The 144,179-nt window shown below is 46.2% G+C and overlaps 1 protein-coding gene across 1 annotated transcript; it reads left to right on the plus strand.

Annotated features, from left to right (window-relative positions):
* Positions 1-7,485: 7,485 nt before the first annotated feature.
* Positions 7,486-116,030, plus strand: LOC146830186 (prostate stem cell antigen-like). The gene is made up of 4 exons (XM_085604024.1): positions 7,486-7,672; positions 14,251-14,370; positions 109,728-109,919; positions 115,843-116,030. The coding sequence occupies exons 1-3, from the start codon at positions 7,621-7,623 to the stop codon at positions 109,916-109,918; spliced, it is 363 nt and encodes a 120-aa protein (XP_085460150.1). The 5' UTR covers positions 7,486-7,620; the 3' UTR covers position 109,919; positions 115,843-116,030.
* Positions 116,031-144,179: the final 28,149 nt, after the last annotated feature.

The following is a 144,179-nucleotide window of genomic DNA, read 5'->3' on the forward strand; positions in this document are numbered from 1 at the left end:
GGGCTTTGGGCACACATAAGAACTACTCAGGAGACCCATTTAATAAGTACCTGACATAACGCTGGTGGTGCCATGTTCTATGATCCTACTAAATATGAGGACTGAGTCCACACATATAATAAGAATTAGTTGGCCCGATTCATGGATAGCTCACGGTGCACAATCTGCACCCCTAAATCTGACAGGGTACCCGATGGTGTGTGCAACCTCAGAACATGATCACTTTAACCCTCCCAAGGAAATTGCGGAAACAGATCTACCCTTTCATTGTTACCTTAGGCATGCCCAAAGGGATATACAATAAATGCAAAAACTGCCATTTTAAATATTTATTGAAGCAATTTTAATCTTATGTAAAAGATATGAGCTGCAATTTTTTAGTGGATGTAAACACAGCACTGTTACTAGCATTGCAAGAATGATGAAGAAGATGAATAATTCAACCATTATAATTTTGCAGTTATTATATGAATATATTTCATATAAGAACCCTACATAATGTTAACTATATCATAGAGATCGTAGTAAGAAGTACATTCTGCCAGATCTCTTTAAACAGTCTGACTCCCCATTTACCCGTGTGTGATGTATCAGGAAACCAGTCTGGTGTACAACAGGCCACAGTCCCTTGCAGGATAGCGATGGAAGTCAGCAAGGCTGGCAATCAGTTATGGGTGAACATCAAGGATTATCCATGGAAGTGCTCCTCTGGAAGCTTTTGTGCATGGGCACTGATGAACCTCACTACAATGAGACATGTTTTAGTGTGCATGCACACCGTTGTACACGTGCACACCTGAGTGTTAGATTTCATACCTTTTTCTATTTTTTAGGAAACAGAGTACTTTACCACTGCTAATCATTTCTAAAGTGCATGTGCTTTACCCCTAAAACATGGTAGCATTGGTGTATACCTGATTGACATATTTAGTTTACCTGTAAGACCTTGGTAATGGAATAAGAAATACCCAGGGCCTGTAATCTATATGCTACTGGTGGCCCTGCTAAGCAGATTGTGCCATCCACACAAGTGCCTTTCAAACTGGTCTCAGACCTGACATTGCAGGGCATGTGTGTGCAGTTTACTGCCCTTTACCTAGGCATTTACACCACTTGCCAAGCCTTAAACTGCCCTTTTATTAGACATATGTCACCTAGTTAGCTCCAAGGGCAGGGTGCGGAATAAGTAAAATTTAGGACATGTACTTTTAACTTTTAAATGTCTTGGTAGAGACAAACAGCTAACTTTGTTTTTCACTTCTATGAGGCCTACTCCTCTCACAGGCTAGCATTGGGAATCCTTTAAAAACACTTTTAAGCTGTAATTCCTGATTGGAAAGGAGTAGCTAAATCATGTTTCATATCTTTGGTAAGGTAATAATAAATCCTCTTTAGTGGTAAAGTTGGATTTGCCATTACTATTTTAGAAAGTGGACATTTCTCTCCTCTTAACTTTACTTTGTGGGCCTGCAGCCTGTCTCCAGTACACGTCTGGGATGGGTGACAGCTACATTTTGTGCATTCCCTCTAGACAACCACAAACAAAGGACGGGTAGGTGAGACACAGGACTCATCTGCATTCATCTGCATACTGATGGCCCTTCTGGGCAGTAAGAGCTGCTTTGAAGTCACCCTTCAAATCAAAGGCACATTTGGATGTAAACACTGGGGCTCTGATCCTACCAAATCAGTACACGACAGGACCGTAGAAGAACTTTGCTGGAGTAAAGACTGCTGTACTGTAAGGATTGCCACTTTGCTTTGACTGACTGTTCTGAAGATCTGATTCTCTACTTATCTGAGCTGCCCTGCTTCCTGCTGATTTCTACCCTGATAAGGACAAGGACTGTACACTTCTCACTTGAACCTAGAGTGACACTAATGGCATTCTGGCTTGCCTCCTGTTTTTGTATTCTCAGGCACACAAAAGACTTCCTACAATCCTTTTAGTGCTGCTGGTCTCTACCATCTGTGAGTCCTACTCTTTCCTGCAGCTGTCTCTCTAAAATCCAATGCACCACCCTTCAATATCCACAGGTTGTTCAACGACAGCACTCATACAGCCTGTGCGGCCCAACATGAAGTTTAATGCTGTACAAAGACAGCTCATTTCTTTAATCTCAACGGAGTTCGAAGGCAAGGTAGTGACCCGATTAGGTGGAAAAGATTGACTCATAATGCCCTCAGCATCAACTCTTTTCTCCATCCAAGGTCCTTTTTCAGCGGGACCTGCATGAGTCTCGTAGCTGGCCTGCCCTCCATCATGGTCGGCCTGATATTTGGCCTTTGCAACATCAAGTAATCCTTTAGCACTATTGAATTCATAGCACTGATTTAGGATTTATTCTTTAGTTAGCATGCTGGAGAAGGTGAAGGTAGCTACCAGTTGTTCTCTCTTGGGCCACTGGGTGTGAAATAACTGGTACACTTAGGCCCTTGATTTGTTATATAGGGTCCCCACATTGGTCTTAGTTTTTTAGTTAAAAGCATTGTTTTAGGGACTGCTGGTTACCTAACACTGGCAGGTCTAAAAGAAGTGAAGAGGTCTGACCATTGCTTGGTCTATTTTTCCTGGCCACTGGAATCATTAATGCCCCCCAGTGCCTCTACCCTGTGTAAACCTCCCCCGAACATTTAAATGCCCGCCCTCTACACGGCCCTCTCACTTTCTCGCCCGGTGCTTTCTAGTGGCTTGGATTTGGCGGTCGACGACTTTGCCACCTGGATCAAGCAAGGGGTCAGCTCTGTCTCCCACCCTAATTGTAAAAAGCAGTCACGCCTTTCTCCCTCTTGCCCTTGGTATTCTGGTGCATTAAGAGAGCTCAAACTAGGTTGCAAGAAACAGGAACGCCTCTGGCGCTTGGAGTACTCTCCATCAGCGAAATCTGCTCTGCGGAAAGCTCAAAACATCTATTACTCAGCCAGTAAATTGGCTAAGAGCAGCTTTTATGCTGAACGTATCGCCAAAGCAAAAAACAATGGTAGAGAGATCTTCTCCATTGTAAGAAGCTTTCTGACACCTTGCGTCGAACAATCGGCCCCCCCACCTCATTTCAATGGTGTGAGGAGCTTATAGCGTGTTGAAGAGCCTTCAGGGATTTGAGACTTCTCACCATCTGCCTCATCCCCCCCCCCGCTGTTAGGGTCGCCTATATGTTCTGGCTTTTCTCCTGCTACTGGCTCAGATATACTGGCCATTCTTAATACTCTTAAGTCAGGCTCCCCTTCTGACCCATGTCCTGCCAGAGTACTGGCGGGTGTAGCTGAGGTTATTTATCCGGAAGTTACATCAATCATTAATCTGTCTCTGTGCACAACGCGGGTCCCTCTGCATTGGAAGCAGGCCAAACTATTGCCACTCCTAAAGAAGCCCTCACTGGATCCGCTACTAGCAGCTAGCTATCGTCCCATCTCTCTTCTTCCAGCCCTATCCAAGGTCTGCGAAAAAGTCGTCTTCCGACAGCTGGATACTTTTGTTGAAAACTCCGGTGCCCTCCATCCGGCTCAATCCGGATTTAGGAAATGTTACAGCACTGAGACGGCTTTAGTGGAAATGGCTGAATCCATCAGGGAGTGCCAGGACGCAGGCGGCAGGGTGGCTCTGGTTTTACTGGATCTCTCTGCTGCCTTCGATACGGTACCCCACCATCTTCTACTCACTCGCCTAGCTAACATTGGCATCGCAGGCTCTGCCTTGGACTGGCTGAAATCTTTTTTGGAAGATCGCTCCCAGCAGGTCTGGTCACCACCTTTCTCCTCAACTGCTAGGAAAGTGGACACGGGAGTCCCTCAAGGTTCCACCTTAAGCACATTACTCTTTAACATCTATTTGACACCTCTTATTTACTTGGCAGAGGAGCTGGGGGCAAAAATAATTGCCTATACCGATGACACCCAGGTCTTATTTACGTGGAACGATGGTGACCTGTCAACTTCTCGAGCGCAGAATTGCCTTTCCTCTGTGTTTCAGTGGCTGGCACGTGCCCAACTGAAGTGCAATGAGGATAAGTCAGAGGTGCTGCTATGTGGCTCTTTTTCACCTGCCTTCCATGAAAATATGTGGCCGAATGACTTTCCTCGTCCGAAGTCAGTGGGTGCGCCCGCTAAGAACCTAGGAATATGGTTCGGCGACGATCTCCGCTTTGCGGTGCAAGTTAAGAAACTCACTGGTGTATGCTTTGGCATACTCAAATCTCTTAGAAGATTTTTTCCTCTTCTTCCTAGCCAAGCAAAGGAAACGGTCGCTCTGGCACTTATTCTCTCCCGCTTGGCTTACACTAATGCCCTCTAATGTGGCATTCCCGGCTATTTACTGAGAAAATTGCAAACGATTCAAAACGCCACTGTTAGACTTCTATTTAACATCTCTAGAAGATCTAACATGAGAAAGCATTTGCGTGACCTGCACTGGCTTCCAGTGGCCCAAAGAGTGCAATTTAAAGCTCTTACGGTGGCTCACAGAGCGCTGCACGGTTTGGGTCCTGTCTACATAAGGAAGCGGTTTAGCTTTTATGTCCCCAATAGAGCCTTACGATCAGCCACCCAATGCTTGATGACCAACCCGGGTTTTCGTAGGTCCTGGCTGGGAGGTCAGTCTATTTCCGTTATAACTGCGCTGGCCTGGAACTCTCTCCCTTTAGAAATTCGGAGCATTCAGGAGCTCGGTCCCTTCAAGAAACAACTTAAAACCTTTCTTTTTAATTAGCTGATTCAAACTTCCCGTTCTCTCCGATAACTGCTCGCGTCAGGACACTCTCGAGTAATTGAGCGTGCTATAAAATCCTTTATAACATAACACAACAGGTGGATTTTTTCACTTGGACCGCTGGGTATCAGGCAGACAGAACAAACTAACCCTAGATGTAATATAACGTGTAATCCGGACCTTAGGGGAAAATTCGGACCTTAATAAATGATGTGTATCTAGCGTCTGGCCACAGAGGACCGATAATTGTAAGGCTGTTCCTTTTCTCTGCTCAAATCATTGCGATTTTTGTCCACTGAGCTGATATTGACAGACTGTTGGGCTCACTTAGCTCTGTGTATTACACTAAGCATGCCCTCTCCTTGGGCTGTAGGCTCTAGGGGAGGGCGATGGTTTTATGGATAAAATAATAATTTTTTCTGTCAACCTTTTTCTCTTCTAGTCTCTTTTACATGATACATTTAGGCATTTTTGATGTTGTGGTGCGGTAAAAGTTTTGCAATTGTGCTTTATGTTTAAATGTTGTGTCATGTTAGTCAGTTTATGTGTTTATGAAAAATTACTATTATTCAACAAATCAGAATTGAATATTTTCTATTTCACTGCTAAAATCAACTTGTACTGTTCTGAACTAATCATTGCACTTTGTAACAGGTTGTTATTATTTTATTGCATTAGTCTTTGTCAAATTGTTAAATGTTTTTTATCCAACCATTTTTATAGAGCGTATGTTAGAAATGGAAGTCTCTAGTTGAAGGTTTGTACCTTGTCCAAGTAGGGACCCTTTGCTCCAGTCAGGGTAAGGGGATTACACTTCCTAAATAACCCCTGCTTACCCCCATGGTAGCTTGGCACAAGCACTTAGGCTCATCTCAGAGGCAGTGTGTGAAGTATTTGCACATAACACACAGTAATACAGTGAAGTAGGGAGCGCCAGCTGCATTGGGGTTGCAGTGAAGTGGCATGTGGTGCCGTCCGGTCATGGTGCAGGCAGCGGCTCGGTGACGGTGTCTAGCGGCCTTGGTGAGATCTGGGCTACAGTGTCAAGTGGGGCAGTGGTTGTAGCTAGGGGTGGGCGGAATTTGCGAAATCCACTTTCGCAAAGTATCGCGAAAATGTTAAAAATTATCGCAAACACGCGGAAATATCGCGAAGATGCGGAAGTTTTTTTCCCGCATGTTCGCGAGATTTTCTGCATGGTTGCGGCTCGCCAACTTACCCCTGTGGTTGGTCGCGGGCGCGGCCATCTGTTGCCTCGCGGTGCATGATCGCGAGAAGAAAGAGGTGATCGCGCGACGCATGACATCACTGCGGGCGCGAACTGTTGCGAGACAGCGCAAATGGCTAAAAACAATACAACATCTCATGGAGAACGCGACCGGATCAAGAAAACTTGTCGGCGAACGCAGGGATTCAGGTAAGGCGATCGCGCGCGAGAATGTATTATTTTACAGCGCGAGCAAAAAACAAATTATCGCCAAGCTGCGGAATGCGGAAATTTTGACATTTTCGCGCTTTCCGCGAATCGCGAAAATATCAAATTATCGCAATTTCCGCGAACGGAACGAAATTTTAGCCCAGGCCTAGTTGTAGCAGTGCTTGCAGTTCAAGGGCAAGCAGCATCATCGTCACTGCTGAATCGCCATCATCGGTGGACTCAAGGCTGTGATGCGAGACAGGGCAATTTGATGTGTGGGGTCCACATGTCGTGGTGCAAGTAGCAGCATCGGTTGAGAATCTGGAGTCAATGGCGCCGGAGTCGGTGGGCCAAGTCTGCTGCGTGGGACAGGGTGGTGCGTTGAGTGACTTACGAGTGGTGAACCCAGGCCACCGTGCAGACAGCGGCATCAATGTCAGCATGAAGTGGCGGCATGGAGGATACCAGGGCAGTGACGTGAGGTGAGGCGGTGTGAAGTGCGGTGCCCTCAGGTTAAGGTGCAATCAGCACCTCAGTAAGCAGTCGGATGTGCTGCGTAGCCTTACTTATGATTTATGAGACAACTCAAAGCCACACAGTGTGGCTTTGTGTGGCTTCATAAATCAAAATGAGAGCCCTGCATTGTGTGTGTACCACTTAACGTGATGCAAAAGTGATGCAGGATCACATAAATAAGCCCCACACTGTATTAATGCTCATGATAATACGTACCTCTGACATCGCACAGGTGCATTACTACAAAGTTGCCTGCCAGGTCCAGGCTCCTGGGGGCCCCTACCCTGACTCACAGTCCTCTGCACTCACTCACCTCTGGTAACATACCCCACCCTGGGCCCGTCCTTCCTAGTGGGGGCAGTGACCGACACTCGTCATCCCACCAAAGGCTCGAGCCCGGGGACCTGTGCACAAAGTGATGCTCCTTAGGACTCGTGCCAGTAACCATAGCATTCGAGTGACTGGAAAGCAGACGCTGTAATTTAATACAGGCCTAGATCTCTCCTTCTTTGTTAAAGAAAAGCAACACTTGGAGCGGAACAGCGTTCTCTTCTCATGTCCTTATTGTTGATTGTGTTACCACACCAGCTTTGTGCGCCTGAATGGTTTTGTATTTAGTGGTGGTGACGAAGAAATGTATCTTTTGTAAATGATATCTTTGGAGCATTGTAGGAAAGGACACTGTCCGAGGGGGAGCATTCAATTGAAAATGTGAACAATAGTGTCAAAACAAGAAACGTGTGAGTTCTGTGAACATGTGTTGCCAAGAGCTTTATTTACACAACATTGTTATGCTATATAAAGGCAGCACAGATACATATATGAGACACAGACATCACATAAGAAACTGATGCACAGACCTCACACCTAGATCCCACACAGACATCACACTCAGACCTCACACAGAAACTTCAAGCACAGCTCACACACATAAATACCACCAGCCTCCCTTCTATCCATCCCTGCTCCATCACTTTGAAGGATGAAGGCTGTCTTGGGGTCTCTTCTGGCTGCTGCCCTCCTTTTTGGCACAGGTAAGACTTTCAATAAATGACACACTATGAATGTAAACCTGTGTGTGGCTGTACGTACCTGGTCACCTGAAGATCTACCTGCATGAGGCTGTGCATGTCTGGTTACATCTGAATGTACCTGTGTAGGGGGAGCTGTGTACACCTAGTCATTTCCAAATCTACCTGTGTGAGGCTCTTCATGCCTGTTTTACTTTCGGTTTATCTGTGTGGGGCTTTACATTATGGTCACCTTTGAATCTTCCTGTGTGGGGCTGTGTATGACTCTTCATCTTTACATCTACCTGTGTGGGGCTACACAAGCCTAGTCTTCTTTAGATGTACCTGTGTGAGGCTCTGCATGGCTGCTCATCTTAAATCCACCTGTGTGGGGTTGTCTATGATTGGTAACATCTGAATGTACCTGTGTACTGCAAGATGTGCACACCAAGGGGCATATCAACAACAACCGGCGATAATTATCGCTCAGCGCTGTTAGCGTGAGGATAATTATCGCCAGCTAGCGTGAATTTTTATCGCTGAGATAGCGTGCTATTAGCAACGCTTATCTCAATAGCGATAAAAATCTACACGCTAACAGGCTAACGTGAGATGATCGCTGGAAACCCAGCGATAATCACACGTTACCTTGTTGATAGGGACAGGCAAACTTAGCCATGATATCCTCCTTCCATAGGATATCATGGCTAAGTCTGTAGGGGGCATATCAACAAGGGCTTTATCTCTGCTTTTTTGGCTTTAAAAGCCAAAAAAGCAGAGATAAAACTAGCACCCTATCAACAACAGGGTGCTAACACGCAAATTTGCATGTTAGCACCCTTTTACTCTACGCTTCCCCTTGCATCTCTAATGAGATGCAAAGGGGGCGTTCCAGAGTAAAATAATAGGAGAAATGTCGCTAAGCGACATTTCTCCTATTATCAAGAATGTCGCTAACCCTGTTAGAGACAAAAAAAGCAGCGCTAACCGCGGTTAACGCTGCTTTTTTACGTCTGCTAATTTTCAGACTTAGCCATGATATCCTATGGAAGGAGGATATCATGGCTAAGTTTGCCTGTCCCTATCAACAAGGTAACGTGTGATTATCGCTGGGTTTCCAGCGATCATCTCACGTTAGCCTGTTAGCGTGTAGATTTTTATCGCTATTGAGATAAGCGTTGCTAATAGCACGCTATCTCAGCGATAAAAATTCACGCTAGCTGGCGATAATTATCCTCACGCTAACAGCGCTGAGCGATAATTATCGCCGGTTGTTGTTGATATGCCCCAAAATTAGCAGACGTAAAAAAGCAGCGTTAACCGCGGTTAGCGCTGCTTTTTTTGTCTCTAACAGGGTTAGCGACATTCTTGATAATAGGAGAAATGTCGCTTAGCGACATTTCTCCTATTATTTTACTCTGGAACGCCCCCTTTGCATCTCATTAGAGATGCAAGGGGAAGCGTAGAGTAAAAGGGTGCTAACATGCAAATTTGCGTGTTAGCACCCTGTTGTTGATAGGGTGCTAGTTTTATCTCTGCTTTTTTGGCTTTTAAAGCCAAAAAAGCAGAGATAAAGCCCTTGTTGATATGCCCCCTAGTCACTTTCTCTCAAATCCACCTCTGTAGAGCTGTCCATCACACGCCATGTTTTGATCTACAAAACGTAATGCCAGTACATGCCTGATCACCTTTGGATGTACCTGTGTGGAGCTGTGCATGACTTGTCATCTTTAGATCTACCTGTGTGGGCTATAAACACCTGGTCATCATGAGGTGAACCAGTGTGGGGCTGTGTATGACTAATCATTTTTAGATGTACCTGTGTGAGTCTGGGTATGACTGGGGAGATTGGCCTCCTTCCCATGCCAATATATTCTCATTACTGTGCCAGGACAGCTCATCTCTGTACCAACACACATGCCAACAGTGCTCCTGCCTTGCATCACTAGGGGTTTGATGACTAGAAAAGTGTTTCAATATTAATAAAATTATATAGCTATTATATTCTACATTTTACTTCCAAAGCTGTACATGGAAATTGATGTAAGTCTAACTTTTTGCTCGCTGTCTCAAGGTCATGGTGTCATGTGTTGATCCATTTTGATGTGCAAGTTTCTGTACAGGGGCCAGTGTGTGACATGCACTCACACTCGCCAGTGCACTTGAATGAATGAATGAATGAGGATTTTCTAAAGCGTACAGCTTCCTCGGCGTAGGTGTGCCATGGCTAGCAGAAAACTCACGAGAGGGGGGTAGGGCGGGCCAGCAGTTACTGCCTGAAGAGCCAGGTCTTTAATGCTCTCTGGAATTCTGTTTCTGATTCCAACATGCGGAGATGTAAAGAGAGGGAGTTCCATATTTTATAAGACTGCACCACGAAGGACCTGCCACCCAATTACGCTTTGCGGTATCGAGAGACTTTCAAGAGTCGCAGATTGTTGGATCTTAGAACTCGAGTTGGCTAGTATAGCTGCAACCTTTTTTGGAGGCATCTGGGTCCCAAACTTATGGTGGCCCTAAATACAAGGATCAATGATTTGAATTCAGTCCTCCTGCTTATAGGAAGCCAATGAAGTTGCTTCAAATGTGGAGAGATGTGGTGGCGCCTGGGTACCCTCCTAATTAGCCTTGAGTATTGTATAATTTGGAGCCTGCACAATAAATATGCAGGTAACCCCATCTATAGGCTGTTTGCATAGTCCACTTGAGATGAGACTAATGCATGGTCTTCCAATGTTCCTCTGGCAGAAAGAGTAAGAATTCCCTAATTGCCCTCATCCTTCAGAAAGAATTGGAGGAGATATGTTGTATATTGTCAGAGAAGGAGAGCTCTTTGCCCAGCCTAATACCCTGATTGCTGGCAGATTTTGAGTGGGGGGGTGGAGGTGGATTCAGTTCTGAGGCCACCTCAAACAGGGAGTAAGAGGAGACTCTTGGCTAAAAACCAGAGCTTCCATTTTCTCAGCGTTTAATTTCAGGCAGTTTTTTTGCATCCAGGGTGAGGTCTTTTAGGCAAGACTTGAAGTTGTGAAACACCTCCACTGAGTGTTCCCTAAAAGATAACACCAATTGCTGAGTGCTCAGCAGAAGCACAGGGCTTGGCCTCCGGGGACAGTGAGTGCCCTACATCACCAGGTCAAGCGTAAATGACACAGAGCAGATTAGCTGATGAAGGGGGAGGGGAGATGAACATTACCATGGGAGAGGCAGACACACTTCTGAGGAAGAAACACATTGTGTTAAATGCACACCTGTCTGAGCCCTAGCACGAGATCCACTTCTTTACTCCATGTGCCCCACACAGGTATCGTCACACGAAGCATGAAATATATTCCACATGATATTAAAATGTTATCAAAGCCAAGTGCATACTGGTAAATAGCTCAGTTGGTTAACGTGCCTCACCATGAAGATATCTGTGTGTGTGTCTGATAGCCACATGTCCTGGTGTGTCCTCGCAGCTTTTCATAATTCTGAAATAAATAGAAGGAGTTTTCTAGACTTGGTCAACACGATATTTATGGTGACAGGAAAACCCAGTATGCGCAAATTGTTATCCAAAAAATGAATTGTGTACTTTATGCTGGAGTGAGAGAGGGGTATGCACAACGAGATACAATATGCAGTAAGGTGTGAGACATACACGCAAAGGTGCATATTTATGAGCTTAGTGGCACGGGGCAGCGCAGCAAGTCATCTTTATCCGCTGACCTGCATTACAAGGAAAGGGCAGGAATGCAACGCATTCATCCAAGGGGGCGCATTCCAGTCCTTTCCCCCTGTGCCGGTGCTTTTTTGGCAGCCTAGAACCAATGCAGGCACCTTGGTGCAAGGGCACCTCCATTGCATGCAGGATTGTAGGATTGTTTTTGTGCCGGAAGGGAAACCTGTACAGACTGAAACTGGAGCGGCTTTTTCCTATTATACCGCATACATAGAAAGAGGGGAAAACAGGAGAAATAAAGATATTTCTCCGTGGTACGCCTTCCCTGGTGAGGTGTACGATTGCTGGACATTCCCAGGTTTACAAGTCCTTGTAAATCTGGGAATGTATCAAAATCCGTGGGAGTTGCATGAGAGCACCCATTGCAACGCCCATTGAATGGCTCAATTGCGCAGGGTAAGGTAGCACAGCGATTTGCGCTGCATTGCCTTACTGCAGATTTCAGAGCAAAGTGGCTTTGCGTGGCTTCATACATTTGACTTTAGAGGCTTGTGTCACGCATGTAGCACTTTGTGCGTGCAAATGTGATGCAAGTCTCTCATAAATATGTCCTGAAGATTGAGGCTGTGCGACAAAGTCCGGCCTATTGTCCTGTTTTCAGACTGATGTTTTTCAAATCTAATGTTTAAAACTCATTCTGTATGGATAGGTTTTATACTATATTATAGGTTGTTATCAACATTCCATTCTATTGTGGCTCGTAGCCAGTCCTATCTAATTAATATTCATTAGGTAGCTTACAAATTGAAACAGACTCTAAGGGCCACAATCACAGGGATGGCGTCTGCAAGGGTCAACAGACCACCATGCCTCTGACTACTTTGAAACAACACTTTTCTTTTGGTACAAGCAGCCTGATTTACTTTAGCCCTTTCCCCGCTCATGACGGAACCACTCGTCATGAGCCACGGGTGCCGTGTGCTCATGACGGAGTGGTTCCGTCATGCTGCGGCCGTTGGCGGCCACTCCTCCCACACGGCGCTAATTCCCCGCCTGTGCGGGCGATTAGCGCAGTGGGCGGAGTCGTGACGGAACCACTCCGTCATGAGCACAGCTCAACCGTGACTCATGACAGAGTGGCTCCGTCATGAGCACAGCGCCACCGCGCTGCCCCCAAACCCCCCCCCCCCCTCCCCCCCCAGCGCTGCGGCGGAATTCCTGCCGCAGCCAAGGCGTTAAAGAAGATTGCACTGCTTTAAAAATAATATCTTTCTAAAAGTTGCAGGGACAACTATGGCCTCCTGGACCTCAGCCTTCTCCTTCTAAAACCTGTACCACAATTCACAGGGGAAAGGGGTTCAAAGGGGCCCCTTGTTTTTTGTGATTAAGTCACTGCCCTAACTTGGGAGCTGGTAACTCTTCAGTGGTTTGCATCTGTGATTCGGGTCGCCAGGGCTGCAAGTTATTACTGCAGTTAATACCGAATGGAAATTTGGAAGTGACGCCTACAACATGCCCCTTCCAAACCCTGACTCAGTACCCAATCACAAACACACTATGCACTGCTTTTCTCCAATATTTGTGAACAACAATTTTTCTGACCAAAGGTTTCAAACATAGGACCCGATTCACAGAACTAACTTAAGACAAAATCCTAAACTTACTACCATTTTGGTATTCACAGAAGGCACTTACTCATTTCGGTATTCACAGAAGTTAGGAGTCCTAATTTTAGGACTCCTAAATGCCTTCTGTGAATATCGAAAGTCTTAAAATTAGGATTTTTTTTTCAGTTTAGGAGTCCTAAAGTTACGACTCCTAACTTTACTACTACTAAACTGAGAAAAATCCTAATTTTAAGGCTTTCGATATTCGCAGAAGGCATTTAGGAGTCCTAAAGTTAGGAGTCCTAACTTTACTACTACTAAATTGAGACAAATCCTAATTTTAAGACTTTCGGTATTCACAGAAGGCATTTACGAGTCCTAAAGTAGGAGTCCTAACTATACTACTACGAAACTGAGAAAAATCCTAATTTTAAGGCTTTCGGTATTCACAGAAGGCATTTACGAGTCCTAAAGTTAGGACTCCTAACTTCTGTGAATACCGAAATGAGTAAGTGCCTTCTGAGAATACCAAAATGAGTAAGTGCCTTCTGGATTTTGTCTTAAGTTAGTTCTGTGAATCGGGCCCTAAGTATGTGAAACCTTATGTAACAGCTGCCTCAGATTCTTGTATATAGATATCATGTAACATTAATACAGGTTCAGAGAGGATCCAAGTAGAAGCACCACAGAGAGCAGCATGCCAGTCTTATATGCAGAGCCACTGGAATCATGCGGTTGTGCAGCCCTGGTGATTTTCACATAATTATAGAATTGCCACATTTGCCACATAATTCATCATCTGCCTCATAATCTGCAGACTCTAACCAAGAAAAATCAATTGTTTCTAGGTCAAAGGGTTCAGATGTTAATAAAATGAGGTATGGTGTGTTGCAGCTCAGTGGAAGGCCCTTTGCACAGCTGAACTGGTCAGCTTTCTGCAGCTTTTTGCAGCGCATTGATATATTTGGGTGTGAAACATGTACTAATGAGGTGAAACTAATACCCAGATAGTGGTAACAGCTGTGAACGTGACAAAGTACTGAAGTAACACTATTACAAAATGGGCCACATTATGCTGCATAATTTGGCTTTTTTGCCGCATTATTTAGCCAACACTGCCACCTAATTTGGCCCTCTCATGCCGCATGATTCCAGCTTATATGTTACTATTGCATGCATTTCATACAGGCTGAGGGAGGCCACGGAGAAGAAACCCAGCAGCCTGCGAAAGGCTCAGAGGGACCACACAGACACTGTTTCGTGGCCTCAGAGTGAGAGGAAATGTTGAGTGAATGGGACCTGCCTCTTACCTGTTGTTTCTTCTTCCTCAGGTCATGCCTTAACTTGTTACACATGCGGTACAGTTACGAACAATGCAGACTGCATGACGTCAAAAAAATGCCTCACTGGAGTGGATTCTTACTGCATGAGCACCTACGCATCCGGCTCAGGTAAGGGAGGCTGACCACTGGGGTGCAAACGTGGAGGTAAAGCGCTCAACCTCACTCGGCATTTCCCACAATGCACTGCCAATCTGAGCCCCAGCCTGGGGTTTCTCTACAGATTCCAGTGATGATGGAAATACTGGGTGTGGTGTTAACGTGAAAAGTGATGTGTGTGTGTGTGTGTGTGTGTGTGTGCGTGTGCGTGTGCGTGTGCGTGTGCGTGTGTGTGTGTGTGTGTGTGGGTTTGTGTTACTATCCTTGTGGGGACTTAGGTGTGATAACACACTCACGCTGTGGGGACTTGAGTGCACTGTGGGGACCTGAACCCAGGTCCCCACAAGGCAATATCTTCTAAATGATAAAAAATGGCTTCAGGAACATCTGTGTCGCTTTTTACAACTTTTGAAAAAATTGCCTTGTGGGGACCTGTGTTTCATCAAGTGTGTTTATATTTGTGCTCAGCTCTGCCCCCGAAGACTGGAGATGGTACTGCAGTCTTAAACACACTTTGCATTTAAACACACTTTGCTCACCAGAATCTCATGCTAGCAGCAGAAAGGGCAGCTATTTCAAAGGGAAAGCTGCATAGCCATGTGATTATTCAAATATTTTAATGAAAATTTAAAAAAATTCTATTTATTAAAATTATTTTTTTATTTACATGAAGCAATTTAATTTAGAATTTTTGTGTCTGAAAATTGTTTGAGGTTTTATAAATATTGCTAAAGGCAATTAGGGTCAGTTTCTAACCCCAGGATACTTCACAATTGTCTTTTGATCTGTATCTGCAATTAAAGAATGATGGTGCACTGCGCTGAGATAGGATATAAACTGATCTGAGTGTTTTTTGTAAATAACCTTGAGGCATAAATGCCTATTGTTACATTTTAATGCTTGTATCAGGAATTCTGAGTTTTTATGTTGCGTTGTCTTTGTTCACATACTATGATGCACTATGGAATATGTTCTTTGAGATGATGGCTAGATGTGCGAGTGACTAGCGCTGTATTGTGCTAAGGGCTACGTTCTTGCATACAGTGAACGGAAGCAATGTTATGCACGCAGCGTGTGGAAGTAGCTATTTAAAAGGCAAGGGATGCTCTTCTAAAATTAATTCACTTCTTGAAAGATATATTCGATTATCACAATAATATTTATTTTGAGTGGTTTAAAGAGCAGAACAATATGCAGAGAATAGAGCGAGCACCAGAAATTTGTGACAAGGAACAGTGTGGGATGAACGAATTGCCATTGTGCCAAGTTGTTTGATACCTTTGCAGTAGGTCAGCACACCTGACCATCTTTTTTATGACTAGAGAGTTAAACAGAATGTTCGAATTTCTGCCTTTACATGTATTATGTTAGAATTGTGAAAATTATGGGTTTCTTTTGTAGGAAATGGGTTGATTACATGCACTTAAACAAATAAGATGTTGATTGGCTGAGTATACCACATTTATGTTCAGCCAGACTACAAAAATGCACTGCTTTGTCATGATGACATATTCATACACAAAAGCCAAGCCATAGAGAAAATTAGATTCCTACGATGGAACTTTACATTTCACCTTGTATGAAAACTGCCAATTATTTAACTAAGTTACTGTTTGCATAGCGACTAAAACTGGAGGACAATCAGGCTTCCTACAACCAGACACACACCTTTCAATCATAGTGCAAAGGGGTCTGTGTCATGTCTAGCATAGGTTTCCAGTACAAGATCTTTGCCTAGACAAACTTTAAAAATGTACCCACTTTAGATGTGTGCTGCACTGTAAAGGTTTTGGGGGAATAAAAGCATTCCATGTTTTTTACCCTGTCCTCCAGGATGCATTATTTTTTGGGCCAAAACCTGCCTAATAGTGATAGTAGATGGGGTTTTACATCAAAAAACATGGGTGGTTGCATGCAAATGTCCATGTACCTCCATGGCACTCTCCTTTGATGCAGTGATGCAAAATACTGCATTGCGTTACTTACAGGCACATTTCCATGACAAATCACTTTTTGAGCAAGATAGTAAATTAAAAATAAACATTTTGTACTAGATTGCCTCATTTTTGTAAAGCAAACCCAGTGCAAAATGTTGGTACATCTGCCCATGTCTTCAAAAAGCAGCATAGTCGATTTATTAAAAAACAAATCTTAACCAGACTTAATCAATAAAATTAGAAGAACTAGAAATGGCAAAATTCCCCTTCAAATGACATCTTTATAAAGTTGCAAATAAGTCACACAGTAACTACTTAACCATGTTAGAATAAGTATAAGTAGCACTGCTTTAGAATTCAAGTTTTCACAAGATTTTTATACATTTTTAAGTCACTTTTGTCGTTGGCTTCTTCCTCCTACACATTTATTGGTTATATTTCCAAATGCGTTTATGTTTAATATCATTAACCATAGCCTAAAATATCAAACTAAAACAAAATTATAAAAAAATGCTGTCTTGGCAGTGCACTACACCGGTCATTTAAAAGATGGTTAAAACTGATCCCTGATTTCCCTCAGTAGAAGTAGGCTGTTTCTTACAAATTGCTAAATTGTATTTCTTCTAATGCAGTAAAGTACATAGGCAATTTAGCACTGATGTTTGCATTGAGATAAAGCACTACAAACTCAAGTGATTTTGGTAAATAGTAGACTTTCAGAATATTTGTCCTTTTCTTTAGTCCGTTTCACCAATATTAATTAATAGAATGGTATAGGAGCTCAGTGGTTGAACATGCGCTCAAGAGATTATAATGTGATGTGCATTTCCAAGTTTACACGTGTGGCAGGGCTGACGCCACCTTTTCCCCTTGATACCATTGACTTATGTCATGCAGTCATGTTTCATAACAGTGCTGAAAGCTGGATGCACTTTGGGTAAATATCTATTTCAAAAGAGGTATTAGTAATTATATGATAAAGTTATATTTCTAAATGCATTATTCCTTGTAAACCTTGGCCGAGACTGACCAAATTTTGAAAGCCAAAAACTTGGGCATACCATAAACATAAAAGGAGAGCTACAATTTGGCAGCGCCCCTGGGCATAGAATGGGGTTCTGGGTAACACTCACCAATATAGAAAACGGATGACATAGAGGCACTGAGCATAAATTAAATGTAACTTTTACACACCATATCATTTTTAATTACATAATTTCTTATAAGGACTATTAACTATTCTTGCCCTGGTGCACGTCAAGACATGCTTTCTGTGTGTTTAGTTGACCATCTTTGAAAACCAGCACATATGCTGAATTCAAAGAAATTGCCAGGACAGATGCTGAAAAAACAGAACCGTCCTGGCAAATTGGGATTTCTGGGCACTGTACCTTACCTACACCCAATAGCGGCTCGCATAGGGCGTGCTGTGGGATGGTGAGGCGGGAAGGGGTAGGGTGGGGGTATGGCAAACACGGACATAGGAGGGAACGGAGGAAAGTAATTATTACGTTCCTCCGAACCGTCGTATGTCCGTGTTTGCTTCCCCCCGCCCTTCCACCGCGCAGCACGCCCTGAGACCTGCTACTGCCTACACAGATGTTTCATACAAACTGACAGTGATGTTCCTTCTTGCATAAACATTCTTATTTATAATAGATGCCAAACTCTTCGCTTTCAACAACATGCATGTCCAAATGTAAAATATAACTGTTTTATTATGGTTTATAGTGGCAGTGGACTGTAAGTAAAATGTTGCTGTTTGTCATTGATGCTGGTGTTTGCCAATTTTAGACATTGGTTTCTTAAATAAGAGACAGCACCCCAGGTTGAATCATTGCTAAATATTCCCAATGTAGAAATAGTAATTTGTCACAAAGTCCACAAAAGTATGGCCGCCACAGCTGGGCTCCTAGCACACAATCTTTTGTAGGAACTTGTTGATACTTTGAAAAGTAGAGCTACACAATTATGTTGAGACAGTCTGTACAAGAGAGTAGGCCTGAACAAAATGTTGTTATGCCCGGCATAATCTTTTCTGCATTTTGCTTTATGCTTTTTACATGAAATTAGACCGTTATGCCACTGTGATATTTTACATTTATTTGGGGAGAAAAATCCTATTGTGGGATACTGGAATAACATGAACGAATCGAAAGAGAGCAGCTGCTGCTCAAGTCATGTGCAATGTGCATGTCAAAGTGGACATGAGGATGCATTTCATACTAAAAGATAGCACTAAATACAGCTTTTCAGCTCATGTAATTGTGTGTAATTTCATATAATTTTCCATAAAGTCGTCATAATTATGCAAATGGAAATTATGTGAATTTCACACACCTCTACCACCATGGGCAAGCCATCCATTAGGTAAAATATAACTTTCTTACAATACAAGTCAGGCTGCACCCCTGTAGTTAACTCCAGCTACAGTCCTTCAGCCCTTAAGCCCAAGTGAGACTATATCCCTGTGTCCAGCTCAAACTGCAGTCCTATGCCTACCTGAGACTGCAGGTCCTTGTCCAGCTCAGGCTGCTTGTCTATGTCCAGTTGAGGCTGCAGACCTGTGCTCAGCTCTGACTTTTTTCCTGTGCCCAGCCTGTAGAACTATGCTCAGCTCAGAATTCATTCCCACGCCCAACCCTGACTAAAGGTCGGTGTCCAACTCTAACTGTGGCCACGTACCAAACTCTTCCTGCAGATCTGCACCCTTTGCAGGCTGCAGACCTGTTTCCAATCTGAAACCGCAGGTCTGTGCTGAGAAGAAACTGCAGGCCTGTGCCCAGCTCAGACTTCATGCCTGTGCCTAGCTCTAGCTAATAGGTCTGTGCACAGCTCTGACTGCAGCTCTGTACCAAGGGCAAACAGCAGCCCTGTGTGCATCTTTACCTGCAGACCTGTCCCCAGATCATCCTGCAGCCCTACGCAGAACTGAGACTTCAGGCCCTTGACCAGCTCAGATTGCATGCTCTTGACTAGGTCAGACTGAAGATCTGTGCCCAGGTCAGAAATGTAATTAAGCAGAGTACGATGAGTAAGGCTCAAAGATGGGATGGAGTACCAATGTACACATTTGGTAATAAAATCACTCTTTGGGCTCCACTTATCACGAACAAGCTAAGAAGTGCCGCTGCCATTGGTCCACTTAAATCCTGGTCCACTTCTATTATCGTTCCCATCTTTGAAAAGGGCGACAGATCAGATACATGTTTCTATCGCCCTATTTCCTTTACTGATTCCACATGCAAGCCGATGTCAATATGAATAATGACACATTCATGTATAAAAATGAAATCGCATCTTTATTGTCAAATTTACTGTTTGTGAACTCCATGTCAACCCTGACTCAGAAATACGAAGTTATTAGGCCCTGAGACACAGGTCTGAGGTCAGTAATTGACAGGTCACAGGTGGGGTGGTACATAGCAGATCAATCCCACAGATAGGTGCAGAGACACCACAATGGTCCAGGGAGATTGGCCCCAATAAAGCGTACATTGCCGGAGGGGTGCGTGCGCTCCCAAAACACCATAAAGGCAGATGCCACATGAAGTTAGGAACACATAGCCAAGTAGGACACAGCACACACAGTACACACAGTGGTCATGCTCTCCCCATGCTGGACATCTAGACACATTACTCACTGGCCGCATTGTGTCTACGCAAGTTCAAAGCTCACCTGGATTCCTCATCCAATACATTGATGTATGTCTCCAAAGATAGAGGTTCACATTCCTTACCATAAAAGTATCACCAGAACTGTTTTATTGCATTCATGGAACTGTATAAACATCCATGTTCTACCAATTGTAAATTGGGACAGTCCTCAGACCCTATGTCTGTGGCAGTTCTCCCGGTTGCATTGTTTAACCCTTTCGATGCGCATGACGGAGCGGTTCCGTCATGCGCATCGGTCGCGCTGTGCGGATGACGGAACCGCTCCGTCACGGCCCCGCCCGCGCAACGAACCTTCAGCGCGGGGCGGTAATCCGCGCCGCGCTGAAGGGGTTAATAGAACAGACTGTTCTGTTTTGCCAAAAGCTTCTTGTCTCTTGTTTTTTCACGGTATTTCATGTTGAAGCACCAAAGGTTTTGGGAAGGATCTTGTTAGCCCGTTTGGAGGCCTGGGTAGCCGAAAAAGGTAGCTTGTCCCCAATACAGTATGGGTTCAGAAGGGTCTCGGCACGACAGAGCAGTATGTGGAGTGAAGTACAGTGAAATGGGGTAGAGTGGACTGATGTGCAGTGCATTCGAGTAGAGTGGAATAGCATACAGTGGAGTGGCAGAGAGTACGGCACGTTACTTTAAACGTAGCGTGAAAGTGTGTGAATGGATGTAGATGTAATGTGGCAGTGTAAATGGTCATTTTTGGTAGTAGATGTAAATAGTTTAAGTAGTGTTAAAGTTATAGATCTGACAATACTTACTTATATACTGTGCCTTGGTATACTATGGTAACATTGCAGTATAACGCGGTAAATACCGATAACAAGGTAGCATATGACTGGCTAGCAACTGTGTTTACAAAACATAACAGGCAGCTATGTAGTTTTTAGCCCACTTTTGTTTCATTCTGGGTTAGGGCCTTAGATATAGGTAAGTAGTGTTTTTTATTGTTGTACCCTACCTATTACCAATGTATTAGAGTAGTAAAAGGTAGTGAAAATTAGTTTATATTTTTTGCTATATTTTTAAAACAGTTTATAGAGAACTACGCTAGAACCAACAAAGTACCATGGTAGTTCAGGAAAAAAATTACAACATTAAAAAAAATGCAATGTATTACACTATATTAGAGAAATATAATGTAGTAGAGTGTGTTTAAAATATACTATCAAATCTTTTATTTTTAAGTAGCGTGTTAAAGTGCACTGTAGTACACCATATTTGCAAAATATAGTATACTACAGTGTATTGTAAAGTTTGTTACATATTTAATTTAAAAAAATTAAGTACTGCAGGTATGCCTAGGTAGGACTGCGGTGCTGTGATATTTTTTTAAATATTGAGTAACTTACAAATAATTTTCCCTACCTATTACCACTTTGTTAAAGTGGTAATAGGTATGGAAAATATATGAAACCTAATACTCACCTATATCTAAGGCCTAAATAAGAAAAGCTGAAGTGTACGTAAAACCAACATGGTTGCCTTTAAATTTTGTAAAGGCAGACATTAGCATTCACCACAGTACTTTCGCAAACTTTTGTGTAACTACAACAGCCACCGTTATCACTAAGTTAAAACGCCTTATAAATTTGAGAAATAGTTACCCTACTTATCTGTACTACCCAAAAGGATCATTTAAACACCATAATCTTTACTCCAGCCACATCAGTGCAGCCGTTTTTGTGCTACATGCAACACCAAAGTCTATGGAAATTACATTGGTGGAAAAACCTGTTTTGGGACCTTGGTTTTTTCTCTGCACCCTCATAATGAACTACCACAAAACTTGCCATCAACAGTCAATTTAGCTATAGGCTAGGAAAGTATTGTAGAGATTCATCAAATGGGAGCAAAGTTATTAGAAAGCAAAACTCCAAGGAATTCCTATCTCTGGGATTCCTAACTAGAACTACAAAGTGGCTACTGGCACTCTGAAATTTATATCTAGATGTATATATCTATATCTATCAAATGTTGTTGTTTTTTAGGAGGTTAGGCCCTAGCCCTCTTTCCTTTTTAGGTCGAGGACTACCGGTCTGCCGGAGGCAGAACCGGAAGTCGGAGATTTAATGTTTTCTAGAGTGGCTATTTAGCCCGCCTCTCTTTTTGCTTCTCCTCCATTGGCTGGCTTCTTAAACGGAGGCCAACCATTGGAGGAGAGAGCCGTCCCTCCAAATAGGCTCCGTCTTTTTCAGATTCGGGGGCGTGTTCCTTGCTGTTCTTTCCACTTTTTAGCCACGCCCTTTTAGAACAGCAGGAACACGCCCCCGAATCCGAAAAAGTTTCGAAGCTTCCATCCGCCATTTTTTTCCTGTCGTCTGCCCATGAGGATCCATCCATTCGGCGCCGTGTTGTTGTGCCGCTGCGTTTCTCTTCCCGACCTGCCCCCATTCCTACAAATACTTATGCGGTGATTTATTTATGTAAACGACACAGTGCCCAGACAGCTGACGTGAGCCCCGACCTCCTTCGTCGACCGTCCCTGTTCGCAGTGACGGACATTTTGGAATGACGGTGTTCGGTATTAAATACAGAGGTGCTGAAAATTAAACCGCTACCATAGACGAATACGTTGGCAATATACAAATAGTGAAGCTGTCGTAAGAGCAGTTTTGTACGAATGTTGACTATGTATAATTTTTGGATACTTAAAGAGGTCCGTTCTTCCACAGTGTAAGCATTATGTCCAATCTAGGTATAGGCATGTCCACTTCTCTTTTCGGCGTCATCGGTACGATTGTTTAATTGCTTGCTACTGAATAAATAACTAATACACCTCTTTATGAAGATGACCGCTGCGGTGACAGCAATTTTGCTCTAGGTGCTTCAAACAATTGATTAGACAGGAAATTAATATGCCCTTTGTCTCTTTTCTATTTTGCTGCCATGCTTCGCCTCTCTGAGACGAGGAAGTGACGTTAATATCTTGTGGAAAAGAAACAGTCATCCACGTGCGCTTATCCCGCGAGTCAGCTGGCTGGTGTGGACCAATGGGTGCGCGCTTCGCTTCGTGTAGTTGAGGCCAGGCTGTGACGCGAGTAGGTGGCAGGGGTGTGGACCGTGGAGGAGTGCTGAAGAAAGGTAGTGTCAAGGCGGGCTGGGACGGCAGTTGTTGGAGCGCGGTCAAAGGTCTGGAAGCACCCAACGAGCAGGTGAAGTGCTTTACTTGCGGGGTTATTCTGGAGTGTTTTGTGGGCATAGTCATTATTTCTTTTGAACCACTTTTTACTTGCATAAATGCGCAGGCGCGGCTGAATAGTGGCAGTGTTCCGGCGCCTTCGTAGTGTCAGCTTACTCTCGGTAACAGTTAAGTGCGTTTTGGAGTATGCATTACTGCCGTCTGTAGTGTGTATCACTGTTTGTCATCTATATCTTTGGAACGTAGTGAATTTGAAGTCAAAGACGGCAAGAGTATCATGCCACGATTTATAGTTGTTAATTTAATTGACAGCCTCTAAATATGTGCATGGACGGCCGACTAGTGTGATTGTTTCGGCGTCTGCGCACCATTCTCCAATTATGAGACAATCACAGCCGCCTGCTATTTGGCTACGATAGTAGCGCACTATATAAATAGGTTGTGGTTCCGTCACCAACTCACCTCCGGTCGCCGTAACTATCTCTCACTCTAACACACTACTTAAAAACTTCACTCACTCTCTTTCTATCTCACTACCTCACTTTCCATAACTACATCACTATCTATTTCTATCTCACTCTCACTACCTCACTATATCACAACACACTCTCTCAAAACTTCACTACATCACTCTTTCACTACCTCACTCTATCTCACTACTTCACTACATCACTCTGTTTCTATCCTAATACCTCACAACATCCCTCACTACCTCACTCTCTTTCACTACCTCAATCTTTCTCTATCTCACAACATCACTCACTGTTTCTATCTCACTACGTCAGAAAATACCTCACTCACTAACTCACTCTTTCACTACCTCACTCTCTATCTACCTCACTCTCTCTCACTACCTCACTCTCTATTTCAATACCTCACTCTCTATCTCACTACCTCACTCTCTCTCTGCTAATGCAATAGGTATCACACATGCAAAAAAAAAAACTAATGCCAATAGAATAGACAATGCCATAAATTTAGGGATACAAAAATCATAAAAAAATAATGAGCAATACCAATAGCTCTACCTAGAATGTTGCCGAGACCATTGCATTGTAAATGCTTGTTTGGTATGTTCTGGGGTAATCCCAAGTCCCCCTTTTTAAGACAAAACCTACCTTTACCCCTACCTGCGCCCGAATCCTAAAATCACCCTTATCTTCCTTCACCTCTATCCATACCTTGACCCTAAAATCTCCCTTACCTCCCTTGACCTTATCCCTTAACACTAAAATCATTCTTACCTTGCTTTACCTCTTCCAACCCATTCACCCTAAGCTTAACCTTACCCTAACCTCCAATTATCTCTACCAGCCCTAATCCTAAAATCACTCACCTCTCTATACCGCTTCCAACCTCTTCACACTACACTTACACATTAACTCTAAAATCACCTTACCTCCACTGACACATTAACCCTAAAATCACCTTTACCCTCAATATCTATACCTACTCAGTAACCCTTAGCCTCCTTTTCCACTATGAACCTTGTAACCATAAAATCACTCATAACCCCTTTACCTCTACTTACACCTTGACCCTGTTTCGTTCTTTAAAATAACATAACGCTATTTAAAAAATATATACTTACCTGTGAAGTAAAGTACTGAGTGGTAAAGGATTCATGGTAAGAGTAAAAATCTATTAGCATCATTTGCCTGCGTATTACTTATTGTGTGGTAAATAGTGATAGGTAATTGTCATGCAGGGTAAAAAGAAAATCATGGTAAAGGTTAAATATCTGAGACGGGCCCAGTTGGAGGAGAGTTGACTGGTTGCTACGGGTACAGCCCTGTCAGCATAGGGCTGGACTTGTTTACTTAGGGGGATATTTACAAGCCCCTTGCGTCACCGGACTGTCACTTTTTTGTGACGCTCTAGTGGTGCAAATCACAATATCATATTTATGAGGCCACACAAACCCACAATGCGTGGCTTTGAATGGCCTCATAGCTATGGAGTAATGCAAGGCAGCACAAATCGTTGAGTTGTCTTACTCTGCACTCAGGAGGCGTTCCATCGGTTTTGCTGAATTTTTCCCAGATTTACTAGAGCGCGTAAACCTGGGGAAGTGCCAAAATCTTACGCCTCCTGAGGTGAGACGTAACAAGGAGAAATAACCTTATTGCTCCTGATTTTTTCCTCCATTTAGGATTATTTTTGTGCAGAATTGTGCCACTTCCTGCAGAAAAACAATTCTGCTGACAACACAAGCACCCTTACACCTTGGTGCAAGGGTGCATGCATTGGAGATAGACTGCCAAAACGGTGCCAGTGCAGGTGGGAAGGACGGGAATGCACTGTATTGCATACATACGGTACATTCCTACCCTTTCGCTTTGACGTAGAGCACTGCAGCAAGCTGACTTGCTTTGCTGCCCTACACCAAATCCCCATAAATAAGGGCCTTAATTTCTTGCACTTGCTACTGTGCACATTTAGGAGCAGATTTACCAACATTTAAAGCAATTTGTTTTCATCACAAAAGTGACGCAAACCAGCACAATGTTTTTATTAATATTTACTTTCAAGTTTTGTGTTCGAAATTGCCTAAAAGTAATGTCATGCACTGCATTGCATTACTTCGCGTAAAGGGGCATTACATGGACTCTCCCATGCAACCACCCATGCTTTTTGACAAAAACCCTATTCACCAAAAATGTGAGACAGTATTGTGCATCAAAAACTAACATTATTTGAAAGCAGGTGTTAAAAGGAGAAATATTTTCCTTTCAACTCTCTTTTCTGACTTTTCATGTGTGCTGCACTGTACAGCACACATACAAGGTAGTAAAAGTTTGAAAACTGGTCTGAGCATAGTATTTTGTACTGGAAGGGAATCCTTCCAGTACAAAGCTTATGCTAGACTCTCGATGCACCCTTGCATTTTGGTGCAAAGGTGGCGCACAACAGCAAAATTCTGTGCCGGCGCTAGGTGGAGTGGAGGACAGAGCCATTTCGCTGTAGATATGGTGCTCTCCTGCTCCTTTCGTGTCATACAACGGAGCGCAGTACAGCATTTTTGCCACCCATAGGATGTTGCGACAGAGCCATTGGATCATAATAACAAACATTGTGGCGGTAACTCCATACAGACAGCCATATCCCCCTGCTGCAGAACACTTGATCATGCAGTCCGGGCAGTCACGACGTGCAGGATATTTGTGTTACATATTTCTTACTGGTGGTCTGACAGTGAGATTATGTGTGGCCTTCATCTCTTTATCCAGACAGGTAAGAGTCTTTCCCAGTTACAATGACCGGCCTAGGGCTGTCAAGGCCAGCTGTGTTTTTATAAAGCTGCAGCCTGAACAACTTCTCAACAGCAATTTCAGCAGCACTCAGGCAGCGACTTTCATGCTCTGCAGAGGCCAGTTCAATTAACATCAGCACCACCAGGCAAGCCCGACACTTACAAGTACACACAATATCACTAGAGATGACAGAGGTGGTAAACTGAAGCAGTAAGGACACTGACATCCAGATATATCCCCCAGAGACCCATGTACCGAGGTGTTCTCATACTCACAGCTAACTGAATCATGCACAGATTTTATAAAAAAGACAACAAGTAAAGTTTTTTAGTGCACCCAGCTAGGGCCCTGTCACTGACTTGTAAAATGCTGAAATACACCCAGGTTTAGCAGAAGAAAAGCAGCCATTTGTTTTAAGTTTTGCCATTCTGCAAGGTCAAAAGCTGTAGGTGAGAAAGAATTTGTGTAAAATTCTCAGTGTTCATTGGCAACATGGCAAATTGTTTTCAGTATGATCATCTTAGAAAGGGGAAGTGGGTTAATGACCTTTTTTGGGGGGAGGTTCAGCAATTGTAATGTCCTTTTAGAGCGTTTCAATACTCAAAAGTGGCTCATTTCTGATATGTATCTCTTTACATGCACTTCATTTCTTGGTTTTACTCACTATAAAGTGTTATCATTCAATGTGTCATATGTTTGGCATTAGAATGCCATTCATAGGTACACTGAAACCATAAACACTTCCCACTCTCCCTTCAACCAGGCTTCCTGGTGTGCCCTAGGGCCATAGTCACTGCCCCAAACTCAACAGCGCCAAGCGCCTGCCTGATGTGCCTCACCCAGCACTTACACTACTCATCCCCTCTATCACATCCACATCCAGATCAAGACATCATAGACATACCACACCAACATAGCACACAATTCCAACCATATATATATCTTACTAAACACCATACACCCACAAACTACCAAACACACATCTCAACTCATGCTCATTAAAGCACATTGTGTTGCCCACCAGGCTCCAGACACTGCAGACCTTATCACAGGCCACATTTTCAGTACATTCTTCATCCTTGAAACCTGGCCCCATTCTCACACATCCTATGCATCCTCTTACTTAGAGATTAAAATATTCAACATGCACATTATAAAGAAGGAGGCCTTGAGGACATCAACAAACCCTGCCTGGCCCTGCAACCTTAGTAAATAACAAAAATGAAATAATTAATGCTCTTAACACACCACTTCCCAGTGTACACAACCCAATCCAGCACCTTTTATCTCACCTACAGATCTCTCCGATAGAGGAAAAAACCTGACCTTCTCACTACCTTATCCAGTCAACACACCGTGCCATCCTCTTCAGTGACTTCAAACTCCCAGACAAAGCACAAAGAAAGCATTTGACACCATTGTGAACCGCTTTGGGAAATTCATGGTTATTCAATTTTCACTGAGCAAAGCTATTCCAAAGGCCACATCCTCAATGTTGCCCTCTCAACATTGCCGACCATTCAGTACAAACCAACGGTTACCACTGAACTGGATCAACAATATCCCTATCTTCATCAGCTTGCTTCACATTCAACGGACACATCAACGTCATACCAAAAGAGAGCAGCAAAACAGGGAACCAAACACAGCTTATTGCTTTTAGAAAAAATAAATAAAGTTTAGTTTAGCTAGATTGTCAGTTTATAAAATAAACTAGATTTAGATGTCGAGCAGTTGCAAGACACAAATGAAATCAAAGCAAATGTTCTCTGCAGCCGTTCAGTGGGTGTCCATAAACCCATACGAGTGCAACAGGGTACTGTACACACTATTTTTAACTGGCAAAAATGTGCTGACATTTTTAATGATCTGTCATTTTTTAAATTAAATGTTCGATAATTATGCTATCTCCCTTCATCTGGGTACTCCCCACTTTATAATGGCGGGCTATTTTGCACATGGGAAGCCAGCATAACTTCCAAGTATAATGGACTCCCCTCATAAGGTGCCCTTAATATTCTGTAAGTGTTTACACATATTATGTAAATAAACCGGAATTATTTTAATCATTTGCTGTTGAGATGCCCTAATACCTTAAAGGAAATATAATGCAGAAAGAAATATGGTTAACTTATTTTAAATGTTCCAGGTATGTTCCTGAATGGGGCTGGCCTTTCTTGGAGTATGCGACTTTTAAAATGCTAGGATTCCTTGAAATTGCAATTGGTTTGAAAGCGACCCCATTATGACTGAGCAACCCAGTGCACAGCACAAGACAGCTACACTCAACAAAGGCAACTAGCACATTCCTTCACCTGTCCTGAGCTGTGAGGCTCACCATACCGTCAGCAGTAGCACAAAGTAAAAGTTAATCGATTTCATTAACATATCTATAGTTGCTGAGCAACTGCTCCCATCCCCCAGGCCCCACCAGAATCTCCAAGCATTGACAGGAAGATGCACTATGCCTTTGGCCTCTCTGGAGCGGTGTAAAGCGAGCTCCACAGAGAAGTCTGGCAGGTGTATATATCCTGTCGGAAATAAGGGCTGTAGGCAGATAATTTTCAGGTACACACATGTTTGCAAACATTACTATTTGTATTTTAGCCTAACAAGCAGTTAAAAATGCATTTTGCTACTGCAGTGTGACGAAAATTTCATTTTAAAACAGTGACCTCTTCAGTATGCTTCAACTAATATTACTGCTCTTAACAAAGTCGCAATGATTTTGTAACTGTAGGCAAATATTTGTTTAATTGATGGTGCAATCAGAAATACGTTAACATGCCAGCTAAGAATATATATTGCAGGCCACAGCGTTTCAAATTATTGTAATACACAAAAGCTACTTCGGTTTTAATTCAAATCTATGTCTAACCCCTAAACTGTCTAAAAAATGAAAATATTCGTAATCTTTATAAGTACGCACATTCTCCTTGAATGAAAATGCCAGCACCATTGAGAGGAAAAAGAAAGAAAACATGGACAACTTATAAAAACATAGGTCGCATTCAATCCCCAGTTTTACTTTTTAGGTTTTATTATAGCATTCTACCTATTGCCCCTAACGTACAGATATAGGGGCATATTTACCAAAAAGTCACGCAGCACAGCAAGTCACCATGCTGCGCTGCGTGGCAGGGCAGAAATGCACCGCATTAAACATAAAACATAATACTGCGTATTCCTTTTTTTTCTCAGCGCTGATGCCCAATAGGCTGCCTAGCACCAACGCAGTCACCCTTGCACCATGATGCAAGAGTGCCTGCGCTATATTATGAATTGGGACACCTTCCTGTGCAAAAACAGTTCCCTGAGGCATATTCCTCTGTCTGTGTGTGCTGGAGAATGCAGCACACATAGAAAGAGAAAGTAGTGAGGAGAAACAAATATATTTCTCCTTATTACGCCTCTCTTGGGAAGGTGTACCATTGTGATGCATTCTCAGGTCTACCAGTAATTTTTAATCTGGGAATGCTTCAGAATCCCCTCTTGATTAAGCTCCATGTCGACCTTCGTGGAACTGGTATACAGACTTTCCTAAAATGAGGTGAGGGCAGCTCTAGTACTGTGTATCAAAGATCATGCTATTTATACATTCTTCTAGTACTGCTGGCCCACTTTGTCCCTCAAAGTTCATCCTATTCTACACCTTCCCACTGCCCTACTTCTTGCATATTTCCCCATGCCTTCAATCATTTATTTTATTCTTTTACCATCTCGGTCTGCTTTCCACCTCCCTCGAACTCGTACTACTTCACAATTGCTATCTTCTTCTGCCCCACACTTGCTTTCTACCTAATGTCCATGCTTACACACTTCGTTCTTTACTTTACTTTTGCACTATTCCTTCTTTCCCACGCCCTTGCACTCTTCCTTCTCTTGCCTGCCCTTGCACTCTTCCTTCTCTCGCCTGCCCTTGCACTCTTCCTTCTCTTGCCTGCACTTGCACTCTTCCTTCTCTCGCCTGCCCTTGAAACTTTTCCTTCTCTTGCCTGACGTTGCACTTTTACTTCTCTTGCCTGCCCTTTCACTCTTCTTTCTCTCGCCTGCCCTTGCACTCTTCCTTCTCTTGCCTGCCCTTTCACTCTTCCTTCTCTCGCCTGCCCTTGCACTCTTCCTTCTCTCGCCTGCCCTTGCACTCTTCCTTCTCTCGCCTGCCCTTGCACTCTTCCTTCTCTCGCCTGCCTTTGCACTCTTCCTTCTCTCGCTTGCCCTTGCACTCTTCCTTCTCTTGCCTGCACTTGCACTCTTCCTTCTCTTGCCTGCCCTTGAAACTCTTCCTTCTCTTGCCTGCCCTTGCACTCTTACTTCTCTTGCCTGCCCTTGCACTCTTCCTTCTCTCGCCTGCCCTTGCACTCTTCCTTCTCTCGCCTGACCTTGCACTCTTCCTTCTCTCGCCTGACCTTGCACTCTTCCTTCTCTCGCCTGACCTTGCACTCTTCCTTCTCTTGCTTGCCCTTGCACTCTTCCTTCTCTTGCCTGCCATTGCACTCTTCCTTCTCTCGCCTGCCATTGCACTCTTCCTTCTCTCGCCTGCCCTTGCACTGTTCCTTCTCTTGCTTGCCCTTGTTCTCTTACTTTTCTTGCCCGCCCTTGCACAATATCCATCTGAAGTATGAGTGTAAGAGAACGGAAGCATGCATTCCAGGACGTCTTGCTGACAAGTGGATGCGTTTCCCCACAAAACACTGGAGGAATTGTTGAAGAACACAACTGGTGACACTGTTAACCAGCTTCCCCGTCATATGAGGTGACATCCTGAGATCTGCTTCTGGAGAAACTGAGGACCTACTTGTATGGAGAGTCACCCTGTTGGATGAGAGACACATTGAAGGTGTCCCTGCCAGAGGAGTCTGCCCAGAGGAGAATCCGGCTCTAGCCCTGTGGAGTTGCTGCCCAGAAAGAAATGGACTAAGTTAGCCTACCAGCTATGATTGCTCAGGGACGCCTTTGGAAGGAGCAGACCTGCAGGACTCTGGGCTTAACCCTGTGCCTCTGTCTATGAGTGTGCATGCCTGGTTGTCTCCCCTGAGCTTTTAGGTGATCCTCTGTCCCCTTCTTGATATTGGAGTGATCTGTGGGGATGCTTGCAGGAACTGCACTGGACCTAGAATGTATGGTTTGTTCTTCACCTGTTGCAGGTCCTATCTGAGCCCTAAGGATTGCCACACCAAGAAACACTAACCCACATCCTGCAGTTCTATTCTGGGACTGAACTGCACTTCGCACTTGCAAGTGCACCTGTTATATCAGACCCTCACTGTTGTGTTTTCCGTGGATACTCAAGCCCAAGTTCTAAAACCAATGTTAATCTTAAAATAGATTTCTGTTACTGGCTGCAAGAACATGTGAGTGGGGGCTGGACTATTCATTTGTGCAGTATGTTTGCTGGACCTGTGAGGTTAAAACCTGCAGTGGCTAACTGGCTCACCTGTGACCATCTGCACTCTACTAAATGACTCCAGGGGGAGGCAGTAATAAGCAGTGATGCCTGACGGGTGCTCCGAGTGACATCGTCTCATGATGCAAATCACTGCACAGGCTGAATGTAACACGGCTTATGTGTAAGTAGGGGTTCAAGACTTAACATTGCCAGAGACTCTCTTGTGAAATTAAAGTATGGTACATTTATAGAGGTGAATGTGAAAGCAACATATTAAATAAACTGTACATGGCAGAACTTTAATATAATCCACATAACAGCCAAATAAACAAGGGCGGAGCTACTATTAGTGCAGCACATGCTATGGTACCAAGACCCTGTGGTGTGAAATATTCACTGTTTGTCAACTATGGCAAAGGACACTAAAATTATGCAATTCCTCAGCTTTGGCTTTTTTCCCCGCATAATTAAGGATCTGCTGCATTTGCCACACAATCCATCATTAGCTGCATATTGTGCAGATTTTAACAAACCAATTTGTTTCTAACTGAGACGGATCCAGATTTACTATCTGCACATCTTGCAAAACCCTTCACAAAGGTTAATTGCTCATCTTTCAGTTTCTTATTAATGTATTTGGTTGTTAAACTGGTACTAATGTGGTGAAATCCTTGCTGAAACAGCATTACCATGTGTAAAAATTCCAAAATAATGAAGTAGTGCTATAAAAATGTGGCACTTTACCACATACGTTGCCTTTTCTGGCAGCATAATTTAACCAACCCTGCTGCATAATTTGGTGCTCCCTGCCAAATAATTCCAGCGGCTCTGATTATGGCTGTTTTCCAACCCAACCATTGATAAATGGAAGATGTTTTTCTTGCCTGCATCAGGGCTCATGACAACTTTGCTACGCCATAGCAAATGAATAAATTAATACCCCATCACAATTCTACAAGAATGAGCCTGCTGAAAGTGCACTTGACTACCATTTGTTTTTATATTTATAGAGTAGGCCATGAGCTGAAAACAAAGCAAATAAATAAGTGATGTCCTTTTTAGACATATGAAACGTCTTTCAAGCAAACACTATAACATTACATTTTTCACAGTGGTGGGATTGTAGTGTTGTGCTATGTTTCTACTAGGATTGGCAAATGCATGCGCTCTCATTAAACATCTGTGATATAACTCTCTGATGTGTTTTTTTTAATGCACCTGCATCTTGTGTGAATCTACTGCAATCTATGCTGAATTAAAAAGAAGGTAATGAACATGATTGTAAGTGCACCCAGCACTTCGATGCCTCGTTAGGGGTAGCAAGCGCCACATAAATGCAATTCCAATACAATGCAGTACATGCGCATCCTAGTTGTGTAACCTTGCCATCAAAATCAACCAGTCTATGAATTTCCGAGTGTCGGTACTGTAGGGCCTCTGGAAGCACCTCCATCTTTTCTAAACAACACTGCAGAACATTATTGCACACTTTACTTCAATGTGCGTGTGATATCTATGCGAGTCGCATTAAAAAACATTTTAACATTCACACCAGTCATGAAAAGGAGATGCATGATGTTCAGGATTCTTTCGAACTTGAAATCCTTGCTTTGAAATTCGGGCCTGTTAACAGCTACTCCTTTAAGAACAGGTGGTGTAAGTGTAAACACGACTCTGCAAAAACGAAGAAACAATTCCATGACAGGAAATGAATCGTCTCTTTTTTGCCTCGCCCTTTCCTCTGTGTCTGGAGAGGGGACGAATACACTTGCCTGCCTGCAAACAAACTCGAGGCAAGGCTTCAGGATGGGCCACAGACTTGCAAATGCGCAATTGCGCATAACAAAAGGCGCATTAGCAGCACAATAGACCTGCGCGCTGACGGCTGCTGGAGTTCATTCCTCTTTCAACCTGGGGGATGGGCCCCTCATCAAAGAGCTCACCTTTCTGCAGAGGAGCGGCCTGAAGGCTGAAGCGCCCAAGCAGGGGCTTTCTCTGATCCAAGGCTTCTGGGCAGAGTTATTTCCCAAATAAAACAATATATCTGTTTAGAAGTGCAAGTAGCAAACGGTTCCGAAGACGTTGTTGCTGTAGCAGAAGTTATTTTAGAATTAAAGAATGTGTCTTTAGCAGCTGCATCTATATAAGGAGGATGCAATGAGTGAGGATACATGTCTTCCAATGTTTCTGAGCCCGTCGGAAGCTGATTTTCAGCTATTATATCCAAAACTTTCTCATCCCAGTAACTCCTAAAACAATCAGTGAATAAAGTTCCACACCAATGATAACAGGTTAAGAGGCCTATTTTGTTCTTCGTGCTTCGGTTTGAATCAATAGAGGCACTTTCTTTTAAAATGCAGGCTTATAGTTTTCTTCATCGCAGATAGAATTTCTATTGTAATCAAACTTTTAAACATCACTAGTACATTTTAAAGTGAGCCATGTCCGAACACTGGGAAAGCTGTGTTTTCAAGGGAGTGTAAGTGCTCCATATAACATTGTAGAGACTGCGTCCTGTAGACAGACGTGTCTATGTCCTCTGAGTGTTCTGTAAGGTGGTATGGTGGCACTGTATAACAAGCATTGGCAAAGTCAATAGGTCTCACATTTGTAACGATTTTCTGTCTTTTTAGTTTAAGTAAATAGACAATAAAACACCCAAAAGTATTTTTTTTAAAAGCAGGCGGGCAGGATGAACAGAAGCAACACTGGGGAGTGCGGGGGATGGCAAAGCAACATAGGGGAGGGGAATGGTGTAACGAAAATATAAATCCAGTATTTGTAAAGCGCACAGCTACCCATAGACATCCCAGTGCTGGGGGCCGTCGGGAAGATTAAGCGAGCTATTGCCCAGAGTCACATGGTGCTGGGCTGACCTGCCGCTGGTGCACTGGATCGAACCGTGATCCCCTGCGTCCGGTGTCAGTCGCCCTGGCTGCTGCGCCACACCTCTTCCCTAACAAGTGGGGTAGCGGGGGGACGATTTATGTATGGGTTCTGTCCTATATTATCAGCATATATGCTGAGCGTTTACTTACCTTCCAGGTGCCTGCCGTAAAAAAAGATAGGTTTGCCCATTATTGCTACGTTTGTTGTCTTGGATGCATTCGAGGATTAGAATTGAGAAGGACAGTCTCTGTACTTCATCCTCTTTTGGTCTGCCTCAGAGTTAATTTGCATGTCATCTGAGAATAAGCTAATCTTATGTTCACACTCGAAAGGAAGGCCTACTATATATGTGTTCTGCTTTATCACAGATGCTAGAGGCTCTATTTATAAAACTAAAAAAGAATGGAGACAGGGGCATCCATGTTGGGTCCCCCAAATGGGTTTCTTCTAGGAATTTCATGTCTATATTGTGTTTCTTAATTAGTGCCAACATTTTTGGTGTGTGGTTAGTGGGTTGAGCCCCCTGATCATATGCAGTCATTTGCCACTGCCTACCTCTAAGTGTCACAAACATAGTGATCTTCCTTATGTTTTTGGTCCCGTACACTCCCTACCAAATTAAACATTGCTAAAGTCTTCATAGCAAGAAAAATTGCAAAAGCAAAAACTAAATAACCCAATGTTTTACACTTTGGATTGTTCCCCATTTCAAGTCATTGTTCTCTTTGATTGTTAATAGAATTAGGCTTGCTTCTGTCCTCTTCCATTTGGGAGGTTCAGTGCCTGCTTTGACTCACACAAGAAGCAGACATTGGTTCAATGTCCCTCAAATTAAGTCAGAGGCCTATGGGGACTATCAAGCAAAAGCAAGTCCGCTAGACTTTACGTAATGCCAATAACTATTGTTACTGCCTTCTCTTCACCAAGGTTGTGGACATAGAACCTGGAAGAGTGTAACCTGGCTAACCCCAAATTGTAGGTGTGTGTGTTCTGCCAGCTTTAAGAATATTTTGTCTTCATTTAGTAGGAGAGCTTTGTCACAAAGTCTTTTGGTCGGTCACATGTTGTATTGTATTTCCTTCCCACTGTATGCACTTTTCTGTTCCTACATCCACGGATACTAACATATATTCTGCAATGTATGAATTTAGCAGTTAAAAAGGAAAGAAATGGATTGTTCTGTATAAAGGATTCTGTTTCAAATTAGGCCTGAGCAAAATTTTAATTACGCCAGAGTAATTTCAGTAATTATGCATTATTCTTGTGATGCAAAATTACGCCATTATGTTAGCTTACGTAATTTTGGGCAACACGTCTACCCCAGGAGCACAGGAATAGCAAACTAAGACAGAGTGAGTGGCTACTGCTATTTGTGTCAAGTAGCATTTAGTAGCATTTAGTGCTGGATTATGCTTATTGCATATTTATTCATAATTATGAGTAATTTCGTGGTAATTACGGGTAATTATGCTGGGTTATGCCATCTAGGCCCACCCCTATTTAAAATCAGTATGTATGTCATATTTTACTAGCATGGCTGGCAGCAAAAACATATTTTTGCTTTTACATTATTAATGAATTTTGGATATTTTTAATTATCAATGACGATTAATAATCTTTTTCACTTCGGAAATCAAAGCCTATCAGAATGTCATGTAAATAACTGCTTTTATTTCCGTTTTGATTTAAATTGATTTTATAGAGAATATATGGTGTTGCTAGGCTTGGGTTGCAACCCAAAATAAATAAAGTTAAATTTGATCTGATCTGAAAGAACAGTTGAGGCAATGTAACAGTACTCAAGATGTCGAATCCACTCCTTGATGCAGATTTCTAAATGTTTTGCTTTGCCCCAGCGTGGTGACACAGGGCAACACAAAACCTAAATTCAAAGCCATGCAAGGGCACCCTGCCTTGTTTTACACTGTGTAGTGGAGGCATTACATGAGTGGGTCATGGGTATTCGCATGCATCCACGATTCATGCTGATGAATTCTCAGATTTGCCAACACAGGTAGACCTAGGAATGCATCAGAATTGTACGCCTTCCCACCAGAGGCGTAACAAGGAGAAATATAATTTTTTCTCCTCATTGTTTCCTCTTTCTAAGTGTTCTGCAGCACACTTAGGAAGAGGAAATGGTCTCTAAGGATTTCTTTTTGTGCAAGAAGGTGTCCTTTCCTACACAAAAACAACCCTGCCTATAAAGCAGGAACCCTTGCACTATGGTGCAAGGGTTCCTACTTTAGTGATAGGCACCACTGAGTGCACCAGTGCAAGAAGAGGACAGCCAAAGTAACTTTCTGTACACTTACACAAGGAGCATACAAGTTCAGTTCAGGAAAACAATTTGTAAGACTCTTGTATATGATTTGGCCTTCAAACAAGACCTTACACACTGAGAAGGTCTGTTGTAGTTGACTTGGGCACTTCTGAGAAGGTGCCTTTTTCCATGAAGAAGGCTGTTGCACCACGCGGCCAAACTACCTTTCTCTACTCTGGTACAAAAAACACAAGCCTGGTTTGATAATTTCTATTCTACACTCCAAATATAAAAGGTTGGTTCTCAAAAGGATGTTCCAACTTTGTGAAAGTTTCCCATGTTTCACCGGGGCACATTTTGAGAATGTGTCTTTTACCATAAAAAGGCGGATGTAGCACTGCCAACGTGACATTTTTCTACTCTTGCACAAAGGACAGGGCACCCCATTCTGGAAACCCACTTACAGATTTCATGGTTCCAAACACAGTAAATATTTTAAGTTTGGTAAACAAGGTTTATGAACATATATACATACTTGTTGAGTGTGAGCCTGGGTAGCTAGAAAGAGCCCCAAGAGCAGGTAGAAGAAATTCTTTGGGAGAAACAAGAGCTTTACGAGGAGAGGACCATCACATTCTTGAATTATAGAGACAGAAATTATAAAGGTGTGGTAGTTCTTAAATCTATTTCTCAATTGGAATAATCCTAAAGGGTCGGAATGAATCAGCAGGGGGAGTTTATTGCAATCAGAAATACAGTTTTATCGTCCTGATGGAGACCAGATTTCATAATATGGCAGCTAGAAAAGAGAATGAGAATTCAGATACTTTGAGTTTTAAGGAAGTGTGGACCTTTCTGGAGGTACACAGTTTAAATCAGTAAATGCTGTGCTTGAATTGGGATTGATCGATATGGGATAGTTCCAGTCTATCTCTGGTGGTGGCTTAAGTACCACTATTATCACATCACATCATCTCATGTGTATATATAAAGTACACATTCACATCTATGGATATCCTGGTGTTGACTACCATATGTTTATTGTTATTCAAGTAAATGGTACTTATTGTATGAACCTTGCAAGTATGAAAGGCTGAGTGGAAACACGAGAATCCAAACATGTGAGAGAGAGGTCAAACACATATCAGTCAGGAAGATTCATTAGTTTAATAAGCCACCAGACCAATATGATCTGTATGGGTTCTTCAACATCCCTATCATTACACACATCACTGTGGAGACTTGAGCATAACTATAATCGCACACTATGTCTGTGTAATCTCTCTGTGTACACCTACAATCACACACTTTCTCTGCAGGGATCTGTGCATCCCTATAATCACACATTATCTCTGTGGGGACCTGGGGTTGTCCATAATAACACACTATCTCTGTGGGGACCTTGACATGTCTATAATCACATTCTATCTCTGTGGGGGCTTGTACATCCCAATAAACACACACTATATCTGTGGGAACCTAGGCATGTGCATAATCACACACTATCTCTGTGGAGACTGGGGCATGTTTATAATCACACACTATCTCTGTGGGGACCTGGACTTCAATGTAATCACACAATATCTCTGTGAGGACCAGGGTATTTCTTTAATCACACACTATCTCTGTGGGAACCTGGGCATATCTATATTCACACACATTCACTTTGACGACCATGGTAATACTATAGTCACACACCATCTCTGTGGGGACCTGGACAGCTCTATAATCACACACCATCTCTGTGGGGACCTGGGCATGTCAATAATCACGCGCTATCTCTTTGGGGACAGTGGTAATGCTATAAGCACACACTATCTCTGGGGACCAGGACATCATTATAATCCATTACACACTGTCTTTGTGGGAAATTAAACATGAGTGCTATCACACACTATGTCTGTGGGGACCTGTGCTTCGCCAAAATCCCACAATATCTCTGCAAGACGATAATCACACACTATCTGCGACTCACTATAACCACAGATCATTTTTGCAGGGATCTGAGCATGACTTATATAAAACACCATTTCTCGAGGAACCTGAATATATCTATCATAACCCTCTTTATATAGGAAGTTGAGCATGACTATCATAACACTTTTTATATGGGGACCTGAAAATGATTGTAACCACACACTATCTCTGAGAGGATCTGGGTATATCTTTGATCACACTCTATCTCCATGGGACCGGGGCATGTCTTTAATCACACACTATCTCTGCGGGAACCTGGGCATGTCTATAATCACACACCTTCTCTTTGATGACCATGGTAATACTATAGTTAAACACCATCTCTGTGGGGACATGGACATATAATCACACACTATCTCTGTGGGAACCTGGGCACAGTAGCGGCCCGTCGTGGGAGTGCTAACGGGTGCTGATGTGGGGCGGGGAGGGGCAGGGTGGGAAGTAGTAAAGTATGGATTATGGACTTTTAGAGGTAAGTAAACATAATAATAAATAAAACTAATTTTGTTGCGTGCACTGCATCGCATTTGGCGATGCAGCACGTGCAACAAAATTCATTTTATTTATTTATATGTTTACTTACCTCTAAACGTCCGTAATCCATACTTTACTACCTCCCACCCTGCCCCTCCCCGCCCCACGTCAGCACCCGTTAGCACTCCCACGACGGGCCGCTACTGCCTGGGCATGTGTATAATCACACAGTATCTTGTGGGGACCAGGGCATGTCTATAATCACACACTGTCTCTGTGAGGACCTGGGAATATCTTTAATCACACACTATCTCCATGGGGACCTGGGCATGTCTTTAATCACACACCATCTCTGCAAGAACCTGGGCATGTCTATAATCACACACATTCTCTTTAATGACCATGAGAATAGTATAGTCACACACCATCTCTGTGGGGATCTGGGCATGTGTATAATCACACACTATCAATGTGGGGACCGGGGCATGTCTGTAATCACACACTCTCTCTGTGGGGACCTGGACCTACCTATAATCACACACTATCTCTTTAGGGACAGTTGTAATGCTATAATCACACACTACCTCTGCGGGGACCTGGACATCAAATATAATCCATGGCACACTATTCATTGTGGGGAAATAAACATGAGTGCTATCACACACTATCTCTGTGGGGACCTGTGCTTCACTATAATCCCACAATACCTCTGCAGGACTTGAGCATGACTATAATCACACATATCTGTGACTCCACCTCAGCATCACAATAATCATAGACCATTTTTGCAGGAATCTGAGCATGACTAATATAATACACAATTTCTCCAGAAACCTGAATCTTTCTATCATAACCCGCTTTATCTAGTGAGTTGAGCATGACTATCATAATACTTTTTATATGGGGACCTGAAAATGATTGTAACCACACACTATCTCCGTGAGGATCTGGGTATATCTTTGATCACACTCTATCTCCGTTGGGACCAGGGGAAGTCTTTAATCACACACTATCTCTGCGGGAACCTGGGCAAGTCTTTAATCACACACTAGCTCTGCGGGAACCTGGGCATGTCTATAATCACACACCTTCTCTTTGACGACCATGGTTATACTATAGTTAAACACCATCTCTTTGGGGACATGGCCATATCTATAATCACACACTATCTCTGTGGGGACCTGGGCATGTCAATAATCACACACTATCTCTGTGGGGACCTGGACATCCCTATAATCACACACTGTCTCTGTGAGGACCTGGGTATATCTTTAATCACACACTATCTCCGTGGGTACCTGGGCATGTCTTTATTCACACACCATCTCTGCAAGAACCTGGGCATGTCTACAATAACACACATTCTCTTTAATGACCATGATAATAGTATAGTCACACACCATCTCTGTGGGGACCTCGGCATGTGTATAATCACACACTATCTCTGTGGGGACCTGGACATCCCTATAATCACACACTACCTCTGTGGGGACCTGGACATCCCTATAATCACACACTATCTCTTTAGGGCCAGTGGTAATGCTATAATCACACACTATCTCTGTGGGGACCTGGACCTCAAATATAATCCATGGCGCACTATTAATTGTGGCGAAATAAACATGCGTGCTATCACACACTATCTATGTGGGGACCTGTGCTTCACTATAATCCCACAATACCTCTGCAGGACTTGAGCATGACTATAATCACACGCATATCTGTGACTCCACCTCATCATCACTATAATCACAGACCATTTTTGCTGGAATATGAGCATGACTAATAGAATACACAATTTCTCCAGGAACCTGAATCTTTCTATCATAACTTGCTTTATTTACTGAGTTGAACATGACTGTCATAACACTTTTTATATGGCGACTGGACTATGATTGTAACCACCCACTCTTTCTCTATGGGAATTTGAGACTGATTATAAGTAAATACTATATCTCTAGGAACCTGGGCATGACTATAATATTCAGAAACTATCTTTTGGATGATTTGAGCATGACTATAATGAGAGAGACCAGGGCATCAATATAATCATGCACTATCTCTGTGGGAGCTTGAAAATGACTATAGCAACACACTACCTCTGTTAGCTCTAGACCATTTTGCACACCATATCTTGGGGGACTATTATTGTACAGCTATTCCAAGGTAATGATGAAGTAGATGCAAAAAAAAAAGGTAATCTCAACTTGTTTTTCCCATCTGACCACACTGCATGCTTTTTGACCTTTACTGCAATTTAACTATTCATTGTTTTCTTATCCCTCAATGTTTGTGAGAACTCAGCAAAAGACTAGATATCTGTAAATCCCATTACGTGGACTTTATATACTATATTTTTCTACTGAGAAATGCATTATCATTAAAATCTATTTGCTGGATGCTCCTAGGACACAAAGAAGCATTCACATATGTTGACACTATCATGAAGCAAATAAAAAACAACATTTAGCCATTTGTTTGTGAATGTATTCATTCAGAAATGATAATTATTGAGTAAGTCCCCACAAGGATGGTAACACATGTTCAAGTCCCCACAAAGATGGTTCTGTGCGCGTGATTAAATAGCAATATATTTGCAGATTTGAAGCAGGATCCTATATAATGAATTTTTTCTTAACATTTTTCTGTCATTAGTATGTTTTTAAAACATTGGGAAAGGTTAGTCCCCACAAGGCAGGTGTTCACACATAGTCCCCACAAGGATGGTAACACGTGTATGTGTGTGCTTCTAGGCGCAAGTGAAGTGGAGGTCAGAATAAGTCACAGCCGGACAGTGACACAGATGGGCCCCATCCGCACCCCAGCCTGGGGCACGTGACCCATCTGAGATACTGGGGTTTAAAAGGGAAACATAAAACAATGCAATTCATTAGAATAAATTATTGCCAGCTTAAAAAAGTGTAAGCATATAAAAAACGTGGCCGGAGCTGCTCCTGCATGCCTACTGGTGGGACTAAACATTGTTCAGTGATGGCACACACAGACATAGAAATGGAAGACAGGTGGCTTTGATTTAAAAATAAGTGCACGGGGTCATTGTTGCATGTTGAAGCCCAGCATAAACCTTCAGCAAGGACCGTCACTCAGTGGGTGTCAAAGAAGAAGCCACTCACAGTCTACTTGAAGTCTGAGCATATGTAATGATCAGAAATATGAACATGTGTGTAAGAAACTGGAATCATCCCTGGGACGGGCGACTGCCCACCTCAAAGAATAATCACAGCCCTGCTCAGGGTGAACCCTCAAAGCCACTATCTTAATATGACCACAACCCCCTAGTAGCTATGCCTCAGAGCAGACAGGGGTAACGGAGGGCAAGGTGTAAGTATTTCTGCAGTACCCACACTGTGAGAGAGACAAAATGTAAAAAAATAAAAATCCCGAACGGAATTAGAATAACAGAGTAACATTTAATAAACAGAAGGACACCAAATGTGAAAAAGTCAATAGGGGCAACTGTTGATATGAATATTGAGTGGAAATCACGCAGAAAAAGTAAAGCGCCAATGACAGTCAACGGTCGTGGGAGACCGGGACTGAGGCGAGATTTGAGGCCGACCACAATGGTCACATATACCAAGATCCACGGGGCAGATTTATGTTTCCTGGCGCATCCCTGCAAATCAGCAGGGATGCGCCAGGAAAGATGCGTCACGCAAGTTTACCCTTGCGCCACCACAGATGCGCCGCATTTACAATGCAGCGCATCGTGGCGCAAGGATAAACAGATGCGTGACGCATCTGATGGCGTAAGGGCGGCGCATTGCTGGAGTCATGTCGCAAGCACGACGCAACTCCAGCAATGTTTAGGGGCTGCCCATACCTTACTTGCTGCGTCATGCCTTACGCCTGCTTCAAGCAGGCTCAAGGTTTTGAAGCAGCAGCTTCGGAAAAGTGACTGAGTGAAATCTTGTAGATTTCCCTGCGTCACTTTTCCGAGGCTTTTTCCGCTGGAATGCCCACCCTGTGAGGAAATATGAATTTTGTGATCAGTTATGTCCCCTATCGTAGACCCCAACGGCTCCATGTACATGCTATAAGTACATGTATGTTCCCTCCAGTTCCAGTTTTGAAGACGCAAATACATGTGCGTCCACCGTCAACATGTCCTCTTTCAGATTCGCCATGAATGGGTCAGATATTCCATTCCTAAGTATGAAAGGCCACCGACTTTATGTGGTTCACTTTCCACATTTTACAGATTCAGGCGAGTAGGCCCGAATTCTGTCATCAAGCCTTTTCCTGCCTTCTGCCTCTGAAAGCTCCAGTCTGAGCCTGCATCTGTATCCATGAACTTTGTCCTACTCCCTGCGCGGCTAACGGTGCCTGATCCAGCATATTGCCTGCCAAAAACTGTATTTCACCTTCAAGATTATCTACTCCGCTCCTCATCCGATGCATTCCTGTCTAGTAGTTTAGGTAAACATTCCTCCAGCTACCGTGCAAAGGGCCAGACCTCGCTGTCCTCATGCAAGTAATTCATAGCCCCGTTACCATGGAATATTCCTACCCCCTCGCATCTAGTGTAGACACTTAGACGCTTGTACACGCACTAACAGTCAGTATAGAATAGATTCTATCCTAGAGACCTTTCCTTTTGGATAACACAGTTCTTTAAACATAGGATATTAGATATGATTTGGGATTAGGTTGACATAACCCCCAGACTTTTGTCTCCACATGTAGAGCTAAATGTCAAGTCCCCTTCACCCTCTAGTTGCACGTCAATCACACGTCATGCGGCTGCGCGCGCATCTCTGCCAAATATTTCTGCTGACATTGCAGGATTCTTTTATGGATCCACCCAATTGTGACATCATGTATAATGACGTTTATTAAATTACGCCCATACATCCGCCTCTATTAGTTACGTATGCACCTTTTATCTGTACTATCAGCTGTTACGCCTCTTGCATCTGTTTCACTGTAATGTATTTTCTATAAAACTGCTTATCTGTCAATAATGTATGCCCCTTCCTTCCTGAACTTTCGTGGTGATGGAATAGAAAGCCTACAATTCGAATTGTATTCCTTTGTATAGGAATAAAACCTTTTAAAACCTCTAATACCACGGATTCTGCCTCTTATATTTACTGAGTTATTCTTAATAGACTTTACCGCATAAAAAATAGTACCGGTAATGAAATATTTACCACATAAATTGGCGCCCGAATAGGGACACTTTCTCATCTCACGCGCCGGCGGTGCGTTGCAGGCCCGGTCTCCTGCCACAGCTGAACGGACAAAAACGCGTACCTGCAGGATTTCCTGTATCTCCCTCCGGCCAAGCGGGGACGACTGAGGCTGCGATCAACACCCAGACGAGGCGGTGAGAAGTGCGAAGTATCCCGACCAGAGCCTAGCTGAGAGAGCAAGATCCGAGGTATACAGAGGCCCACCAGGTTCCGAAGTTCCGAGTCCAGTCGAGTCGAGTCCAGTCCGGTCCAGTTTCAGTTCCGTTCCGAGGCCTTCCGTTCCGAGCTACCCGGTGAGTACCATTACCGGGGAGGCATTTAACGTGCACATAGTCTGTGCCGGTCAAGACGGGTTTGGGTACACAAATCCGGTCTGCACTGTTTTAGCAGTGTATCTGTACTGTTTAGCAGTATATATAGTATGTCTTGCATATAAATAAGTACTATCTAGTGTCAGTATTATGTCAGTAACTAGTTTTCTATTAGTTATCATTGTTCGTAAAACTTTTAAGTGTTAAAATGTTTTAAATACGTTCTATATATTGTGGTGTGAATGACTGTTCATTATTGTGTTTTTTTTTGTATAAAGTGTGTTCTAGTAATAAGGTCTAAAAATGCCGCTCTTTTCGAAACTAAGACAGATTAAAACTAGAAAAGGGGTACTCGAAGAAGCTGTTCCCATCCCACCTAGGGACACTCCAGGGTACTTTATGTATCATAAGCATGGCCTAGATGCCGTATTATTTCTTGATTTATGGGTGGACTACACCAAAGAATTACCAGAGAGTCAGAGATGGCCCGCAGCGGGGACCTGGGATGCAGATTGCATCATGAGAGTAGAAGAAGAATTATGGAAAAAGAAAGCCAGACAGTCACAGAAAGATGCCATTGAATTATGGCGTAAAGAATCATATAGACGTACAGAAAAAGCACTCAGACAGGAAGAGAAAGGTAGAGAGAATTCAAATAAAACCCGAGAAAATCTATTACTTGAGGAAGGTACCCGAGTAAAATCAGAACAAGTAGATAGACAAAGAAACACTCTTATGAATGGTATGTATCCTCTTCTGGCCGAAGGGTTACCTAAGGCTACCCCGGAAATACCAAAAGACTTAACTCCTCCATTGCTCCCGATAAAAGCACATCCCAAAACAGCAAAGGACGTTTTCCTTTCCTCCTATTTAGATGACGCAGCTCCCGAGTATGCTAATGCCATACCACCCACACCGCTTGCCGATGGTGTTCAACACCAAGAGCATTCGTCTGTATCCCCGCAACTACAAACTCCTACACAAGTTCCAACAGGCCCGTCCGTTTCTACAGTTTTTCCCGCATCTACAATCTCTATCCTACGCCCAACGAATCCTTTCGTGCCTAGCACCTCAGATGGTGCTACAGGAGGTACAACAGACATGTTTGCCACACCGCCGCAAAATAAACAGACCCTTAGAGATTTAGCACTCCAACGTACACCCCAACTAGCGACATCCGACATGTTTAAAGAACAGCTTGTGGATTGTAGATACGACCCGGTACCAGGTAGACAGGATAAATTGCTCATATCATCACTACGTATAAGACGAGCTACATTATATTTAATGACGATACCAGGAATGGGTGAACACCTAGACGAAATATATCGCTTTGTCCAAACAGGGCGAGGTCCAGAAAGTATTAACGAAGCTATGGAATACCAGAAAGTGGATGTCCAAAGACAACTACTACGTTTTTTCATAAATTGTGTAATTAGGAATCAAGACAGGCCTGGGGCAGATCACGATACCATGCAAAGACTTGTCAAATGGGGTCAGAACATATCAGAAGAGAAACATGATAGACAGGCGTGTATAATCGCCATGTGTCGAAAGATCCGCAAGGAAGTAGAACGAATACATAAAGAAAGACGAGAAACAGACAGAGTAGAATCAGAAGAAGAGGAGGAGCAAGAATCAGAGCAATTACAAACAATAGCTTATGTAGGTAGAGGAAGACCCCATAATAATACCAGAGGTTTTAACGACCCGATACGTCCAATACGTCCAGAATATAATAGACATTTTCCAAACCCTATGTTAAATACAAAATCCCCTGAACACCTATTCCAAGCCGCTGATAAATTACTCCGAGATCGAAGGGGGTACCACATGCTCGATTCCATGGACGAACAAGAATTAGCCAGGTCAGCAGTACAATGGGCTGACAGTCCCGGCGAATACAATGATGATGTACTTGCACACACGTTTCTGAATCTGGACCCATACGAACAGCGTTTAGCTAGTATATACATGATTCAACACCTCCTTATATTATATAAAAGCCAACACTCCGATCCAGGACCCTTACCTGACATATTGACAGAACTACTCACGAACATATGGAGAGGGTCAGGTACTGATTTGATTAAGGAAATTCTAGAATCCCGAAACCAATATTTAAATTTCGTATGCCCAGAACACGTTCCAGTTCCCATCATGGGAAGAAGAATGTATCACATAGATAGACAGAACCCGTTACGCGAAGTACACCCAATCAGAGGTGACGGTAATAATTTTACACACGTGTTTGTGTACACGCCTATAACTAAACTGGAATTATTAGAAATGAAGAAAGTAGTACCCAGCCATGACAAGGACCCAGCAGGTTTCCACCGTGAGATAAAAGACATGTTACTCATGGGAGAGTATACCTACCCCGACATTATGAAAATATTAAAAGTCCTATTACCCGCCGGTGTTTATGAGAAACTCAAAGAAAAGGAATGGGAGGTGGGAGACCAAAAGATAGATTGGACAGCATTAGAAAACGAAGAAAGGGCCCGAGCTGCAGGAGCAGGGCTTGGGGAAAAGACTACAGCACTGGCAGGATTACTAATACAGGTACTGCCACGTTTATTAACTACGAAAAAGGAAGACTGGGGTGCAATCTCAGCCTGTAAACAAAAGCCAGATGAAGACACTAGTGATTTCTATTCCCGATTTGAAAAATGTTTTAGTAGAAATAGTGGCATAAAAGCCAGTAGTGAGTCATATCCACATCTGTTTGTGACAAAATTAGTTGAAAATTCTCTGCTGCAAGTCAAGAATAGAGTATTGAAATTCGAAAGTACTTGGCAAGGTAATACCCCATCACAGATGTTACAGATGTTACAATATCACCACAATAGAATTAGAGAAGAACAAGAACACGAACAAAGACGTATGAAAGATACAAAAATGAAAATGCTTGTTGCACAGTCAGTTCCAGCTGATGGTCATCAAAAGGGTGATTCCGCAGGTCCTACGAAAGGGACATGCAACTATTGTAAACAACAAGGTCATTATATACACGATTGTCCAGTCCTGAAACATAATATTGCTACAGGTAGAACCCAGGAGAGACCACGTCCACCTAGACAGGATCAGAATCAACAACATATCCCTCAGCATGCACAACCTAGGTTAGCTCCGCAACAACTAACTCCGCAACAGGCAGCTCCACAACAGATCATAGCACCACCACAAGCGCAGCCTATTGCTGCAACACAAGCGACAACACAACAGATGTATCAGTATGCACAAGCAGATTATCCCGATTATCAACGATACTCATGAGATAGCCTAGAGAGGGAAGTTGGCTTACCCCTTATTGAGGTTCCTGTAGACCAAGAGGGACCTTATGTACATAGCGAACTATTAGGGGAAGACAGAAAGTTTTTACTTGATACAGGGGCAAGCAGAACAACTATAAGACGCAGTGAAGTTCCAGGGGCACCCCTCTCAGGCTCACAGAATATTTCCCTTGGATTCTCAGGAAAACCTATAATAAATGACGTAACCCAACCTCTTCCACTTACGGTCGGTCCATTGACATGTACTACAGATTTATTGCTTACTAAATCATGTCCAGAAAACTTGTTAGGCATAAAAACATTGAAAGCTCTAGGAGCCATAATATGTTGTTCTCCGGAAGGAGTACGACTATTTTTACGTGACTTTAAAGGTCACTACGTGTCCAGAGACATGGATCACCGACTGCAGAATTTACCTACACATTTATGGGCACAAGGCCCCACTGATGTTGGTTGCATGAACATTACACCATATCGAGTTACACTGAAAACAGGAATAGTACTACCACGAATGCGACAATACAAGTTACCACCAGATGCTGTAGTGGCTTTACTGCAAATCATTGACGAGCTCATTGCACAAGGAGTGGTTGTCGAAACCGACTCCAATGTATGTAATTCCCCGATAATTCCGATTCTTAAAAGAACGGATCCAAAAGCACCACCAGTATATCGATTAGTTATTGATCTGCGCGAATTAAACAAATGTATTGTACCACAATACCCTGTGGTCCCAGATATCTCTTCATTACTCACAGCTATTGACTCAGAAGCAACGTTCTTCACTGTAATTGATCTCAAGAATGCTTTCTTTAGTGTCCCAATCGATCCGGAAAGTCAATATCTGTTCGGATTCAGTTTAAATGGACGAAGTTTTAAATTCACACGCGCACCTCAAGGATTTACAGAAAGCCCCAGCATCTATAGCCAAGCACTGAAACGAGAACTTGACAGTATCCACATGCCAGTTAACACTGCCTTGCTTCAATATGTCTGATCACCGCCCGAAGCGAACCTGAATGTGAAAAAGCGTCACTGACGGTTTTGAAATCTCTGGCCGACAAGGGGCACAAGGTGTCCCCTTCTAAGCTGCAATTCTGTGTCCAGCGAGTTGTTTATCTTGGGCACTCGCTGTCCAAGGAGGGAAGGCAGCTTACATCCGACCGCATCCAGTTAATTGCTAACATGTCAGCACCCAAGACACAAAAGGAGGTGCGGGCTTTTATAGGCCTCACTTCATACTGTAGGCAGTGGATCCCTCAATATGCATTTCTAGCAAAACCACTCATCCAGTTGACAACACAGGAGGCAGCCACATCGACTGTCCTCCCTTGGACTCCAGAACATACACATGCCTTTGAAAGCTTAAAGAAAGCTTTATGCCAAGCACCTGTCCTAGCAACACCATGTTACAGTAAACAGTTTACACTCTTTGTTACAGAACGCGAAGGTACTGCCTTGTCAGTACTCACTCAGGAACAAGCAGGATCACACAAACCATGTGCTTATTTCTCTAGTACATTAGATCCAGTAGCTCAGGCTCTTCCTGCGTGCCTGAAATCGGTGGCAGCAACAGATTTAGCAATCAGACAAAGCGATGCCATAGTGTTAGGACACCAATTGACAGTACAAGTACCACACGCAGTAGAGGTTCTTTAGAACCGTACACAAACACAACACTTGACTATAGCGAGACTCACCGGTTACGAATTAACATTGTTTCAGCCACATATAGAAATCAGACGTTGTAATACGTTAAATCCTGCCACACTGTTACCAGTAGGCGGAACAGATCCATTGGCACATGATTGTGTCGAAGTCATTACTATCACGACGAAACCCAGACAAGACTTGACAGACATCCCTTTGTCAGATCCAGACTTGACATTATATGTAGATGGGTCATGTATGAGAACAAGTACAGGAGAGTTGGTGGCCGCTTACGCAGTCACAACAGACACTGAAGTCATTGAAACAAACTGTATTAACACTTTGTCAGCTCAAGCAGCAGAGCTCATCGCTCTAACACAAGCCTGTATTCAAGCCACAAATAAAAAAGTCAACATATACACAGATTCACGTTATGCATTCGGAGTCGTCCATGACTTCGGCGTACTGTGGCGAGAGAGAGGTTATTTAACTTCTCACGGTGCCCACATCCAACACGGACCCCTCATTCAAGCCCTATTAGACGCGATTCATCTACCTACTGCAATATCGATTATGAAATGCAAAGCCCACACAAAGGTTACCGATATCATTTCTCAGGGTAATGACCTAGCTGACAGAACAGCTAAACAGACTGCTCAGAATCAGACTCACACAACTGACATGACAAAGACAATAGTTCCGACACCAACACATTGCATGACAGTTAAGGATCCCGCCCTTGATGTAATTGACATACAGACACATGCTACACCAGAAGAAATAAAGAAATGGACTGAATTAGGAGGGATCCAAACGGATCAAGGATGGATGACGAAGGGAAAATCTATATGGTTTCTTCCCGACTCCATGGTTCAAGTCATCATTAACACTATACATAGTCCAGCGCACCTAGGAGAAAAAGCTATGCTAGACAGCATTCAACACATTTGGTTCAACAAACACTTGCGAGCAGCAGCTAAACAAAAAGTTTGTACCTGTATGATATGTTGTCAGTTTAATCCAGGTAAAAGCATCCCCGTAGAGCAGGGTGGATTTCAACCTCCCGATCATGCTTTTGAAGTCCTCCAGATGGATTATATCCAGATGGAACGATGTCGAGGATTCAAATATGTTCTCGTAGTTGTCTGTGCTCTTTCCCGTTGGACAGAAGCCTACCCGGTTTCGGATTACACTGCCCCGACTACTGCCAAACAGTTAGTTCGAGAATTCTTCCCACGGTACGGTTTACCACGTGTTGTCTACTCAGATAACGGCCAGCCGTTCTCATCCGAACTAATGAAACACGTTTCTCTTTTGTTAGGCTACCAATGGAAATTCCACTGTGTCCGGCATCCCGAGGCAGCAGGTCTCGTGGAACGCCATAATCAAACTCTGAAAATTAGATTGTCCAAAATATGTAGAGAAAAAGGAGTTGATTGGATAGTAGCCTTACCAGTTGCGCTCTTTTACATGAGAATGGTAGCACATTCTCGAACAGGGCTATCCCCGTACGAGGTGATCTTCGGTAGACCACCAAATATGTGGGGGACGCCTATACCTCGCAAAATCACTGATGTTGACTGTAATATGCTGACAGATTACCTGGCTTCCTTGATGTCTGCACTACAATCTTGTCGTTCACAGGTAACCGCAGCTTTTCCCGATAATACTGAGGTGAAGCCCCATGACGTGGTTCCTGGTGACCTGGTTCTGGTCAGGAATTTCGACCGGAAGACCCAACTGGAGCCTAGGTGGAAGTCGCCCAAGTTGGTTCTACTGACTACAAGGACAGCCGTGAAGATCGAGGGACGGAAAGGGTGGTTGCACTCGAGTCATATCAAGAAATTTTATGGATTACCATCTAGTGTGAACGTTCAGCCCTGCATTCCCTCACAGACAGACTCAAAGCTCCCCTTGGCTGAATTAACAAATTCAGAACTTTACAAACTAAAATTAAGGTCTAGTAAGTCAGACAATTTGATTGTTTAAGTCCTCTCCAAGGTGAATCGGTTGAATTTGTCTCTGACATGTATCCTCTAGACCGGAGTAGAGAAAGAAATCATCAGATGCAGCTTAAGAAGCATGCGTATTGTAAATCATTTCGTAGTCACTGCACAGTAACATTATTAATTTTGTTTTTTCTAAGTCTTCTGATCATCATTGTCAGCATACTATTACACATGTATTACCCTATTCTTAAGCGTGCTTACAATGTAACTGCAGAACATTCTTTTAGCGAATTACCTCCGCATGAGTTGTCCTATAGATTTGCGCTGCGCAACAACACATTCATTAGCATGTTACATCATTCCCATCAAACCAGCAATGCCACAAATTGTTGGATATGTGGCCGACTCCCTCCCTATCAGAACTATAAGGGAGTTTTGCCCCTCTTTCCCTATCCGTTCACACACAATGGCTCCTGTGGAGCATGGTTTAGTTTGATTAATTCCCTAGATTCAAATTCCGCAGTTTATCAAGACAACTGGGTATGGGGAAACCTGAACTTAGTTTTGCTTAAAGTCTGCTACCCTAACAAGGAGGGACTTCCCAAAAGAACAGGAACTGATCTAGAAAATGAAGTATATGGATTAGGTAATTTTACACTTAACCTTATGATCCTGAACGTTGAATCTGAAGCTACACCAATCTTGCCCGCCATGTCAGTATTCCCAGTAAAAGGGGAATTATGTGTAAGAAAGAATGGTTCCATACACATGGGCCATAGTAAATGCACCACTGTAATAAAATTCAGTGATCAAGGCAAGTCTACATTTAGAGCTTCCCCTCATTCCTACTTCATATGTGGCCAGACCGCATATATATGTCTACCTCTAGATTGGGATGGTACCTGTTACATAGCATTCCTTCTGCCACCTGTTTTCCTAGCTCCTCCTGATTATCACCGAAATACCCATTTAGTACACAATAGACAGCAGAGAGATCTCCCAATTATCGATTACACTGAAACAGCATGGGAAAAATACACCGATTTCAATAAAGGTTTCTTTCCCTATATAGGTACAGTCACTAATAGTAAGTTGATACGTAGATTAACCAGAACCCTTGAAGCAGTAGTGAACGAAACTATTTCCGCCTTAGGCAATTTAACAGAAGAGCAGTCTGCTATGCGGATTGTTGTGCTTCAAAATCGTCTTGTCCTTGACGTCATCCTGGCCGATAGGGGCGGAGCTTGTAGGGTCATCGGATCAAGTTGCTGCATTTTCATACCAGAAAATTCGCCGTCAGTATATAAAGCCATAACCCGCCTTCATAAGATTATAAGCCAGATACACCAGAGTCCAGGCACCTGGACTTGGTCCGGTTGGTTCTGGGGTGTGTTGTCAGCCTGGGGATGGAGAATCCTATCCTTCCTAGGTATTGGCTTTCTCATACTATTCAGTTGCTGCTTATGTCTACAATGTGGGCCAGCGATTTGTGGTCTGTGTGCCACCTCGTGTATCCCACATCCAAGTTTTCGTTCGAGATCCCGGAAGAAGAAAGAAGAACAAATGATGCTATATGAACAGATCGATGGATTGATGAAGATCGATATCTCCTGAGGGTCCGTAGGGGACAAGGAGGGAATGAGGAAATATGAATTTTGTGATCAGTTATGTCCCCTATCGTAGACCCCAACGGCTCCATGTACATGCTATAAGTACATGTATGTTCCCTCCAGTTCCAGTTTTGAAGACGCAAATACATGTGCGTCCACCGTCAACATGTCCTCTTTCAGATTCGCCATGAATGGGTCAGATATTCCATTCCTAAGTATGAAAGGCCACCGACTTTATGTGGTTCACTTTCCACATTTTACAGATTCAGGCGAGTAGGCCCGAATTCTGTCATCAAGCCTTTTCCTGCCTTCTGCCTCTGAAAGCTCCAGTCTGAGCCTGCATCTGTATCCATGAACTTTGTCCTACTCCCTGCGCGGCTAACGGTGCCTGATCCAGCATATTGCCTGCCAAAAACTGTATTTCACCTTCAAGATTATCTACTCCGCTCCTCATCCGATGCATTCCTGTCTAGTAGTTTAGGTAAACATTCCTCCAGCTACCGTGCAAAGGGCCAGACCTCGCTGTCCTCATGCAAGTAATTCATAGCCCCGTTACCATGGAATATTCCTACCCCCTCGCATCTAGTGTAGACACTTAGACGCTTGTACACGCACTAACAGTCAGTATAGAATAGATTCTATCCTAGAGACCTTTCCTTTTGGATAACACAGTTCTTTAAACATAGGATATTAGATATGATTTGGGATTAGGTTGACATAACCCCCAGACTTTTGTCTCCACATGTAGAGCTAAATGTCAAGTCCCCTTCACCCTCTTGTTGCACGTCAATCACACGTCATGCGGCTGCGCGCGCATCTCTGCCAAATATTTCTGCTGACATTGCAGGATTCTTTTATGGATCCACCCAATTGTGACATCATGTATAATGACGTTTATTAAATTACGCCCATACATCCGCCTCTATTAGTTACGTATGCACCTTTTATCTGTACTATCAGCTGTTAAGCCTCTTGCATCTGTTTCACTGTAATGTATTTTCTATAAAACTGCTTATCTGTCAATAATGTATGCCCCTTCCTTCCTGAACTTTCGTGGTGATGGAATAGAAAGCCTACAATTCGAATTGTATTCCTTTGTATAGGAATAAAACCTTTTAAAACCTCTAATACCACGGATTCTGCCTCTTATATTTACTGAGTTATTCTTAATAGACTTTACCGCATAAAAAATAGTACCGGTAATGAAATATTTACCACACCTGCATACATTAAACCTGACGCAGGTTTAATGTGGCGCAGGGCTTTACACCGTGACGCATCTCCATAGATGCGTCACGATGTAAATAGGGCGCAACGTGGCGCAGGGTTTACGCTGCCGCTGCGTCACAATAGTGACGCAACGGCGGCATAAAAGTGGCGCAAGTCTAACATAAATCTGCCCCCTCGTTTACAAGAACTGACGCATCGCTGCATTGTATCAGCGATGCCTCAAAATGACTTGCGATTAGCCACATCATTTTTAAATGCCATGCATGGTCCATTTTTATGGTATGGAGCACCATAGCATAAGGATCAGGCTTCATCAAAAACAAGCATGAGCAATTCAATCGGTCTTACGTTGTGAAAGCTAGAGCTATTGGCGTTGTAAATAACATTGGGGCATATTATCAAGCACGGCGTTAAAATTATCGCCGCAGAAAATTCCCATAGAAGCCCATGTTCTGGTGTGAACATGGGCTTCTATTGGAATTCTCTGCGGCATATTATCAAGCCCATTATCGCCGCTTTAGCGGCAGTTTTCTGCCGCTAAAGCGGCGATAATTTTAACGCCCTGCGTGATAATATGCCCCAATGTTTTTTACTTTGCAGAAAAAGCGGTAATGTCAGAGTAGTTAGAGGGCGTGGGGTCAGTACAGGGAGATGAAGTGGCGGCCTGAAATCGCACTCCTGATGGAAGGATGTGTTCATGTGCCACAAATAGCAGCAATGTGCTCGGGACGAAGGGCCAATAACGGCCTTAGTGCACAAGTGCATGATGAGAAAGCCTCTCGCGCCTACCGCAGTTCACCCCCTAACCCTCGGGAGTGTCAAAAACCTGCATTTACTGGAATGTGCCTGTGAAGTCCAAAAGCACTCGTTATTTCAGAGTCTAAAAACATTGTTGTGCTTTAACGTTCTGAGCATGTTGCTTTAGGGCTCGTAGGTGCCTCGAATGCTATTTTACCACTTTTTAGAGATCTTGTTTGTGTCAGGTGTGTGCCAAATAACAACAAGCATTGGCAAATCATGAGTGAGATCTGCCTAGAAGGGGTGACCACGTGAGGAGAAGGAAAGAGGGAAGAACAGGAGAGGAAGGAGCAGCGGTCAGATGTGGCGTAACGGTCACAGCGGCCGACCTTCAAGCTGGGGAACCATGTTTGAATTTCAGCATCGGCTCAAGTATCCTGTGGTTGTGCACAAATCATTTAATTTCCACACACCTGAAAATTGAATGTGTCCATCTGTAATTCAACTGCTGATCATGTAAAGCGCTCTGAACTATTCAAATTGAATTTGTGCTGTATAACAATGAAAAAAAAATTGAAAATTTAAAAAGTGGCTGCCATGCCTAAAGATGAAGCAGTCACGTTGAATATAATCAAACATAATGAACGAATGAATGAATAAATGAATATTAGCCTTATAAAGCGCAAACTTTTCCCAGAAGCGTCAAGGCACTGCAGAAAGGGCCATCAGACAGAAATACACATACGGCTCATACTGTTGGGCTGGTAGAAAGCCAGGTCTTCAGGGCCTTGCAGAAGAGAGAGTGAGACACTTGTCCAGAAATTGAAGAAGGGAGGGAATTCCAGAGCCTAGCAGTGGCAACGGAGAAGGCTCTGCCCCCCCATCTGACTCTCTTACAAATGCGAACTACCAACAGATTTTTACTGGCACATCGTTGAAAGAGCCCTTTAATGCCTTCTGAACATTGATTGTAGAAAGCCTTGTGAGTAAGACAGAGAGCCTTAAACAGAATTCTCCGGTTTAGAGGGAGCCAATGCAGCTCACTGACGGAAGCCGAGACTGAATGGAATTGAGGAAGGTCCATCACCAGCCTGGCTGCGGCATTCTGCACCAGCTGCAGAGGATGAACAAGCCCTTTGTTAATACACAAATAGAGGGCATTGCAATAGTTCAGTCTCAATAACACCGGGGCAATGACTGCCTGCTTTCGGGAGGTGAGAGAAAGACATTTTCCTGGGAATACTGATGATCCCAAAGCAGGTGGACACAGTTCTGTTAACCTGGGGGCCAGGGAAAAAGAATTGTCCACTATAACACCAAGATTTTTTCCTTGGGATGCTGGGCAAGGGCAGGAGCCAAGTGTGTCAGGCCACCAAGCATTGGACCAAATATGCTATTGATTTCCAAAGATCAAAACCTCCATTTTGTCTGCATTCAGTCTGAGATAGTTCTCTACCATCCAGGAGGAAACTGCCTGCATGCAGTTTTTTTTAAATTGGTCGCAGAGGCCTCTATGCTGTTGGTGATAGACACCATCATTTGGGTGTCCTCAGCATAGGACTGCACCTCCAGCCCAAAGGATCTGACGACCATGGCCAGAGGAGCAACATAAATGTTAAAAATGGTCGGACTCAATGAGGAGCCCTGCGGGACTCCACAAAACAGATGGTTAGGGGCTAAGTAGAATTGATCCATTTTTACTATTTGTGCCTGATCATTAAGAAATAAAATATGCAACTTAAAGGCTACGCCCCCAACCCCCATTTCCTTAAGATGGTCCATCAATCTCAGGTGGGATATAGTGTCGAAGGCTGCCGTACGGTCAAAACGAATCAATAGCGTGGTATGGCCAGCATCAACCTGAACACGGATGTTGTTGAGTATGGAAGTTAACGCCGTCTCCGTGCTATGATCACTTCTAAAACCATGCTGTGAGCCATCAAGCAGCTGATGTTCTGCCAGATAGGAGCTAAGGTGAAAATTTTAATGTTTCTCCAGAATATTTGCTGGGACAGGCAATAGGGAGATGGGGTGGTAATTTTTTAGTTCTACAGAATCTAGAGAGGGCTTTTTAAAAAGAGGTTTGACCACCACAGTCTTCAAAGAGGTAGGGTACTGCCCAGCAGAATTAGCTACATTAAGTAATCAGGGAAGGTGGGGTGCAATAACCTCCCTCCCTAGTTTCATAATCTTCAGTGGACAGGACTCCAACGGGGAGCCGGATGTGCTTCCACCTAACAGGCGGTCCATGTCCTCTTGTAACAGGGGGGAAGGTGAGTAAATTGCCTTCCTCCGCAGGAGTTACTGGATTATTAAAAAAAAGGGGGAGTGGGCAAAGACAGATTTCGGGGTCCCAGCATTAAGAGTTTCCAAGGAGGAATATATTTCCGTGATCTTAGAGTGGAAAAAAACTAGTCATTCTGTCACAGAGGTCCTGGGAGGGAGACCTAATTACATTAAAAAGCTCCCTAGGAGATCTAAGGGATTCTGCAACCTTCAAATAAAATAATACTTTTTCCTGTATGAATGCGATTTTATATTCCCTCAGTCTTTGTTTGTGCAAACCTTTTCCCGCAGGGTTGAGGTCTAGACTCCAAATCCTTTCCTGATGGCGGCAGGATTGTCTTATTTTTCTCAGCCTATCATAAAACTAGGGGGCAGAGGGCTTTTTTCTAGCCACATAATGCTCCTTAAGCGGAGCTAGGCTGTCCATGGCTACTAAAAGCCAGTTGGAAAACTCTGCGGCTGCCAAATTAGCATCAGAATGAGGGAGTCATTGATGATTATTAAGTGTGTTGAGAAGAGCCTCCTTGCTGATACGACCGAGGTTTCTCTTCTTCTCCATTATCTTTTTATTATTTAGAGATGTATGAGATACCGGGATATGGAGGTTGATAGATTCTCTTACCAGGAATTGTCAGAAAAAATACCATCTAGTACATGTCCTGCTATATGGGTAGGGCTCATAACCAATTGGGGTAGACCACAACAATTTATAGTTTCTAGAAAAAATTGCATTTCCTTGCATAAGGTCCTATCCAGGTGAAAATTAAAATCACCCAGAAGGGTGAGATTGGATCTTGCCAGGTAAGGTTCTATGAGGTTGCTAAAATCCTGGCTAAACAACACTATCGATCCAGGTTGGCGGTAGGTCACAACATCAGTAAAACTTTCAGTCGGATAAACTTTCAACAAACAATATAGGGGCATATTTACAATAACTGGCGCATCCCTGCATATCAGCAGGGATGCGCCAGTTATTGTGCGCCACAGCTCCGCCACCATGGATGCGCCGCATTTACAATACGGCGCACCATGGGGAAAAAACGGCACAGATGCGTGACGCATCTGTGCCGTAAAAGTGGCGCATTGCTGAAGTTGCGTCGCAAGCACGACGCAGCTCCAGCAATGCTCTGGGGGGCCCTATCTTGCTAATGCTGCGTCAATCCCTATGCCTGCTTCAGGCAGGCGCAGGGTTTTGACGCAGCATGGGTCTAAAAGTGACTGAGTGAAATCTTGTACATTTCACTCAGCGACTTTTAGGAGGCGTTCCTGCACCGGAACACCCTCCCCTGCGCAGGAACGCCTACATGTGGCGCAGGGCTTTACAACGTGACACATCTCCCAGATGCGTCACGTTGTAAGTACCCCGCACCATGGTGCAGGATTTACGCCGCGGCTGCGTCACAAAAGTGACGCAACGGTGGCGTAAATGAGCCGCAATGGGCTTGTAAATCTGACCCAATATGCCTAGTACGGATCAAGAGGCATTGTGAGCGTCTCGGTGTGGCAAGAATAAACATCTTCATATAAAATGCCCACGCCCCCACCCTTTCTGCCTACCCTGACGAATCTGGAAAAGGCATATCCAGAAGGGATTGCCTCCACCAGATCGGGACCGGAGCAATCTCTGGCCCACGTCTCGGTAATAAACACCCAGTCAGGCTTGCGGAGAGAAACAAAATCCCTAAAATCTACTTTAACTAAACTATATAAACCACACCCGCTGCGCACGTTGGCCCACCAATCGTAACAAGTAGTGAAGAAGAGTGAAACAACAAGCGGGCATGTGCAAAAGCAGCAGCTGCACTTAAACATGAAGCGCTGCGGTCGTGGTGATTATAAGCAAACATATAAACCACACCTGCAGTGCATGTCACCTCCTTAATAATAGCAAGCAACGGAGCATGGAGGGAGAAACCAAATGGCGTGAAAATTGCTAGGCGGCCAACCACCGGAACACATATATCAGAACACAATGAGGTAGGAAATTAAAAAAAAGAATTCTCCAAACAACAGAAAAACAATGAAAGTGTAAGGAAACTGTACTTGGCTGGTGCTCCTCAGCTAAGAACAGAAGTGAAGGAAAGTGCCTCTTTTGGACATGATTAGCCCCCACTTTTTGCATGCAAATGATGTAATTTCTACTGGAGGTGCACAGGGTCCCTGCTAACCATGTCCTTTGTGCCAGATCTCCTTTCCGAAACTGCACATTTTGTTTTCAAAACTGGCACCCCTTTAGCTCATATGTAAGGTCCCAGTGAAAGGTACCCCTGGTACCAAGGGCCTTGTGGTTAAAGAGGGTCTCAAAGGGCTGCAGCACAAATTGCGCCACCCTAAGGGACCTCTCACCAAGCACATGCACACAGCTAATGCAGCCTGAATGTATTGGTGCAGACAAAACTGAAGAGTCAACATTGCACACATCTCTGTGTGCCCGCCCACATACACTGCATGGAATATAGGTAAGACACCCCTCTAGCAGGCCCTAAGGCAGGGTGCACTACATCTCCTGTGAGGGCATATCTGCTCATGCAATATCCTTGTTGATTCCTGAATATTGTAAGTGTCCAAGGAAGCCCACAGAAGCCATAGTACCAGATTAATTTTTTTAAAACAACGCAGACGGGTCCCTTTAAACCTATCAATCCTTAGTGGGGTCTCTGATAGGCCTAAGCCAACCTGCTATCACCAGACCTGACCTCATGTGAAGTGTGCCTGCGCAGTCTGAGGTCGAAAACAATGTCTTTCCTGGGTGGAGGTGGTCACACCTCCCTCTAATCAGGAAGAGCCATCCGGGGCGAGGAGTTTTAAAGGCCTTGCTGCTTTTGTAATGCAATTCCAGCCTCTCCTGTTAGAGGGAGCGGGTACAGTTTCTGTCCTCACCCCCTTTTTTGGCAGGAGGACAGGTGGGAAAACTCTGAAAGAATGGGAGGTGTGATCACTCCAGGACACCTCGATGTCACCTGCAGCCTCTACATTGAAAACCCCCACCAGCAAAATGCTCCAGTAAGCCTTTTACGATGCCAAAAGACACTCCTGCACCCGCCCACCCTGGGCCTTGGTGAGGAAGACCAAAGGTGTCTATGCGTCCCCGAGCATCACAATTTACCACTGCAGCTGTTGGTTCCCTTCGACCGGCTTCCTGTTCTGAGCCTGCAGCATTTTTTTGATTTCACCGCTCTCTATTGCCTTGCATTGGGCACCCGATGCGGTGTTGGCATCCTGGACATGGGCGCTGGTGGTGTAGTGTTGGTGCTGCTTTGGGCCCACTCCAGAGGTTGCTTCAACCCCTAAAGACTGGTCCCCCAAGTCTCTGCTACTTACCTGTAAGCAGCCTATGTCCAATTGCCCCCAATCCCCAGTGGTTTGTATTGGGCTGCCAACCTCAAACTTGCACCATGCTCTGGGCTGCCCGTGGTGCCGCTGGTGGTGCACTGGTGGTGCTGAACTGAACCTTGACCTCTACTGATCTTAACTTCCAAATACTGGTCTTTTAAGTTGACGTTATCCCTATGTATGCTGAATGCTTTCTTCCTTCAATAGGTTAACATTTGCAAAGTCTGAACATTGCGCTGTGTCCATTTTTAGAATTGAAAAGTATTTCTATTGAAAAATACCAGTAGATGTCCCTCCTTTGACAAACACTGCACCCTGCCCATGGGGATAACTTGGCATAACTTAGGGGTGAATTGCATGCAATAAAAGGGAAGGTCAGGGCTTGGCAAGTGGGTGCACTTGCCAAGTCGACATGGCAGTACAAACTGCGTGCACACACTGCAGTGGCAGGCCTGAGATACTTTTAAAGGGCTTCTCTGGTGGGTGGCACAATCAATCCTGCAAGCCCACCAGTAACATTTAATTTACAGGCCCTGGACACTCTCCGTGCACTTTACTAGGGATTTACCAGTAAACCAAACATGCCAATCATGGAAACACCAATCCATAATACCATTTCCAATAAGAGCACTTGCACTTTAACACTGAACAGCTGTGAGAAAGTGCACAGAGACACCGAACCATTCAAAAACAGAGTCAAAACCAGGAGGTCAGAGAGCAAAAAGACAGGAGAAACACACCAAAAGATGCCAGGTCTAACTCTGGGGCACTGAACTAGCGACTCTGGCTGTAACAACATGATTTAAATGCCTCTAGTCCACCTTCAGTAAATGAAGTTAGCAATCCCCAGGTGGAATCTCAGGAGAACACTGGCCATGTCAAGGAGCTCACTGAGGTGACTCTAGTAGGTGATTTGATCTTAGCCACCTTAGCTGTCTTGCCCACTAACATGCAAAAATGCAGATAGCATCCTGTTATTAATGGGGTTAGGGTGGAAGCCTTGACAGACACTGGTTCCAGCATCATGACCAGTCACCATGACTAAGCAGCTGCTATCCTCAAAACAGTATCTGCCTGGAAGGACGTATCCAGTCACCAATGCTGACAATGTGACAAAAATCCATCACATGGCAATGGTGTTCTTTAACTGGGGAGGGGCTGATGGAAAGAAAGAGGTAGCAGTCTCTTTGTCCATACCAGTTGATTGCTTGCTTGCAATGATTTGGAGTTCTCAGCCTGGGCTGAGGCAATACTAAGGATCCATGGAGAAATGCTTGGGATCCCATACTGGATGTCTGTAAACACCAGAGCACAGACCAGAGCCCGGGGTGAAAAGGAGGTGCTGTAGTCTGGAATAACAGCACAGCCCTCCAAGAAAAAAAGCTGAAAAACAGGGGAGGCAGCTTACAATAAGACACCAGAACCTTCTCCTTAGAAAGAAGAAGAACCAGCCCAAGAGGGAACTGAGCCTCAGGAACTGGACCCTTACCAGGATGAGCTTTTGGGCCCAGGGGGGCCCTTTAGGGAGAAGCTGTGTCAGGGGCAGACAACTTGTCCCACTCCTAAAAGCCAGCGACAGCAAGCTGCTGTGCAGGAAGGAGGTGATGTTAGGGGTTACCACGGAACCTATTGGGAGGTGGGAATCTTTTACACTGGGGCCCCTAGAACCCAAACCTGGTGCCACTAGGAGAATGGTAGTGCCTCAGGCACTCCTCCTAACACCAGTGAGGAATCCCTCCTAACTTTGGCCCATGATATCCTCCTAGCTGGACACCTTGGCCAGACCAAAACGTGGAGTAGGCTAATCAGCCACGTCTACTGGCCAGGGATGCATCAGAAATGAAGGAGTTTTGTAACTCCTATCCTAACTGCTAAGACAGGTGGGCACACAAAGGCCCCCTTAATCCCACATCCAGTGGTTCAGGTTCCATTTGAGAGGGTAGGGATTGACATTTTTGGCCCCCTTGATCTTCAAACAGCACCAGGAAACCAATTTATTCTGGTGGTAGTGGATCATGCCACCAGGTCTCCTGAGTCAATCCCCCATTGACCACTACTGCCTCTGCAGTGGCTAGGGCCCTCATTTGTATCTTTATCAGGGTGGGCTTCCCCGGGGAGGTAGTTAGAGACAGTTTTACAAACGTCATGTCTGGCTACCCGAAACACATGTGGAAGGAGTGTGGAGTGACCTACCATCCACAGTGTAATGGCCTTGTTGAAAGACTTATCAAGACCATGTAAGGCATGATTGGTGGACTACCAAGGAGATCGGCTGTCTTATTTCCATGCCTGCTTTTGCCTACAGGGAAGTGCCATAGAAAGGAGTGAGGTTCTCTCCATTTGAACTTTTGTTTGGTCATCCTGTCAGGGGACACACAGTGTTTTATGAAGGAGGAATGAAAGAAGCCTCTCCTTTAACCTAAGCAAGATATGGTGGACTATGTGCTGGCCTGTGTTCCAGGATGGCTGAATACATGGAGAAAGCAAGTACAACTCTTGAGTCCAATCAAGTGCTCCAGAAGCAATGGTATGACCAAAAGGCTGTTATGGTGGATTTCCAACCAGGGCAGAAGATGTGGGTTTTGGAGCCAGTGGCTCCAAGGGCTCTCCAATATAAGTGGAGAGGGCCCTACCCTATCCTAGAAAAAAAGAGAGGTCACCTATCTGGTGGACCTTGGCTCTGATAAGAACCTCAAATGGGTCATCCATGTCAACCGCCTTAAACCCTACTATGACAGGGCAGAAGTGACAATGCTCAGGGTTACAAATGAGGATCAGAAAGCAGAGAGTGAACCTCTTTGAAGAGGAACACGGAGCTGAGACAGTCCATGCCAATGTAGATGGCCTTTCCAGGTTCTTCCACTTAGATGATGAAGACTCTCTAGGGTAAGGTTATTCTCATCCTCTTTCATTTGGTGGGGGGTCATGTAGGAAAGTGCCTCTTTGGTTATGGCTAGCTCCCACTTTGTTCCTGAAAAAGTATGTAATTTTGACTGGAAGTGCACCTAGTCCCTGCCAACTAGGCCCCCTGTGCCAGATCTGCTTCCACAAACTGTACCTATTGTTTCCACAATTGTCACATCTCTAGTTCTCATATAAGTCCCAAGTAAAGGTTACACCTGGTACCAAGGGCCTTGTGGTTAAAGAGGGTCCCTAAGGGCTGCTGAATGAATTGTGCCACCCTAAGTGACCCTTCATTAAGCACATGCACAATGCCACTGCAGTCTGCTGGTTTTGGTGCAGACAAAACTGAAAAGTCGACATGGCACACATCCTTGTGTGCTATGCCCACATACACTGCATGGGATATTGGTAAAACACCCTGCTAGCAGGCCTTAGCCCAAAGTCAGGGTGCACTACATCTTCTTTGAGCACATATCTGCATAGGCAGATATGCCCCTGCAATATACTTGTCGATTCCTGAATATTGTACGTGCCCAGGGAAGCCATAGTAAGTATATGGGCTGGACACTCATCATAGTTATCACGAGTTCCCCAGCTCCATGATGGCTTCACTGAAGTATGGGATTTCTGGTACCAAACATCTCAGCATAAAAAACCTGCACTGACTCCAGTGTGACATTTATTAAATAAATTGCACACAGTGGATCCTTTAGAGAGCACCCCTGAAACCTACCAATCCATGGTGTGGTCACTGACTGCCCTAATCCAGCCTGCTACAACCTCATGGGGAGAGTACCTGTGCACTCTGAGGTCGAGAACTATGCCTTTCCTGTGTGGAGATGTTCACACCTCCTTGTGGCCAGGAAGAGTCATCTGTGGTGGGGCGCTTCAAAGACCTTGCCACCTTTATAATACAACTACAGGCTCTCCTGTTAGAGGGAGCTGATCCCCTTCCTGTCCTCACACACTTTTTGGTGAGAGGAAAGGCAGTGAAACTCAGAAAGAATGGGAGGTATGCCCCCCTCTGCCAATACCACCCCTCAGGTGCTGGAAGCGAGGTGAAGTACACTTTTCAGTGCCCACCATCTTGAAGATGGTGTGACTTTTCCAATCAAGGCTACGTCAATGTCCCACTCCCCCAGGAGGTGGGCAAAATGGAGGGTGCAGACACCCCAGTTGAGGGGTCCATTGGCCATTACATGTCACTCTCTTGTAACAACCCTAAATCTAGGATTTAGGTGGCATCCCCAGACCCTGAACTTCAGTTCCTGATGATCTAAGAAAAGCCAGACACTACATAATTGCACCAGCAGAGAAGAATGCACAGACCAAATGACTTTTCCCCAGCCCTGCCGGCCCCAGCCCTACTTACCTACCCTGCAGCCCTTGAAGATCCTGCACCAAAAGATGACTAGTCCTGGAGCCCAGTGACCTCCAGAACCCTGGGAGGACTTACTGCCTTCAACAAAGATCAAGACTTCTTAGAACAGCAGTTGTGTTCACCAAGCAACCATCTTCAAAGTAAAGACCTGAAGAACTGGAAAGCCGGCCTCCGGTTCCACTTCTCTACCTGATCCCTTCAGCTTGAGTCCAAGTGACCCTCTGGTTCCAGTGTGGTTCCCCAGCACTCCAGAGCCCAAACTCACTGTGGGCTGACCACTTCAGGACTCCTTAACATCACCTGCAACCTCAGTACAGAGACCCCCCAAACGCGACCTGCTCCGGTAAGCCGCTTCCATCGCCTAAAGACACCCCTCCGTCCTGGGCCTTGGTGAGGAAGACCAATGGTGTCTCTATGTCCTGAGCATCGCAACTTAACTCTGCAACTGTTGATTCACTTTCACTCGCTTCCTGGTCTGAGCCTGCAGCCTCTTTTCGATTTGACAGGTCTGCATTGCCATGCATTGGGCACCCGACGCTGTGTTGGCACCTTGCACCCGGCCCCCCCTGTGCCGCTGGTGGTGTAGTGTTAGTACTACTTTTGGCCCCATCCAATTCATGCTTCAACACCTGGAGATTAATCTTTTAAGTCACTGCTACTTACCTCTAAGCAGCTTCTGTCTAATTGCCACCAATACCCATTAATTTGTACTGGGCGCCCAACCTCGATCTTGCACCCTGCACTCCTGTGCTGCTAAACCTTGCCTTCTATTGACCTTAACCTTCCGAAGACTGTCTTGTGAGTCGATTTTATCCCTATGTATGCTGAATGTTTGCTTCCTCCCATAGTTTAACAATGCAAAGTCTGAAAATTGCACTGTGTCCATTTTTGAACCTGAAAAGTATTTCTATTGAAAAACTTATTTACCTATGATGAAGTTCTGTGGTTCTGCAAAATAAATATAACCAAGTACTATTTTTAAGAATTGGTCTGATATTTATTCATTGAGTGCGTGTCTCACGTATTGCAAGTGTGTGTACAACAAATGCTTAACACTGCCCTCTGACAAGCCTAACTGCTCGCCCACACTACCACAAAGGAGAGCATTCGTATTATCTGCTTTAGCTGCTGTAAAGCCTCTGGAGATCCACTGGACTCTACACCTCTTTTTGGTATAGTATTTAGAGAGCCAGCTTCCTACAGGAAGTGACTTATCGGGTGTGCGAACCAGTTAGGTGGCAGCAAAGAAGAGCGACAATGGAGGTGTGGAATGGTAAGCAGCAGATGCAATCAAATTCCTTTTTTCTAATACAGCAGGTCTTGCAGACAAGACATTAGCGCTGCATAGGCTCAACCTAAATAATGATGATGCCGCAAGCTTGATCTCATACTGGAAACTGATTCATTGGGAGTAAAACTGATGTAAAGCTGGATAGCGTCATGTAAAGCGACACTAACCACCCTAGTGTAAGTTTTCAGTAGGTGAAGCGTAAAAAAAAAAACCTATAAAAAATAACACTTTGGACCGAAAAATTTGGAAGACTTCATAGAAGGTAGCCATGACGGTGTGAGAAGAGAGCAGCAGCCAGGACAACAACCCTGACAACTCCAGCACCACCATGAACTCTATTGCATTGGTCCTGGATGTGAAGTATACAAGTGTGAAATATGGCTACGTGTCTCATTACAGAGGGCATAGTCTCCTAATGTATAAAATGATCCCCAAGTATGTGTCACATATTGACTGATACTTGAATGTGAACGGATACCAGTATATTTTGGCATGTAAAGTGGCAATTCATGTTTTACCTGCTTTATGTGTGTACTGGTCTTTTGTGGTTTGGAGTATGCCTGGCTGCATTTAGAAGCCCATTCCCACATGTAGATGTGGCAATCCTGGCCTGTCCCTTACATGGAGTACACAACGTCACATTGCCTTCAGTAGATGATGATATCATAGGTGCCACGTTCCCAGGTTGGTCAAGGGGTCCAACACCATGATTGTTACATGTATACACCTACTAATAGATGAGGGGATGGTATTTAATTACTAATTACAGTGTGTTAAGTGACTTCAGCTGGTAAGATTCCTATTACACAGCCACTGCATTATTTCCTACTTCTGGGTTTTTGAGGCATAGGAATTTCGACACATTGCTAGCTCGGCATGCCGCTTGCAGACAATGCGTCACTTTTGGAAAAACTCATATATATCGCAGCGTCAGTTTTCCAGTGTATTTTAGGTGGGAACACCTACCTTGCATATATTAATTTTAACTTTCCTTCATTTTGCCCTTTAGTGAATTTACATTTGTCTACGGTGTAAGGACACACACAGTCACAACATTTCAATTCATTATGTTTGTAAGAATGTTGTGTATCTTTGCTTCATTCATCAGCAAATATGGATCACTGACATAATATAGAATGCCACAATATCGACCTGCCAAAATATCGTTGACAAAATATGAATGCAAAAATATCGAATTCTTATCTACAAACAGGTAAGTACAAAAATATAGAATCAAAAACATCGTTGTAAAAAATATAGTTAGTCAAAATATCGAATTTTTTAAATGTCTTAAAAGTAATTTAAAAATAATAAAATAATAAATATAATTAACTAAAACATACTTAAAAATACTTAAATAACCTTAAATATAATAAATAATTAATGTAAGTTAAAAAAAATAAACATACATTTTTATTTTTTAATACATATATATATATTAACGTAATATTAATAAAAAATAATCAATATTTTTAGCGCAGGATAGCGGGAGGGTAAAATTTACTATTACCACTCTAGAGAGTGCAACAGTAGGGAAAGCGTTGGATAGTGGGAGGGTAAAAATTACCATTCCCACTCCAGTGAGTGCAACAGTAGGGAAAGCGTTGGATAGCATAGGGGTAAAAATTACTATTCCCACTCCAAAGAGTGCAACAGTAGGGAAAGCGTTGGATAGAGTAGGGGTAAAAATTACTATTCCCACTCCAAAGAGTGAAACAGTAAGGAAAGCGTTGGATAGCGTAGGGGTAACAATTACTATTCCCACTCCAGTGAGTGCAATAGTAGGGAAAATAATAATGTAATATTTTATTAAAAATAAATGAATTCATAATAATACAAATAAAAAAAAGTATTAAAATTAATTACCAATAACAAAATATTTAGGTGCCGATTCCGATCGGGTAAAAAAAATTCCCGTACGACTCGTATCCGTATATTTTTATGTACGAATCGTACAAGTCCCGTCCCACCGGTGAAGTACGATTCGTACGTGAAAAATACATACGAATCGTATCGGGAAAAGGTCTACGAGACGTACCTGGACAGTTTTACGTACAAATCGTAAAACAAGTCCGAGTGCACAAGTACAATCCGTACCACCCTTCCGAATACACAAGCGTATGTAATAACTCCCCGTACGTAGCGAACTCTGTACCACTCGTATCCTGGGTAAACTTTTGCCCAGGATACGAGTCGTACAGCCTCCCTCCTCCCCCGCGTATGTCCGCACGTACCCCCGTATGTCAACACCGTACCCCCCGTATGTCAGCACCGTACCCCCCCTGTCCGCACCGTACCCCAGCCCCATACTTGGACGCACCGTACCCCAGCACCGTACCCCAGTCCTGTACTTGTACGCACCGTACCCCAGCCCCGTACTTGTACGCACCGTACCCCAGCCCCGTACTTGGACGCACCATACCCCAGCACCGTACCCCAGCCCCGTACTTGGACGCACCGTACCCCAGCCGTACTTGGACGCACCGTACCCCAGCACCGTACCCCAGCCCTGTACTTGGACGCACCATACCCCAGCCCCGTACTTGGACGCACCGTACCCCAGCCCCGTCCCCCAGCATCGCGTATGTACGGACCTTACAACAACATTGCATATGCGAGCACGGTACAACAACATCACGTATGTACGCACCTTACATACGCGAAAACGACTCGTACTGAACCAGGACACTGTAAAACAGCACAAGGAGGGTCAATTCGACTCGCACAACACCACAAAACACGTCTACAGTACGGTACAACAACATCGCGTATGTACGCACCTTACATACGCGAAAACGACTCGTACTGAACCAGGACACTGTAAAACAGCACAAGGCGGGTCAATTCGACTGGCACAACACCACAAAACACGTCTGCAGTAGAAAAAACACCAAAATGACTGACCTGGCACATCCAATCAGGCAAACCGAGGCCCAAACTCACAACCACCTCTTATAACACACCCACCAAAATTTCAAACTCAGGCACACCCACAAATGGACCAATAAAAAGGGCCCACACACACAAACCATGAGCCTTTGCAACAGACTCACTGCAGCTACAGAGCACACCCCAACAACTGCACCCATACACCTTAACATATACACCTTCACACAAACTCCTTCACACATACCCCCTCTTCACATTCCCACAGACACCTTCACATTCACACCCACACACCCACAACCATCCAGACCCTCACCTCACACCATGCCCACAGACAAGAATCCAAAGTTCACAAGGGAGGAGCTGGACATCCTTGTCAACGAAGTCATCAGAGTCGAGCCACAGCTCTTTGGAACATTGGTCAGACAGACCAGCATAGCCGAAAAATCACGCCTGTGGCAGAGGATCGTCGATAGGGTGAATGATGTTGCACCCATCAGAAGGACAAGGAATGAATGCCAAGCCAGGTGGTACGATCTGCGGAGGGCAGTCAAGCGTAAAATGAATGAGGACTACGCCCAGAGCAACATCACTGGAGGTGGGCTGCCCCGCAGAACGGTACATTACCATCCCTGGGAGGAGAAGGTGATGGCCCTGCTTCCGCCGGTGGGAGTACACGGACTTCAAGGACTTCTAGAGCCTGTTGAGTACATAAACAACTCATGGAACATGGGGGGAATAGCATCCACACCCCAACTACACAAAATGCACGCAACTACCCCCAAGCCCTCCCCGGACACAACCACACTCAAAAACAACGCTCATGCCACTAACATGTGTATGCCCCATTCACAAAGCAAGGCCATGCCATGTCCCAGGCTACACGAAGCACTGACCCAAGACTGGATGTCCAGGATGCTGGGAGGGTGGGGCTCACAAAACGCATTGTTCAACTCTGAATCAGACACCATTGCCCTCAGCCCATATGGCCCAGGTACATACCCATGCACCATGCTCAATGCACAGGGACTGGCAAAGTACTGACAAGGTAGCTGACACTTGGCCCTGCTGTAGGCAGCACAAGGCCCTCCTGTGACCACTGCAAACTCAAACACCAACACAACAAGCTCAGACATCTAGGACAGGAACTCACATTCACTGTCATGGCAGCATGCTCCATGGGGGGACAGATACATCACCTGGGAGACCCACTGCCAAATCACACTACACCCACCAGCAGGCCCTGTCACACACACCCCTTACACAAGCACACACCCCCGGGGCAGGCAATGGATTTACCCACTCTCACAATGGACATGTGACACAACAAGATCAATCCATAGCCAAAGAAGCATCCAAGCCAAAAATCTTCATGTCAAACACTCAGGAGAACATATCAATCTGTCCCCCGCAACATACCCATCCACAAGTGAACATTGAGGAGAACGCTAGGCACATACAACTACCTGGAGGAACTGTGCCAACTTGAATATGTATGAAACATGGATGTCGCATGAAACAGCATTAACATTGTCTCTCTCTCACACACAGGGCAACCTGATGGATCTCCCCCCAATAATGGAGGGGAAAGAATCACAGTCCCAGGCTCAGGAGGAACCTGAGCCCACCGGCAGCGATGCCTCTCAACACTCCGCGGATGACCCCAACCCACCTGGACCCTCTGGTGTCCAAGCCCCTGCAGCACCTGCTTCAGGAACATCTGTGCCAACCCCCATTCCTGCCACATCCCAGGAGACACCCAGGAGCCCTGCCCGCACTGAACAACTGAGCCAGTCTGACCTGAAGGGACAAGGTTCGCCGGGCACCCAGGAGGAGGCAGACAACCCCGCAACTGCCATCCCTCAGGGGTCCCGTAGACCCGATGTGCCCACAACGGCGGGCCAGGCTTGTGTGGGCAGGGGTGGTGGGAGTGTAGGCAGGCGGAGGCGAGAACCTGACCAGTCAGCTGAAGGGACTGGTATGTCACACATACGCAACATCATGGACGCATACCGGCATGACACCAGGGCCATCAGCCAGGTAGTGGAGACCCTCACAGAGATTAAGAACCAGCAGGCCGAGCAACACGCCAGTCAACAAGAACACCAAGGACGGATGGAGGCAAGACTGGCTGAGCTCCTGGCGGTGCAAACGGACATAAGCCGTTCACTCCGTCGGATCGCCGACAACATGGGCAACCCTCCCTGTGCCACCAGGTGAAGACCACCACCAGCCACAGGGAGGGAGGAGGAGGAGGATTCGTCCGACGGAGCGTCCCAAGCATCGTCAAGGCCAGCATCTGAGGGTCCTGCGAGGAAGGTGGGTCGTCCACGGAAAAGACCGTGAGAGGCAGCGGCCCATCCACATCTCCCAGGTCACCTGGCTTGGCACCTGGCCTTCATGCGCAACAGCATCACCTCATTCACTGACATTCTCTGCCACATGGACTTGCTGGTCACAGTCTGACCAATGATGACAAACACTGTGTTCTGGACTCTGATGACTTCAAATGCCAAGGATCCCATCTCCCCCTGTGAACTTTGGATTCTAGGCAAACTGTATAGCACCTATTTTTCCCCACAAAGCACGCCCCCCACCGAGAATAAAACTAAATTTATTTAATTAGATGTTGCAGTTATTTTGCATAAGTCCACAACATACGTGCTGGGAAATGTCAAACTATGCCTGAGTGTTGAACTAATTCCAGCCATCCATACCCTGGGATCTGAGTCCGGTACAGGACACACATGGGTCACAATGTATCATCCAATACAGACATGGAGCCCAATACTCACCCGTGATGGCCTCAAGCTGCTGAGGGGGGGGCTTGCAATACTGTATGGACAGACCTATTTGGAAGAGTATCATGAAGGCGTAGAGGCCATGGCTCATGTGGTGGGAGTTCCAGGTATGTTTGGCCAGGTGGGAGAACTATCTCCTGCATGCTGGAGTTCGGTGGATGTGAAGAATGGTGGCCAGGGCAAGGTTGGATGCATGGAGTTGGGCCAACGAGGTCTTGGATGACAGACGTCCAAGGTTGATTTGGGGTCTGGGGTTGTGGACTGCCTCCTGAGTGTGGGTGAGGAGTCTGAAGGTCATCCTGCAGCAGACAGTGATCCATTGCAGCTATCTCAGGTGGACGGTAATGTGGCTGGGGCACGGGATGTTGAAGCTAAGGTGTGCAGATGCACCCTGGATGTGGACAAGTTCTCCGGGAGTTTGGCCGTTCTTGCTCTGTAGAGGGCGGGGCTGTAGTTGACACGGCTTGTGTCGTGGACCTGGGGGATGGTCTGTCTTGCCTTGGAGTGGATCTATCTGTGGATCATGTGCATCATGCGGAGGGTGTTGCAGCATGAGGTACAGATGCTGGTGAGTTGCATGGCAATTGTGAGCGACGAGTCCATGATGCACACCATCTTGTGTGCGTGGCCACTGGGTGCTGGTGCAGTTCCCTGGTGGTTGGGACACAAGGAGTTGACCCAGCTGTAAGGGGACAATCCTCAGATGATTACCTCAGTCCTGGCCAAGTCCAGCCTCAGGTGGCTGATGTTCAGCCATTCATCAACGGACCTCATGCCTTCTTGAAGGTTGGAACTGGCAATGGCTGGGTCTTTGGTGAGGGTGAGGAGCAGCTGGCTGTCAATGGCATACGAGATGATGATGAGGTTGTGTGCGCATGTGATGGTGGAGAGGGGGGTCATGGACATATTGAAGATTGACACGCTGAGAGATGAGCCCTGGGCCATGTGCCAGATGACGCCACTGTACTACATGCTTAAGGCTTGAGTCCCACTCCCATGGCCTTGCTGGTGAGCTACTTTGTGATTTCATCCTGGTCCATACTCTGGATACCAGTGATGGAGATGTGTGAGCTGACAGTGTGTGAGCACATTGTGTATAATGCTGTGGAGAGGTCAAGGGGGGTGGCCTCACCATTGTTGAGCAGGGCAAAGTTGACGGTGTTGGTGGCAATGATGATGGTTGTAGTGGGGTGATTACTGTGGAAGATGGTCTTGTGCAGGTTGCCTGGAGCTCTTTGCGTGGAGGAAGTTTGTCAGTTGCTCTTTCTGTCTTTCTGATGACATTTGCTGGCTAGGGAAGCACGGTGATGTTCCTTGAGAGCCTGCGTTCCTGCCGTCCGTTGTCTAAGAAGGGCCTGGGTCACTGCATGCCTCTATCTACCATGGTATGTGGCTAACTCCAATGATACATACATGACTTGCTGGACGGGGGCTACAAGGATGGGGAATGATGTGGTTGAGATGTTGTGTGGGAAGGGGCCTGATGGAGATCCCCAGGGGGTGTTGCACATGAGCCGGGTGTTGTATTTCCTGATGATGGAAGTCCAAAACCTAATAGTGCTGTCTGCCTCTGTGTGCCAAGGCTGGCGTGTATGTCCATGAGCTTGCAGTGGTAGAAAGTTGCAAGGGATTGGCTCAGCCTTGCAAGGGTGGGGTGTCTTTTGGATGGAGAGCTGATGTCAGTGCACTCACAATGCTGATGAGCTCCTTGATGTCGTGCATGTTTTTGGCCTCAGCCCCATCTGAAGGATCTCCAATTGTCCTTGCTGATGATATGGTGATGGCTGTGTGTGCCGTTTTCCAGGGTTGTAAGGCCACTGATGGTTATTAGTGTTGCAAGCTGTGCACAAGAGTCCTGCTAGACGTGTATGAGTCCAGTAGGTCTGCTTTGTGCCAGGTGGCTTAATTGTTGTTGTGCGTCACAGGAAAGTCCGTCAATGTGGCTAGATTGTTGGATCAGTTGCTGATCCAGTGTGTGAGGTTGCAGGGTGTGGCGGTGGTGTTGGTTCCAGTGTCCCACACGGCATGTCTGTGTTGACTTACATCAAGCATCTTTGGGGTATTGGGTGTGTAGCAGTGTGTTACTTGTGGGAGACATGGATGCTAATGTGGATGGACCAATGATGGATGCTGGTGTGGTTCGCATCCAGCCAGAAGTTCCTGGCCCACAGCCACATGTATCCTGTGGATGTGAGGGCGTGCGTGAAGATGGACGTGTTGATGGCTTTGTGGAATTGTGGATGTAGGCCTGGAGATCTGTAGATGAGTGTTACTCTGAGGGTTTGCAGGGGGTTTGTGCCAAACAGGATTTGTGACCATGAGTGCGAACTTGTGAATAGATATCAATTCATCCCCTGGGATTGTTAGTGCCGTCCCTGCGGGTGCTCTTGTATCCGTCTGAGATGGCAATGAAGAAGTTGTGTGCTGAGAATGCTTTTATCCAGGTCACTGTCATGAAGGTGATGTGTGGGCCTGTTGTGTTGAGGAGGTAACAGAGTCCAATGGCGTGCTGTTGGACGGAGCCGGTGTGGAGTAGGAGGGACATGACCTGGTTGGTGTGACAGGGCCTGGAAGGCGGGGCAGCGCTGTGTAGGCAGTTGGAGTTGCACACTCAGCATGCGAAGGTGTCATGTGTGCGCTTAGGGTATGCCTGAGAGCAGGCGGTTGATTTTCGGTTGGACATTGCTTGGAGTGTGGCTGCAACATGAGACTGTTGTGTGATGTGGGTCATTCAAGGACATGAGGGTCGTGCAATGTGCACGTTGCATGCGCTGACGGTCCTGCCTTTGGCAAGGCGTCGCCGCAACAGTGGCACAGACAAGCTGATGACAGCCTAATGAAGGGGTGGAGGGAGGAAGGGAGGTGCATCTTGGAGGCGTGTGGGTTGCAGAATCCGGGAACTTGGTGGGCCCTTGCCGCAGGTTCCGCAGCAGCAGGCGGCATGTACTGGAAACTAGGCCGAAAGTAGCACACAAAGACAAGGAGGTCAGAAAGGACAACTGCAACAGGCGTACATAAAGGAAGGAGTGTCAGGTTACTCATGGCTCACCCAGAGAAAATGGATGAACAATCACCAAAGATGACTGACAAAGGATCAGGAAACAGAAGGCCGAGCTGCGCACAGGAGACACACCCTCATCAGGCGTTGACGGCCCGTTGCGGGAGCAACCTGCCCAAATACATACACAACCATGGAATTCATGCACAATAGAGATTATTAGCCATGAAGAACTGCATGCATGTTGCCGAACTACACATACACTCATATGCACAATCTTTGACAACTATGCCAGAGATGACGCATACAAAGTGGCAAGAGACCTGCATTGACAGAGATGAGGCACTTTGGAGGGTGAGGAACACCTTTATTACTCAAACTCACACTAAGGGAAATGCATCAATATGAACAGACTCACAGGTCATTTGACTGAACATGTGGGACCTAGGCTGGACACCCCCTTCACAACACGGATGTTGTAAATCCAAATGAACTGGCAGACAAGTTAAGGGGATGAGCCAAACACCTCCTGCTGCACACGGAGAGGCTGCAATTCCACATTGAGCCTGTTATGGGGATGTCCGACACTATGTCCACCCGTAGCATCCCGCATGTTTCAGAGGGAAGTTTTACACACATTGATGCCTTCATAAGAATCCAAAATCCATTACAGATGACTGTCACGAAGGGTGACTATCAATTCATGGGAGTCATGCTACATGTTATGTGCCCCATGGTGAGTAGACATGTATGCATGGTAACACAACATGCACAGAAGCAGTCCCCACACATTCCAAACACGTACCACCCCCAAAATACCTTGCTGCAATCCTTACCCAAAATGACATTTCCCCATGTCCGTGCATGGAACACTGATTCAGCACACGTTGCAATACTCATGAGGAATAGCAGGAGGACAACGATGACATGAGCAGACAACATGCGCAAGAACCTGGGAATGACAGACACACAAGAAGTCAGCTAAAAGATTTTTCTCCGCATACATGGTCATTTACTAAACATGAACAATGTTGTCCCTATGCAAAGTTAAAATAAAGTGTCTGCAAAAATGTGTGGAATGACATCATCACTCGAGTGACACATCAGAACACACATCTAAGTCACTTTGCATACAGTCAGCTGGACACACACATTGCAACACATGCCACCCAAAGCTACAAGCGTGCACACTCAGACCCAGTGACTCACCATTATGAGAAGAAGTAGCGTATGAGCTGACTCCGGATATCCTCCTCCTACTCCTCCTCACTTGCCTCGTGACCAAGCCCTTCATCCTTCATGGGTGGATGTTCCTGCTCATCCTGCTCCAGGATGAGTGGCACTGCCTTCTCCACTGCCATGTTCTGCAGCATGCAGCACACGAGGAAGATTTTGTAGACCTTCTCCGGTGCATATGGGAGGGACCCGCCTGTCTTGTGAAGGCACCGGAATCGGCTCTTCAGGAGGCCAAACGTCCTCTCAATCACTCGCCTGGTCTGCCCGTGTGCATTGTTGTAACGGTGATCTGTAGCTGATCTTGGGTTGCGGAGAGGTGTCATCAGCCATGGCATGTTAGGATATCCAGAATCCCCTACATGGAAACATCATGTAAATAAGTGGGTCAGGAGATGCCGTAAGGGCCTAAGATACCGCAACACACAGGACAAACTGAGTATACCCACCAACAAGACATGCTCATTCGTTGTGCAGCCGCAGCATCATTTGTGGCACCCTGCTACGCCTCATGATGTAGTCAGCGTGTGCTGACCCTGGAAAACGTGCACAGATATGGGAAATCAGCATGTTAGTAAGACACACCACAAGGGCATTGATAGAATGGTAATGTTTACGGTTGCGATAGGCTACCTCCTGTGCCTGTGGTGGTACCAAAGCCACATGTGTCCCATCAATGGACCCAATGACATGGGGCATCCCTCCCAGGGCATAGAAATCACCCTTGACACCTGTCAACTCCTCAGGAGTAGGAAAATGTATGAATTCATCAAGGTGCTCCAACATGGCTTCCAAAACATCACACAGGACACGGCTGAACATTGTCTGTGACATGCCACCAACATCAGCTATGGTGAATTGAAATGTACCTGTGGCAAAAAAATGTAGGACTGACATCACCTTCATCTTGGGGGTCAGCGCATTAGGACACCTGTGTCGCGGTTGGAGGTGTGGTGCCAGCTTGTCGGTCAAGTCCTCAATCAACTGTTGAGTGAATCTGTAACGTCGGATGCAGGCACGTTCCCTCATGGCAGCCAAGTCTGGCATTGGTCGTGGGACAGGCGGTGCCCTGCAGAAAATTATATTGAATAACGAAGATTGAGATCCTACCAACATCAATGTCAATGAACAGAGCACATGCTAAACTGCTACTACACATCAGCTAAATGCAGAGTCTGGTCTGTGCAATACATCCAGGACACGTATGCCAGCTTGGTGATACTCCTACGAAAAGCCAGATACACCCGTTGATTGGCAAGTCTACATGACATGCCCTGAAACGAGCTGGGGGACAGTCTGAGTGAATCGCCAGAGACATCACAAGAGTGACATACATCCACATATCAGCATTTGAAGGATGTCATCTCATACAGACAGCTGACGGCAAGCTAGACGCACAGATCACATGGAATGTCAAATGTACAGATCACACACATTGCGATGAAGGGGTACACGTGAAAACAGAAAACACAGACATTGAGACAATGCAGATATATCCTCATGTCAAAATATGATGTCCGATGCATACAGACCCTGCTTACGTGGGAATCCACATGTGGCATGGTGTGCGTAGATGTGTGCCATGCCCATCTCCACACAGACACATGTTGGATGCAGCAACAGTAGATGTAGTTGACGGAACACTAACAACAAGCTCATGGGAATACATGACACACACATGACATAGTCACATAGGGGCACGCTGATCGTGAAATTTCAGTTGTTAGTGTCCCTGTCCCTGGCATCAGGGGACAGTTGCGGGTGGTGGTGACTGTGCCATACCAGTGATGCTGTGCTTGACACGTTTGTACTACCGGCACGCATGTGCAAAGTGTGAAGGGGAAGTGTGCCACATAGTGCCCCATCACACATGACATGTGTACACAGGTCATCACACATCAATTGTGCAACTACATGAGAAGACATGTGCAATATCACTGCCTGACACACCTAGGCCCTGCACATGAAAGTTTGCAATGACAATGACTTGATGAACAGCCTTGTGCGAGTCGGAGACCTCCATTCCTTTCGTGTGCGCCTCCTATCACCAGTGTAAGCGTGTGAAACGCCCCGTACACACACTCTGAGAGCGTGTGTACGGCCCGTATCACTATAGTAGTGGTGGCGTAGGAGTACGCGTGGTACGGACCGTACACACGCTCTGAGAGCGTGTGTACGGTCCGTACCACGCGTACCCCTACGGCACCACTACAATAGTGATACGCACTGTACTCACACATTCATAGCGTGTGTACGGTCCGTATGACTATTGTAGTGGTGCCATAGTAGTACGTGTGGTACGGACCGTACACATGCTCTGAGAGCGTGTGTACGGTGCGTATCACTATTGTAGTGGTGCCGTAGGAGTATGCGTGGTACGGAACGTACACACGCTCTGAGAGCGTGTGTACGGTCCGTACCACGCGTACCCCTACGGCATCACTACAATAGTGATAAGCACCGTACTCACACATCCATAGCATGTGTACGGTCCGCATCACTATTGTAGTGGTGCCGTAGTAGTACGCGTGGTACGGACCGTACACACGCTCTCAGAGCGTGTGTACAGTGCGTATCACTATTGTAGTGGTGCCGTAGGAGTAAGCGTGGTACGGACCGTACACACGCTCTGAGAGTGTGTGTACGGTCCGTACCACGCGTACCCCTACGGCACCACTACAATAGTGATATGCACCGTACTCACACATCCATAGCGTGTGTACGGTCCTTATCACTATTGTAGTGGGACCGTAGTAGTACGCGTGGTACGGACCGTACACACGCTCTGAGAGCGTGTGTACGGTGCGTATCACTATTGTAGTGGTGCCGTAGGAGTACGCGTGGTACGGACCGTACACACGCTCTCAGAGCGTGTGTACGGTCCGTACCATGCGTACCCCTACGGCACCACTACAATAGTGATACGGACCCTACCCACGCTATGGATGTGTGAGTACGGTGCGTATCACTATTGTAGTGGTGCCATACGTGTACGGGTACGTGTGAAACGCACCGTACATGTTTTTTGGATTCAAAAATTACATAGGGAACAAGTATTAGGCCCAAAATGCATGCTGGTTGTCATGGATACAGAGATTTCAGTTGCAATTTGGCCATCATGTGGGCTTGAAAAGTCAGTTGGCCCAAAAATTACAATGTTGCAAAGTGGTGTTTGCCTTGCTATGATGCTCAAAATTTGAACCATGCAAATTTGTGTCATTGGTGTATGTTTAAAGGGATTGGAGGAAACGTAGGATGCAAATGAGTCTGACCAATCACTCTGTACTCCTGTAAATGAAAGCCCCCAGCAAGACAAATATAAGTCAGCCAGAACCCATGACAGGGCACTTGCCTGCACAACTTTCCTGTCGACCACACTGCTGCTGTCTGTGCTTCCTCTGGCACCATGTCGCGGTCTGTGGAGAGGGCCCAGCCATTCATACTTGAGGAGAATGAGGCATTGCTGAATGTCCTCCTCCCACAGTACTCCAGCCTGTGTGGGAGACCAGGGGAGCAGGTGAGTGCTGACTCCACTACCTTTGACTGTGCACCTTTTTTGTGACTGCCACTTCTGGCATTATGTCCAGGTGTGACAGACATGAAATGTTGTTTAGAGTGGGTCCCCGGGGGGGGGGGGAAGGCTTATGTCTCTCAAGCAGAGCATAATGTATTTCCTGTGTGCACTCCTCACTTGCATTGTGCTTACTGTGACATTCACTGCATAGTGAATGACACATTCAGCCTGGCAAATCCTTGGTGGCATTTTTGGTCTATTGTCCTGTGGTGATTCAGTGGTCCCCCCGGTGTGACAGGTGACTGTACCCACAGATGTGTATGAGTTGAGTGGACCTGTGGTGAGAGTGTCCAAGTGATGTGTACACCCTCCTGGACATTGATGTGTGTGAATGTTCCTTGTCATATGGGTGAGTGTCTATGTGAAGTCTTGCACCACAGCTGTATGGAGGAGGCAACAGCTCTACCCATCTGATGTGAGAAGTAAGCCGTGCTGTGTGTCTGACTTGCTGAGCTAGCCCGACACCTGTGACACCCCACAGGCAAGTGGCACATGTGCAGAGTGAGGTTTGTATCCGCTGTTGCCAATGGCAGATGATTGATCTGTGCCTGTGTGTGTCTGTGTACTCTGCTGAGGTTGCGTCAGTGGCCTGGGGCATGTAACTGCTTTGAGGTGCTGTCCATCAGCCTGGTGTTGCATGTGATGCACAGTGTGTGGCCTGATCAGGGAGTGTGTCGCACCCCTCCTGCCACCTGTGTACTTTCAATGCCATGTAGTGCATTGAGACTTCCACAGAGGCCAATGTCCATATGATAAATATGCAATTCCTTGGCAGCATCCTAGGCCCTGTTCAACATATCAAAGATGTTCAAATGTGTGTCTCTGTGACATGGAGCAGGTGTAGTGATGTTGTCTCACTTTGTCATCCTCACAGGTAACTGCCTACGAGAAGAGGGGGATCTGGAAGGATATCGTCAGGGCCGTGAGATCGGCGGGGGATCGCAGTCAGGCGCCTAGCTCAAGTCAGAAAACGGTGGCAGGACATCCGGTGCTGGATACCGCGGATGTCCCGGGTCCGACTGGAGCTCTCACCTCCACGCCCACACGGCGGGCGCCGACGCCTGACCCCCCACATGACGCGCGTCCTGGCGGTGGTCTTCCCTGACCTGGATAGGCAGTTACAGGAGAGACAGCAGCAAGGAGGGGGTAGGTACATGTGTGTTTGTTGTGTTGTGTGTCACCAGCTTTTGGAAGTGCTCTGTAGCCTGGATACACTGCCAGGGTTTTTATGTGCAGTGCATATTCTGTTCCCCAAAGTCAACCGGTGCTCTTATTCATCCCTTCCCCTCCTTGACATGTGTCCCCTGGTCTGCGTGTAATCACAATTGCACATGGTCATATAGGCTGCTAGTTAATCCAAGTGCACATTGCTTTCTGCATCATGTGTGAGGGTGGTCTGTGACATGTGTTGGTACCTTGCCTGTGCCCTGTCCTGTTCACTCAGTTGGGGGTCCATATTTGTTGGCACTGATGATGAGTCTCAACATAGGAGTGTGAGGTTTCAAATGAACACACTTGCAGCATGCATGACCAATGTTGTGGCCTCAGACATGATGTGCATGAGTGGGAGATATGCATAGTGCCAGGACGGTTGCTCATATTACAGTCAGATCATTCCAGGAACAAGGAGCAGTGTGCCCACTACAGTCCCCTGAGACACCCTTGCCTCGTAATCATGTGTGTCATCCAACACTGTGCCCATTCTCTGTGTGTTCAGCATAGGTTGGCCTCTGTGGCATTGTTCCCTGGCCTCATTTGTATTTATCCAAAGTGTGCTACATGTGTCCACTGGACAGGGAGACCCCATTTGGCTTGTGCATACTCACACTGGGCAGTGCCTGTGTGTCTATTCACAACTATCTCTTGATGGGTGTTTGTCACAAATATGTGTTGCCAGCCTCACGAGGTGATGTGGAGTACATTTGGGAATTCTTGCTGCACATTTTTGTAAACCCTGATTAAGAGGCGTCACTTCTTAATCTGTCTCAATCACATTGTCTCAGGTATGGGGGGTTTGTGCGGGCGAGGCCTACATGGCCAAACCTTATGTCTCCTTGCCAGGTCTGACCTGTGTGTGATAATTGGCTGGACAGAGACTCATGTTGTGCAGGGTTTAATGTTTGTGCTTTGCAGCATGTGTCAATTGTTTAAATACATGATTCCTGCTCATACATTTTTGGCACCAGTGTGTGGTCCAGATGCTACTTGGTTTGGTCTTTGTGTGCTGACATCTGTGTGGACATTCTGGCTTGCCATGAGGGTGTCTCCTCAGTGCAGGTATGCCTTTTTACAACACAATTGCAGGCCCATTAGCTTATGCATTGTCCTGTGTTTGGACATGTGTGCCACTCCACATGACAGGCAGTGGGTCAGATGTGTTGCCAACTGTGTCATCAGGGAACGGATGGCCATGTGACAACTGACATAATTCAAGTTGTTAGTCAAAAAGTATTGTACCTTGGCACTCACAACACTTGTCAACATGTCTTCATGTTTTAAATGCTTTAGTTTGATGTTTTGTTGTTTAGAACAATAATGTGCGTGCATGACAGATGTCTCCCAAGGAAGTGCCCAAGAAACCACCTTTACACTTTCAGGGAACACGCTGGCACATTTTAAAAGAAGGCACTGTTCTAATAAGACTGTTTTTCAGATTATACATATACATGTTCCCACAGTGTTGTGGAATTTGGGTAAGTCCTTGGTTGTTGGTGATACCAACTTACGAGTGTCAAGTCATCAAGACCTCCGTGGGCCCATGTATATGTACTTTCTGCAACACCATTTCTTTCTAACAGTGGATTCTTTAAATAAGGCTGCCAGCTTCTACAATGACTGGGTAAATGTAGTTTTGTGTGCACCTCCTTGGGAGACATCTTTTATACAGGCACGTGTGTTCTGTTCACAAAATGGCACATTCCCACATTCAAAACAGCGGAGCATAGCAGCAGCAGCAGCAGCAGCAGCAGCAGCAGGAGGAGCAGGAGGAGCAGCGGTCAGCGGTTAGCAGCGGCTTGGAAAACGGAAACGGAGCCGTAGCCACAGCGGTGTGCGGGGTGCGGTATGGAGTGGAGTGGAAGGCACTGTTTGTGGACACCGCGACTTTCAGACTTTCAGTGACGCGTACATTGAGGCCGCCGCCACCGCTGAGAGCCGCGGAGAGCCACGGGTGGATGGCCGCAGTGATCCGGTGAGAGCCGCGGGGGGCACTGATTCTCCGAGAGGCCAGGAAAAGCGCTACAGAGAGCTACGGTAGCGCTAGCTGAGAGGGAGTCACTGCCACCACCCGCCACCCCCCGCCTTCCGCCGCCAGCCACTACACAGCCACAGCCACTACACATAGCCCCGTGAATAGAAATCTGGAGCACCAGGGATAAAGGGTTGAAACCGAAGAGGATGCACAAGTCACAAGTCATTTTGGCCACATCAGGGCCACACCAGGAGATACGCATTCTCTGAACCTGGGAGTTACGGCCAGTTCGAGCGCGAGTTGCGCAAGGAAACCAGAGGAGGCAGGTTGCGTGTAGGTGTGAGCGCTTGGTCCAACGCTGTGAGAACAACACCGCTGCTGACCACAGCCCGTCACCAACAGTGAGAATCCATAAACAAGAAAAAAAAAAAAACACAGGGAGAAAGCCGCTGGGCATAGCGGAGAAGCTGTGAGACTCGAGCCGCGGGTGCTCCGGCTCCCTCTGGCTTATACATGAGGTCTGGCAAAGTAAGAAAAGCCCCTGGCGAGAAGTTAACAACACTTAAGGGCACAGCTAAACGGAGAAGAATTGAAAAAACAACTGCAAACAAGGCAAATAACCCCTTAAAAAACCCCTTAATTTCACCAATTGCCACCCTCTTTGAAAAGTCAATAGCGAGCAAAAACTCCTTACAGGATTTACGACTCCAGTTCCTGAAAGATCTGGGCTCAGCACTGTTTTCTTCAACAGCAGACGCTGTGGGATTATTGACCCCAATGGTCCCAGCAAAAGAACTTGAAGCTAATGCCCGGCCGGTGAAAGGATCCGTGAATCAAGTTGCACAATCCAGTAAAGATTGCCCGGTTACTATAGCTCAAGACCACCAACTAAATGGCGAGCACAAAAAAAATTCACCTTATGGAGAAACAAGCTTCACTATATCAGCATTAATACATACAGCGAGCAAGGAGGACTTAGACACCTCCGTACAACAAAACTCTCAAGAAAATCAAATAAGTGGACCTCCTAGATTAAGCATGGAAAGTGGGGATATATTACAACAAAATCATACCCATTTATTCCACTCAAGCTTTGATGAGCCTCTTCAATTACGGTCTAACACTGGCCCATCACAAGTCAGAGATCTATTGGTTGAAACAGGCCCTGACCATTGGTTGAACCAGGGAGTACCTAATGCAGAGACCACAAAGCTCAAGGAGAACGAGGCTTTACACTCACTAGATCTGAGTAAAAACAGACTGTCATCCGGATTAACGGACCTTGCCGGAAAACATGCTCCATCAGAAAACGATACGCAGCATATTAAACCGTCAATAAATGAAGCAGACATGAATTCACACAAAGGCGAAGGGTCCCTGATTTTCGTTGCTCCCCTCCTGCAAGCACTACAAACAGCGACGGCTACGTTAATTATGCAATCTGACAAGTTGGACATCCAAATTGATCTAATGAACATAATCGCCTCCTATATAGCTGGGATAAATACAAAATTAGATAACCTTAACACCCTAATCAAAAGAGCCCAAGCTAACACCACCGATTTGCAACCATCTTGTCCTTTTGGCCCTATTCTTGACAAAATGAGTACCCTACCAATGGTCCTTGAACAGATCATTAACTTAAATAAACGGGCCATTAGCCGCGAAAGAGATACAGACGGCCCAAATATCACCATAACTGAGCTTCTACAAATAGGCAGCAACAAGTCCTGCGTAAAAATGACTGAAGAACAGCCAGCCAAGTCCATGATCAATATAGAGAGCAATGACATCAAGGAAAAATCAATGATTGAGTCTATTATTGCTGAGCCGATGAAACAAATATTAACAAAAAGACAAAAGAAAAAAGAACGGAAAGCGAGAAACAAAAAAAAAGAAGACTCTCTTTCACATACTAGCATGTATCCAATATTTACAAACCAACAAACACTAAAAACGACAGAGGGCTGCCAAAGGAGAAGTAGTCATGAGGCAACAGGAGAAGTCAGTAGGCACTTTATTACAAATACATCGACAAAAAAAGAACCCATGGCCTCACGCTCATCAGAAAGTCCTACAAACCACCCATTAACGTCAATAACCGAGCTAAATGCCGCTGTAAAATTGATCAGCCTGCCGCCAATGGTCACAGAACAAAAAATTCCCGTAGAAAGGGATAACATCAATACTACTGATCAAGAGATTACTGAACAGTCTAAGACTGTCTTAAACGGGTCAACTTTTCAAGACACGGTGCCAGTCCTGGTAACTAAAAACGCGGAAAGGGATAACATCAATACTACTGATCAAGAGGTTACTGAGCAGTCTAAGACTGTCTTAAACGGGTCAACTTTTCAAGACACGGGATATAAAGAGGCCCAAGAATGTGCTAGTAGTCAACCAGATAAGGCCTACCTGAGTGAAGCGGAAAAGCCGGCTTCAACAGCTAACAATTCAAAAATAGCTCACCAATGGGGAATACAAGACATTGCACAAAATTCCGGGCCAATACTTCAAAACCTAACATCAGTCACTCAGCGTAATGTGGTCCAGACAAAACTGAGCTTCTGCATTGTGAACAACGAAAATACGCAGTCAAAGCACGAGGTGGTAACGAAGCCAGCGACAGACAACATTAAGCTAGACGACGTCTGTTTCCAAATTATTTTCACCCCGGAGTACGTGACTCAAGGCAGTCATGATATCCTAAACAGGAGTAATATTTTAAAATTGATGAAGGTAATCAAGGATCTGACTGCCATTTAATCTTCCGACCTAGATCGAGTTAAATTTTTAAGTAGCACAAAAGAATTAACAAATGAAAAAACGATGACAACCTGGAAAACCGCCTCGATAGTGCAATTAATACTAGGGAAATCGGATATATTCCAATCGTGGGGTATCCAATTATCGCAGCCAATCACTCCGAGATACCCGCTTCCCCTAAAGACAAAGAGCTGCCAACAACTTACAAGGAGCATGGCGGACTTTGCACCGAAAAAAACAGTTTATTCTATTTTATACAACGCCAAAGGCAGAAGAGAGGCAGATACCATACGTGAAGTACCTGACACCGATAGAATGGGGGACTCGGTAGCGCCATCTGACGATTGGAAATGGCTTCCTGGTACGTTGAATAATCGGAAGAATTGACCGAACGGTTCAGAAATAAATAAAGTAGTAAATAACAATATACACATAATCTCATGGAATATAGCCGGAGCAAAAAGATTGCTGGAGGACGGTCTTGCTCCGGACGAATGGGACAACACCGACATATTTGCACTGCAAGAGACCTGGCTCCAGGAAGACATTGCACTGGCCGGATTTATTCACTACACGGTACCTGCGAAAAAAGGCAAAACCTTTGGCCGAGCAATTGGAGGTCTTTCAGTTTACGTGTCTACTGCCCTAAAAATCAATTCAGAACAACTTAAATCTCCAGATCCAAGCATTCAGCTTGTAAAATTATCCGGCCAAAATGCATGCGGCCACAAAACGACAATTTTGATCAATTACTACATTCAACCAAATCACCAAGCAAAAAAGATAAAAAATGATATGCTATGTAAGGAAATACTAAATTTACGAAGTACAGAGCCAACTTGGAACATTATATTAACAGGAGATTTCAATTCCAACCTGATATACACTCCAGAGGAAGATGAGATACTAACTGAAGAGAACACGCACTGGAATGTCCCTCAGCAGTTAAATGGAGCAATAAAGAGTCAAAAGGACAGCCTAGCCATACATCTGGTAACGGAGCTGGAGTACCTAGGCATGCGAGTTTTGAATGGCAGGACAGAGGAAGACAGACCTCCGAAAAAAACTTATTATGGGACATACACCCAATCAATACTGGACTTTACCATTGTTGCTCTTCAATTGATCCCCCTATTACTCACCTTCTACATAGAATATACACCAATGAGTGATCACGGGATGCAACATCTTAAACTCAACTTCTTTGCAGAAACACTTCAACCTGCCTATTCCCTACAGGGCCAACTAGGTACACTTAACCTAAAACGTATATACTGGAATAGCTTGAACGAAGTGAACTGGTTCGCAATAATAGAGGTCACATTGAAAGAGTTGGAAAGTGCAACAATGGACAAAATTCAAGCCTGGTCCCTTTTTATAGAGAAACTACAGACAAAAATGAAACCACTTAAAACAGGGGCTAAGAGAGAGAACCCAAGAAAGAAATTGCAGCTGGAGCTACAAGAACTAAGAAGGGTTTTGCGAAGAAGTCAAAAAAACCTGCAACTAAACACTAACGACCGGAGCTACTTGGAAACTTTTCTTGCTCAAAGAAAGTTATATAAAAAAAAGATTTGGGAGCATAAAAGGGAGACGAATGACGAATTCTGGATCAATTTGTTGGCCATCACTAAGCTCCGGGATTGAAATAAATTTTAGAAAATTATAAATCAGCTTATAAGACCGCGAAATGTATTAACATCAAACATCCAAGAAACTGAATGGGCAACTTTTTTGTCGTCAAAATTTACAGAAAACCCAACGAAGTCACTTGGGCAGCAATTTGTTTCGGGGGATCCCTATACGAACAATAGCAAAGATCAATGCCGTATCCACCCAACGACAATGGTCCCAAGGAATTCGGTACACCCCGCAACCACAGTTGGCGTCTACTCAGTTGAGGAGATAATCACCATTATTAGAAAGGGTAAAAGTAACGGGGCACCGGGACCAAACGGTATCCCGCAAATTGCCTTTAAACGAGCACCAGAATTTTGGGGTCCACCGCTAGAAAAACTATTTGCAGATGTTCAAAACTGTAATCGCATTCCTGAAAGTTGGAAAGGCTCTATCATCACGCCCATATATAAAGGAGGAGATAGAGCTAATCCTCTAAATTATCGTCTAATAACACTCCAGGACATAGAAGCTAAATATTTCGCTTCACTCCTTCTAAAAGATCTGGTAAATTGGGCAGAAGACAAAGTAATGATCCCAATTAACCAGACTGGATTCAGAGCTGGAATCGGAACTACGTCGAACATACTGTCAATAACCATGATAGCAGAAAAATGCCAGCACGCTAAACAGGATCTTAACCTCTGCTATATTGACCTGCAGGCGGCATTTGACAGTGTTGATCGCAAGCTACTATGGGCAAAGTTAAGAGGATGGGCCATACCGGAGGGGATACTTAGGGGCCTACTCTTGTTTTACTCTGAGACCTGGACACAAATCAAGCTAGGGGATGGGTCACATCTTTCAAGAAAAGTTTATACATTGATCGGATTAAAACAGGGTTGCGTCCTAGCACCACAACTATTTAACTTATTCATCTCTGACCTCTCAGGCAAATTAAACAACTGTAATGCTCATGCACCGAAACTTGGCAACCTCCAACTTACTCATATGGCTTATGCCGATGACATTGTGCTTCTGAGCCTAACCAAAGTGGGTCTGTCTAGACTATTAGCAGTAACATCAGAATTCTTGGAGGCAAACAACCTAGCTCTCAATCTGTCCAAGACAAAAATAATGTTAATAACCAACCGCCGATCTGCGCATCTTAATATCATGCTTGAAGGAAAACTCCTGGAAAGAGTATCAAATTACAAATATTTAGGATATTACATGGACGACAAACTGAACTTAAACGCTCAAAAACAATACATGACGCAAAGAGCAGGAGCTTTAATATTCGCTTTAAGTATACTTTCAAAAAAGCTGGAAGGTCCTTCGTTTACACCCCTATTGACAGTGATGGCCACCAAAGTTCTTCCTACCCTAGCGTATGCTAGTGTAGCAATGCACGGCAAGGACGCTGTTATTTTAAACAACCTCATCACAAAAATCTATAAGAAGGTCTTAAAACTACCAAGCTCAGCTTCACCTGCTCAGGTGCGCCTAGAATTTGGCGTAATGAATGAGTCACTGGGACGACTTTACAAAAGCGTCAGAGTATGGTACCGAATTAAAACGAACTCCACAAATAACACTATGAACCGATTTTTGTGGCAGGAATTAGAAAGCCAACAAAACTCAGCCGCTGTTAGAAATGGGATTTCTGGTTGGCTAAGGCTTGCGCCAAAGTCAGGCCGAAACCACCACTCTAGTCAGGGCAAGGAAGTTACACGCCAAAGATAACCCCTGCTCACCCCCTTGGTAGCTTGGCACGAGCAGACAGGCTTATCCCTGAGGCGATGTGTAAAGCGTTTGCGCACGCACCCAGCAACAACACCCAAGGCCCACCACAAAGGAAACTCCACACAAGGTATTATATAAAAATAACCTTTGTATTATACACAACACATTAGATAAAAACACACACTTTACAATGTGCCAACAGGCACGGGCAGAATTTACAAGGGATTATATATACAGGGGACAGGGCCACATGGACCACTGTCAGGAATTAGCACTCTTTAGAAATAGCACTTAGAACGTAGGAATAATATTTTAGAACGTAGCACATACAATCACTGTAGCACTAAAAATAGAGCATATAGCACACAACCAGTAACTACTGGTAACCAGAAAGTACCACCTACGCAACCCTAACCTCCTTTAGGAATATCACGCAGGGAACTAGGACCTTACTAGTACCACCTGTACTAAGGAGAAAACAACCACCTAAGTATCACTCTACCTGTAGGGGTCTAAGCACATAAACACATAATGCATAACATTCAGAGGTGTAAAGCAAAGCACATGACGCATAAACACATTCAGAGGTGCAGAAAAGGTACAATGGCGCCAAAACTCACATTAGCCACTACTGTGGCATTCCCTGGGCCAACTGGCCTAGTAGGGGCAAGGACGCCCTGCGTCCAGAAAAGTCAGGGCGCGCCGGCGCAGGCTGCGCAAGCCAGAACACCGAGGCCACAACCTAAACGTTGCAGTTGCCCACTAAGTGCTGGGCAACTGGAGAGATGCAGTGGCACCACTGTGCCTTGTTAAACAAATCTGGCGGGGGGTTGGAGCCTCTCCTGGGCTCTAACCACGCAAAATGCCCCCTAGAGCCTCGCAGGCTCCAAACAACTCTGTGGGGCAAGGTGGGAGTGGCCCGCTGCCATCTGGGGCCACTCAATCACAAGAGAAATGCCCCCGTCGTTGGAGCTTCCTGAGCGCTCTGAACATTCATGCCCCCTGAGCCTCGCAGGCTCTAAACAATAATGTGCCCCTTGAGCCTCGCAGGCTCTAAATAATAATATGCCCCTTCGTTGGAGTCCGCACAGGGGACTCGTCAACAATTAATGCCCCCGAAAGCGTGGGAGCCTCGTGGGCTCTGCACCAACTGTGCCCTGTTGTTTGGAGTGCACTAGCGCTGTCCGCCGGCACACAATGCCCCCAACAATTGGATTGGAGCCCCACTCACCGGGACTCCTGCAGGGGCATCTCACTCATGGAGGCAGCAGCATGCACGGGGCTCACTTCTTCGCTGGCAGGCTCCTGCTGATCCTCCTGCTCCGCGTCTCCTTACTTCGGGGCCATACGCGAGGATCCCACCGTCACCGGGGAGCCTCGCTAGGACCAGCGACACTTCTTGAGCTTCTGGCTCGGCCTTGGCACTGGAGCGCGGGGTAGGCTCCCGTCAGCTCCTTCCTTCAGTACCACGGCCTCCCTCAGTCACGGCGTTCTCCGGCACCGGCGAAGGCGGGGTAGGCTCCCGCCCTTCCACTTCCGGTTGTCCCGGAGGCCCGCCCTCGGCCGCCTGACTTCCTGTGAGCCCGGCCGCGGCGGTGATTTAAAAACTCGGCAATAAGAGGGGTAGGCTCCCTCTGCAGGTGCGATATACGGCGGGGTGGGCACCCGCCGTAAAAATAAACAAATAAGCGGGGTGGGCACCCGCAAGCACACCACAATGCGGGGTGGGCACCCGCCAATTAAATCACGGCAAATAAGCAGGGTGGGCACCTGCGACAGCACCAGTATGCGGGGTAGGCACCCGCTATCAGCAATAAAGCGCTCCTGGCGCTGAGGGCAGAGGTGGAAGCGCTTTCTGCGCTAAAGGAGAGTCCAGCGCTCCCAGGCGCTGGAGGCTTCAGCAAAAGTCCCAAATCAAGTGCTCCTAGCGCTGAAAGTAAAAATGAAAGCGCTTCCAGGCGCTTTGGGGGGAATAAAAGAAAAAGAGAAGGTCCAGCAAAGTTTTAGGAAGGGGGCAAGGCTGGGCCAGGGGCCAGCTCACTGGGCCCTCCAGGGCAGGGAGGCAGTCCCAAGTGGCGGTTCCTCCTAGCCTCCAGCAGCAGCAGCCCCCTCCTGTCAGGCTCCAAAAAGCAGAACAGTTTCTGTGGGGACACAGCCCCATTTTTATACAGGCAAACCCTTTGTTCTGGGTTCAGGGTGAGGGGGAAAACCAGTCGCAGCTGGTTGGGGAGCACCCTTGATGTGCTCAGCCCCTCACTCTATTCACTGGAAGGGCTAGGGTCGTCAGTCGCACCACAGGGGGCGGGGCCAGCATTGTGTTTGGAAAACCCTGTCCTATTCAGGACCCAGGTGGACTCCTCCCACCCATCTAGCTGCTGATCTCCCCATTCACCACTGGGTGACTCATCCTGACACTGGGGAATCCCTAGCCCGTCACATGACATGACCAGCCAATCACGCGACAGACACACTGCACACAGAAGTGCCCACTTCTAGAAGTGGCACTTCCACACTAGGTACATACACGCCGCACACATCATCGCGCAGCATTCACTCCCACGAGTCCGCACATACCAAACTCGGGCCTGCACACCCCACGCATCAGGAACTACTAGGGACACATACATTCCCCATGCATTCCTATGGGAGGGCAGGCCTATCTCACCACATGCACTCAGAGCACGCACGCACTTTACCCTGGGACACAGGGAAAGTGCGCAGAAACCAAACAATCACCACACCAAGTCACCAGTAAAAATCAAAAAAGTTCAGGGGTGAACCTGCCAGAAGGGCCAAGTCCAACACAACCCCCTTCCAGCCAAAACGCAGGGCAGCCCAATCACCACCGTGATGGACTTCCCTGCTTGGGGCGATAGAACACGGACGCGGGCCCGCAACTGCAGGGACACCCTCCGATTCTACGCCACGGCGAACCCATGGAATTCTTTCTAACACCACTGTCTGGACCAACTGGGCTACCCCACTGGTACTCCCAAGTTGTCCGCGGCCAAGACCAGGCCCTAGGCCACCCAGGTGCCACCGGTCTTTGCCTAATCACAGAGTGGGGGGTAGTAACCCCTGGCACATAGCGGCCATTCTCCACTCTTCCTCTCTGAAAGACAGGACTAGACTGCCACTGGTTCTCCAGCCTAGGGTCTACACCCTCAGGCGGACCAGGAGTCTCAGGGAAGGCTCTCCTCCCCCTACCTCTTCTCCTAGGGTTCCTCCTCCTCTGGCGAGGGTTACACCTAGAACGCCATTCCAACCCAGGGTTTAACCCCTCAGGTTGTACCGGGGGCAGAGGTGGGCTCTCCCACCCTCTGCACCCCCTTCCAGAACCCTGCTCCCTACCAACTGGGGCGGTACCTCTGGAAGAAGAACTGGTCGGGACGCTGATTACAGACGTCCCACCCTTCAGGTCAGGCTGATCCCGAACCTGGCCTTCCAACCTCCGGCCTAGAACCTTTGGTGGAATAATTGCCTGGCACTCCAGGACTTCTGGGGATCTCCACTCCATCCCCCTGAGGCTATCAAATGACACGTATGTCGAGCGACTGTCTGTCTGGCGCTGATCTCCCGTCCCCTGTCCACCTGACAGTGCGCGGAGATCCCCCAGAACAGAAGTCGTGTCACCCTGGTCACTACACGGGAACCTAGCCCAACTGGGAAGTCCCTGACCCACCGGCTCTTCCACTGGGGAACTCATCCCCCAATCACTCACGCTGGACTCCTGTACCCTCCCTACCGGAGCGGTACCGCCAGACTCCAGAACCACAGGAGCCCTGGTTACAGGTGCCCCAGGTCCTCCACTCACTAAGAGATCTTCCTCAAGTGGACTAACAGGACAGCCTAGGTCCCCAACTTGGTGTTCCCTCATGAAACCATCCAAGTCCTGAGGCAGAGTTTCGGGCGTCTGGGGACCCTCGGTCACCCCCTCACTCCTGCTCCACTGAGCCAGGCAGCGAGCCCCTACACCCTCCTCGCTATCCTGGGACCTAGCTGGGCTACACTGAGCCTCCTCCACCACGCTGGGCTGGAGGATCTCTGACCCACTATTGTTGGAATCACTCACTAATGACACTAGAGAACCTCTGGCCCTTTCCCAGCGGTCTGCTTCCTCTGCAAGTTCAAATGGACAAAAAGAGTTATACCTCAACAGGTGTTGGCGCAACCCTGGAGAACAACTACTGAGCATCTGCTCCTTGATAATCATATTTAGTACTCCATCCAAATCCTGCTCCGGGTTAAAAACCAACCAGTCCACCAGGGCATCATGACATTCCTCCACAGCCTCCTCCCAAGACTGGTGAGACAGCTTCTTACTGCCCCTGAACTTCAACCTACATTCCTCCTCTCGGGAACAAGGTACCACACTCGGGGAACTGGGACTGGGACTCTCTATACTGCACTTTATATTGCTGCCCCCCCTGGACTCCACCCTCACTGGGGAATCCAGAAAACTACCACTGCGCTCAGGGGACAGGGAAAGGGGTGAGGCGCTATCTTCTACGCTGGACCCAGCAAGGGACTCCCTACCTACGGGGTCCTCACTCTCTACTGGCGTCCAGGTACTGTCATCTTCTTCTGAGTCATCAGGGCTCCCCACAGACCCACCACCCTCCAGGTGTGAGGCCCGGGCCCTTTCTTCCTCACTGCGCTCACGTTTCCATTCATCTGCTTGCCATCCAATCATGTAGTTCCTCAATTCGTACACAATGTCTGACTCTCTCACCCCTATGTTTCTTTCTCTACAGAACCTTTCCAACTCCTGCATACTGTAATAAACTAGATCACTGAGATCAAAAGCAGGCTCCATTCTGGCAGACGTTCTAGAGAAAAGATCACACAGGGAACCTAGGGGTCTGAGTTTAACAGGAGTACACAATTCACAAAAAGATTCAGCAAGCTCTCTAACCCAGAGAACTCACACTCACTTGCCTAGTGCCACTCACCACTCATCCACACACAACCCTCCCCTCGGACTGGTAAGGCAGTTTCTACCACCCCTGATTCCTCAACCTGACCACCACGTGACACAGGTACCAACTCTGGGCGCAGGGCGGGGGACAAATGTACAGGACACTATTACGCTGCCACCACTGGATCCCACCCTCTGGTGAATCCAGAAACACAATGCACTAAGGGGGATGATCTACCCTCCCGAGCTAGGGACACCTAACTCACAGTGCACAAAAACACATTTCCAAAGAAATGACAATTAAAAACAAACTTAGAACAATAATCCCTATACCATGTGATTTATCTAAATGCAGAGTTTTGTAGTGCGGCCAGTTGCCGCTGCGGTACAGCGCAAACGCAAGTCCAAATCCCACCGCTGATCACCAATGTTAGAAATGGGATTTCTGGTTGGCTAAGGCTTGCGCCAAAGTCAGGCAGAAACCACCACTCTAGTCAGGGCAAGGAAGTTACACGCCAAAGATAACCCCTGCTCACCCCCTTGGTAGCTTGGCACGAGCAGACAGGCTTATCCCTGAGGCGATGTGTAAAGCGTTTGCGCACGCACCCAGCAACAACACCCAAGGCCCACCACAAAGGAAACTCCACACAAGGTATTATATAAAAATAACCTTTGTATTATACACAACACATTAGATAAAAACACACACTTTACAATGTGCCAACAGGCACGGGCAGAATTTACAAGGGATTATATATACAGGGGACAGGGCCACATGGACCACTGTCAGGAATTAGCACTCTTTAGAAATAGCACTTAGAACGTAGGAATAATATTTTAGAACGTAGCACATACAATCACTGTAGCACTAAAAATAGAGCATATAGCACACAACCAGTAACTACTGGTAACCAGAAAGTACCACCTACGCAACCCTAACCTCCTTTAGGAATATCACGCAGGGAACTAGGACCTTACTAGTACCACCTGTACTAAGGAGAAAACAACCACCTAAGTATCACTCTACCTGTAGGGGTCTAAGCACATAAACACATAATGCATAACATTCAGAGGTGTAAAGCAAAGCACATGACGCATAAACACATTCAGAGGTGCAGAAAAGGTACAATGGCGCCAAAACTCACATTAGCCACTACTGTGGCAGTCCCTGGGCCAACTGGCCTAGTAGGGGCAAGGACGCCCTGCGTCCAGAAAAGTCAGGGCGCGCCGGCGCAGGCTGCGCAAGCCAGAACACCGAGGCCACAACCTAAACGTTGCAGTTGCCCACTAAGTGCTGGGCAACTGGAGAGATGCAGTGGCACCACTGTGCCTTGTTAAACAAATCTGGCGGGGGGTTGGAGCCTCTCCTGGGCTCTAACCACGCAAAATGCCCCCTAGAGCCTCGCAGGCTCCAAACAACTCTGTGGGGCAAGGTGGGAGTGGCCCGCTGCCATCTGGGGCCACTCAATCACAAGAGAAATGCCCCCGTCGTTGGAGCGCCCTGAGCGCTCTGAACATTCATGCCCCCTGAGCCTCGCAGGCTCTAAACAATAATGTGCCCCTTGAGCCTCGCAGGCTCTAAATAATAATATGCCCCTTCGTTGGAGTCCGCACAGGGGACTCGTCAACAATTAATGCCCCCGAAAGCGTGGGGGCCTCGTGGGCTCTGCACCAACTGTGCCCTGTTGTTTGGAGTGCACTAGCGCTGTCCGCCGGCACACAATGCCCCCAACAATTGGATTGGAGCCCCACTCACCGGGACTCCTGCAGGGGCGTCTCACTCATGGAGGCAGCAGCATGCACGGGGCTCACTTCTTCGCTGGCAGGCTCCCGCTGATCCTCCTGCTCCGCGTCTCCTTACTTCGGGGCCATACGCGAGGATCCCACCGTCACCGGGGAGCCTCGCTAGGACCAGCGACACTTCTTGAGCTTCTGGCTCAGCCTTGGCACTGGAGCGCGGGGTAGGCTCCCGTCAGCTCCTTCCTTCAGTACCGCGGCCTCCCTCAGTCACGGCGTTCTCCGGCACCGGCGAAGGCGGGGTAGGCTCCCGCCCTTCCACTTCCGGTTGTCCCGGAGGCCCGCCCTCGGCCGCCTGACTTCCTGTGAGCCCGGCCGCGGCGGTGATTTAAAAACTCGGCAATAAGAGGGGTAGGCTCCCTCTGCAGGTGCGATATACGGCGGGGTGGGCACCCGCCGTAAAAATAAACAAATAAGCGGGGTGGGCACCCGCAAGCACACCACAATGCGGGGTGGGCACCCGCCAATTAAATCACGGCAAATAAGCAGGGTGGGCACCTGCGACAGCACCAGTATGCGGGGTAGGCACCCGCTATCAGCAATAAAGCGCTCCTGGCGCTGAGGGCAGAGGTGGAAGCGCTTTCTGCGCTAAAGGAGAGTCCAGCGCTCCCAGGCGCTGGAGGCTTCAGCTAAAGTCCCAAATCAAGTGCTCCTAGCGCTGAAAGTAAAAATGAAAGCGCTTCCAGGCGCTTTGGGGGGAATAAAAGAAAAAGAGAAGGTCCAGCAAAGTTTTAGGAAGGGGGCAAGGCTGGGCCAGGGGCCAGCTCACTGGGCCCTCCAGGGCAGGGAGGCAGTCCCAAGTGGCGGTTCCTCCTAGCCTCCAGCAGCAGCAGCCCCCTCCTGTCAGGCTCCAAAAAGCAGAACAGTTTCTGTGGGGACACAGCCCCATTTTTATACAGGCAAACCCTTTGTTCTGGGTTCAGGGTGAGGGGGAAAACCAGTCGCAGCTGGTTGGGGAGCACCCTTGATGTGCTCAGCCCCTCACTCTATTCACTGGAAGGGCTAGGGTCGTCAGTCGCACCACAGGGGGCGGGGCCAGCATTGTGTTTGGAAAACCCTGTCCTATTCAGGACCCAGGTGGACTCCTCCCACCCATCTAGCTGCTGATCTCCCCATTCACCACTGGGTGACTCATCCTGACACTGGGGAATCCCTAGCCCGTCACATGACATGACCAGCCAATCACGCGACAGACACACTGCACACAGAAGTGCCCACTTCTAGAAGTGGCACTTCCACACTAGGTACATACACGCCGCACACATCATCGCGCAGCATTCACTCCCACGAGTCCGCACATACCAAACTCGGGCCTGCACACCCCACGCATCAGGAACTACTAGGGACACATACATTCCCCATGCATTCCTATGGGAGGGCAGGCCTATCTCACCACATGCACTCAGAGCACGCACGCACTTTACCCTGGGACACAGGGAAAGTGCGCAGAAACCAAACAATCACCACACCAAGTCACCAGTAAAAATCAAAAAAGTTCAGGGGTGAACCTGCCAGAAGGGCCAAGTCCAACAGCCGCTAATAAATATCTGACTTGTGCACTGGAGCAAACATGCACCGCCAAACTTTGGGACAAAAACCTGCCATATATCTCCTTTAAACAGGCACTAAATAAGGGGGCCAAATTTCACTCATTAATTACAGACAAAGCCATCTTTTCAGACCGCTCCCATTCTTGGTCCGTAATTAACAGTTATAAAAAACTCACCCCGGCTGCCTATTTAGAAACAACATATTCGGTTCTCATTAAAAAGAGGCTGATGGCCCTGAGATTCGGTAAATTACCAACTCTGGCAGACGAACCGGTCTGGAAACGACCAGACTCAGATGTCTGACGACTATGTGGCACTACAAAAGAAAATTTAATCCACATCGTATGCCACTGTAAGACTCTGAACCAGGAGCGTATGTACTTTTTAAAGAACATTTTTAGGGCCAAGAGACTACGCACCTGCAGGTCTGCCATTATTGGTGCTCTGGAAACATCCCCCATAATTAACTGCAAGCTGATAAAGTTCCTGATAGCCTTTGAAAAGCGTTTGAAAGCAATATGAAATTTTAAAACAAAAAGGCTTTTTATATTAATGATTGCCTTACTGACGTGCAATTGTTAAAGTTCTTGTTTTCCTTAGAAATTTTGCCTTTTAAACTATACCTTAAAAACATTTTTTTACTCGTTTTATTGTAAAGGATAATTTTTCTTTTTAATCATTTGTTACGGTTTTAAGTAACTAAACAATAAAGTTTATCATATTATCATTCAAAACATGTCAATTGTGTAAAGTATTGTGATTCCCAAGGGACCAAAATGTTTTTCGTTTTGGGTTCCAAAGTACTTACAGGTCTCTGAGTGTGGGGACACCTTTAGTATTGAGGTCTGTTAGTTTGCCTTGGGTGCACCAATACTGTTTCTTTCAGGGTAAACAAGAGGTGGCATGACTTCATTGTATTGCTGTGCTCAACTGTTCCCAGACACTAGCTTCTCAGTATATTTCTCATTCAAGTTTTGGGCTGGTGTGTCCTATTTTTCCTTGTGTCCAAGTGGCAGGGTGGGTCTACCAACTGGGGAGTACAGGGCTTACATATGTGCGGAGTAATCTAGATGTTACTCATGATGCATTGCCTGATATGCACTGTGACCTATTGGTTTTGTACTCATGTGTCAGATGTATACAGGTGACTGATTTTTTTCTGTATCTTCACCTTGCCCTCAGCATCATCATTGGAAACCGAGGGAGACACCTGCACGTACCTGGAGGAGGGACCCAGCACCAGTGCCACCAGTGCTGGCGAGTCTGCGGGAGCCAGTGGCACGGAGGGCGAGGGGAGTCAATCGGAGGACCTGACTGGTGGCGAGCCCAACTACGACGCAGACGGGTCAGAGGCTGACCTCATCGAGGGGGCGGAGGCTGCTACAACACCTGGCAGCAGCCCAACATCTGTCCCCGCCTCCTCCATGCCCATCACCGCCCTCCCAGTTGCTCCGGTCCCTTCTGTCCGGGCAGGGCACCACCATGTCTCCTTCGGGACAGGCACCACACCCCCTGCCCCTGTCACCCCTGTCTCCCCTGCTGCCCTCAGTGCAGAGTCTGTGGACATACAGCGGCAGTTGCAGGTTGGGCAGACATCGCTGCTGAATGTCCTCCATGGCCACACCACACTGCTGACACAGATGGTGTCGTTCATGGAGGGCATGTCAGCAACGATATCTGACCAACGCAGGTTTCTGCGGTCCATGGACTCTTCACTGGCGGCAGCAGTGAGTCTCCTGCAGTGCTTTGTCCCCCCCTACCCCAGCCTCATCCACAGTTCCCACTCCCATACCTGTCCCATGCACACCCAGACATTTCCAAGCACGCACCCCACCAGACACAGGCAGCACACCACCAAGTAAGGGCAAGCGCACACCGCCTGGCACGCACACTCAGGGGGATGTAGGCACACCCACTGGGTCTGGGGCAAAAAGACATACATGCAGCCACAGTCTGAGTCCGCAGGCCTCACAACCCAGTCCCTCCAAAAGCACTCCCCTTGGCTCCCCTGCCAAACTGTCACTCAAAGAGGTCTACATGGCTGAGCTGGCCCTCAGCCCCACTGTGACACCACCCCGCAAGCGGGCCAGGAAGTCCCCGGGCAGGGGAGTTGAGTCCCCCCAATGTCCACCCCCTCCCCCAAGAGCGCTGCACCCCGTCCCTCGCCCCCCCCCCTCCGTTGGGCCTGGGGTTTCTTCCGGTGCAGGGGTTACTCTGAACGCCCTGGCAGAAGTGTGCAGCGCCGAGCTCACCTCCACCTTTGGCGCTGCCCTACCCCCTGTGGTGGAGACGTCCACCCCTGCACCCACCACACCTACCCTTCCCCCTCCTGTCCCTGCGGTGCCTGGTCCTTCCCCACATGATGCCCCCCCCCGGTCGACGAACCTGAGGGTTCCACTGTGCAGGCAAGATAGGGGAGACGCGTGCCCATGTGTCCCCCAAAGGACTTCTATTATGGACTGGCCATTGGCCTTTGTTCATAGTGTGATTTACTATTTTTTTTTAATGCTGAATAAAGCATTTTATTTTTACTTTGAACACTATTGCATTTCAGGTATTGATGTTGGTGCTGAGGCTCCAGGAGTTGGTGTTGTGGTAATGTGTTATGGTTCTGAGAAATGTTCTAGTCTGATGGTCATGAGGTGGACCATGGTATCTGCGTGCCATCACAAGGTCCCTGCAAAGAATCATTGGTAGTGTGTGTTATTTTGGTTTTGAGACATTGTCCCAAGGAGTGTTCCTTCCTCTGTGGCACCTGACATCTTCCCTGCAAAGAGTTGCACAATTGTTGTGCTGACCTGTGTCTACATCTCCTTTGTTGGTGACAGATCCCTTCAACTATGGCCATGCCTGCTCAGCAATGTCTCCGGCTGCATCGTCTGTGCCATCCTTGCTAGTCACTGTACTTGTGTATTGAGTATGTTGAAATGCCTTCATGGAGAAATTCTCCCTTTTCAGCACTATGCATGTGTGTAATCCTGGCCTAGCACACATATGGGACTTGTTCTGACTCACAATTGTGGGCATTGTATCTGTGGGAACTCCACCCTATTCCTTCCATGAGAGACAACATCTTGGTGGCTGTCCCAGCACCTGTACATTTCTATCAGTCCTGGGATGTGTGTGACAGTGTGTGCTCCCTTTGGCTCTCTTAGTTTAGTAGGCAGTGACATGACTATACAGTCTTGTGGCATGATCTCAGTGTGTGTATTGTGCTGCGTCCGCCAGGGGTGGGTATGCATGTGTTATTTGTCCTCACACCCACATGTGGTGTGTCATGCAGTGGGGGAAAGACATCCATCCTCCTGGGAGTGGGACACTGCTGTCAGTGATGTGTTGTTATGGCACTATCATCATAGTCAAAAATTAGGGATGCGTACATACACCCATGGAGTTGTGGTCATCTGATAATGATGTACACCCCCCATGTCACTGTCCACTGCTGGGAGTCCGCTTCAGCCACCCCTCATATTGCAGGCCACTGCTGGTAGTCATATACACCCACCCTTCACATGTCTGTCCACTGCTGGTAGTGATATGCACCCACCCCCATGTCTCTGTCCACTAATTGGGAGTCCTCTACACCCACCCATATATGTCTGTACACTGCTGGGAGTCCTCTGCACCCACCCCTCACATGTCTGTCCACTGGTGGTAGTGATATGCACCCACCACCATGTCTCTGTCCACTGGTGGTAGTGATATGCACCCACCCCCATGTCTCTGTCCACTGCTGGGAGTCCTCTTCAGCCACCCCTCATATTGCAGGTCACTGCTGGTAGTCATATACACCCACCCCTCACATGTCTGTCTACTGGTGGTAGTGATATGCACCCACCCCCATGTCTCTGGCCACTGCTGGGAGTGATATGCACCCACCCCCATGTCTATGTCCACTGCTGGTAGTGATATGCACCCACCCACATATGTCTGTCCACTGCTGGGAGTGATATGCACCCACCCCCATGTCTATGTCCACTGCTGGTAGTGATATGCACCCACCCCTATGGCTCTGTCCACTGCTGGGAGTCCTTTGCACCCACCCTCATGTGTCTGTCCACTGCTGGGAGTGATATGCACCCACCCCCATGTCTCTGTCCACTGCTGGTAGTGATATGCACCCACCACCATGTCTCTGTCCACTGCTGGGAGTCATATACACCCACCCCTCACATGTCTGTCCACTGCTGGGAGTACTCTGCACCCACCCTTCACATGTCTGTCCACTGCTGGGAGTCCTCTTCAGCCACCCCTCATATTGCAGGCTACTGCTGGGAGTCATATACACCCACCCCTCACATGTCTGTCCACTGCTGGTAGTGATATGCACCCACCCCCAGGTCTCTGTCCACTGCTGGTAGTCATTCACACCCACCCCTCACATGTCTGTCCACTGCTGGGAGTACTCTGCACCCACCCACATATGTCTGTCCACTGCTGGGAGTCCTCTGCACCCACCCCTCACATGTCTGTCCACTGTTGGGAATCCTATGCATCCACCCACCCACCCCCTTGGTGCAGTACACTGCTGTCCTGGGCCTACACACACACCAATATAAAGGTAATATGCTGCACCAGGCCGTAAGCCAACATTTGTGGCGTGTGTAAGCCTTGCATCCCAAATGTACTGGTGCCGTAGGGGTACGTGTGATACGGACCGTACCCCCCGCATTCATAGGGTGTGTATGGTCCATACCACGCGTACCCCTACGGCCCCAATCCAATAGTGATACGGCCCGTACCATGCTATGAATGTGTGGGTACGGTCCATATCACTATAGTAGTGGTGCCGTAGGAGTACGCGTGGTACGGCCCGTACACATGCTCTGAGAGCATGTGTACGGTCCGTACCACGCGTACCCCTACGGCACCACTAAAATAGTGATACGGACCGTACACACGCTCTGAGAGCGTGTGTATGGGCCGTACCACGCGTACCCTACGGCACCACTACTATAGTGATATGGGCCGTACACACGCTCTGAGAGCTTGTGTACGGTCCGTACCACGCGTACCCCTACGGCCCCACTACAATAGTGATATGGACTGTACCCATGCTATGGATGTGTGAGTATGGTGCATATCACTATTGTAGTGTTGCTGTAGGTGTACGCGTACACGTCCACTTCCATTGTTGCGGTACGCAGGGATTGGTGGACACGCCCCCTGAAGTGACCAGACCCTGGAGGTAATGTATGTCCTCAACATTGTAGGTTTTAATTTGGGTAGGAGGTATGTTTCCTGCCCCTCACCCCCCCTTGGCCCCTGGGTGTTGTTCTAACCTTCTGCGGCGTGTGCGCCGGGTTCGGTGCACTAGGTCGTAGGCTAAGAGGGCCGGGATGACACGTAGGATGGGGTCCATGTCTGTCCGTCACGTACCGGGGCTCCGTTTTCGCATCGGACTCAGTTTTCCGGTATTTTTGGGCTGCCATAAAAAAAATAGCTGTGCGGAGTGACGTAGGAACGATTCGTACTTGCTGGTCCGTATAACGCTGCCTGACTCCGTACGGACGTCGCGTACGCGCTGTCCAGGATCAGACTAGTAGGTATTTTTTAGCCGTACGGTGTTTTTTACATTTCGTACTTGCTGGATTGTACGGTGGATTTCCCGGGTACGAGTCGTACGGAGAATACGCTCCGTACGACGATTCGTACCCAGGTTTTACAGGATTGGAATCGGCACCTTAATAATTAATTAATTATAAATACCAATAAATATATTTTTTAAATGAATTACCTATTAATAATTAACAACCAATTAATTTTCAATACCAAAAATTTATAAATACAAATAATACCAATTAATAATTAATTAATAATAAATTAATTATCAAGATACAAAAACAAAAATAGTTTTAATAATTAATTCTTTACAATTAAATTACTTCCCACCATATTCCCCTATAAACCCACAACCCGCTACAAATAATAAATTAATACAATTAACATAATTATCAATTAAACAATTAATATAAATTAATTACCAATTAATACAAATTAATCACCAATTAATAATTAATCAACAACCAATTAATTTTCAATACCAAAAATTGATAAATAATGAAAAAATACCAATTAATAATTAACAGTAAATTAATTATCAATACACAAAAACATTTTCAATAATTACTTAATTATAAGTAAATTACTTCCCACCCTTTTACCCTATAAACCCGCAACACGCTCCAAATAATAAATTAATACAATTAATATAATGATCAATTCATCAATTAATACAAATTAATTATCAATTAATAAAAAATAATTACCAATTATTAATAATTAATTACCAATTAATAATTAATTACAATAAATTTATTATCAATACCAATTAATAATTACTTAATCACAATTAAATTACTTCCCACCCTATTCCCCTATAAACCCACAACCCACTACAGAGGTAAAACGCAAAATAAAATTAAAAATAATTAATAATTCCTAAAAATGTTTATTTAATGTACTATAATTAAATTACTTCCCACCCTAATCCCCTAGAAACCCACAACCCGCTATGGAATTAAATGACACAAAAATTAAATAACATAAAATTCATTACTTTAAAAATATTCAAACATACATTCCAAAATTAATACATACTTTTAACACATATACTAACACTTAAAACACTATAAAAAATTTGATATTTTTAACAACTATATTATGACTGTCGATATTACTTACTTCTATATTATGTAAATCGATATTTCTTACCTGATTTTCGACATTCTGCACCACTATATTATGGCAATTCGATATTCTGTCCATTCTATATTAAAAACTCGATATTCTGTCCAGTCGATATTTTTTTTTTCGATATTATGACTGTTTACCAGCAAATATATCTGCCTACAGTTTTGAGACTACGTTTTTCAAGCATTTGATGACATCATCTTGGGTTTGCGGACAACATGAAGAATTCTTTGAAAATCCACTACTGGATTGATAAAATTGGCAGGTCAATAATAAGAAAGGATGTGGCTTAATGGCTAGAGCGGCCGACTGTGAAGCTGCGGAAGCAGACTCGAGTCTGGGTGTCGGCTCAGCTTCCTGTGATTCTGGGCAAATTAATGTGTCCTAATGTAACGTAACTGGTGCTCATGTAAAGCGATTTGATACCTTCGGGTCGAGTTTGCGCTATAAAAAACTGCAAGAAAAAAAATAGATTAATTTCTAGCACTATATATCAATATTGATCAGCAGATCAGGTAAGCAAAGGAAAATGACCAAACCTCACCTGGTGTGATTTGTGGGATTTGGTTTAGATGTAAATGTCATTACTACAGAAGGGCTCTGAGAAGTAAACAAAGTCCTCTTTCACAGATCTGTATTGTAATTGGCAGACAAAGGGTTTTTGCAGCAGGGAACTGGGCCTTCTTGCCTTTTGGACAAGATAAATATGCAAACTTGTTGCACTAGATCTCAAACAACATTCCTGGATGTCAGGAAATATGATTTCCACATTCCTGACTAATATTCTCTCAGTGTCAGTATTGACTAAAAACGTTGTCTAGTCAGAGGATTATGGCTTGTGTCCTGAAAATCTTTTTATCTGCCCTCAATGAGGTGAGTTAATTTGGCCCAGTCCATGGGAAAGACTGTGTACAGGACTCACTGGATGTTCAGTGTCAGTAAAAAGGTTTTGTATTATAGGGTGAATGGGGTTTCCCTAAAGATGTGAAATGTAGATAATACCTTTGAGACTGTGGGTGGGAAGTGTTCAGCTGAACAAAGGTCAGAGCTATTTCTACATTTGTTGAGAGCTAACTGAGGACCACAGTGAACTGAACCCAGATTTAGAGTGAGTGAGTGCTATGTTGAAAGCTAACTGAGGACCACAGTGAATGGAGCTCGGATTTAGGATGAGGCTGCGCTCAGTCTAAGAAGGCTCTGGGCTGTGTCGATGTTTATTGAGAGACATGTGAGAGCCACAGCAGGGTGAGCTCTTAGAACGGGTAGGGAAGCGCTCAGTTTTACAAGGGTCTGAGCTGAGTTATGTTAAGAGTTGGGTGAGGCCTTCAGTGGTGTGTTCACAGAGTTTAAATGGCGGAGTGCTCATTCAAGAAGGGTCTGAGCTGTGTTCATGTGTGCCAAGCTGAAGATTCAAATGGTGTGCTCTTGGACAAAAGCTCCTTTCAACTGCTTGGCATAGCACATCATTCAGGGAGTTCAGTGACGCTGCCGACTTCTTCAGACATGGTCCTCATAAGAGATGCCGTTTTAAGTCCCTAAAGGGACAACTTCCTTTGCTCTCAATAGCTATTAAAAGACAGAAACCAAGGCACAGTGTTAAGGAGAGCCGTAAACACTTACCTGTCGAAACATGTCGCCTCATAGGAGAGACAATTATAGAATTAATAACTATTGAATGTAAGGGCATCAAACGACACAAAGACTAATGTGTGCCCTATTATGTTTCAGCATAGCCTCTTGTAAACTCCCCGCAACAAAAGGACACCACATTTTTTTCTAAGGTTGGTCCTAACTAATTTTAATTGGTAATGCGGTAAGCTATCACTGGCTCCAGTAACTAAAATATTTTAAAACATATATGACTGTACCTCCCTTTACTTTCACTTTTTGAACAGAAGCATTTATCTTTAACCAGTGGCAGATTCTTAAAATTTTCTATTATTGAAGAATGGCTTTTGATGCTCTTTCATGTGAAATATGCATATCTGTATCTGCCTCTGAAATGTGTTGCCCTGGTGGTTTTATTGCTAGTAGAAGTACAATATACTTGTTCATAGTGCATTTTAGATTTTAAAATGCATGATGTTGTTTGCATGATATGACTAGGGTGGTGCTTACAATGTATGTCTTCACTTGAATGGAGCAGCCCCCTTTATAGGCCTTACTAGTGCTCCAGGGTTTACATATGGGGCAGAGTTAGAGGAGGGTGTGTCAAACCCATGTGATCAGGAGGAGTTTCTTAGGAGGTTTGATGTCAATGGTAGAGATTAGGATGAGACTGAGATTGATCTGTAGATATGAGACAAGTTCTCAAGGTCTCCTCGTGGGCCTTATCTGGAGCCCACATCTCCAAAAATTTGCCCATTTCTGGTGGGCTAGTCTGGGGCATGATGAAGAGGTCTAGATTATTGTGTACAGCTCTGTTCATTTTGTGGTAACTTTTCTTAAATATTTTGTTTAGTTCCTGATATGAAGTCTAAGGTAGTGTATCCAATACTGAAGGCCTCATTTGAAATATTTGACTTATTCTGAATGTTCCATTTACAGAAAGATAAATTTAACTTCGGGGTATTGTAGAGAAAAGTTTCCAAAATTATGAACGGTTTGAGTCACTTCCTGTATGGAAAAGGGTCAAATACACAACTATGTATACTTTAGAGCATGGAGTAGCAGGTAAATACCAACCCTCTGAGGGTTAGACGTCACAGTGACAGCCGGCTTGGCTTTCAGGTGACAGGACACTTTTGGGTTAGAGGTCTCTGTATTAGCTATTGTGGGAGTCACATGTTAAAGAATGCCAGGGTTAGGGGTCTCGGTATCAGCTGGCTGGTTGCTCAGGTGAGTGAAGACCCCTATTGTCACAACACAGCTGCAGCTGGCTGGGGGGCTCAGCTTACAGAATGCACCCAGTGTTAGAGGCCATACATTTACCTGGCTGGAGGGGTCAGATGATAGAATGCCCCCCAGGGTTAGATGACTGAGGCCACATATAGAACGCTCCCAAGAATAGGGTCAGAGCATCAGTCGTTGTGTCACCCGGGTCACAGAACACTCCCAGGCTTAGATGACAGGGGCCGCAGATAGAACGCTCCCAAGGTCAGGGCCAGAGCATCAGTCGTTGTGTCACCCGGGTCACAGAACACTCTCTGGATTAGAGCATAGAGGTCACAGACTCGGCCATGAGAGCCCAGGTGAAATAACGCCCCTAGCGTCACAGGACACACCAACAGGTGTCGGGAGGGGGTGGGGGTCAGCTCATAGAATGCACCCTGTGTTTTAGGCTTCATTTCTAGCAGGCTGGGCGGGTCAGGTGGAAGAACACTCCCAGGCTTAGATGACAGGGGCCGCAGATAGAACGCTCCCAAGCTCAGGGCCAGAGCATCAGTCGTTGTGTCACCCGGGTCACAGAACACTCCCAGGCTTAGATGACAGGGGCCGCAGATAGAACGCTCCCAAGGTCAGGGCCAGAGCATCAGTCGTTGTGTCACCCGGGTCACAGAACACTCTCTGGATTAGATGACTGAGGCCGCAGATAGAACGCTCCCAAGGTCAGGGCCAGAGCATCAGTTGTTGAGTCACCCGGGTCATAGAACACTCTCTGGATTAGATGACTGAGGCCGCAGATAGAACACTCCCAAGAATAGGGTCAGAGCATCAGTTGTTGTGTCACCCGGGTCACAGAACACTCTCTGGATTAGAGCATAGAGGTCACAGACTCGGTCATGAGAGCCCAGGTGAAATAACGCCCCTAGCGTCACAGGACACACCAACAGGTGTCGGGAAGGGGTGGGGGTCAGCTCATAGAATGCACCCTGTGTTTTAGGCTTCCTTTCTAGCAGGCTGGGCGTGTCAGGTGGAAGAACACTCCCAGGCTTAGATGACAGGGGCCGCAGATAGAACGCTCCCAAGCTCAGGGCCAGAGCATCAGTCGTTGTGTCACCCGGGTCACAGAACACTCCCAGGCTTAGATGACAGGGGCCGCAGATAGAACGCTCCCAAGGTCAGGGCCAGAGCATCAGTCGTTGTGTCACCCGGGTCACAGAACACTCCCAGGCTTAGATGACAGGGGCCGCAGATAGAACGCTCCCAAGGTCAGGGCCAGAGCATCAGTCGTTGTGTCACCCGGGTCACAGAACACTCTCTGGATTAGAGCATAGAGGTCACAGACTCGGCCATGAGAGCCCAGGTGAAATAACGCCCCTAGCGTCACAGGACACACCAACAGGTGTCGGGAGGGGGTGGGGGTCAGCTCATAGAATGCACCCTGTGTTTTAGGCTTCATTTCTAGCAGGCTGGGCGGGTCAGGTGGAAGAACACTCCCAGGCTTAGATGACAGGGGCCGCAGATAGAACGCTCCCAAGCTCAGGGCCAGAGCATCAGTCGTTGTGTCACCCGGGTCACAGAACACTCCCAGGCTTAGATGACAGGGGCCGCAGATAGAACGCTCCCAAGGTCAGGGCCAGAGCATCAGTCGTTGTGTCACCCGGGTCACAGAACACTCCCAGGCTTAGATGACAGGGGCCGCAGATAGAACGCTCCCAAGGTCAGGGCCAGAGCATCAGTCGTTGTGTCACCCGGGTCACAGAACACTCTCTGGATTAGAGCATAGAGGTCACAGACTCGGCCATGAGAGCCCAGGTGAAATAACGCCCCTAGCGTCACAGGACACACCAACAGGTGTCGGGAAGGGGTGGGGGTCAGCTCATAGAATGCACCCTGTGTTTTAGGCTTCATTTCTAGCAGGCTGGGCGGGTCAGGTGGAAGAACAGTCCCAGGCTTAGATGACAGGGGCCGCAGATAGAACGCTCCCAAGGTCAGGGCCAGAGCATCAGTTGTTGAGTCACCCGGGTCACAGAACACTCTCTGGATTAGATGACTGAGGCCGCAGATAGAACGCTCCCAAGGTCAGGGCCAGAGCATCAGTTGTTGTGTCACCCGGGTCACAGAACACTCTCTGGATTAGAGCACATAGGTCATGGACTCAGTCATGGGAGCTCAGGTGATAAAAAACACTCGGGGATAGATGATGCACAATTAGATCAGGGGTCATGGCTCCTGGTTACAGCGTGTGGTATAGGCTATCTGAGAACTCTTGTGTGACATCAAATGTTGTTATTGTAGTAAGTGCAGTGTGTGTATGCAACTGCCCACAGAATTGGTGCAAAAAAAGGGACAACAGTGTTAAATCAGGGCTGGTTTGGAAAATGGGCACATAAGAGGGTAATGCAGAGACAAAGGTGATACTGAAGACCAAGCAGAGTGAAGCTGATAAGCAGAGGTTAAGATATGCCATTGACTTGCACTAACAGCCTCCCAAGGGGTGTCAGACTCTGTCTACCTCCTGTGTTTCTCTGTTCATTGATTCTGTAATACTGACCTTTGAGAACATTTTGAATAATCCTTGTACTTCTTCACAGGGGCTTCGTACATCAGCAAGAGCTGTGTGTCATCCTGCTCAGAGGGCTCGGCCTCTCTTGCAGGTGCAACAGCTAAAGTTACCTGCTGCAGCACTGACCTGTGCAATGGAGCGAGCAGTGCGAAGATCAGCTACACGCTGCTCTCCCTGGCAGCGGGCATCAGCGCCCTCGTGGTCAGAGCTGTGCTTTGAGGTGAGGATCTCAGAACTGTTTACCTTTCACAGACTCACATGGGCTCCAGGTGGGGCACCTTAACCATGGGGTAACTGCAGAACCCCTGGGGCTTTTTGATATGTGAAGCCCTCCAGTAGTAGGCGGCTGGACCTTTTTGTCAATATCCAAGAGGTTTCAGCTGCTTCTGCTACCAAATGCCTTCTTCATCAATGGATTTAAATCTGGGGATGTGTCAAAATCCATTGGAGTTGCATGGAATGCCTCCCTAGGGCTGAATAACAAAAGACAGAGATTTGTGCTGCATTGCGTTACTACAGAATTTTGACGGAACTTGGAGCCACGCAAAGTGTTGTGTAGTGCAAATGTGACGCAACCTTCTCATAAATAACTTTCTATGTCTTAGCTTTGCTGACCTACACTGGTCTAGAAACCTCTTAAACAAACATTAACCTTCTATATCTGAGCTCTGTTAAACTCTACGGATCCTTTAAACCTTTTAAAGATGCCCTAAACTATCTCGGATCTCTGCTCTGCCAAGAAACAGTCACTCACCTATCTCTGATCTCTGCTGCGCTCTCCTAACCCTCCACAACTCAAATTGGCACTTACCTTTCTTCTGCGAGCTCAGCTTAGCTTGCTTGCTCTTTGAAACTTCTTAAGGTGCTACATACCATTGATTTCATGACTGTACTCAGGGCTCCTGCTCTTACAAACCACTTCAAGAGACACTAACTAATTTCAGGGCTCTTTCCTGCATTAAAGGGACACTACACTTATTTCTGAGTTCTGCTAAGCTCCCCTGCTCCTCCATTTCTCCTAAAGTGGCATTAACCCTCTGTATCTCAGTTGTACTCTGCTCACCAGCTCCCACCAATCTGGACCAATAACCGTCCAACTATCAGCTCTCTTCAGCTAGCCTCCTTTTATGAACTTTTTAAGGTGACACTAATCCTTTAACTCTTAACTCTGCTCAGCCCTTTTGCACCTACAACCCTCTTAAAGAGACACTAACTGTCTATCTCTAGGCTCTGGTTAGCTCTCTTTCTGTTTGAAACCCCGTAAAGAGACATATTTCACTGGTTTTAGGTTCTGCTCACCTCAGTACGCACTCCTACAAATCCCTTAAAAAATCACTAATCCGGTGTTCTCCTTTTCATATTGGTTGATTCCTTTTACCTTATTCTCAAACCTTGCCATAATTCCTAATATTTACCTGTCAGTACCAACAAGGAGCTCCTTGAACTCAACTTGAACGCCATGTCTGAGAGTTGCCATTCATCTTTGCTTTGGGTACACAGTCCCTCATGCATTCTTGATGTTTTTTATGTCTGTGATAGAAACTGAATCTAATCCTTATCACTGCAATGAGATGGTGTCAGGACATGGTGTGGTTGTGCAACTTTACCCTTTAATAATGGCATCTGCAGCTATTCTGCCTCCTCTCAACATGACAGAACTCTTCTCTCAGTGTGTGGAGCTCCCTAGCCCAATCATAGATGATTTGCATATAGCTGGGTCTGAACTGGGGTGGCGAAGTGAGCTAAAGAACAATGATGGATTCAACCCAGATCTGTGACTGGGGGTGAGTGTTTGAAAAGTTTCAGCGCTCTGTCCAACATCTCCTTGTTTTTGTGATTGTAAACTGATGGCAGTTCCCTGGAGAATCCCACAGGGCATTTATGCCCAGTTCTCTTTAACATGTCGACGCAGCCGTTCCTGGTCATCGTTGGTTTTTCTTGGCCTGGTGCCAGCTCCCTATGTAGATAACACACAAGCATTTTCATCAACCACTATCTGAGCTTTGACATTCTCTCCATTGTACCTATCTACTAACTATGCCTAAGTGGCAACAAGAGAGAGGATTCTGTTAGACCAGGATAACACTACTGCCATACTTGTTGTCCCAGCGGGGTGAGTCCTCACCGATACTTGTTTATAAAACCAATAACATTGGATTCTGGATTGACAGAGAACTCTTCCTTCTGAAGCAGTGAAACAGTGCTTCTCTTGTTTCCATCTGATGATTTTTAGGTGGTCTTATTACCTTTCATTCTACGGGCGTCTGTGTTGGGGATGTATCTTGTCAAGATGCCCTTATCAGAACATCTGCTGCTTGAGGCTGTAATCCCAATGTCATCAGTAAACTGCAACTTCCCCAGAACCAGGCAGTTTAGAAAATATTCAATGTGAGTAAAGTGTACCATGATTCATGACACAACCACAAGCTTCATTGGCTTCTGGGTGCTCAAGGTGTAAACTTTAAGGCGCTGTGCCTACCCCACAAAGGCTTCCATGAGCCTGGTCTGATTGCATCTCAGCGATAGTTTGCTCTTATGTTCCCTCTTGATCCGATTCACTTCTGTGTCTGTTTACTTATGTCAGTAAAACTAGTGCTTGACTAGGCTCGTCCATCATCAGGCTTCAGCTCGGGGGCAATCTGGCTCTTGCGCTCCACGTCAGGGCGTGGTCCCTAAGGTGCTGAAATCTCTCAATCAATGATCATTCACTCCATAAATCATCTAGATATACTTCCCCCGCCCATTCATACAGCCACACACACAAACAATGATTGAAGACCCACCATCTTGTATTGAAAGCAGGAGCATCCACCTTTACACAACAGTCCAGCTGAAGAGGATAAAGCAGTCTGTCCAGACTCCATGATTCTCATTGAGAACTATCTGCCACATTGTCCCCTCTAGGTGACCTCTAGGTTGAGTTTACCACAGTCACTGTAGACTGAGCTACCCTTTCAGTGTTGAAGGTACAAACTATGAGATTGGTCCTATCTTCGACCTCTGTCTTGTTCTCTGCTTGAACCCAGAACATGTATTTCATTATTGTAAGTTGCCTCTATGGTTTATTTTAAGCATCTCTGATATCTTGCAGGGGGAAAGTGTAGGGCACAGACACAAAAAGAGAAAGTCACATGACTGTGTGAAATGGAGGCTTGGAAGGACCGTTTTGAATTGAGCCCGATGTGTGACTATCTCTTTCTCATCTGCATTGATAGAAAAAGTTTGGAATTTTCGAGTGTTTTAAGACTGTATATTTTTTATTCATGGGTTTTGAAAAGCACTGCCCATTTCACTTACGATAGCACAGTGAGCTGTGAACTCCTTGGAGATATCAGTGAGACACCGAAAGGCCAAACGTTTAGATTCAAGCACTTCAGATTCAGCTGTTTTAGCTGTATGTCTATGGCATTTGTAGGGCGCAAACCAAGCCAAACAGGCAGCGGAGCGCTGTACATGGTCAAAGACGGGCAGAAAGTCAATGAGTGAGAGGGGATGGACCTGGGTTGAGGATGGTTAATGCGCTGCGATGTCGTGTTCTTGAAAGAAGAGCGTCTTCAGCTCTTTTGTGAATCAGAGCAGCGTTGAGACAGTTAGGATCGATGCAGGGATGTCATTCTAGATCCTGCGTGCATAGACTTAAAACCCTGCTGTTGTTTCTTAATTTTTTAGTCTACAGTCTGATGGGGTCCTGATTGCAAGTGTGCCACAAACCACCAGAAATGATGAGCTTATCTGCAAGAAATGCAGGGTTTCTTTCATAACTCCCTAATCAATTCTGCAGCTGCTTTGAATATAGTGTTGGCTGGTGAGGGGGAGCCTATGGAGTTCCATCAGGATGGGGGTGATGTGAACATGTTCAGCATAAGACATTAAGTGCAAGTACTAAGCTGGTAGAGTAAAAGGAAGGAAACTGTGTCCTTTCTTTAGAAGAGAGACCTGCTACCAGGAAGACTTGTTTTTACGATGTGTTCCTTGGGGATGAGGTTGGCATCCAAGATGAATCCAAGTGTCTTGGATTTCAGTGAAATTAGGTTTCAATGCTGTCAAAGTTCAGGTGGATCTCAAGGTCGGTGCTGGTCATCCATGTTTGTTTTTTATGATGTGCAGGCTGGCTTTGGTTCCTTGGCGATCTGAAAGAGGAGACTGTTGAACCACGTTGTGTATCATCTGGGTATTGATGCATCTTGATGCTCTGTGAGGACAACCCCAACAGGCTCCCAGTTGAGACTGAATATGACAGGGAACAGTATGAAGCCCTGGGGGAATCCACAGGTGATAGGGATCTTTTGACACTTGGAGGTGTTCATGTGATCAAACTGGTACTAAAAAAGCAGACAGAGATCCTGTGAAAGAAAATGCCAGGAAATCTAGGTTGGGACTCCAGAGTGTGTATGAGGGTGGGGTGGTTGACTGTGTTGAAGATGGAGAGATGTCCAGCAGGGGGAACAACCTTTACAACGCAACTTTTACAACGCACTACCTTTACAACGCATTTTTTACAACGCATAATCCATTACAACGCATGACATTACAACGCATACCATTACAACGCATTTTTAAAAACTACCTTTACAACGCATTCCATTACAACACATACTACCATTACAACGCATACCATTACAACGCATAATATTACACTACACTATCCAACACTTACCCTACTGTTGCACCCCCTGGAGTTAGAATAGTAATTTTTACCCCTATACTATCCAACACTTACCCTACTGTTGCACCCCCTGGAGTTAGAATAGTAATTTTTACCCCTATACTATCCAACACTTACCCTACTAATGCACCCCCTGGAGTTAGAATAGTAATTTTTACCCCTATACTATCCAACACTTACCCTACTGATGCACCCCCTGGAGTTAGAATAGTAATTTTTACCCCTATACTATCCAACACTTACCCTACTGATGCACCCCCTGGAGTTAGAATAGTAATTTTTACCCCTATACTATCCAACACTTACCCTACTGATGCACCCCCTGGAGTTAGAATAGTAATTTTTACCCCTATACTAGCCAACACTTACCCTACTGATGCACCCCCTGGAGTTAGAATAGTAATTTTTACCCCTATACTATCCAACACTTACCCTACTGATGCACCCCCTGGAGTTAGAATAGTAATTTTTACCCCTATACTATCCAACACTTACCCTACTGATGCACCCCCTGGAGTTAGAATAGTAATTTTTACCCCTATACTATCCAACACTTACCCTACTGATGCACCCCCTGGAGTTAGAATAGTAATTTTTACCCCTACACTATCCAACACTTACCCTACTGTTGCACCCCCTGGAGTTAGAATAGTAATTTTTACCCCTATACTATCCAACACTTACCCTACTGATGCACCCCCTGGAGTTAGAATAGTAATTTTTACCCCTATACTATCCAACACTTACCCTACTGTTGCACCCCCTGGAGTTAGAATAGTAATTTTTACCCCTATACTATCTAATACTTACCTTAAATGTAATTTAATATAATGCGTTGTAATGGTATGCGTTGTAAAGGTAGTATGCGTTGTAATGGCAATGCGTTGTAAAGGTATTTTTTAAAAATGCGTTGTAGTGTCATGCGTTGTAATGTCATGCGTTGTAATGGATTATGCGTTGTAAAAAATGCGTTGTAAGTGCATGCGTTGTAAAAGTGTGCGTTGTAACGTCATACATCCGTCCAGCAGTACCAGGAGGCAGGAGTCATCTACATCTGATCTCAGGAGGGCATCATCTACAATGTGTACGGGAACAGTCTTGGTGCTGCGGCATGCTCTGAATCCAGATGCGTAGTCAGGAAGGAGATAGCTAGAACTGATGCCATCCTGGAGTTGAGCATAGAGTACATTTACAGTGATCTGGTGAAGGATAAGTGCGTGATGAGTCAGTAGTTGGAGAAGTCCTCAGGGTTTAATGTAGAGTTTTCAGGAGCAGGAGGATCTGGTCTGTCTTGAGAGCTCCTGGGAAGATGCCTCTAGCCTTGTAAGATTAGTACAACCTATTGTGGTTATTGCCAGTGCTACAAATCTAAGAAACTGCAATAACATGCATTCCTTTTTTTAAATTCAGTGAAAATCAGCATTGAATTTCATTTTAGTCTCTTAAAATAAGACAATTTTATAACTTTTTTCCTTAGGTTGGAATGCAGCAGATCAAAGGGGGCCAGACTACGTGTGTCGCCTACATCAATAAAGAAGACAAATTAAGGATAAAAACATGTTAAATCAGAATGAAGGCCCCCTTTCTACACTTTTAAATGTAAAAAATAAATGCTGACTTCGTCACAGACTTAAACAATATGAAAACAGACTTCATCTCACCTCCTTGTACTTATACAATAAATGAAAACAGACGCATCCTCTAATTCTGTAATTGATGAATAAATATAAGACTTCTCATGCTGTGTGGCGTTTATTTGACTTCAAGGTCAGTGAAACAACATCTTGGGATCCAGTCCTGCTTCTTCTCTTAAAGTGCTGGGTTTACCAGTGAAGTTTTGATATCAGCAAATGCTCTCTGTGTTATCTTGGCCATAGTATTTACCATTCGAAGTGTGATTACTTAGTCATACCAGTAGTAATCACAATTTATATAGCTCACACCAAAGACTGAATGTTGACTAGGCACAAGTGTTCAGACCGCCATATTTTAGATACTCGATTTATCAGCACTGGAAGGTCGAAAGGCTGAGTCAATCCTGCTGGTACTGAGGATCTGATCTACAGCTCTCCCCACCTGACAATTACGAACTGAAGAAAAACATCCTCGTCATTTGTGCTTGGTTTCCTGAAGACTCTCCTGAAACAAGCATTGGCACAACCAGTAGGTCTGTCCTTGGCAAGATGGTGCAATTTTATTCTAAGCAGAATACAGTTTACAGGCAACGGCGGACGCAGTGACCGCACTCCCCTGCTGTGTTCCCTTTGTATTTGATTCAACAAATCCAGATGGGTGTGCACAAGCTACTCCAGCACCTGCCGTTGTTGGGTGCCAGCTGCGAAGCAGAGGAGGGATGAGCCCAAGATATGGAGTGGTACACCACCCGTTAAGTAAAAATAGTTTTCAATATGTCATATAGTCTTGGTTAGGGTTTCTTAATGGATTTTTTTTATTTTCTGAGAGTCCAAATAAGGAAAATTGCCAGCCAACGCGTTTCCCTCATACACAATGAACTTCTTCAGGGCATAAAGTGATGTCTGGTCCTAGGAAAGAATGAACATGTGCAGTGTGGCTGCATGGGCCTCCTTGATAAGGGCCAGCGTACGGTGAATCTGGTGTGATGAAAGGTTCAGCCGTCAGCTTCGTCAATTTTATTTTATTTAGCACTTATATTGTTATTACATGCATGTGGCACAAATTAAAAAGAAAACGTATCACTCTCTAAACGTGGTGGCAAATGCTTGAAATAAAAAATGTTACTTTTGAAAAAAAAATTAACCGTCAGAAACAATTATATTAGAATGGTGTAGGTGATTCCTTGCACACATAGAATCCCCTTTTTATTTTTAATAAACATCACAGGTAAATATGATCTTAATTGGCACCAACTTTGGCTTTGACTTGCTAAAGCCTGAAAAAAATAGTTTAAACAAGAGTGAACAAAAATAATTAAAAATAGGATAAAGAATGGAAAGAAAAAAGGATCAGAAAAGCAATGGCCCACAAGCCCTGCCACTCATTTTAAGGTAGATGTGCACATGTGTGCAAGCACAATGCTGTTGGTCACAGAGCAGAGAGCCAATGGCTGACGGGGACTGAAACATTGTCCCTTGGAACATGACGTTGTTTATGGAAGCAGCATGTAAATGACACTGATACAATGACTGTGATCTGGGTCATCTTGATTATTTTAGTGTGATAGCCCAAGAGTGATAGTGTCAATGTTGTGTGGTGAGGGTGACGCTGCGACTACAACAGCAATATGTGATGGTATGTGTCTATGATCGTGTAGTTGCAAATGTGATATAGTGAGTCGAATGTGGCAAGTGTGATTTGATGAGGGCTGGGAAACAGCATTTACAATGCTTTTTCCACAACGCAATGGCTTTACAACGAGGTCATTACAACGTCCGCGTTGTTACCATGTGTGCCATTACATCACAAGTCGTATCAACGACTTGCTGTAGGGGGCATGCAACACCAGGGAATGCGTTGGATTTTAAATCCAACACCTTCCCTGCTGTTGCGCAAACTGGAGTAGGAATAGTAATTAATACTATTCCTAAGTCCAGCGTGCCCCCTACAGCAAGTCGTTGAAACGGATTGCGATGTATTGGCATGTGTGGTAATGACACGTTCGTTGTAACGACCGCGTTGTAAAGCCATGCGTTGAGACTGTATGCAATGTAACGTCATACATTCTGAGGGCTATGTGGTTAGTGCAATGGCAGTCAATGTAATAGGGTAAATAGGCCATGTGATGTGATGAGGGCTATATGCAAAGTGTAATGGCAGTCACTGTGATAGTGTAAATATAGAAAGTGTGATGTGATGAAGGCTATGTGGCGAGTGCAATGGCAGTCAATGTGGTATAGTAAATTTGGTGAGTGTGATATGATGAGGGCTATGTGGTGAGTACAACTTTAGTCAATGTGATATTGTAAATGTAGCAAGTGTGATGTGATGAGGACAATGTGGCAAGTGTGATGTGATGAGGGCTATGTGGTGAGTGCAACATTAGTCAATGTGATATTTTAAATGTTGCAAGTGTGATGTGATGATGGTTAGGTGGCAAGTACATTGGCAGTCAATGTGACAGAATAAATGTGGCAAGTGTGAGGTGATTAGGGCTATGTGGTCAGTGCATTGGCAGCTGATGTGCTGGTGTCATATGAATGTGATGGTCTGAGTACAAAGGTGAGTGGATGCAGTGAGTACAACAGAAGTGAGTGTGGTTGTGTGATGTTGTAGTGTAACGTGAGGGCAATTGGCGATACGCTGAGCAAGTGGCTGGAAACACTGTTACCCACAGGACAATGTGCACAGTGGTCATCCCTGGAGAGCTCTAATACTGTTCTTTCCGAATAATGTTGTATGAACTTTTGAGAGTTCAGAAAATCACCTTGCAACCACAGTGTCATGGAATGTGCTACACTTTAAAGGCAACACCTTCCTTTTCAAAGTGTACAGAAACTACACATATTACTATGTTCCTGCTTGTCAGGGAGTAATTTACACCCAGGTTAGAACTTTACATGTCAGGTCAGTATAATATGAAACACAAAATATAGCACCCGTGGAAAAATCCAGGCATGTACACTTAGGGCCTGATCCACAAAGGACCTCTGCGCTCGTGGAGGAGGCCCTGCAGTCGTGGGGAGTCTCTGCACCCATGATGGAGGCCCCGCAGTTGTGAGAGAGTCTCTGCGTTCGTGGAAGAGGCCCCGCAGTCATGGGGGAGTCTCCGCACCTGGGCCAAACCTCTGCAATGAGACCCATGTCTGGGCAAACCCCGCGTACTTAGAGCGAGAAAGCAAAAGACACAGAAATGATGGACTGAATGCGGAACAGGTCAAACCTTCACCCCTAGTCAAGAGATCAGTGTTGAATCCATCATTCCATCACTCACCATGCCACCACAAATTACACCCAGACATATGCAAATAGGTCTTGCCTTACTCCTCATGTGAACAGACCAGCCTGAACTGCTAAACCAAGTGTTCCCTGACCAGAAACGAGCATTGTTGGACTGGTTTTGGGGTATCATCCTTCATCAGTCAGGCTAGCTTGAGTCCAGTGGCATAGCGAGCACTGGACCCTCGCCTGAGCATACCTTTCCCATTTAGGGCGACTATAGTAACACAAAAAGATGATGGATGGAATGCTTAACATTGCCAAACATTCACTTCAGTCACAGGTCTGGGTTAGATCAATAATTTTTTTGCTCACAATGCCACCATTTTGCACATGCTTTTACCACGCTGGCAAGTGTAGCTAAGGTAACTTAAATTCCACCCCCACTACAGACAAACATATAAATTACCCAATGGTGGTCCCCACTCGGTAGTTATAGTTAGGATCGGGGTTTCATAGCAAATGCCTTTTTGTATTGCTAATAACTGTGGCGTCCTTTTACGAATCTCCACGAAAATTTCCAATAAGTTTCTCTTTTCTGTCCAGTTTTTGCATGAAAAGTTTCTGGGTGATCCGCCAAGCAGGGGCCGAGAATAAAGGGGGATTACCAAAACACAAAATCCACATGCATTTTCCATAGAATTTCTTAGCAGCGCTACCATAAAAAACTGCTGAACAGAATTAACCAAATTTGGCAGGAAGCTAGATTTCAGTCATGAAGGTGTGTTCTTTGTGATTTTGGTGTAAATCCGTTAAGTAGTTTTGGAGATATTAGGCTCCCAAAAAAGTTGTATCGCTGGACGATTATGTTTGAGGGAATCTTGCGAGAGTCACTAGCACCCAATTTAAAAAAACATAGAACCTTATGATTGTAAAAGTAAAGAAAACTATAAGGGGGTAGGGTAATGATACAGTTCCGGTCTACGCCATGTGGGGTGCCACCTTGGTCTCAAAATGTAAAAAAAAATCTGTAGTTTTTTCCACAATCCAGCAGGACTTCCGCGAATCAAGGAAATAATAGAAATTGAAAAAAATGTCAGACTGCAATTTTTGAAAATATTTGAGTAGGGGCATGAGTGGTGGTCCAGTCCCCTAGCAGATTAGAGCCCCCAGTAACCCCATCCACAAGACCAACTTTAACAAAACAGGAGGGGCGCATGGTCACCCTCTCAGAACATCTATAAGGTATCAGACCCACATACCACGGGGCAAATTTGCATATTAGAGGGGACATGGCCCCTTAGAACTTAAAAAGTCTCCAGGAAGCTTAGCACTGGGGTCCAATTGCTGCAAAGAAAAAGAGAGCGGGGTGCACAGAAACCCTCCATGAGACTTAGAAGGCCGGAGATACCACATCACCTGGTGCCTCCTCTATTTTTCGGTCTCAAAGAGCCCACCCATGGGACAGTATTAGTTTCCCTGATCACACTGGCATGAGCAGGGAAACATGTCTGCTCCCACCTGGTATGAGCATTCTAAATCTCCGGCTGGATGGGAGCAAACATGGTTTCCCTGCCTACAGTATCGTGGCAGGGATGGCAAGTCTGATCTTAGTCAGCAGGAGATTTAAAAAGGCTCCCGCTTGCTGCAGGTAAGGAAACAGATATTGCTCCAACCAGGAAGGAGCATGCAAAGATAACTCCTCCCTCCAGGCGGGAGCAATGCTGGCTCCAGGACCATGCAGTGAGCCGCGTGGGGCTTTGGGGGTCATGGGGTTCACTCCTTGGCCCTCAACTTGTGGTTTGTGGGTGCGCCAGGTGGGCACGGGTGCACCCACCTCAGGCCCCTGGTAAAAGAGTCCCTGAGGCCCAAGATGGTTCTAGGAATGGAGCCGCTCACCCCTTTTATTAATATTGCTAATCAGATCTGGTTAAGGGGTTCCTGGGGCCTAATGAGGCATGGGGGCTGGATGGACCACTCCCATTTTTATTGCTTTTGGCCTGGAGTCTGTAGGGCCTAATAAGGCTCCTTTCCCCTTAATAACAGGATTTGGCCTTGGGAATGGGGGTTCACAGGGCGTATTAGGACTCGGGAAGCGGGGGTGCGGGCCCCCCTCCTCTCAATATTAAAATGTGGCCCTGGGGTCCCCAGAGCCTCTTAAGACTTAGAAGGGGGCTGCACACCCCCCTTTATTATTAGTGGTTGGCCCTGGGAGGATTGGGTCCTCAGAGCTCATTTGGGCTCAGGAGTGGGGAATGTGCCCCTGTCAAAAAATACCTGTTTTTGACCAGGGGGAGGGGTCTCTAAAGCCTCTTAAGACTTGAGAGGGGGGCTCCTGCCTCCCTCACCTATCATTATAATTTTTTTGCCCCAGGGGATGGAGTCCCTGAGAACCATTTGGGCTCAGAAAGGGGAGGCACTTGCCCCTCCCATAAAATAATTTGTTTTGGACCCAGGGATTAGGTTCCTGGGGCCTCATAAGGCTCATAGAGAGGGGTCACATGCCCCTCTCCCATATTAATCAGAATGTTGCCTCTAGGAAGGGGTCCCTAAGGTCCATTTGGGCTTGTTGAGGGGTGTAACAAACCACCCTCCCCTAAGATAAATATGTTTGGCCTGGAGTATGGGGGCCCTGGCATCTCCTGAGGCTCAAGGAGGGGAGCAATGCACCCCTTCCTCTAATATAAATGTTTTGGCCCTTAGGGTCCCCAGGGCTAAGAGTTGCTTGGGAACGAGTCCTGTTCAACCTTTGGGGGAGTGCTGGTCATGCATGGCTGGCGTTGACTCCCCAGAGAGGGTCATTTGCAGGGCTTGACCATTGCGTGCCCTGAGGCTAATCGGATGCATTACACAGATTAAGGCCATTCATGGCTGAGACTGGCTGCCTGCGTAGGGTCATTTGCAGGGCCTGAGCATTCGTCAGGCCCCGCGGCCGAACACACACAGCGTACGGCCGAAGTCATTGAATGGCATGAGCTTTCTTTTCTGAAAGGGGATAGATGAATAGCCTTGCCGTAGGCCAGAGCCTGTGGTCAAACCCCTGCCACACACAGCCAAAGGCGTTATGTATAGTAATATATTACTTTACATTAAAAGAAAATCCAGAAATTCACCGAAAAAATCAATGGTTAAAGTGATGTTATAGCTAGGAGTTACAATTCTATCGTTAAAAAAACCTTAGAAATTCACTGAAAAAGCCAAATGTTAACATGACGTTATAGTTAGGTGTGATAATAAGATCTGATTTTGTCTTTTAAAAAGCTTTCGAACTTCACTGAAAAAAACAAGATTAAAGTGACGTTATAGTTAGTAAGGGTGGGCGGCGAACTCCACTCCGCCAGCTGAGTTTGTAGAGTTTTGCCAACTCCGCCCTCTGCTGGGAACACGGAGTTGAGGAAAACTCTGATTCTACAGCGTGGTGGAGTTTGACCCTGCCGCTCACCACTGGAACGAGAAAATAAGGAGTCTTACCTAGATCTGGTGTTCTTCGTGCCAGGGCTGTCCTCCTCCTGGCTGTCTCCTCATCCACTCCAAAACCCCTACGCTGTACAACTTGGGAGGACTGTGTATATGCATGCATGGCCCATGCACAGTCCCCCCATGTTGTACAGCAAAGGGGTTTTTTACCGACAAGGAGGAGACATGAGGAGGACAGCTTGGGCACGGAGAATGCCAGATTTAGGAAAGCTGTAAAGGAGGTGGAAGTCTGGGGGCAAGGAATCCTCCAGGTCAGCTGCCTGCATGCATAGTGAGTACGGAGCAGAATTCCTAAGAGTTTTTAGGCAACTCTGTGGAATTGCACATTGTGGCACTCGACCAACTCCGCCCAACTTCAATAGTTTGCTGAAAATTTCAGTGGCAACATAATATTTTCAACTAAAAAAAACACAGAAATCAACAGTTACATTTTGCAGAGCTAACTATAACTTGCACTTCCACCATGCACTGCTTATGACCTCACATATTACATCACTCATTACATGTCCTATGACATCATTTATGGCATTACTGATGACATCACTGATGACATCATCCAAACAAATGTTGTACACATTACTCTATAAAGGAGTATGTCATCAGAGGTAGAAGTAGAAAAAAGCTCACAATAATATGAAGCATCTCTAATGCCATTACACATACAACACCCTTATACACTCTGTTATGTGCAACACTGACACTATACAATACACTTCATGAGTAACTGAAGTTATGATGACAATCAACCACACTACGGGGCATATTCTCAAGAACGTGTGTTAAACATCGCAAATTTAGCTTAACACAACTTTGCACATCGCAGTCTATCGAGGGAAAATAACACTGTGTCAACGTGGAATTCTCAACCCGGCAGCACCATGCGATAGTTCCACCATAACGCGACAATGATCGCGTTAAAACCAACGCGACAGTGAACAAATGCGAAACACCAATGCAAAAAAAGCAGCGATGGCCCAAATCGCAATACAAAAAGCAGCGATAACCAGCCACAGGCCTGCAATTCCCACGACTCATGTGGGAAAATGCACCAGAAAAGCAGTAGCACCATGGATGTACCCCAAACGAGTGCAGAGGACAACACAAACCCCACAAGCCCCACAGACAACCAGGCCGGGACCTCGGGAACAGGGAAAGGCAAGAACAAGGAGAAGAGGAGGACACTGTCCAGACGACAAGAAAACCGGATCATGATAATGGAGGTGACAGAACACCATCAACTACTGTTAGCCGTCACAACAATGTCATTGGCACTAAAAAATGGGATATGGCAGTCCATCGTGGACAAGGCGAATGTAGTCGGAGTGCTGAGGAGGACAATGGAAGAGGCCAAGAGGCACAGGAATGATGGGAAGCACCAAACCAAGCACATACTCGCCAACAACCAGAAGGCAGCAATGCAGACCGGAGGTGGAAGTCCAGCGCCACAGGACGAGCTGGATGAGATGGAGGAAATGGTCTACACAGTCATCAGTGGGGAGACGGTGGCAGGAGTTGGGGGACACCACACTGCCCAACAAGACCTGACACCACAGCAACAGGGCGAGTAATGACCAGGGACTGGGGGGACGGGGCAGATGGGCACAATGGCACACATGCACAATTAAGTACAGCACACTGCACACCCACAATGACCCTGGAGCATGTCCCTGATCCCCTTGCCACACTGCAGCACATCTAGGAACAGCAAGTAGGCCCCTGTCGACTATGTGCCCAGAGGGGGCCCCTCCCACACACCTCCAATCTCACAACCAACCCATGCACATGTGTCAAACCAAGTAATGCGGCGTGTCCGTGAGCAACACTGACATTGCAAGTGACACTGCATGACAGATAGCATTGCCCCAGTCATCATATCATGAAATGTTGCACGCAAAGAAACTGAGGTGGCAGAGTGTGGACCACCTCTGTAAAGGAGCAGGTCACACTCTGACACATCCACGTGCACATTCAACCCCTGACGTCTAGAACACATCTGCGGACAAAACATGTTCCAGACCCCCAACCCCCATCAAGAGAACAATGTAGCCAAGTATGCAAAATTCCAGCACTGTAGAGGCACAGAAGTCAAAGGCACATCACATGAAACGGATAAGGGACAATGAAATCAGAGCTGCAGGGGTGACTCTCCTAAACTGCAGCACACACATAACATGCAGAGCACAGCAACATTGACAACAAGGTGGTACAAACCAAAACACGTCCAGAACAGAACAGGGGACACAACTGGGTCCGCTTGCCAGTAGAAAGGGACAAATGTCTCCTGGTATGGCAGGGAAATGTGAGTGGAAAATGGCCAAGTACAAACACACATCTGTGATATCGTGTAAACATCCACTGTCCCGTCTCAAATAGTCAGCCCCTCCCAAACAGTCACAATGTACATTGTCATGCAGTCTGTATGCAAACTTGTATGGTGCGTCACCATACACGTCAACACAATGTTCACATGCATCTCCCCTCCACTTGGCAGAGGGACAATCAACACCTCCTGCATGGCAGACCAGACAACTCCTCAATGACGATGAAGAGGACCCCACCACCGTCGTCATACAACAGCTCATGGACATCTATGGCAACCCACCTCCAGGAGCAGGGCATCCTAGCTGCATCGAGGAAATACCACACCCTGCACAGACCACACAGCAGGAAGCACACACCACCACGGCTGGCTCCCAGCACATCACCCTAGCATACATCGCAACCCAAGGCCAGGTGTCAGACCGCCAGAGGGATATAGCTGAACAGGTGTGGGTGGGGTTCAAACTCATGGCAGCAGAACTAGATGCCATACGTGGGTGTCCAAGTCCCATCAGGGACCACTTAGGGGTGGGCAGAATTTGCGTAGTCGCGCTACACAAAGCTCTGCGAAATGGTAAAAAATCTCCACGAACATGCAGAGTTCCACAAACACGCGGAAGTGCTTGCTCCGCCCATTCACTATGCTTTTCTCCTGTTCGCGAATGCTGTTTGCATGCTCGGGGTAAATATCTCGTGAACACGCATTTTGAAAGAGTGAACAAGCAAAAAATTCCACAAAGCTGCGGGAACGTGGAATTTTTGGCAATTCCGCGTTCTACGCGGAACGCAAAATTACCCAAATTCTGTGACCGGAACGGAGTTTACCACCCATGCCTAGGACAACTTACACCTAACAACGGACACACACACTGCGACACAGACACACGCCTTTGCACATTACAGTACTGAACCACGCCCAGAGACCCGGGATAATCATTCACACCAGTCCACTCCTAATCCGTATTACTGGGGGGACGAGCGAGCTATATGTCCAAGGTCTCACACACTGCCTGGGTTGACTAGGTTGGGTATGCTGTACACCTCACAATTTAATGTGGTAGGGCCCGGGGCCAACATGCATACGTAACAAGCACACAGACAAACTGTGATAGTCAGCTGAACTGGCTATGGGCACGTGCGCCCAGCCACTGTTTATTAACTGGCTCACATGACCAGTGACGCCTTCGCAGTATCGGTGTGGGGTGAGTGTGACCCAGCCCTCAGGGAGTGGTTGGAGCAGGCAACAACCACAACAGTGATCACCATTGAAGCGGAAACAGAAAACACCCACATTGACATTACCTAATCGCGCAATTGCGGCTCGGCTAGGACTTTCAGGCTGCTGCCGCTGCCGGTTCCTTTCCGTGTTTTTCAAAAAAAGAAAACGCATATTTCGTTACTGTTTGTGCTTTGGGGGAACTTTGCTAGTTTGAATTTTATTATTGGTGGGAAGAAAGCTGCCTATTTTTAAAGTTTTAGACAGTTACTGTGTGGGGTGTATTAGTGTGCTGCCTGCTATCGCACTGATTTGTTGATTTGCTTATTTGTACAGTCCTTTTGAACGGGGAGTAGGAGCTGTGTTCAATGCTCCGGGGGGACTCTTAGGAGGGAGATCACAACTAAGGTTAGCCTACTAGCTGCGGCGGGACCGGCGTTCACTACTCCTTTTAAGGGGCGGATGACGCGGCCACGCAGCATTGACATTACCTAATCGCGCATTTGTGGCTCGGCTAGGACTTTCAGGCTGCTGCCGCTGCCGGTTCCTTTCCGTGTTTTTAAAAAAAAGAAAACGCATATTTCGTCACTGTTTGTGCTTTGGGGGGAACTTTGCTAGTTTTAATTTTATTATTGGTGGGAAGAAAGCTGCTTATTTTTAAAGTTTTAGACAGTTACTGTGTGGGGTGTATTAGTGTGCTGCCTGCTATCGCACTGATTTGTTGATTTGCTTATTTGTACAGTCCTTTTGAACGGGGAGTAGGAGCTGTGTTCAATGCTCCGGGGGGACTCTTAGGAGGGAGATCAAAACTAAGGTTAGCCTACTAGCTGCGGCGGGACCGGCGTTCACCACTCCTTTTAAGGGGCGGAGGACGCGGACGCGTGCAGCGGATGCGTGCAGCGGGCGTGCCACTGGAGGCCAAAGGCGCGCCCAAGGCGAGCCCGTCTGCGCACGTCCGCGGCTGACCGGGTCCAGGGGCCAGGACCCTGGGCTCTGTGACCAGAGGTAAGTTCTCATACTCCTGCAACCAATTACTCCAGATTAGAGACAGTGTCCCCATGTCATGTAGCCATTCCATGGCCCCCGATAATTGCGATCTTAAATGTGGGCATTGCTCTTTTGAATTTCGTTCTCTTCTTGTGCCTAGGATTATTATCACCCCTCCTGCCGATAGGACTTTGGTTATGGCCATGTTGAATTGTCGCTCCCTTCCTAAACATTCTACAGAAGTGAGGTTGTTACTGGAGGAGTACAAACTTGACGTTTTGTTCCTCACGGAAACTTGGCTATCTAGCACGGCAGACTCAGAAATAGTTTGTAGTCTTCCGTCTGGGTACTTGATCCAGAGACAAGATCGTGTTGCAGGAAGAGGAAGGGGACTAGCTATTATGTACAAGGATATCTTCCGGTGTCAAATTACCGACAGTCTGATCCCGGATTGTGTGGGCTGCCTCTTTACGATAGGCTTCTCCCCCACATGTACTTTCTCTGGAATTCTTATTTATCGACCACCGGGCCCTTGTTCTAATTTTAGTAGAAAGTTCCCAGACAGTATTGCCAATTTAGTTAGCTCCACCTCCAATTTTATAGTGCTAAGCGACCTAAATATTCATTTCGACCTGGCTCTGGACCCTGAATCTGAGGTGCTTACTGACATCTTAGACGTATTGGCCCTGAAGCAAAAAGTGTCTGGCCCCACTCATCAAAAAGGCCATCTTTTGGATCCTTTATTTTCCAATATCAACGAATTGTTAGTGGACAAACCTATACCTCTGCCCTGGTCAGACCACTTCTTGGTTCCTTTTGCGTGGACTCCGCAGAAGGGTGGACAGCCAAAGGAAAGGATAAAACTTTGGAATCGGAGCTAGGCTAATCTCTCCATGGACGCATGGGCGGCCACTCTTGATAATACTAGGCCGGTACTTAATGAGGACCCTGAACGTGACAATATTACATTTAATCAGTGGCTTGAGACATCTTTAGATAGCCATATCCCCAAAAAGTGGCTATTCAGAAAAAAAGTTAAGCATGACGCTGCCTGGTACTCCCCTAAACTTAGGGAGTTGAAACGACTTTGTAAACGCCAAGAAAGAACTTGGAGGAAGGATTTCTCAATTATTGAGAAATTAAAATACAGATATGCGATTAGAGTCTACAAAGCGGAAATCAGATCTGCCCAATCTAATTATTTTACAAATAACATTTTGTTAGCGGCTAACTCACCCCGGTAAAATTTTAAAATTACCAAATCACTTACGCAACTCCCTGAGCCCTCCTTGCCCCCTGAAAATGCCACAGGTCGTTGCAACGAATTGGCTCTTTTCTTCTATAAGAAGATTCAGGATATTTATTTGGCATTTCCTCCTTTCTCGGTTTTAGGAGAGGGGGCCATTCCTCCTTTGACTAGAAATGCATCCCGTCCCATAAAACCTTTTGTTGACTCCATCCCATTGATGGACCTGGGAAATTTAAAACTGCAATTGGAACGCCTCAAATCTGGCTCCCCTAGTGATGCAGCACCCCCCGCGTTCTCAACCAGGTATTTAAGTCAGTTGCTCCTGTTGTTCTTGAGCTAATAAATAGCTCTTTCTCCACTGGGATTGTCCCCTCTCTTTGGAAACAGGCTAGAGTGAGAGCTCTTTTGAAGAAGCCCACCTTAGATCCCAGAGTGCCTGCCAACTACCGCCCAATTTCGTTACTTCCTGGGATTGCCAAAATATGCGAGAGGCACGTGAACTCTAGTCTCTCTGCTTTTTTGGAAAGTAACCATTGCCTTCATTCCTCTCAACAGGCTTTAGGCCCAAGCATGGCACTGAAACTGCCCTGTTAGCGGTAGTAGAGGAGTCGAGGAAAATCCTGGACGCCGGCGGCTCCGCTGCGATTATTTTACTTGATCTCAGCGCGGCCTTCGTCATGGTGAATCACCAACTGCTATTGGCGAGACTTGAGGAAAGTGGGGTGACTGGCATTCTTCACAAATGGCTTGCGTCCTTTCTTTCGCATTGCTCTTTTCTAGCATTTGAGAATAATGCCTCCTCCAACTGGATGCCTCTGCAGTGTGGGGTTCCGCAGGGTTCTTCTCTTAGCCCCACACTTTTTAACGCGGACATGCGTCCTCTGGCTGATATTGTCGAGCCGTTTGGGATTAAGATCATTACTTACGCCGACAATACTCAGCTTATTGTGTCCCTTAACCTGTTAAATAATAATAAGTCTATCTTGGCGGACTGCCTGGAAAAGGTTTCAGCATGGATGGATTCTTCTTTCCTTAAGCTGAATGCGTCAAAAACAGAACTTATGTTTTTGGGAAAAATGATCAGCCTGGAGAGTGGCACTCTCTGGCCTAAATGTTTGGGAGACATGCCGGTGCCTAAGGACCAAGTGAAGTGCTTGGGAGTCTGGTTGGATCACAACCTGAGTTTTAATACTCAGGCGTCTAGGGTTGCTGGCTCTTGCGATGCCATTCTTAAAATGATTCGAACTATCCTGCCCCTTGTGAGAAGTTGGCCTGATATATGATGTCACTAATTCTAGTGTACACCCTCTATCAGTCCAAACAACCCTTATGGTGATTGGTTGTAAAGTCAACCTTATAGACCAGCTATCCTAGTGGTAGCATGGACAAGAGCAGTCTTAGGCTAAACTCTGAATGGCACGTGAAGCCAGCTGTGATACCATATATAATACCTTGAATACCAAATGAAAGGACACCACAACAGATATATATATAAAATAAAGTGTATTTATTCTAGTCAAACCCTCAGCACTCTTTATGAGATTCGAGGTAAGTACAACACAGTCTTATTTAAGCATACATTAAGTCACACAGGTAAGTAATACAGTTAGGCCCTAGGGGCCACGCAAACCATATACTAAAGAAGTGGTATAAGGACCACTGTCACGGAAATAGGATAGGCCTAGGGAATCGCTGGGGCTACACTACACTACCAACAGTTAGGAAGTGGGAGGCCCACGGGATTCAGGTGCAGAGTGGAAACACTCACGCGTAATGCGTATAATCGATAGAAATAGTACAGTTTAGAATTAATAAGATTTAGGACACTTCTGGAGTAACTAGGAAGTCAAGACTTGGAAACTAGACACTAGGATAGTCAATACCCTGATGAGCACCGGAGTACCCAAGTTACCTAGCCCACGGGCTGCGGGTGCATAGGTGTGAACTTGCGTTGGGTTTCGTCGTGGACTCCTATGGATGCCTGAAGGAAAGATGCTGACAGGCAGTCAGTGAAGAGTGTCCGGTGGATCCCAAGGCCGGGATCAAGAAGGGAGGATACCTGCAAGCAGAAGGGACAGAGTCTGGGTCACTAGCCAGTGACCACGTGGAACCAGGAAGGAACCAGGCAATGTCGTGAAGATTGCAGGTGAAGGGCTGAAGCTTGTCGCAGCAGCCACGGGTACCAGGAGACGTCGAGGATGACCAGGACCAGGAGGTGAGCTGTCCCACGAAGGCTCTTGCTGTCGGCGGCATCGAAGTCGAACTAGGACTCACCAAGCCTTGGCAAGCGGAAACCACGCAGAAAGGAGGACTTGCTTCTGTTGCAGACCAGGAAGGTCTGGGGTGCTTCTCTTTTGCAGAGGAGCAGGAGACAGTCTGGAGGAGCCATACCAGCAGTGGAAGTTCAAAGGTGTGTCGTCACAAAGGCCGCTAGCCAACGGGCAAGCAACCGGACAGACGCGGCAAGCAGTAAAATGCAGAAGGGCCCCACGCAGGACTCGTGGAGTGTGGGGGGCTGATCTTCGGTGCAGATGGTGCTTGGGGTGGGGCTTCTCAATCACCGGTGCACAACTTCGAGGGTGCCTCAGAAGCTGCGCTGGAAGATACTCGCCACTTTTCCCAGGTAGCCGGTCCCACGTCTCTCGTCGCCTCCACGGATCTCAGCTCGGCTGTGGATGTGGATCAGGGTTGGAGAAGTCTGGAAGTCAAGGCTCTGGTCGGGTTCTGCAGTCGGTCCCTCGTAGAACTTCAGCAAAGCAAAGGGTAAGTCTCTTGATGGTGCCTGTTTGCACAGGGTGGCCACTCCTTGGCCACAAGGGAGATTCTTCAGTCTTCTTCTTTCGTCGAATGTCGAAGGTCCAGAGTTTCTGTTCAAGTTGCAGGTTCAGGATAATCTAATTTCCTGGGGCCCAGCTACCACACTTATACTAATCTGGGGGGCTGGGTTGCCTGCTAGGTCACGCCTTATGGGTGGGACCAGGAAGGGGAGTGACTACACCCCCTTTCCTTTGTCCAGTTTCCCGCCAGAGCTGGGGCTGGAGTGCCCCAGCACCGGTTTGAACTGGACTATGCATGGAGCACCTTGTGTGCCCCAGGCATGTCTCATTCCTTTCAGCCCTCCCTGCCCCAATACACTAAAGTCTGTCTGGGGAGGTGCTAGCACCTCCCCAAGCAGGAAACCTATTGTCCAGGCCTCCCTGGCTGGGAGGGCTCCCAGCAGCAGGAGGTCAGACTCGTGTCAGTGGCAGCAGCATCCATTTTGTGATGCTGAGGCTTTGGTGAGAGTTAAACAGCAAAGTAGGATTTTAACATGTCTCTCCCTCTAGACCGGAGGAATAATATCCTCATCACCAGAAATGATATGGGGGTATTATTCCAAAGTGTTAGACACCTTACACGACATGTTTTGATAAAGCCAAACCATAGTTACCATAACCGTTTAAGATTATAAGGCACTTTAAGAGTATATGGTAGGCTATATCATAGAACAGCTATAAGGACATGGTTCCGAAAGCTGCAGACAGGCTCAGCTCATGCTAGAGCACCATCTCACATGTTACCAAGCACTCTGCCTCCAGGATTGTTAAGGCCTGCCATAGGAGTGGCTGATAGGTGCACATGTGTCTATATATAAGGGTAGATATAGGTATACTATATCTAAGCAAGGGGTGATTACACGACCTTGCCCCAGCTGAGTGATCAGCCAATTGTGTCTGATTGGAAGGCCAGACCAGGGGTGGCATAATACATGCTGCAGCCCCTGGGAGGCCTAGGGTACACCTATGCCCTGGGTACCTAGGGTACACTGTACAGGGTTCAATAAGGTGATCCTTACCAATTAGGTATGTACCTAAGGTACATGGAGTCCATTTTAAAGAGCGAGCAGACAGCCTGAGACCCTGAATGGCAGGATCTCAGGCCAACTAAGTCGAAAAACCAGCTAAACACTAGGCAAAAAGTTGGGGGTAACCATAGTCAGATATCCACCTTCCTACACAACCCCCCCCCCAAACGAAAGGAGATAAGGCTGTCCTTGACAAGGTAAGCCTCTATTGCTTGAGTGGCCATATAAGGAAGAACCAGCAATGGCATGGTTACCCCCTGTCTCATGGTCCACTAAGCAATCCCTCACCCTAAAAGTATCATAGGGTCTCCACCATAGGGAATCTCTACCTTTGGTGTGTCTTTGCAAAGTAAAAGGCTGGTGTTGAGATGGAGTACTGAAGTGAGGGTCCTCAAAGTGAGGCTTCAGCTTCCTCCAATCATCCTCCACCATGGATGCCTTTCTTTCTTTAACTGAGTTGCACTGTGCTCTCAGGGTCAGCCTCTGGCTACCTAAAGCTGGAGGCTGGGTCCCTTTTGTGGGCTTACTTGAGTGACAGGTCAGGTTTGGAGCCCTAAGGTCCCATGTTTGCCTGTGCCCAACAAAATCCCTCTGGGGGAGGTCCCTAACTACCTGCAAAGGGGATCCCTCAGGAATGTTTTTAACCATCACCTGGCTAGGGCTTCTAGCCAGGCAATCCTCACTCTTTTGATGGGGGGGTTCTTGTGGACAGGGGCCCTCTTGGGGTCCACTGGCCTCCCTGACCTCTGCAGCCCTGGGCTGACTGAGGCTGGGTAGAGAGAGGCAGGCTACCTGCACCAGACTGGGTCCCACCTTGGAAGGGGCCACTGACATCAGAGGCTCTGCCAGGCCAGGCCTGGCTACCTCTGGGGCAGTTCCTTCACAATGGGTGAGGTCAGATCCCTGAGGAGGCTGACCTTTTCCTAATGTCTGGGTAGAGGAAGACTTTTCTTCCTCCCCACTACTCTCTGTTTGTGTGGAGTGATCCATAGTTTCAGGCTTCACTACACCTATGTCAGTCTGAGTATGGGCTGAGACCATTACAGCCTTGCCAACCTTTTCAGGGAGGCACTCAGTTTGGGTTTGAGCTGTGACTGTCACAGCTCTGCCAATCTCTACAGGGAAGTCTGTCCTTGCCTGGGCTGTGGCTACCACTGCCCTGCCAACCTTTTCAGGGAGGAAATCTACTTGGACAGGGGTTGTGGCTGGCACAACCCCACTACCCTTTGGTGAAAGGCCTACCATTTTAGAATGGGTATCTTGTTTAACTCCAGCCCAAGCTGAGAGTTCTAAGTCATTCCCCAGTAAGCAGTCTACAGGCAAGGTTGGGGACACTGCCACCCTTTTAGGGCCAGTGACACCTCCCCAGCTGAGACATACCTCTGCCATGGGATGACTGTTCTGTTTGCCATCAATGTTAGTTACCTGGTATGAGAAACCAGGCAAAAGCTGCTCAGAGGGAACTAGCCTATGGGCCACCATAGTGATGCTAGCACCAGTGTCTCTGTAGGCCTCAGCTTTTCTACCATTGATGTAGGGCTCCTGTCTGTACCTACCCAAAGTGTTGGGACAGGCAGTGAAGTTGGCAAACCCCATGCCACCATCACAGACAAGAGTAGCTGCTGTAGGGGAATTGGCTAAGCCAGGGTCCCCCTGTGTTCCCCAAGAAAACCCAACCAAATTTTTGGGGGCACTCCCACCACCTGGGGGATTACTGCTGACAGTAATAGGTGGTGTTACAGGAGTAATTGGAGGCACAGTTTTGTTTTTAGCCTTTGGGCAACTGCTGTCAGTTTTCCAATGTCCAGGAATTTTACATTCATGGCATTAAGGCTTTTTAACTGTGGTAGAGGAGGGAGCTTGGGAACCACCACCCTGTGTGGAGTTTTGGGGCCCTGAGGAAGATTTCTCTTTTGCTTTATCCCCACCCTTCTCTTGAGGCTTGGTGGTATCTTTCTTTTGGTCACCACCCTGATTTTTAGGCCTAATCCTGGTCCTGACCCATTTATCTGCCCTCTTTCCCAATTCTTGGGGAGAGGTCAAGTCTGAGTCTACCAGGTGTTGATGGAGAAGCTGGTTCTGACAATTACTAAGGATCTGCTCCCTCATAATAAAGTTGTACAATCCTGTATAGTCCTGCACCTTGCTGCCAATTAACCAACCCTCCAAAGCCTTAGTGGCACAATCCACAAAATCAGACCAGTCCTGTGTCTGTGTCTTCTGGGTGTCTCTGAACAACAACCTATATTGCTCAGTGGTTAAGCCAAACCCATCTATCAGAGCACTCTTCAGGACTTTGTAATTATTAGCATCCTCATCACTAACTGTGAGGAGCTTGTCTCTGCCTTTGTCAGAAAAGGAGAGCCACAAGATAGCTGCCCACTGACTCTGGGGTACCTGCTGTACTTTGCAGGCCCTCTCCAAAGCAGTCATCCACTTGTGGATGTCATCCCCATTCTGATATGGGGGGACTATCTTGCTTAGGTTTCTATGGTCATAAGTCCTATCCCTATCTCTAGGAATGTTGCTGCCACCAGTGGGTTCTGACCCACACAATTTCTGATCTCTGGCCAGAGCAAGCTTCTCTTTGGCAAGGACAAGTTCTTCCCTTTCAATCCTCAGTTTGGCTTCCTTCATTCTGGCCTCATGCTCTCTCCTCTGGGGGGAAGTCATCCCCCTGTGGGATGAAGCATTGGAGCTTCTTGAGTGATAAGAGTGGAGAGAGTCCCTGGTGGGAGATCTACCCCTCCTATCTCTCTTTTTAAGATTACTTGGGGGCCTGTAAGGGAAGCTCCCATGCAAGCTTAAGTTAGCCTGACTAAGTCTTCTGACTGGGGTCTTGATACCTCCCTCTTCTTCTGAACTCTCTTCTGCCTCATCTGTATCAGTTAAGTCAGGGGTCTCTTCTGTGGAGGGGAGGCCCTTATCTACAGCTATGGCACCATACTTGGCAGCTCTTTCTGCATCATAGGCCTCCAGAAGCTCCACTAGCTGTCTAAGGGTAGGGTTGTAACCCTGTTTTAATCTCCTGGAGGTACACAGTTGTCTCATCTCCTGGAAAGTGAATGCATCATATCTAGAGGGAATCTGTCTAGGATTCTCCTCTCCTGAGGGAGTATCAGTGTGTTCTCCATTCAGGGACATGATTCTAGTGAGGGTGTGGTGTGTGCACCTACCTACACTAGTTGTATCTACTAAACCTTACTAGTAGTTGTAGTCAGGGTGTGCTAGGCCCTTCAACCTACAACAACTAAGTCCAGTAGGACTTAAGTATTTTAAAGTATGTTATATGTACCTAAACAATATCTTATGTGATCTTTCAATTTAGTATCTCAAGATTACAATGGTATTACAACAGCAAGCTCAGATCCCAACCGCTGCTCACCAATGTGAGAAGTTGGCCTGATATATGATGTCACTAATTCTAGTGTACACCCTGTATCAGTCCAAACAACCCTTATGGTGATTGGTTGTAAAGGCAACCTTATAGACCAGCTATCCTAGTGGTAGCATGGACAAGAGCAGTCTTAGGCTAAACTCTGAATGGCATGTGAAGCCAGCTGTGATACCATATATAATCCCTTGAATACCAAATGAAAGGACACCACAACAGATATATATATAAAATAAAGTGTATTTATTCTAGTCAAACCCTCAGCACTCTTTATGAGATTTGAGGTAAGTACAACACAGTCTTATTTAAGCATACATTAAGTCACATAGGCAAGTAATACAGTTAGGCCCTAGGGGCCACGCAAACCATATACTAAAGAAGTGGTATAAGGACCACTGTCACGGAAATAGGATAGGCCTAGGCCTAGGGAATCGCTGGGGCTACACTACACTACCAACAGTTAGGAAGTGGGATGCCCACGGGATTCAGGTGCAGAGTGGAAACACTCACGCGTAATGCGTATAATCGATAGAAATAGTACAGTTTAGAATTAATAAGATTTAGGACACTTCTGGAGTAACTAGGAAGTCGAGACTTGGAAACTAGACACTAGGATAGTCAATACCCTGATGAGCACCGGAGTACCCAAGTTACCTAGCCCACGGGCTGCGGGTGCATAGGTGTGAACTTGCGTCGGGTTTCGTCGTGGACTCCTATGGATGCCTGAAGGAAAGATGCTGACAGGCAGTCAGTGAAGAGTGTCCGGTGGATCCCAAGGCCGGGATCAAGAAGGGAGGATACCTGCAAGCAGAAGGGACAGAGTCTGGGTCACTAGCCAGTGACCACGTGGAACCAGGAAGGAACCAGGCGATGTCATGAAGATTGCAGGTGAAGGGGTGAAGCTTGTCGCAGCAGCCACGGGTACCAGGAGATGTCGAGGACAACCAGGACCAGGAGGCGAGCTGTCCCACGAAGGCTCTTGCTGTCGGCGGCGTCGAAGTTGAACTAGGACTCACCAAGCCTTGGCAAGCGGAACCCACGCAGAAAGGAGGACTTGCTTCTGTTGCAGACCAGGAAGGTCTGGGGTGCTTCTCTTTTGCAGAGGAGCAGGAGCCAGTCTGGAGGAGCCAAACCAGCAGTGGAAGTTCAAAGGTGTGTCGTCACAAAGGCCGCTAGCCAACGGGCAAGCAACCGGACAGACGCGGCAAGCAGGAAAATGCAGAAGGGCCCCACGCAGGACTCGTAGAGTGTGGGGGGCTGATCTTCGGTGCAGATGGTGCTTGTGGTTGGGGCTTCTCAATCCCTGGTGCACAACTTCGAGGGTGCCTCAGAAGCTGCGCTGAAAGATACTCGCCACTTTTCCCAGGTAGCCGGTCCCACGTCTCTCGTCGCCTCCACAGATCTCAGCTCGGCTGTGGATGTGGATCAGGGTCGGAGAAGTCTGGAAGTCAGAGCTCTGGTCGGGCTCTGCAGTCGGTCCCTCGTAGAACTTCAGCAAAGCAAAGGGTAAGTCTCTTGATGGTGCCTGTTTGCACAGGGTGGCCACTCCTTGGCCACAAGGGAGATTCTTCAGTCTTCTTCTTTCGTCGAATGTCGAAGGTCCAGAGTTTCTATTCAAGTTGCAGGTTCAGGATAATCTAATCTCCTGGGGCCCAGCTACCACACTTATACTAATCTGGGGGGCTGGGTTGCCTGCTAGGTCACGCTTTATGGGTGGGACCAGGAAGGGGAGTGGCTACACCCCCTTTCCTTTGTTCAGTTTCGCGCCTGAGCTGGGGCTGGAGTGCCCCAGCACCGGTTTGAACTGGACTATGCATGGAGCACCTTGTGTGCCCCAGGCATTTCTCATTCCTTTCAGCCCTCCCTGCCCCAATACACTAAAGACTGTCTGGGGAGGTGCTAGCACCTCCCCAAGCAGGAAACCTATTGTCCAGGCCTCCCTGGCTGGGAGGGCTCCCAGCAGCAGGAGGTCAGACTCGTGTCTGTGGCTGCAGCATCCATTTTGTGATGCTGAGGCTTTGGTGAGAGTTAAACAGCAAAGTAGGATTTTAACATGTCTCTCCCTCTAGAAGGGAGGAATAATATCCTCATCACCAGAAATGGTATGTGGGTATTATTCCAAAGTGTTAGACACCTTACACGACATGTTTTGATAAAGCCAAACCATAGTTACCATAACCGTTTAAGATTATAAGGCATTTTAAGAGTATATGGTAGGCTATATCATAGAACAGATATAAGGACATGGTTCCGAAAGCTGCAGACAGGCTCAGCTCATGCTAGAGCACCATCTCACATGTTACCAAGCACTCTGCCTCCAGGATTGTTAAGGCCTGCCATAGGAGTGGCTGATAGGTACACATGAGTCTATATATAAGGGTAGATATAGGTATACTATATCTAAGCAAGGGGTGATTACACGACCTTGCCCCAGCTGAGTGATCAGCCAGTTGTGTCTGATTGGAAGGCCAGACCAGGGGTGGCATAATACATGCTGCAGACCCTGGGAGGCCTAGGGTACACCTATGCCCGGGGTACCTAGGGTACACTGTACAGGGTCCAATAAGGTGATCCTCACCAATTAGGTATGTACCTAAGGTACATGGAGTCCATTTTAAAGAGAGAGCAGACAGCCTGAGACCCTGAATGGCAGGATCTCAGGCCAACTAAGTCGAAAAACCAGCTAAACACTAGGCAAAAAGTTGGGGGTAACCATACTCAGATATCCACCTTCCTACACCCCTTTTGCCTTTTACAGCCAGGAAGCTGCTGGTTCAAGCACTAATTTCATCTAGGCTTGATTATGCCAATGTGCTTTATCTGGGCTCTTCGTGTTCGACTATAAAAAAGCTTCAAACAGTCCAAAATTGTGCTGCACGACTTCTTATGCAGGCTAATAACAGAGAATCCGCAAAACCGTTCATCAGGGGACTTCAATGGCTGCCAGTTGATAAAAGAATTCAATTAAAGGCTTTGTGTATTGCTCATAAATCTTTGATTGCTAGCTCTCCCCCGATCCTTCGATCAATTATCCCACTGTATGTCCCCAGAAGACCTCTTAGATCCGAATCAAAACATCTTGCTATTGTCCCTAGATTCAAGCGAGCTCGCTGTGGGGGCTGTCTTTTTTCTGTCAAGGCTGCTAAAAGCTGGAATCAGTTGCCTGATGTGATTCGTCTTGAGTCCAATTATCTTATCTTTCACAAGTATCTCAAGACTTTTCTGTTCTCATGAGCAGTTAAATTTGCAGTTTAGGTGTGTCTTGCTTAGCGCTGGGAGGCCACTGGTAGCCATGCGCTCTATAAGTGTCCTATTCATTCATTCATTCATTCATAACACAAACACCTGCAAAGCATCATGTTGCAGTACACAGAGGCAGGGGCACCAGAGCAGAGTGTGCTCATGTCAGATATTGTCTAGGATTGTGTCCCTTCCGGATATTCCTGCTGCAGCTGCAGTAGGGTGTGTTACACCTGCCACATGTCCCCCATCATCGTCCCAGGTCCACCACACTGCCTGAGGTGACATAGTTGCATTCCCAGTACAAAGCACAAAACTCAGTCATTGTTCCTGGGGTGTAGCTCGACTACCACCTCCAGTCTGCATACCTGCTTTTTGGTCGTAGGCTCCTGCCCTCCTATTGTCTGCGCATCCTCCCCTCCGCAGACCTGCTGAGGGATAAAAAAGTAGATTTCCCGTATATAAGGAGTATCGGACCTATATTATGTTAGCATGATGCATCTATATGTATACTCCCTGTTTGATATATATGTTTTTGCTTGGAGGAAACTCGTTTATTTCCTCCCTGTATCTCTATTTCCAACAGAGTAGGCCGAAACCATACAGACGCCATCATCTGAACATATGCTCGAGCACGGGCTGTGATCCCGTGTTGATCACGTGCAGTTGTCAGACCCCAGTTCATCTGAGTTACTGGTAGCAGCTGAAGGTAGGCTGTTTTACTCGACTGTTCTAAGACTCAAGGTCGCATCTGGCTTTGGGGGCGATAAGCGCATTCCTGGAGGCGCTGTGTCTACACTCCCAGGCACCAAGACGAAAGGGAGTCACCCCTCCTGACCTCATCCGTAATAGATAGTCAAGCCTTTGTACTGGTCTGATGTGTGCCATATATGGTCCTTTCCTGGAGCTCAAGGGCCAACTGGTGTTTTTCCTTTCACAGTGATTGTATGTGTTGAACCAAAAAGTATATAACCTCATGTTTGAATACGAGCCAACAGTCTTCTCGGCGCACCTGATGGTGAGGTTTGGAGAGGCTCCTCTATAGAGTATTTTCTGTTTAAATAAACGATTGAACCTTCTTCACTGCCATCTGATCGATTATTTGGTAATGGTATTGGGACTATTGGTAGGTATAGTCCTATAGTTTATTTTTATGGTACTTCAGTTGGCGACTCCCTGTAAACGGGTGGTAAGGACAAGGGGCAATTCTGGTCGAGCGGGTGGACGGAAAAAGGATACTTTGAAATTTAGCCATCTTTGATATGAACTTACTCCACTCTCACGATCAGAGCATCCCCAGCTGCTAGTGACCCTTCACCGGAGTCCTACGGGTGTAACCCAGGAGCTGACCGTGTTGGTCTTCAGGAATTGGCAGTGGAGAACACGCAATTGTACCTGTGTGCACCAGGTGAGTGGAATTGTTTTGATGATTTTGGCATGCACTGTTGAGCAGTGCTTTTGAAGCAGTTAACTGTGTAAGTATTTGGTGGTCAGTGTACCACGGAGAATCTTGGGGGTCTGACGGGGCAGCATTGTGGTGGCTGCACGTGAAGACGCTCCACATACCTTTTGTGAATAATAGAGACGCCGATCGGATGCCCGGTGTGGCACGTGTGGTGCGCGCCCGGTCAGACTGCTCTCGGAAAAGCCTGTGGCTGTACCTGGGTAGCCTTGGGAACACATCAGAAGCGGCGCTAATGAAGCGGGCTTAGTCAGAATAGTCCCAAGAGTGAACCAGGAAGGCTGCGGGATGGTCTGTAGGTCGGTCTGTGGTGATACCTGTCTGACGGTCTCTTGGTAGTCTTTGGACTGCTTGATTTTGGTATCTGTCGGTCTTGGAATTTGAATTTGATTGATTCTCCACGAACAGGAGTCGACAGGCTCTGTTCTTTGTTTGAAAAGACGTCATTTTGAATATCTTTGTATGTATATATATATTATTGTCTTGTGTATATTTGAATGAGCGTGAGGTTGTGTGTTTTGCGAATGTTTGAACATGGCCATGTTTGGAAGTTTATTTTTATGATTGAATGAGGAACGCGGGACGACAATAACCATGCCGTGTTTTAGCAAACTGAGTTGTTTTAGATGTTTTTGCCGCCCTAATGATACGCGTTTGGCTGAAAGTCAACCTGCCCCGCCTGAGGGCAGCCCAAGTTATGATATGTATGTAAAGCATGGTATTACACCTCTCTTGTTTAATACACTAAAGCATAAATAAAAAAATGTGGAATTGCAATGGCCCTTAACCGGGTCTTTTGATGAGAAAAAGATTCATTTTCTGCAGGATCGATTATTTTCTAAACGTAGTCGACAGTCAGTGTTTGACTCCCTAAACCTGTGGCAGAAGGAAGCAAAGCGTAGACGTATGCGGGAGGAGAAAGTATGTCGGATGAAAGGAAATCAGACGATTACGCAGAAAGCTATAGCTTATGATAAAGCAAAAACTGAACAAGGGAATGATTGTGCAGACAGACAATTTAGATTACAAGTGGATAAGACCTATGTGGCTAGGACTGAAGTGGAAGATGAGATAGAGGATTTATTGGATACTCGTCCACCTCCACCTTATGCTCCGCAGCGTATATATCCCGTTGTTCCCCCGACTCTAGTACAGGCCGCTTCAGCTTCCGCCCCTGTTGTTTCCTCTTCCCTTGCCTCTCCAGGAACGGTTTTGTCTCCCTCAGTGTCTGAGACGGCTACTTTATGGCCGGATACACTGCCGTCTTCTGTTACGTCCACAGCTGTTTTGTCTCCCCCGCCCCTGTGTGGGCTTCCCTTTCTGCGAGCACGACCCCATCTCCAGCTGTTTCGACTCCATTTCGTGCTCCGGGGGATTTTGACGCACGGAAGTTGTTTACTCGTTCGGCTGTAGGACAGAATGAGAAACAGATGATTGAGGATCAGTCATCTCAGTGGATGTGACAGCCTATTGACACTATAACTGATATATGGAGCACGCTTCGAGACTATGAGCCTGTTATGCAGCAACATGCCATGAAACACATGGCTGCACATATTATTACTCTCTGGGAACAGTGTTTTCCAGGAGGGATGGCCCCCCAAGTGATGTATGACATCCGGGACAGGGCTCATAAGTCTGAACTTAGCCCAGATGAAGTGTATAGAAATGTGGAGGTTTTATTAAATTATCGAGAACGGATGCATCAAAAGTGTCCCACATGGGACACTCAGCATCCTATGCGAGAAGTTCATCCTATCTTTCATCCTGAAATACCGGAACTAAAGAATGACCAGGGCGTGGTAACTAGACCTCATGTAGAGGCCCGAGTGCAGGAGCAATGGGTTTACACCCCCTGGAAGAGGAGTGAAGCCCTCTCGCTAAAATCACAATTACCCGACCCCCGTAAGAATCCCACGGCTTATTATAAGGAACTCACAGAAGCGGCCTCTTCGGCCGTTATGACCTTAGCGGACATAGAGCTATTTTTTGCATCAGGTGCATGATCAGGACCATGTTCAAGAATTAGGCGGAACATGGGAGCAGATAAAAGATTGGGACAAGGATCGTAAGCCTGGAAATAAGCCGAAACCTGAATTATTGGCATTACCTGGCCGTATTATCACTTACATGCATTCCTTAATTCCGCCTCGTAAGGTGGATTAGGGCAAATTGACCGCATGTAAACAGAAGACAGATGAAAGTGTCTCTGATTTTTTCACTAGATTTGAGGACGTATTCATCGGTTTTAGTGGACAGGATTTATCGTTGGAAGGTGGTATACGGTTATTTGTTAATCGTTTTGTGACCAATTTGTTACCAGAAGTCTCTGCATGGCTACAAGCCGCTGAAAGTACCTGGACCACTTCCACGCCCTCGGTAATATTGAGTATGGCCCAATATTATGAACATAGAGAAAATGAGAGTAAGGATAAGACGGAAAAGAAAACGAAGTATCTTAAAACACGGGTGTTGATGCAACAAGTTGTTCAAGGACGAGGCAGAGAGATAGGAGGTAGGGGGTTCGTCCTGAGGGGGGCGGGAACTGGACGAGGCAGAGGGCCAGCTGTCGTTTTGCGAATAAACCAGTGTACTTATTGTAAGGAGGAAGGGCATTGGCGATTTCAGTGTCCGTTGTTGCAGACCCAGAACGGGGCTATGAGAATTAGAGGAAGAGGTCGGGGAAGTGTGGATCGCAGTGATATGCGACGAGGCAGCGCAAGTTGAACAAGAAAAGAATAATTTCGATAATCCAAGAGGTAGGCAGTATTATAATGAGGAGTGTGCAATGGACACGAGCGAAGGGTATGCTTATACATAGGATGGCCATGGACAGAGTGAGGGCCAGGTGTCAGTACCCGTTGATCAGCAAGGACCTTATGTAGAGGCGCATTTGATGGGGACATCTGAAAAGTTTTTATTTGATACGGGTGCAATGAATAGTTCTATTTCTCGTTCCCTGGGCCCAGGGGCTGCTCTGTCCAGGCACAATAATGTTTCGGTAGGATTCTCGGGAATTCCGGTGGTGAGCCCCATCTACAAACCTATTCCTTTTACAATTGGTTCTGTTACAATAGACTCCCCATTTCTTTTGACTTCCCATTGTTGGGAAAATTTGTTAGGCTTGGATTTGTTGAAGAAATACATGCTAAGATTCATTGTTCACCTGATGGTGTTTACTTGACTATTAATTCCCTTGGGAAGCATACTTTGCAGTGTTTTACTAAAAATGAACCCCTCCCTCCTGAGCTTGCTGCTATTCCAGCAACATTGTGGGTCACCGGTGACACAGATGTAGGATTATTAAAGAATCCACCCGTCTCTATTACTTTGAAGCAAAATGCTTGGCTTCCTCGTATACCTCAGTACAAAATTTCTCCGGCAGGCGAGAAGGCTTTGCTCTCCATCATACAAAATTTGGTAAAAAGGGGTGTAGTGGAAGAGACAGCTGCTAATGTGTGTAACAGCCCCATTTTGCCTATCTTAAAGAGAGCCCCTGTTGGAAGCGATCCTGATTATGTTGATACCTATCATTTTGTGATTGATTTGCGTGAGATTAATAAAATAGTGGTGCCCCAATACCCTGTGGTTTCAGACAGCACTACTATTCTCACTATGATTCCTCCTACTGCTAAATATTTCTCCGTGATTGATTTAAAGAATGCTTTCTTTAGCATTCCGATACATCCTGATAGCCGCCATATTTTTGGCTTCTCATTATCTGGTCGCAGCTTCCGGTTCTGCCGTGCTCCCCAGGGGTACACAGAGAGTC

Source organism: Triturus cristatus, chromosome 5_1, assembly GCF_964204655.1.
Source record: "Triturus cristatus chromosome 5_1, aTriCri1.1, whole genome shotgun sequence".
NCBI lineage: Eukaryota > Metazoa > Chordata > Amphibia > Caudata > Salamandridae > Triturus > Triturus cristatus.

What these genes read in the sequence shown, in the direction of transcription:
- LOC146830186 (XM_085604024.1), top strand. Translation starts at nt 7,621, where the DNA reads ATGAAGGCTGTCTTGGGGTCTCTTCTGGCTGCTGCCCTCCTTTTTGGC. An exon ending in TGCCCTCCTTTTTGGCACAG is followed by an intron (nt 7,673 to 14,250) that starts GTAAGACTTTCA and finishes CTTCTTCCTCAG; the next exon opens with GTCATGCCTTAACTTGTTAC. An exon ending in CACCTACGCATCCGGCTCAG is followed by an intron (nt 14,371 to 109,727) that starts GTAAGGGAGGCT and finishes ACTTCTTCACAG; the next exon opens with GGGCTTCGTACATCAGCAAG.